The 144,179-nt window shown below is 46.1% G+C and overlaps 3 protein-coding genes across 3 annotated transcripts; 2 read left to right on the forward strand and 1 right to left on the reverse strand.

Annotated features, from left to right (window-relative positions):
* Positions 1-3,600: 3,600 nt before the first annotated feature.
* LOC147972450 (uncharacterized) lies at positions 3,601-76,831 on the forward strand. Its single transcript, XM_087523068.1, has 7 exons — positions 3,601-3,631; positions 3,904-4,034; positions 5,690-5,827; positions 75,331-75,364; positions 75,561-75,867; positions 76,265-76,437; positions 76,529-76,831. The coding sequence occupies exons 1-7, from the start codon at positions 3,601-3,603 to the stop codon at positions 76,678-76,680; spliced, it is 966 nt and encodes a 321-aa protein (XP_087379194.1). The 3' UTR covers positions 76,681-76,831.
* A 182-nt stretch (positions 76,832-77,013) lies between these two features.
* LOC147972451 (basic blue protein-like) lies at positions 77,014-77,859 on the reverse strand. Its single transcript, XM_087523069.1, has 2 exons — positions 77,588-77,859; positions 77,014-77,495 (listed from the first exon to the last, which is right to left on the reverse strand). Exons 1-2 carry the CDS (start codon positions 77,754-77,756, stop codon positions 77,125-77,127), a joined length of 540 nt encoding a protein of 179 aa, XP_087379195.1. The 5' UTR covers positions 77,757-77,859; the 3' UTR covers positions 77,014-77,124.
* Positions 77,860-138,167: 60,308 nt separating this feature from the next.
* Positions 138,168-138,805, forward strand: LOC147972452 (uncharacterized). Its single transcript, XM_087523070.1, has one exon. It carries the CDS (start codon positions 138,319-138,321, stop codon positions 138,676-138,678), a length of 360 nt encoding a protein of 119 aa, XP_087379196.1. The 5' UTR covers positions 138,168-138,318; the 3' UTR covers positions 138,679-138,805.
* The last annotated feature ends 5,374 nt before the right edge of the window (positions 138,806-144,179 follow it).

A 144,179-nucleotide genomic window follows, 5' to 3' on the forward strand; every position in this document is an offset into this window, starting at 1 on the left:
AAATTTGTTCTACTAACAAATAAGCCCAGAGACGGCAACATGTTTTGCTCACAGCGCACCAACAATGGATGTAGGCGGAAGAAGGCTTTGACACCTGAAGAATTTGCATATATTTTTAAAATTTTGTGTGGGTGCATTCGTAAAGGCTTGTGCTACTTAACATATTAGTCTTTGGCCTCTTTTGCAAAATAAATCATGGATTTTCAATGGATTCCACACCTCCAATCCATATGTTGATTTAAATAAGAAAATTCCCTTAAAAACAGAAGTAACAAATTCTCAGGTTACCAGGAATTAGCAAAAATATTGTTTTCTCGAAATCGACTTTCGCCCGCTTTATAAATAAAGCCATCACCACATCCATACAACAAGTTCAAGTGCAACGAAATAAAATAATCTACTAGGACATCAGTACAAACATGACAAAAGAAAGCATAAGAGAAATAGGGAAAAAGACCACCAAGTGGCTACAAACTGAAGAAATTTGCTACTAGGATAGTCAGCGAGCGTTAATGTTCAACACATCCATTATAAGCCCCACACGCTCGCGGTCACGCTACCTAGACAGTGGGTGGTAGTATTGCAAAAATGCATTTTTTTTGAAGAATGAAGCAAAAAGACCCGTCTAAGGAAGACCCTCTCAATCACTATCTTATCACGCGTAGTCCACAACGTCAAGCTAACACCGCAACCACACGTCAGAATAGGTGCCTCGTCATACTTGTCTGGTTGGCTTTGGTTTGAAGGAACCCTGTCAGGTCCAGGGCCTGCTAGTCAGCCCCAAGAGCCCCAAAGGCCACAGACCAAACTCCAGAGAACTCTTGCCATCGTGCAAGAGAAAAAGATGTGGGTCTCTGTCTCCGGTACACCACAAAGAGAGGACACAACCCATTCCCCAGGCCGTGCCTCTTGAGCACCTTCGTCCCAGACGGTAGACGATCCCTCAACAATTGCCACACAAAAAAAATTAGTCTTCAAGGGCAAGGGCGCCTTCTATAGACGAGAGGTCTAGCCAATAGTTAGCCTACGACACAGAGCATGTTATGCCGAGCCGATGGAGAAAACACTCAAAGATGCAAGACACCAGGATAGGTTATCCGGATAATTCGCAAGCACGCCCGGAAGCGCAGCTGCAAATTAGCTCACTATAGTCTCAACCTGTCCAAATGACCGTTGGAACAAGATGTTCCAATAGCCATTATGGGCAACCGTAGAGACCAATATCATCAAATCCACGCAAATGGCAAACAAGTTTGGAAACCGGGTACATAACGAGATTTCACCAACTCATGGATCAAGCCAGAATAGAGTCCTTTCTTCATTGCCGATAGAGGAGGATAACCATAGTCGGATCTTCTACTTGATCCGCTAGATGGACTTTTAGAACTAGAATCCCTCCTCATGCAAACATGCAAGGAGTGGCACGCCCCGCAGATACTTAGTCTGAATAAGCTGTAACCATAAACCCCCGCCCCCCTCGAATGATTCGCCCGACCCAACGTAACATGAGGGCAAGTTCATGTTACCAAAAGTAAGGATGCATGTCCCTCCCTGGTCCTAGTCATACAAATGTTAGCCTATTTTACTGTATTTTTGTCAGCCTTTCGTTGCCCGCGAGCATAAACAAGATCGTTTTTTTAACACAGTACAGACGTAGACGCTCATACATATGTGCATATACTCATCCCTATCAACGCACACACACCTCGTCCCTATGAGCACCTTCGAGAGACTGAGCCGACATATTATCTTGAGATTTACGAAATCACTGTAGGTGCCTCATCGTCGACGGGAACGTTTCCTCTCACTGAAAGTGCATCGCCGAAAATCCTGAAATAAATCCAGAAATAATGCAAATACCAGGACTGGAACCCTAATGAGATGGAATACGACTGTCCCTCTAACCATCCAACCATAGATTGGCTCAGATCATTCTTTACCAAATGAGCTGTGAACCCCTTCCAGTACAAAACTGTTGTTTAAATTAAAAAAAAACAAGTTTATCCACGTAAGCTCAGGATAATTTTGGCCACATCGGCAACGATCCGCGCAGCCTCATAAATTGCCGGGGCAACCACGCTAGGGGCCGCACCAAACCGTCGATGTCATGATTGGCTCACCTTGTAAGGAGTGAAATTTATTTTAAACCTTGAATTGATAGAGCTCGTTGGAATCAAACCTCCACATCTAAATCCCTGAAATCTGTACCCTGACCTCTTTGATCCCGGTCAATATCAATCCTAGGCCGATCCTATACACCTTTGTCATACCGGAAAAAGGCAATCCCGACTGGGATTACTAGGTTCTCTCACCAACTCAGCGGCCCTACATGTCATATGCATCTTCTTCCCCGTTAATGTCACGTCGAGGTCCTCGAGTGATGCTCCCGTCGTTGTGAGACCTCTAGCCCCACATCTTCAACTTGCACACATTGTTTCGCCGCGTCGACGCGCGTGCCATCGTAATCTGTTCCCTCGCATCTCCCATCCATCTCACGCCTCACCGCCTGAGCTGGTGTCGGCGACGTCGTGTTCGAGTGCAACTCCATGGGCGCCCCTGCGCGGCAGCGCCAACATGGGCCCTGCGGATAAAGCTCGCAGCTCGCCAGGGGCCGGCGGACGGCGATGTGCTCGAGCGCGGCGTTGGCGGCATCGAGGCACCGTTAACGACCGCGGTGGGGCAGTTGAGGAGGAAGTGAATGAGACAAGTCTGTGCTGATTTGAGGAGACAGAGGGGACGAGGGTTTGAATAAACGATGGATATGATATGTAGCCCATGGATGTAAGTGAGAGTAGAGTGCAATCCCGGACGGGATGGATCATTTCCTGGTGTGCCAAACAGGCACGGTGTTGATATTGACCGGGATCAGAGAGGTCAAGGTACAAATTTCAGGGACTTAGACGTGGAGGTTTAATTCCGTCGAGCTCTATGAATTGAAGGTTTATAAAATAGGCTTCACTCCACCTTGCATCAACCTGCGCCCCTGTGCATACGCTCGCTAGCCAAGCTCGGAGCCACGGTAGCGCCGAGGGAAAGGGAGCTCCCCATCCCGTCCCCGTCCGACTCCGCCGCCTCTCCCTCGTGAGCCCCCTCCCGGTGGTTCTGAACTTCTGATGCCCTGTAGTGTTATGTTAACCCCAGAGATTTATTCCTGAACCCTACCTTCTCGGGTGATGAGCAATAAGGCTGGCCCCTTTGTGTATCTACCAATGTTTTAAATAGCGGGCTATTGCCAAATAGCGGCGGACCTCAAAATCAGCTATAGCGGGCTATAGCAGGCTATAGCGGGCTATTTGTACATGGGACCGTTTAGCGGCACCTTAGTAAAAAGGCTATATAGCGGGCTATAGCGGAGCTATAGCCGGCTATTTAAAACATTGGTATCTACGACTACGATTACTCCGTCTGTGCCGAATTAACTAGTGCGTCATGTTGGATCTCTCATCTAAGATCGTGCAGCTAAGTTGTTCCATTGTGATCTTCACTGTACCTGAAGATTACTTTTCTGTTCTTGATCACCCTGCACGATGGTACGATGACTCATCAAGTGAAGATTGAATTTCAGTTTCAGAGGAGGAGAGCACAGGAAGGAGCAGAGCCATGGGTAATTCCTGCGGTTCTGATTCAGGCCGTATGAGCATATTTGTTCGTGCAATTTATAGTTATGTTTCAAATCCAGATTGTTACTTTTATAAAGAGAATTCAGATAAAAACTGGAGTAGTTTATAACTTGTCTCATGTCGAATCAAACCTTCAAATAAACCTTCTCTCATCTCGTATCCTGAATTCCTGATTGTTTGGAATTGCAACTTACATTTAACAAGACCTGAACTTGTTCATAGCACACACTGTTTCTTTTCTCTGTTCTGCACTTTTGAGATGATGCTCTTGTGCAAATTTCAGTTCCTCCACTGCTGGGACATACCCACAATCCCACCTTCGTATGGAAGATTCATAACTTTAACCTACTGAGGAGAAGGGGTGTTATGTCGGTTTGCTCTGCCCCTTTTTACTGCTCCAGGTTTACCTGGTACGCATCATTGTCTTCGATGTACTCCCTCCATTTCTTTTTAGTCTGCATATAAAATTTGGTCAAAGTCAAACTTTGTCAACTTTGACTAAGTTTATAGAAAAAAATATCAAAATTCACAATATGAAATTAATATTATTAAATGCATCATGAAATTAATTTTCATACCTTATAGCTTTAGTATTGTAGATGTTGATATTTTTTCAACAAAGTTGATCAAACTTTATAAAGTTTGACTTTGACCAAATCTTATATACAGACTAAAAAGAAACAGAGAGAGTAATATTAAAGAGTGTGGTTTTCCGTAGCACGAGCTACATGGTATGGATGTAAATATCATGCATATGGAATCGACATCACACGTCAACTAGAGTAGTTGTATGTTACCCATCTACGAGTACAATATCATGTAGGCGAGCGTCTTAGTCAAAATAACGTTTGAGTGAATTCTAGAGAGAATTCCTTATTTGACACTACTTTAAAATGTGATTCCCTATTTGACCCTGAAAACCTTTTTCTCCCTTATTTATCACTTGTTTTAAATTTCGTTCCTTATTTGACATTGATGTCCATCCCATTACAAGCCGTCAGATTGTTTTTCAGTGGACCATAATACCCCTCCGTTAGTCTGTATGCAACACTGGAAAAAACCTAACCCAATAATCTCATCAAGTCCAGAGATCACCAGCCTCGGCGTCAAGACCGGCTCCGAGGGCGAGGTCTGACAACTCTGCTCCAGAGTCAACGACTTGTCATGGCCGAGCTGTACATGATCAGCAATATGCCAAGACGGGCATGTGTTACACAGAGAGAGGGATCTTGAACGTGTTAGCGAGTTGATGTTTTGGTTACGCAGGGCCGGCATGCAGTTTATGTGTGGCCGAAATACCAAATCATGCACCTTAAAAAGATACTCCGTTCAACATCTAAAATCTGCACGAGTGTCGTGTCAGTCAACAATTTCGCAGTAGCAGTACTATCGAACTTACCTTCCCAATTCACTTGGCAGTGCAATACAAAGAACATGTTTGAGGTTCTGCTCATATTTTATTTATTTTTAATTAAATTCTGAGGACTATGTTCATAAATTAAATTCGTTCTGTGACCAAATGCATGGGTCTCATTTGGCCATTTAACTTTGAACAAATATGTCACAGTACTATAGATTTAGTCTTGTACATAATTTTAGTCACATAATGCATTAGGGGCATTTGCGTCTTTCCATATCCCTATTTAACATTGCTAGTGTACAAAATGAACTAGAGTGTGAAAGAAGTAAACAAATTTAACCCGAATGTCAAAGAGGGAAGAAAAACTTTCTCAGAGCCAAATAAGGAATCACATTTTGAAGCAATGTCAAATAAGGAATTCTCTCTGAATTCTAGTACTCCCTGCCCGCAAAAATAAAATTAAAAAAATTATAGTAGTCCCTTCATTCCAAATTAGCTGTCGCTGATTTACTAACTTTCTAGTAAATCAGCGACAACTAATTTGAAATGGAGGAAGTAATTAGCAATCAAAATCCCATAAACAAAAAGTCAAATTCTGAAGCCTGATAGGGTGCAATATATATAACTGAAGAAATTATGTTTCGTCCTTACTAGAGCTATGGCTTCTAGACCGACTTGTTTCCGTTTTCCATATCCCATCCATTTACAGGTTCCTGGGGTGGCTCCACGTATTAAGAAAGCTGGTTCTTTTCGCTCGTATGTGTCCCTCTCTCTTGGGACGCGCAGAGATGGCATAAACATGGAGCCAGGTCACAAGCTTGTTGCAGTGTTTGAATTGTCAATATACATTGCAGATTGGATCAAAGTTGGGTTGTTTACCTGTCCTATGTGCACTCAGATGTCAGATGGATGCGATCCAGGTAACTGGTCACGGTTTCCTTGTCTATATGGATGAGATCGAGCGACCAGCTCCGGATTATTGCGTCTGTCTGCGCCTTGTACATGTAAAGTAGAGTCTACTATATTGTCCTTATACACATGTTTGTATACGTATGTAATTATAGTAATTGTGATCATCTATATATTGAGATGTGAGGCTGGATGTCAATCACCCACGCAAAACCCTAACTCTGTGTTTCAACTTGGTATCAGCCAGGTCAGGCCGCCGCCGCAAGTCCCTCGTGCCGCTGCCCGATCCTCTCTTCCGCATTGCCGCCACGTCTTGCTAATTCACGTACGCGCATACGCAGGAATCCATTCAGCTGCTTGCCAGCTAGCTAGCTAGCTTTGCCTGTATGCTGCCGCCGCTTCCGGTCGCTGCTGCTGCGCGTGCCATCTTCCGTGCCGCCGCCGCATCTTGCTCCGCTGCCGCTGCGCGCCGCTCCATCCGCGCCGCCGCTGCGATGTCATCATCCGCTATGTCCGTCGGTCAAACTGCCGGCGCCCTCGTCTCTTCCCTCGTCGCCATGATCCCTGCCGCGCTTGCCGTCCCGACGATCTCCGTCCGTCTCGGTCGCCACAACTTCATGCTCTGGGGGGGCATCACCAGCACCGTTCTTGCCGGTGCCAACCTCCACGGACACCTCGATGGCACCAAGGCGGCACCGGTCGAAACACTCGTTGTCGGCACCGGCGACGCTGCCACTACCGTCACCAACCCGGAGTACCACCAATGGTGGGTTCAAGATCAGCGCGTCAAGAGGCCTCTTCTCACCTCCATGGATGAGGATATTGCATGCCAACTCATTGGTTGCGAGTCGGCGCATGCAGTGACAGCCGTCGCCGCCATGTTCGGCGCCCAGAGCCGCGCTGTCGGTGTCAAAATCGGCGGATCTCGGATAGGGGGTCCCGAACTGTGCGTTTAGGATCGATGGTAATAGGAGGCAGGGGACATGATGTTTACCCAGGTTCGGGCCTTTTGATGGAGGTAATACCCTACGTCCTGCTTGATTGATATTGATGATATGAGTATTACAAGAGTTGATCTACCACGAGATTATAGAGGCTAAACCCTAGAAGTTAGTCTATGGTATGATTGTTGTATGTATTCTATCGACTAGTCTGGCCTCGGTTTATATAATGCACTGGAGGCCTAGGATAACAAGAGTCCTAGCCGAATACGCCGGTGGGGAGGAGTCCTTGTCTTGATCACCAAGTCTTCTGGAATCTTCCATGTATGCGGCAACTGTCCGAACTGGCCCATGAGTATACGACCATGGGGGTCCTCGGCCCAATCTAACAGATCGGGAGATGACGTGGTGAGTACCCCCTAGTCCAGGACACCGTCAGTAGCCCCCTGATCCGGTCTTCAAGTCAGGGACGCTCCTCAATTCTTCCGAACTATTCTTCATCTTCGGTTGTCGGTCTTGAAAACTGGTTCAACAAATCTTTTCATCTTCGATCTTGAGGATTGCCGAAATACATTCGACGGGTTTACACGTCGGGTATCCGAGGAGCCCCTTTAAGTTTCCGGCATTTATCAATGCCTTGTTATTTTTATGCCACACCTCGGGTTTGAAGTTGTTTCCGGGAGGTAGTGTCCTCTTGCGTCCGAGCTCCAAAGCCGGACTGCATTCGAGGTATCTTTTGCAGCCGAGCACCAACGCCGGATCGCTTTCCGAGCTCCAACACCGGAATGTATCCGAGCTCCAACGCCGGACTGTATCCGGGCTCCAACGCCGGAATATATCCGAGGTGTCATATCACCTTGGTTCAAAAAAGTTGAAGGAGTCTAGCCGAGCTTAATGCTGGAAATGCCCTCTATGGAGCCAGCCACTAGCGCCCGAGCTTTATGTCGGACTGCTTCCGAGGTGGTGCACCACCCCGACTGTGGGCCAATTTTTTGTCAATATTTTTGATTGGTGCAATTTATTCTCTGCCGAGATATATAGCCAGTAGCCCTCAAGGTGGTATCGGTTTAAAACCCGAGATGCACTTGAAGGATGACGTAAGACCGCTGATCCCAGTAGCCGCTGAGACTCAGGTTGATTTGCAAAATCGGCCTGAGGATCAAGTCCTAGCTCGGCAGAATACTTCGGGACACAAAAAGCGGCGTGCTCAGTTCTCGAGACTCAGGTTGGGTGCGGCCGACCAACCTGAGGATCAAAATCTCCTCGGCAACTGTATTGCACTTAAAATTTTCTGCATTGAACATGCAATGCAGTAGCCCCCGAGACATTGGTCGGGTGGCAACACCAGATCAGGGGATCGATGTGCCCCTTTAATATGTTTAAATAATAAGCCCGAAGCCCAGTAGCCCCCGAGCCTTAATACGGGCACGGATGGCCGAATTAAGGATCGATATCCATAGTAAAATCACAAATTATGTGTAATGACTCTATGTATCCAAGTACTTTACATCATTAATGCTCAGATCCGCATTGTACAAAACTTTTTTGACTGACCATCGACTTCCACCTCCTCAGCTAGTAGCCAAGGAGTGTTTGTCCTACTTTATAAAGCCTTTATGAGGGCAAAGATTTACGACAAACAAGGCAATCTGGCCATACGGTTTTATAAACAAAGGTACGCAGAGAGATATGTTATATTACTATTTAACATAAGAAATGTCTTCCAAAGAAAATAGTCCCGTTATCGGTTCCTTTCTTTGGGTTGTCATGCTAAGCATGATCATGAAACCTCAGCTCTAATGTAAGAGCAAATATTGAGGATTTTAGTTTGGGAGGCCAGTTACTAGCCCCCGTTAGTGTTCGGCGACAGTCGAAGTCAAGCCGTAAACACTTCGGCCAATGTTATGAATGGCCCGTCATTTAATACAGTCATCGGATCACTGACCAGTTTACGTTTATTGCGACAGTCAGTTTTCGGCTTTCTCCACTGAGGTGCTTAACCAAGTGAGCTGGAAGCACAATCGCAGTGGTTCTCCATTTGCACACCTAGCCAAACAGAGCGGAACGTAGGAGGCAGGAGCCGGGCAACCCAATTATTGACCGAAGACACAATTCGACACCGATGCATATATAGCAATATCCGAGAATGTTTTTGCCGAATCTCTAAAGGTGTCCGGCGTTGCACTGCGAGACTTGTGCTGAAAACACACAAATAGTTTAAAAGTGCCAAAAGCTTGAAAAACCAAAAAACGTGAGTAAAAACATGACGTCCGAACAAGATCAAGTGTTCAGTGCCAATCCGAAAATTGGAAGAGAAAGAAATTTTTTTGCTTCTGTCGTGTTTTGACAACGACCAAGAAGAAAACACATTTACAGCTCATATATAAATTTTAAGAGCCCCCAAGTGACTTGGGTAAGAATTTTATGTATAATGATTATATGTACCGAAGTACTTATATCATATTTGTGTTCACCCGAACTTTAAACGCGTCTTAACCGAGCGTCGTCTTCTCCCTCTTCGGCCAAGGGTCAAAAAGTGTCATGTACTCCGCCCGTCGAGAGTATCGACGGTGTTTCCGATGACCAGGCAATCAGGTCATAAAGCTGTAACAGACAAAGCGCGCTCAGAGAACTTATGCTATATTATTAACAAAGTGTAAGAAGCATCTTCGAAAAAAATAGTACCCCCCACGGATACCTTTCTTCGGTGCTCATTATTACTATGAGACTTGTGCAATAGATTTTTTGTACTCATGAGTTCCGTTGTGTGCCGACCATGATTGAAAACAATAAGAGCGCTAGCTTTCGGCTTCACCCAGTCTGAGGTCAGAGCTCGGAGGACCCGGTCGTGACAATCGCAGAGTTGCTCCCTTTACTCCCTAGCCGAACAATCGGGAACGTAGGGGTAAGCACAGGAGCCAGGCAACCCAGCTTGCAAATTGCTTAAGTCAATATGGTGCATATTGTGGCGTAATACACGAACAAGGAACGAAGCCATACAAGTATAATCATATGCAAAAGGAAAAAAAGCTTTATAAAGGAAGCCCCCAAGTAAACGGGGTATTTGAATATGTGTGTCACAAACAAAGTTTTTACAAGGAGATTCTTTACAAGCAACTTTTTTTTCAAAAAGGTATAATGCTTGGTCGAACCGAACACAAGTTAAGAATTTAAAACTTTGAGCATGAAGGCAACTTAGCTGGTTAATGTGTTCGGTATTGATGGTGCGGCCCGAGCTTGATGCGGGACAAGGTTCCATCCCCCAAGCCGGTCCCAAGGTGGCGGAGCAAAGAGTTCGACATTCCGAAGTGGTGACATAGCACGGTCAATGCAGGCCGGCAGAGTGATGCCGAAGTCCCCGGCATGGGGTAATGAAGTGCTGACAAAGCCCCCCATCCAGCCGAGGTGACGTGTTATGTCAGTACGCCGAGTTGACGATACTGCCCAACCCGGATCATTTTCCTGTGCACAAAAAATAGTGCAAACCGGAGATATTAATAATAATGATAATAAAAAAATGTTGCATAATAAATAATTTATGCAAAGTGAGTAATAAAAGAAATATGGCCTGGCGCCGAAGTCAATGTCGATGCAGGGCGTCGGCTTGACGCGGTAAAGGTGTGGCAAAGCCTGAATTCACAGGTCGGTCCATGTTCCGGGTGCGGCGTTCGCCGGACTTTGTATGGAAACTGACCGAACCACCACGCGACCTCGTTAGCACGAACATCATTCGATAGACCTGTGTATAGATGATGGAACAAACCAGAGAAATAATTTCTTGGGAAAAATAAACCCAACAAGCAAAAATTGTTAGGATTAATAGCACCTGGTTTATTTGTTGTAGCATTCCGAAGAAAAGCGACTCCCAAAATCGGGAATCGATCCGCACACCCATTGCCTGATGGGCGATAAAGCGATGGCCTGGTGATGCTGGCAGAGGTTGGCTTGCCGAGGCGAAGCCCTCAGTCCAGCTAACGTGACGAAGCTGGTCGGCTGGTGACGCCGAAGTCATCGAAGTATGTTGATGAAGAGATGATGAAGCCCCCGGTCTAGCCGATGTGTTGGAGCGGCTCGCCGAAGAGATGTCGGAGTCTACCTGTCAGCCGATGTGTCGAAACAGGTCGGCGTGATGGACAACAGCTTGAAGAAGCAACAGTGTGGCCCTGCCGATGCAGGTCGTGACGTGGTCGATGCCGGCTTGATGAAGTGACCATGCGGCGGTGCCGGTATGCCCGCTCTGTGTAATCCGTGGGGCGGCGATGTTGGTGATGATTTATCCTTCGCGATGCCGGAGGCTTGCCGAGATGATGATCCGAAGAAGTTGAGCTCGGCTCAACAAAGTGACGATGTGTCTAGCACAGGTCGGCAGCCTTGGAGCAATATAGCCGGACTGGTTTGACACCAGCATGATGATGAAGATAATCTCAGGGGAGGCTTAAAAATTTACGGCCACGTGTTTAAAAACAACGCACAATACCCTAGAAGAGAATTCCTCTAAAAAGGTTGTCCAATATCACGTTCATAAAGAAACATGAATTTGAGTTGGATCCGTATTCGCGCAGAAAACGGATCCGAAAATTGGTCCACTCATCGGAAGGTTCCCGGAGTTTGAGCCATCGCATCGAGCGGAAATTTGGAGGGGTGGTAGATATGGGAATTCCGCAGTAGATGGACGGCTGGATCTTCCAAAGGACCTTCGAGCTGGGCTCTGGAGACCACGCCCTAAACTCGTCCAGATTCCCACCCAGATTTGATAGTGCTCCGGTATATCGTAGATTGTCGGAAATTCCTCCATCGGAACTCGGGGAAATTTTGCATAGCTGTTGTAGATGTAATTCCACACTATTCCACCGAAGCAATCGTCAAACCAACGCTCGAGGAGGTGGTGACGACGAATACAAGTTCGCTGTCCATAAAAATAGCATGGCCGCCCGAGGGCAATGTTGACGTTGAGCCCTCGAGCTCCATGGATGATTCCTCCCTGATCTTGATAGAGATCGGAGTTGATGTTTGATGAAGGCCCTCATCCGAGCATGGTGATCCGAACACGGGGCGCAGTTCTTGGTCTAACCAAGGTGACCAGTCGAGCTGGTGACGAAGATGCCGAAGTCGCAGTTGATCTTTTTGTCGATCACACAGCGCAACTCTCAGTGAGAGCACCAATGTCGGTGTCAAAACCGACGGATCTCGGGTAGGGGGTCCCGAACTGTGCGTCTAGGATCAATGGTAACAGGAGGCAGGGGACACGATGTTTACCCAGGTTCGGGCCCTCTTGATGGAGGTAATACCCTACATCCTGCTTGATTGATATTGATGATATGGGTATTACAAGAGTTGATCTACCACGAGATTGTAGAGGCTAAACCCTAGAAGCTAGCCTATGGTATGATTTTTGTATGTATTCTATCGACTAGCCTGGCCTCGGTTTATATAATGCACCAGAGGCCTAGGATAACAAGAGTCCTAGCCGAATATGCCGGTGGGGAGGAGTCCTTGTCTTGATCACCAAGTCTTGTGGAATCTTCCATGTATGCAGCGACTGTCCGAACTGGCCCATGAGTATACGGCCATGGGGGTCCTCGGCCCAATCTAACAGATCGGGATATGACGTGGTGAGTACCCCCTAGTCCAGGACACCGTCACGTGCCAATGTCCGCCACATCCGGCGGCAACTTCAGTCGCTGAGGAAGGACGATCTGTCCGCCGCGGAAGACATGCACAAGATGAAGGCCCTGGCCGACACTATGGCCGCCGCCGGCTCTCCAATCCGCGATGATGAGCTTATCAATCACATCCTCACCAGCCTTGGCTCTGGCTACAACTCCATCGCCGCCTCCTTGGGCGTGAGTAACGCACCCATGCCCTACTCCAGTTTTTACTCATTGGTTCTGTCCTTCGAGGCGCTGCAGGCACAACAGAGTGCGATGGAGGGGTGGTCTCCCTCCGCGAACGCCGTAACCTGTTCGGGTTCGTACGGCGCGGGCGGACGCGCGCCCTACTCCGACCCCTATCCCTCCCAAGGAGGGGGGCGCCCGGCTGATGGACATGGCCAGCTAGGGCAGAGCCGCCAGGGTGGTAATGGCGGCAACACCGGCGGCCGTGACCACAACGCTGGTTATGCCGGCAATGGCCAACAAGGTGGAGGGGTCAACGCCGGCAACAACAGCGGAGGAGGTGGGCGTCGCAACCGCTGGCGTCCCCGGTGCCAAATTTGCAAGAACTGGGGCCATGAAGCGGACGACTGCCACAAGCACTATGATCAAGATCACAACTCACGCTCAGCCAACTCGGCCTCCACCAACACCGTCGACTTTCCTTGGGTGCTGGATACAGGGGCTACGGATCGCTTGACTAATGATCTTGAGCGCCTCCAGGTTCACGAGCGCTATGACGGCAAGGATTAGGTTCAGGTGGCCAATGGTGCAGGTTTGTCTATTTCACACATTGGTCATTCGCATTTACCCGGTTCATCTCTTAAACTGCGTAACATCCTTCATGTTCCACACATCAGCCAGCATCTTCTCTCTGTTTATCGTCTTCTTTGTGATAATGACGTGTTTGTTGAATTTCACCGTCGTTTTTTCCTTGTTAAGGACAAAGAAATGCTACGTCTTGAGCTTGCGTTGGATTTCCCCGAAGAGGAAAGGATGATGCAACAGAGTAGCGTAAGTATTTCCCTCAGTTTTTGAGAACCAAGGTATCAATCCAGTAGGAGGCCACGCTCAAGTCCCTCGTACCTGCACAAAACGATAGCTACTCGCAACCAACGCGATTAGGGGTTTTCAATCCCTTCACGGTCACTTACGAGAGTGAGATCTGATAGATATAATATTTTTGGTCTTTTTGATATAAAGATGCAAAGTGAAAAGTAAAAGCAAAGTAAAAACAAAGCAAGATTAAAGTGATGGAGATTGATATGATGAGAATAGACCCGGGGGCCATAGGTTTCACTAGTGGCTTCTCTCAAGAGCATAAGTATTCTACGGTGGGTGAACAAATTACTGTTGAGCAATTGACAGAAGGCATAGTTATGAGAATATCTAGGCATGATCATGTATATAGGCATCACGTTCGTGACAAGTAGATCGAAACGATTCTGCATCTACTACTATTACTCCACTCATCGACCGCTATCCAGCATGCATCTAGAGTATTAAGTTAAAAACAGAGTAACGCTTTAAGCAAGATGACATGATGTAGAGAGATAAATTCATGCAATATGAAATAAACCCCATCTTGTTATCCTCGATGGCAACGATGCAATACGTGCCTTGCTGCCCCTTCTGTCACTGGAAAGGACACCGCAAGATCGAACCCAAAGCTAAGCACTTCTCCCATGGCAAGAACTACCAATCTAGTTGGCCAAACCAAACGGATAATTCGAAGAGACTTGCAAAGATAACCAATCATACATAAAAGAATTCAGAGAAGATTCAAATATTATTCATAGATAGACTTGATCATAAACCCACAATTCACCGGTCTCAACAAACACACCGCAAAAAGAAGATTACATCGAATAGATCTCCACAAGAGAGGGGGAGAACTTTGTATTGAGATTCAAAGAGAGAGAAGAAGCCATCTAGCTACTAACTATGGACCCGAAGGTCTGAGGTAAACTACTCACACTTCATCGGAGAGGCTATGATGATGTAGAAGCCCTCCGTGATGATGGCCCTCTTCCGGCAGAGCTCCGGAACAGGCCCCAAGATGGGATCTCGTGGATACAGAAAGTTGCGGTGGTGGAATTAGGTTTTTAGCTCCTGTTCTGATCGTTTGGGGGATAGTAGGTATATATAGGAGGAAGGAGTACGTCGGTGGAGCTCCAAGGGGCCCACGAGGCAGGGGGGCACGCCCTAGGGGGGGCACCCCCACCCTCGTGACCGCCTCTTTTGTTCCTTGGAGTAGGGTCCAAGTCTCCTGGATCACGTTCGGTGAGAAAATCACGTTCCCGAAGGTTTTATTCCGTTTGGACTCCGTTTGATATTCCGTTTCTTCGAAACACTGAAATAGGCAAAAAACAGCAATTCTGGGCTGGGCCTCCGGTTAATACGTTAGTCCCAAAAGTAATATAAAAGTGGAAACTAAAGTCCAATATAGTCCAAAACAGTAGATAATATAGCGTGGAGCAATCAAAAATTATAGATACGTTGGAGACGTATCAGGCATCCCCAGGCTTAATTCCTGCTCGTCCTCGAGTAGGTAAATGATAAAAAGAGAATTTTTGATGTGGAGTGCTACTTGGCATAATTTCAATGTAAATCTTCTTAATTGTGATATGAATATTCAGACTTAGAAAGATTCAAGACAAAAGTTTATATTGACATAAAAATAATAATACTTCAAGCATACTAACAAAGCAATTATGTCTTCTCAAAATAACATGGCTAAAGAAAGTTATCCCTACAAAATCATATAGTCTGGCTATGCTCTATCTTCACCACACAAAATATTTAAATCATGCACAACCCCGATGACAAGCCAAGCAATTGTTTCATACTCTAACTTTTTCAAAACTTTTTCAATCTTCACGCAATACATGAGCGTGAGCCATGGACATAGCACTATAGGTGGAATAGAATGGTGGTTGTGGAGAAGACAAAAAGGGAGAAGATAGTCTCACATCAACTGGGCGTATCAACGGGCTATGGAGATGCCCATCAATAGATATCACTGTGAGTGAGTAGGGATTGCCATGCAACGGACGCACTAGAGCTATAAGTATATGAAAGCTCAAAAAGAAACTAAGTGGGTGTGCATCCAACTTGCTTGCTCATGAAGACCTAGGGCAATTTGAGGAAGCCCATCATTGGAATATACAAGCCAAGTTCTATAATGAAAGATTCCCACTAGTATATGAAAGTGATAACATGAGAGACTCTCTACTATGAAGATCATGGTGCTACTTTGAAGCACAAGTGTGGTAAAAGGATAGTAACATTGTCCCTTCTCTCTTTTTCTCTCATTTTTTTATTTTTTTTATTTGGGCATTTTCTCTTTTTTTATGGCCTCTTTTTTTATTTGGGATTCTTTGGCCTCTTTTATTTATTTTTCGTCCGGAGTCTCATCCCGACTTGTGGGGGAATCATAGTCTCCATCATTCTTTCCTCACTGGGACAATGCTCTAATAATGATGATCATCACACTTTTATTTTTCTTACAACTCAACAATTACAACTCGATACTTAGAACAAAATATGACTCTATATGAATGCCTCTGGCAGTGTACCGGGATATGCAATGAATCAATAGTGACATGTATGAAAGAATTATGAACGGTGGCTTTGCCACAAATACGATGTCAACTACATGATCATGCTAGCAATATGACAATGATGGTGTGTCATAATAAATGGAATGGTGGAAAGTTGCATGGAAATATATCTCGGAATGGCTATGGAAATGCCATAATAGGTAGGTATGGTGGCTGTTTTGAGGAAGGTATATGGTGGGTGTATGATACCGGCGAAAGGTGCGCGGTATTAGAGAGGCTAGCAAAGGTAGAAGGGTGAGAGTGCGTATAATCCATGGACTCAACATTAGTCATAAAGAACCCATATACTTATTGCAAAAATCTAGAAGTTATCAAAGCAAAATATTACACGCATGCTCCTAGGGGGATAGATTGGTAGGAAAAGACCATCGCTCTTCCCCGACCGCCACTCATAAAGAAGACAATCAATAAATAAATCATGCTCCGACTTCATCACATAACGGTTCACCATACGTGCATGCTACGGGAATCACAAGCTTCAACACAAGTATTCTTTAAATTCACAACTACTCAACTAGCATGACTTTAATATTATCACCTCCATATCTCAAAACAATTATCATGCTTCAATCTTTTCTTAGTATTCAACACACTCAAAAGAAAGTTTCACAAATCTTGAATACCAAGCATATTATTATTAAGCAAATTACCATGCTATTAAGAAACTCTCAAAATAATTTAAGTGAAGCATGAGAGATCAATAGTTTATTTAAAACAAATCCACCACCGTGCTCTAAAAGATCTAAGTGAAGCATATAGAGCAAAATTACATAGCTCAAAAGATATAAGTGAAGCGCATAGAGCAAAACTACTTAGCTCAAAAGATATAAGTGAAGCACATAGAGTATTCTATCAAATTTTAATTCATGTATGGCTCTCTCAAAAGGTGTGTACAGAAAGTATGATTGTGGAATACTAACAAATAAAGACACAAATAATACAAGACGCTCCAAGCAAAACACATATCATGTTGGTGAATAAAAATATAGCTCCAAGTAAAGTTACCGATTGAAGTAGACGAAAGAGGGGATGCCTTCCGGGGAATCTCCAAGCTTTGGCTTTTAGGTGTCCTTAGATTATCTTGGGGGTGCCATGGGCATCCCCAAGCTTAGGTTCTTTCCACTCCTTGTTCCATAATCCATCAAATCCTTACCCAAAACTTGAAAACTTCACAACACAAAACTTAAGGAAGAAAACTCGTGAGCTCCGTTAGCGAAAGAAAACAAAAGACCACTTCAAGGTACTGTAATGAACTCATTATTTATTTATATTGGTGTTAGACCTACTGTATTACAACTTCTCTATGGATTATAAACTATTTTACTAGCCATAGATTCATCAAAATAAGCAAACAACACACGAAAAACAGAATCTGTCAAAAACAGAACAGTCTGTAGTAATCTGTAGCTAGCGCAAGATATGGAACCCCAAAAATTCTGAAATAAATTGCTGGACGTGAGGAATTTATCTATTAATCATATTCAAAAAGAATTAACTAAATAGCACTCTCCAAATAAAAATGACATCAGTTCTCGTGAGCGCTAAAGTTTCTGTTTTTTACAGCAAGTTCAACAAGACTTTCCCCAAGTCTTTCCAACGGTTCTACTTGGCACAAACACTAATTAAATGCAAAAACACAACCATAACAGAGGCTAAATAATTTATTTATTACTAAACAGGAGCAAAAAGCAAGGAATAAAAGTAAAATTGGGTTGCCTCCCAACAAGCGCTATCGTTTAACGCCCCTAGCTAGGCATAATAGCGAGGATAGATCTAGGTATTTCCATCTTTGGTAGGCAATCCATAAGTGGCTCTCATGATAGTTTCATATGGCAATTTTATTTTCTTTCTTGGGAAGTGTTCCATGCCCTTTTTTAATGGAAATTGAAATCTAATATTCCCTTCTCTCATATCAATAATCGCACCAACCGTTCTAAGGAAAGGTCTACCAAGAATAATAGGGCAAGAAGGATTGCAATATATATCAAGAACAATGAAATCTACGGGCACATAATTCCTATTTGAAACAATAAGAACATCATTAATTCTGCCCATAGGTTTTTTAATAGTAGAATCCGCAAGATGCAAGTTTAGAGAGCAATCATCAAAATTACGGAAATCTAGCAAATCACACAAAGTTTTAGGGATAGTGGAGACACTAGCACCCAAATCACACAAAGCATAAAACTCATGATCTTTAATTTTAATTTTAATAGTTGGTTCCCACTCATCATAGAGTTTTCTAGGGATAGAAACTTTCAACTCAAGTTTTTCTTCATAATATTGCATCAAGGCATCAACAATATGTTCGGTGAAGGCTTTATTTTGACTATAAGCATGTGGAGAATTTAGCACATATTGCAACAAGGAAATACAATCAATTAAAGAGCAACTTTCATAATTAAATTCCTTGAAATCCAATATAGTGGGTTTAGCAACGTCTAGATTTTTATTTCTTTCAATCCCACTTTCATCAATTTCATCACAAAGATCTAAATACTCCGATTTTTTAGAACGCCTTCTAGGTAAAGGAACATCATATTCAGTTTCATCGAGATTCATATTAAAAAACAAAGATTTAATAGGAGACACATCAATTACTTTTAGATCTTCATCTTGATTTTCATAGGAATTGGAAGAACACACTTTAATAAAGGCATCTTTGGAGGCATGCATCCTAGCAGTTCTTTCCTTGCACTCATCAATGGAAATTCTCATGGCTTTGAGAGACTCATTGATATCATGCTTAGGGGAATAGATCTAAGCTTTAAAGAATCAACCTCAAGAGAAATTCTATCAACGTTCCTAGCCAAATCATCAACCTTAAGCAATTTCTCTTCAAGCAAAGCATTAAAATTCTTTTGTGAATTCATAAACTCTTTAACACTATTCTCAAATTCAGAGGGCATCTTATTATAATTTCCATAAGAGTTGTTGTAGGAATTCCCATAATTATTAGAAGGATTACTAGGATTTGGCCTAGGATTAAAATTCCCTCTATAAGCATTGTTACCAAAATTATTCCTACCAACAAAATTCACATCCATAGATTCATTGTTATTCTCAATCAAAGTAGACAAAGGCATATCATTAAGATCAGAAGAAACACTCTTAGTAGCAAATAATTTCATAAGTTCATCCATCTTTCCACTCAACACATTGATTTCTTCTATCGCATGCACCTTTTTATTAGAAGTTCTTTCAGTATGCCACTGAGAATAATTAACCATAATATTATCTAGGAGTTTAGTAGCATCTCCTAAAGTGATTTCCATAAAAGTGCCTCCCGCAGCCGAATCTAAAAGATTTCTAGAAGCAAAGTTCAATTCGGCATAAATTTTTTGTATAATCATCCATAAATGCAAACCATGAGTAGGACAATTACGTATCATTAATTTCATTCTCTCCCAAGCTTGTGCAACATGTTCATGATCAAGTTGTTTAAAGTTCATAATATCGTTTCTAAGAGAGATGATCTTAGCGGGAGGGAAATACTTAGAGATAAAATCATTTTTGCACTTGTTCCAAGAATCAATACTATTTTTAGGCAAAGACGAGAACCAAGCTTTAGCGCGATCTCTAAGCGAAAAGGGAAATAGCTTCAATTTAACAACATCATTATCGACATCTCTTTTCTTTTACATATCACATAAATCAACGAAGCTATTCAGATGAGTAGCGGCATCTTCACTAGGAAGGCCGGAGAATTGATCTTTCATAACAAGATTCAACAAAGCAGCATTGATTTCACAAGATTCAGTATTGGCAAGAGGAGCAATCGGAGTGCTAAGGAAATCATTATTATTGGTATTGGTGAAATCACACAATTTGGTGGTATCTTGAGCCATCGCGACAAACAAGCAAACAAACTAGCACACGAGCAAACAAGAGCAATGAGCAAACAGAGGAAAATTGAGAGGGAGGATGGAGAGAGAGAGGGCGAATAAAATGGCAAGGGTGAATTGGGGGGAGAGGAAAACGAGAGGCAAATGGAAAATAATGTAATGCGAGAGATAGGGATTGTGATGGGTACTTGGTATGTTTACTTTTTGCGTAGACTCCCCGGCAACGGTGCCGGAAATTCTTCTTGCTACGTCTTGAGCTTGTGTTGGATTTCCCCGAAGAGGAAAGGATGATGCAGCAGAGTAGCATAAGTATTTCCCTCAGTTTTTGAGAACCAAGGTATCAATCCAGTAGGAGGCCACGCTCAAGTCCCTTGTACCTGCACAAAACGATAACTACTCCCAACCAACGCGATTAGGGGTTGTCAATCCCTCCACGGTCACTTATGAGAGTGAGATCTGATAGATATAATATTTTTGGTATTTTTGATATAAAGATGCAAAGTGAAAAGTAAAAGCAAAGTAAAAACAAAGCAAGATTAAAGTGATGGAGACTGATATGATGAGAATAGACTCGGGGGCCATAGGTTTCACTAGTGGCTTCTCTCAAGAGCATAAGTATTCTACGGTGGGTGAACAAATTACTGTTGAGCAATTGACAGAATTGAGCATAGTTATGAGAATATCTAGGCATGATCATGTATATAGGCATCACGTCCGTGACAAGTAGATCGAAACGATTCTGCATCTACTACTATTACTCCACTCATCGACCGCTATCCAGCATGCATCTAGAGTATTAAGTTAAAAACATAGTAACACTTTAAGCAAGATGACATGACGTAGAGAGATAAATTCATGCAATATGAAATAAACCCCATCTTGTTATCCTCGATGGCAATGATGCAATACGTGCCTTGCTGCCCCTTCTGTCACTGGAAAGGACACCGCAAGATCGAACCCAAAGCTAAGCACTTCTCCCATGGCAAGAACTACCAATCTAGTTGGCCAAACCAAACGGATAATTCGAAGAGACTTGCAAAGATAACCAATCATACATAAAAGAATTCAGAGAAGATTCAAATATTATTCATAGATAGACTTGATCATAAACCCACAATTAATGGGTCTCAACAAACACACCACAAAAGAAGATTACATCGAATAGATCTCCACAAGAGAGGGGGAGAACTTTGTATTGAGATTCAAAGAGAGAGAAGAAGCCATCTAGCTACTACCTATGGACCCGAAGGTCTGAGGTAAACTACTCACACTTCATCGGAGAGGCTATGATGATGTAGAAGCCCTCCGTGATGATGGCCCTCTTCCGGCGGAGCTCCGGAACAGGCCCCAAGATGGGATCTCGTGGATACAGAAAGTTGCGGCTGTGGAATTAGGTTTTTGGCTGCTGTTCTGATCATTTGGGGATACGTAGGTATATATAGGAGGAAGGAGTACGTCGGTGGAGCTCCGAGGGGCCCACGAGGCGCGCCCCCACCCTCGTGATCGCCTCTTTTGTTCCTTGGAGTAGGGTCCAAGTCTCCTGGATCACGTTCGGTGAGAAAATCATGTTCCCGAAGGTTTTATTCCGTTTGGACTCCGTTTGATATTCCGTTTCTTCGAAACACTGAAATAGGCAAAAAACAACAATTCTGGGCTGGGCCTCCGGTTAATAGGTTAGTCCCAAAAGTAATATAAAAGTGGAAAATAAAGCCCAATATAGTCCAAAACAGTAGATAATATAGCATGGAGCAATGAAAAATTATAGATACGTTGGAGACGTATCAAGCAACCAGGCGCGTCATCCTTCAGGTAGAAGTTACGAGGGGGTGTATCTGGTCCCCTTCGCTCGTGCGTCATCCTCATCGTCTCGCCGTGGCTCCTCCGATGTTCGAGTTTCGTCATCACAATGGCATCAACGTCTTGGTCATCCTACAAATAATGTGGTTACTTCCATTGTTCGGAGTCATGAACTTCGGTGTTCTAGTTCAAATAATTCATCGTTAGTTTGTGATGCATGTCAGCGTGCTAAGAGTCATCAACTACCTTATTCTACTTCGTTTCATATCACTACTGTACCTCTTGAATTAATACATTCAGATGTTTGGGGTCCCGCTCTTGCTTCGTTAGGGAGGGTACAAGTATTATGTTAGTTTTATTGATGACTACACACGCTTCACCTGGATCTATTTGCTTAAACACAAGTCTGATGTTGAGCAAGTTTTCTACAACTTTCAGGCTCATGTCGAACGCCTTCTTGATAATAAAATCAAGGTCGTTCAGTCCGACTGGGGTGGTGAATACCACAAACTCCATCGCTACTTTCAATGCACGGGCATCTCTCACCGAGTGTCATGTCCACATACCTCTCAACAGAACAGTATTGCCGAGCGCAAACAATGACATTTGGTCGAGGCTGGCCTTGCCTTGCTTGCGCACTCCTCTCTTCCACTTCGGTTTTGGGATGAGGCTTTTCTTACGGCATGTTACCTCATCAACCGTATGCCCACTCCGGTTCTCAACAAGGACACATCTCTGTTCCGTCTGTTTCATGTTTAGCCCAACTACTCCTCCCTTCGGATTTTTGGGTGTGCTTGCTGGCCTAGTCTCCGCAAGTACAATGCTCACAAGCTTGAGTTCCGTTCCAAGATGTGTGTCTTCCTTGGCTATAGTCCTTTGCATAAGGGCTATAAGTGTCTTGACTGTACCTCCGGTCGGATATACATCTCTCATGATGTTGTTTTCGACGAGACGGTGTTTCCTTACTCTCAACCCGGCGTCTCGGTTGATCCTGCTTCTCTCGAACATGCCCTCACTTTTCCCTTTGATGAACCGGTTCCGGATGTCCATGTGCATAAATATGACTTGTCCTATTTGTCACCTAACTTGTCCTCGGCAGGTGCTATTGCTTTCAGTTCCCCTCAGGTACATGTTGCTGCTCCGCCGCCTCCTGATGAGCCCGACGTGCATGCTCAGGACGTGCATGTCCCGCCGCCCGAGGCAGGCACGGCTGCCTCGCCAGATGGCGTGACCGCTGATACGTCTCCAACGTATCAATAATTTTTGATTGTTCCATACTATTATATTATCTGTTTTGGATGTTTATGGGCTTTATTAAACACTTTTATATTATTTTTTGGACTAACCTATTAACCCAGAGCCCAGAGCCCAGTGCCAGTTTCTGTTTTTTCCTTGTTTTAGAGTATCGCAGAAAAGGAAAATCAAATGGAGTCGAATTGACCTGAAACTTCACGGAACTTATTTTTGGACCAGAAGAAGCCAACGGAGTATTGGAGTTGGACCAGAAGAGTCCCGGGCTGCCCACGAGGGTGGAGGGCGCGCCCACTGCCCTGGGCGCGCCCCTGCCTCGTGGAAAGCCAGGAGGTCCACCAACATACTTCTTCCTCCCATATATAGCCATATACCCTAAAAACTTCAGGGAGCACAATAGATCGGGAGTTCCACCACCAGAAGCCTCCGTAGCCACCGAAAGCCAATCTAGACCTGTTCTGGCACCCTGCCGGAGGGGGAATCCCTCTCCGGTGGCTATCTTCATCATCCCGGCGCTCTCCATGACGAGGAGGGAGTAGTCCACCCTCGGGGCTGAGGGTATGTACCAGTAGCTATGTGTTTGATCTCTCTCTCTCTCTCTCGTGTTCTTGAGGTGGCACGATCTTGATGTATCGCGATCTTTGCTATTATAGTTGGATCTTATGTTTCTTCTCCCCCTCTACTCTCTTGTAATGGATTGAGTTTCCCCTTTGAAGTTATCTTATCGGATTGAGTCTTTAAAGATTTGAGAACACTTGATGTATGTCTTGCCGTGCGTATCTGTGGTGACAATGGGATATCACGTGATTCACTTGATGTATGTTTTGGTGATCAACTTGCGGGTTCCGCCCATGAACCTATGCATAGGGGTTGGCACACGTTTTCGTCATGATTCTCCGGTAGAAACTTTGGGGCACTCTTTGAGGTTATATGTGTTGGTTGAATAGATGAATCTGAGATTGTGTGACGCATATCGTATAATCATACCCACGTATACTTGAGGTGACATTGGAGTATCTAGGTAACATTAGGGTTTTGGTTGATTTGTGTCTTAAGGTGTTATTCTAGTACGAACTCTAGGGCTGTTTGTGACACTTATAGGAATGGCCCAACAGATTGATTGGAAAGAATAACTTTGAGGTGGTTTCGTACCCTACCATAATCTCTTCGTTTGTTCTCCGCTATTAGTGACTTTGGAGTGACTCTTTGTTGCATGTTGAGGGATAGTTATATGATCCAATTATGTTATTATTGTTGAGAGAACTTGCACTAGTGAAAGTATGAACCCTAGGCCTTGTTTCCTATCATTGCAATACCGTTTACGCTCACTTTTATCATTAGTTACCTTTCTGTTTTTATATATTCAGATTACAAATACCCATATCTACTATCCATATACCACTTGTATCACCATCTCTTCGCCGAACTAGTGCACATATACAATTTACCATTGTATTGGGTGTGTTGGGGACACAAGATACTCTTTGTTATTTGGTTGCAGGGTTGCTTGAGAGAGACCATCTTCATCCTACCCCTCCTACGGATTGATAAACCTTAGGTCACCCACTTGAGGGAAATTTGCTACTGTCCTACAAACATCTGCACTTGGAGGCCCAACAACATCTACAAGAAGAAGGTTGTGTAGTAGAAATCAAGATCTTTTCTGGCGCCATTGCCGGGGAGGTGAGTGCTTGAAGGTATATCTTTAGATCTTGCAATCGAATCTTTTTGTTTCTTGTTTTAGCACTAGTTTAGTTTATAAAAAAATGGAATTGAGTTTGTCTCATACTCTTCATCTTTTTAATATCTTTCGTGAGTATGATGGAAAGGAAAATTGTGCCAAAGTGTTGGAAGAAGAATGCATTAACATGTTTGGCACTAAATCTTTGAATGATGAGCATGATTGCAATGTTGTTAGTATGAACTCCTTGAATATCCATGGTTCTAATGATGATTGCACTAGTCATGATGAAAATGTCTCCTATAAACATGTCAATTTTTGTGGAGTGCATTGGGTTTGCAAGTACACGCCAAATAGGGAAGATAGATATTGCAAGAGGCATAAGTACTTAGAAACTAAATTGTTGCAAGAAAGGCTAGATGATTGTGTTGAAAATTTAAATTTTCTTGGCTGTACTTGTGGACTTTGCAATGAACAGGGTCATTTAGCTATCCAATGCAAATTGTTTCATGATCTAATCGTGTCCAAAAATTGTGATGACTTGATATCCCTTGCACATTATAATAAACTCAGTTTGCTTATGGGTTACGAAGAAATGAAACGTATAACTAAGCATCTTCCAGAATTTGCCCGTTACAAACTTCTTGGTTTTGATCTAGAGGAAATTTATATGTATTGTGCGGTGAATTGCATTGAAAATCCTTATATTGCCAATTACATAAAGAAAAGAAAGCAAATAGAAGATGAAGAGAACACTAATGAAAGGGAAGAGACTTCCCAATATTCCCCTATTATTTCTTATGATGAATCAGGTAACGAGGAGGAGCCTTCTATTCAACCAATCTCATTAATAAGGAGCTCCAAAAAGAGGATTGAACCCACACATAAGGTGAAGAAGAAGAAAAGAAAAAGGAATAGAGGTAAAAAGATACCTCTCCCAAATAATGTTGCTCCTATTATTGTTGTGTCTCATGAAAATGAAGATGATGCACTTGATGATGATCTCGTTATGCCTATTGCTTGTTGTGATGATTATGATTGGGAAGATAATGATACTTCTTATGATATTGAAAATCTTTTTGGCACTTGCTTGGAAGAATATGATAATAATGTTTGCTATACTATTGGTGCTATCCATACTATTAATGATGAGAGTGATTATGCTTATGATATGAAAAGGCCCAAGCTTGGGGATGCTATGTTTGATGAAGATGATGTTTTTGAGAATATATTTGCTGCAATTAATGTTTGTCCCAAGCTTGGGGATGCTACGTTTAATGATGATGATATTTTTAGTTTCCCAAGTTTTGATATGCAAATTTATAATGATGATAGCATGCCTCCTACTTATGATGATTATATTGATGAAAGTGGGTTTGGAAGAGTGTCAACTTTAGGAAGTAATGATCCCACTATTTTGGAGGATGTTGAATCTTATAATATTTATTAAAGTGGATTTGGAGAGGTCATGACTTTATTTAGTGATGTATCCACTATTTCGGAAGAGGTTTCAATCGATTATGATGAGAACAAAGATGCTATTTATGATGATTATTGTGATGAAACTTATGCTATAATAAGTAGTGATGATTATATTTATAAAACTTGTCATGATTATGATTACCCTTTTTCTGAACATTACTGTTGGGGATATAATTATTTACGTAAGCCGCCCAGGAGGGGCCGGGTTACGCAAAGAGAAGCCCATCTGAAGCCCAAGACCAAGATGTGAAGATGGTGGTTCAGTAAAGGGTCTAAAGGCCCACAGACGATTTAGGGCCCATGGTGATAAACCGCCATGAGGGCGCGACTTGTATTGTAAGGTAGAAATAACTAGTCACCGAGCCGGACACTGTTTATGAGCCGGCCGGGACTCTGTAAGCCGTAGGGCGTCGACCCGTGTATATAAGGGGACGACCCGCTGGCGGCTTAGGGGAGAAGAAACAAGAGATCGAGAACCGGGCATAGCGTATCTCGCTCCCTGGTCATCGAAACCTCAAGCAATTCCAACCCAACTAGACGTAGGCCTTCCTTCACCGTAAGGGGCTGAACTAGTATAAACCTCGCGTGTCCTTTGTCCCGATTAACCCCTTTAAGCTTCCTAGTTGCGATGGCTCCACGATCAAGTCCTTGCAAGAGGACATCTGCCGTGACAATTCCACGACAGTTGGCGCCCACCGTGGGGCTAGTGCATGGTGGATTTGAGTTCTTGAAGGGCAGCTTCGAAGGGCTCAAGGGATACGCAGTTGGCCGGATGACCAAGAGTCGTCGCGGCAAGATCTACATCGACGACGAAGGCTGGGGCCCCGACGCTGGCTCAATTGAGTACGGCTACCGGGTCCCCTTTGGCGGAATTCACGTCTTCATCGGCCGGATTGGTGAGCCGGGCCCTAAGCCGGACAGCTGCACCGACCTCGTCGAGACGGTTCAGCGTGCGAAACCCGCCCGAGCTCAACCCGTCGTGAAGCGTGCCTTTGTGGGCTGCATCCATGGAGGTGAACTTCCTGAAGGATCTGAAGGTGATGGTGAGCCGGCCGTCCACTCTGACGGTGATTCATCCGCCGGCTCAACATATTCGTTGTATCAAGTTCAAGATGGTGTGCTTGGGGGCTGTTCCGATGGCAGCACTATTCCGGACCTCTCAGAGTCGCCAAACTGGGCAGGAGTCTTCATGGCTGATACTCAACCCGGCCAAAATTCTACGGCCTCAGCGGCGATAACGTCCGGGTTAGGAGCAGCCGGGGCAGGAGGCCCCGTGCGCTCACCGGCTCAGGTGCTGATGGATCTCATGGATAAGCTTATGGCTTTGTTAACTGTTACAGTCATGTAACACCCCGGATGTAACTTTCCCAATTTGTACTCCAACTCTTGCCGTTTCTGGCGTTAAGTTATTTTATTTTCTCGGGTTCAGGTTGTTGTCTCCGTGTGTTGTTATCGTTGTCATGCATCTCATATCATGTCATCATGTGCATTGCATTTGCATACGTGTTCATCTCATGCATTCGAGCATTTTCCCCGTTGTCCGTTTTGCATTCCGGCGCTTCGTTCTCCTCCGGTGGCCATTTCTAGCTTTCTTTCGTGTGTGGGGATTAAACATTTCCGGATGGACCGAGACTTGCCAAGCGGCCTTGGTTTACTACCGGTAGACCGCCTGTCAAGTTTCGTGCCATTTGCACTTCGTTTGATACTCCAACGGTTAACCAAAGGACCGAAAAGGCCTCGTGTGTGTTGCAGCCCAACACCCCTCAAAGTTGGCCCAAAACCCACCTAAACCTGTTCTATCATCTAGAGCATTCGATCACGATCGCGTGGCCGAAATCCGCACCTCATTTGGACTCTCCTAGCCCCTCCTATGCCTATTTATAGACCACCCTCTCAAAATTCGCGGTACCACTCTTTCCCTAACCCTAGATCCATCTTCTCGCGCCGACCGGACACGTCCGTCCCCGGCTGGACACGTCCGCCGCCCCACCCGGGCCAATCCCGCATCGACACGTGGCAGCGTGCCCACATCGCCGCGCCGCCACCCGCGCGGGCCCGCCAGGCCCAGCGCTGGCCCCCGCGGCCCGTAGCCGCCATCCGCCGCCCGCCGCCCTTCTCTTCCCGAGCCGGTGCCGCGCTCCGCCGCCTCTGCCACGGATCCGTCACTCCGGCCGCCGCGCGCCAAGGCCGAGCTCGCCGCCCCGCCGCCGTTCTTCGTCGCCCCGTGCCGGCGCTCACCGCCCCGGCCACTGTCGCCCCGCGCCTGTCCTCCTCAATGCCGGCGACCCCGCCGCCCTCCACCGTCCTCCTCGTCGCTTCCGGCCGCCCCGCGTCAACTCCGGCCGGCGAACACCGGCGAATCCTCCGGTGAACCTCGGGGCACGTGCAAACCCTAGATCTGGGAGGTGGTTTTTCTTCTAAGTCCCAAAATCCCAGATCCATGTGCTCCTGTTCATCATGTCTTATCTCCGTATCTGTAACTCTGTTTTCAGCATATAGCATATCAAATTGTTCGTCTCAGAGAGTACATCATTTCATTCCATTGCATCATTCTCATTTGAGTTCATCTTGATGCCTGAAATGCTGTTAGAAGAGGGCTACTTGAGATAATTGTCAGATCTGCTACTCCATTTGCATATTTGTCATTTTTGCCATGATTATTGTGTGCATGATATGCCCATGAGCTCTACATATGTTTTGTTGAGGGTTTTTCCATCTTTCCAGAGGTGCAACCCATGTATTTTTGTGATGTGTGTGGTGACTAGCACAAGCTTGTAAAGTGAGACACTTGGTAATGCTGATTTCGGGGACTTAGCTTTTTCACTAAGTCCTTGATTTGTTTATTTCATATGGCCATATGTTCTTGTTTTTTCCTAGTGATCCATGCCTCTTTTGAGGATGATCAGTAAGGATGTTTTGTTAATCTTGCAGTGCTCTATCCATCCATGTCTTTGATTGCAATTATGGAGCACCCTAGCTTGAGCCAATCGAGCTCTACCTTTGCTACTTTGTAAATCTGGGCAGATTGTCAACTTGTTTGCAATTTTGCCGATGATGTTGTAGCTGACCCGTGCATGCTATGCTATTGTTCTTGCCATGCCTAGCTTGCATTTTGTGTATTCTTGATGGTTGTATGCTTAGTTTGTCATGACTTGCTCCGTAGCGAGTGCATCGAGCTCGTAAACATGCCTACTTGAGATCTGTTTTCAGCATGCTCCAGTTTTCACTAAGTATGTGATCTGATTATGTTTTTGCCATGTTCACATGCTTGCAATTGTATTTTGTGATCCCTTTTGGCTCAAGGTCACTAAGGGACTTTTGTTAAGCTCTTTGAGTAGCTCCATGCCATTCTTTACTTTGCCATGTTCAGGTCCTGTATCATGTAGTTTTGTTGCTCCAAAGAGGGATACCTGATCTGAAATTCCAGACAAGTGTGGATTTCACTAAGTCTGATATTTGTTTGCCATATGCATTTTTGCCATGCTTATTCGAACCTGTTAATGGATGAATTGGCAGTAGCTCAGTGCTAGACTTTTGTTACGAATCTTGAGTGCATCCCTGCCATGTATTTTTTGTCATGTTTGGGTGCTGTAGCATGTTCATCTCATTGCATTTAGATGGCTACTTGCTGTAAATCGCAGACCGGTGTCATATTTGAATCGCTTGCCATTTCCAAACTTTAACTCCGATTCCGGCGTTCTTTATATCGTTTTCAAGCGATTTCATCTCATCTTTCCAGTGGAACACTTGGATTCCCAGGTTGAGGCCAGGTTCATGCATCCTTTGTCAAATCTTGCATATGCATCCCGCATCGTATCCCGCATAGCATACCATGTTTGCATCATATTGGTTGATCCTTGCATGTGGTTGATTGTGTCCTTGTTGCTTGTTTGTCTTGTTTGGGTAGAGCCGGGAGATGAGTTCGCTAACGAGGAGCCCGTTGAGTTTTCTTTTGAGGATCCAGTCTACTCTGACAACTTTGCAGGCAAGATGATCATACCCTCGAAATCACTACTATCTTTGCTATGCTAGATTGCTCGTTCTTTTGCTATGTCATTGCTACGATGCCTACCATTTGCTTTCAAGCCTCCCAAATTGCCATGTCAAACCTCTAACCCACCATGTCCTAGCAAACCGTTGATTGGCTATGTTACCGCTTTGCTCAGCCCCTCTTATAGCGTTGCTAGTTGCAGGTGAAGATTGGAGGCCGTTCCTTGTTGGAATATTTATTTACTTGTTGGGATATCATTATATTATCTTATTATCTTAATGCATCTATATACTTGGTAAAGGGTGGAAGGCTCGGCCTCTCGCCTAGTGTTTTGTTGCACTCTTGCCGCCCTAGTTTCCGTCATATCGGTGTTATGTTCCCGGATTTTGCGTTCCTTACGCGGTTGGGTTATAATGGGAACCCCTTGACAGTCCGCCTTGAATAAAACTCCTCCAGCAGTGCCCAACCTTGGTTTTACCATTTGCCACCTAGCCTTTTCCCTTGGGTTTCACGGACTCAAGGGTCATCTTATTTAAACCCCCCCGGGCCAGTGCTCCTCTGAGTGTTGGTCCAACCTAGAGCACCGTGCGGGGCCGTCCCTTGGCAACTTGGGTTACGTTGGCTCCCGTACACTTAGCTTATCTGGTGTACCCTGAGAACGAGATATGCGCAGCTCCTATCGGGATTTGTCGGCACAGCGGGTGGTGTTGCTGGACTTGTTTTACCATTGTCGGAGTTGTCTTGAAGAACCGAGATACCGAGTCTGATCAGAACGTCTTGGGAGGAGGTCTCTTCCTTCGTTGACCGTGAGAGCTTGTCATGGGCTATGTTGGGACTCCCCTACAGGGATTTGAACTTTCGAAAGCCGTGCCCGCAGTTATGGGCAGATGGGAATTTGTTAATGTCTTGTTGTAGATAACTTGAACCTTAACTTAATTAAAATGAATCAACTGAGTGTGTTACCGTGATGGCCTCTTCTCGGCGGAGTCCGGGAAGTGGACACAGTGTTGGAGTAATGCTTGCGCAGGTTGCTCTCTAGTTTCTCGCTCGCGCTTTGCCTCCTCTTCTCGCTCTCTTTTGCGGACAGGTTAGCCACCATATATGCTAGTCGCTTGCTGCAGCTCCACTTATATTTACCTTGCCTTACCTATAAGCTTAAATAGTCTTGATCGCGAGGGTGCGAGATTGCTGAGTCCCTGTGGCTCACAGATTACTATTACACCAGATGCAGGGCCTGATGATTTCGCTCCAGGTGACGCGCTCGAGCTCAAGTGGGAGTTCGACGAGGACTCTCAACGTTACTATGTTTCCTTTCCTGACGATCAGTAGTGGTGCCCAGTTGGGGGTGATCGGGACCATGTCGCATGTTGGGTTATCTTTTATTTTGGCGCCGTAGTCGGGCCATGAGTGTTTTGAATGATGTAATGTTATTTATGTACCTTGATTGACGTGGCGAGTGTAAGCCAACTATGTTTTCTCCCCTTTATCATTATATTACATGGGATGTGTAAAGATTACCTTACTTGCGACATATGCCTTCAATGCGATTATGTCTCTAAGTCGTGCCTCGACACGTGGGAGCTATAGTCGCATCGAGGGTGTTACAAGTTGGTAATCAGAGCCTTCCCCGACCTTAGGAGCCCCATTGCTTGATCATTTTTAGCAGCCGAGTTGTGTCTAGAAAAATGTTTTGAGTCATTTAGGAATTATATATCGGAGAGTTAGGAATTCTTTTTACTTCCCAGTCTCCTCATCGCTCTGGTAAGGCATCCTGACGTAGAGTTTTGACTCTTCTCTTCTCAAATTTCACTAATTTTTTTTTAGGATCACGCGGGTATCTTGGAATCATTCCGATGGTTTTATGACGAGAACATTGTCTTGGTGCCTCCTCTCAGGGGTTTTGTGGAAGTGTCCCGGGGAGTTGAGCTCTGAGGTGTTGTCGTCATAATTTTATCGTTGCAGTTCTGGAATACCTTCCTTTAGTACGCCGACATCGAAAATCTCTTTTATGCAGTTCGTTGGTGAGATAACCTCGACGCTACCCAGTACTGGGGCGGGAGTTTGGGAGTATCGCCATAACTTGTATAACGGATGCTTTCCGAAGGTTGAGGTAGATGGTTTCCGAAGTTTTTCTCGGTTATGTGTTGAAGGATGGATACAGCTGGATGTAGGATTTGGTAGAATTGGGTGAGATATTATGCTTCCCCTGTATCCCCAACACCTGATTGCATAACTGGAAAGGTTCGGGAATTTCATAGGTGGGAATTCTCGTAGCTCTAGTTCTTCTTCCACGGATATTGGTTTGAGATTGGGATTTCTTACCGATTATTCGTTCTTGATCCGTACCTTGTTGATTTATTTCTCTACCTTAATTCTAAGTGGCTTCTCAATTTATGGATATGTGACCATTTCAAGATGAATGCATTCGTTCATTTTGTTCGGATGTGAAGACTATATGTTGCAATTTTCATTCCGTTGGATTCAGCTTCATTTTATCCATCTATGTGCTAGCGGTGGTCAACCTCTTCAGGATGGCTCCCGCTAAGAGCACCAGTCAGAATCAGAATCAAGATCCGCCGCCACCTCCACCTCCTCCGGAGGCATGGCAAGCTGTGATGGCCGCAACCAATGCAAACACACAATTGATCATGCAAATTCTCCAAGAGCGCAATCAAGGCAACCAAGGGAACCAAGGCAACAATCAGAATCACTCTGCTACACTCAACCAGTTCCTTGCTAACGGGCCAAAGGCTTTCAGCAATTGTGTTGAGGCAACCGATGCTGACGATTGGCTTGTGGATCTGTGCAAGCATTTCGAGTGCAGTAACGTTAGGCCTGAGGACTTTGTCAAGTTCGCTTCCTTCCAACTCAAAGATCAAGCTGCAGAATGGTTCCAGCAGTACAAGGATTCCAGAGGTGGACGTGTTATCACTTGGGATGAATTCCGTCAAGATTTTAGAGCTTACCATATCCCTCAGAGCGTGGTTGAAAGCAAGCGTGAGGAATTCCGCAACCTGAAGCAAGGCTCTTTGTCTGTCTATGACTACAACAAGTTGTTCCAGAAGCTCGCCCACTTTGCCAAGCAGGACGTACCTGATGAGAAGAGCATGATATACCAGTTCAGGGGTGGTCTCAGAGAAGAAATTCAGCTCGCTCTTGTCCTCTTTGAGCCCTTGAGGTACGATGAGTTCTACAACATGGCACTGAAGCAAGAGGCTGCTTAGTTGAGGTGTGATGCTTCCAAGAAGCGAGTCAGAGATGTTACTCCTTCTTCCTCTACTCAAGTGGCCAAGCAGCAGAAGTATTGGCTTCCTCCTCCTCCGTTCCGTCAGCCGTATCAGCAGAAGAGCAAATGTGGCAGTGGTTCTTCCCACCACCCAACCCTGGCTTTCAGAACAAGACTTCGTCTCAAGCTCCAAGATCGAGTGCTCCGTATCACCGTCCGCTTTCAGAGGTCACGTGCAACAAGTGCCAACAGAAGGGTCACTATGCCAACAAGTGTTTCAATCAGAGGCGTCTTCCTCCTCCTCCTCCTGTGAGATCGGCAAGTACAGCTGTGGTCAAGCATAACCCCAAGCACGCTAAGGTTAACTTGCTGAATGCAGCTCAGGCAGAGGACTCGTCAGATGTGATCATGGGTAACTTTCCAGTTAACTCTTTTCCCGCAAAAGTTCTTTTTGACACGGGTGCATCGCATTGTTTCATGTCAAGATCATTTGTTTCCAAGCATGACTTCGTTTCACAAATGTTGGGTAAACCTATGGGAGTGCTTTCTCCGGCTAAGTCTATGAGGGCTACTTCAATAGTCCCGGATGTTTGTATCATGATGGGTGATTTCAAGTTTCTGGCTTCTCCAATGGTTCTTGGGAACTCGGATATTGATCTTATTCTCGGGATGGATTGGCTTTCTAAGCACAAGGCTCAGCTTGATTGTGCAGCCAGGCAGATTCAATTGACTCATTCGTCTGAGGATGTAATTGTCTTTGCCGCGAATGACGATACCATCCGTCTGTTTTCTCTCAATGAGAAGGGTGAACTCGATGCCATCTCGCAAATTCCAGTCGTTTGCGAATATCAAGACGTCTTTCCAGAAGAGCTTCCAGGAATGCCTCCGCACCGGCCAGTTGAATTCGTTATTGATCTTGAGCCCGGTACGGAACCTATGTGCAAGCGTCCTTACAAGCTCGAACCTGAAGAGTTGAAGGACCTGAAAAAGCAACTCGATATTCAAGAGAAAATGGGTCTCATCCGGCCTAGTTCTTCTCCGTGGGGTTGTGGTGTTCTTTTTGTGAAGAAGAAGGATGGAACGGACCGACTTTGTGTTGATTACCGTCCATTGAACAAGAAGACCATCAAGAACAAATACCCACTTCCCAACATCAATGAGCTGTTCGAACAACTCAAAGGTGCCCAAGTATTCTCCAAGCTTGATCTCCGTATGGGTTATCATCAGATTCGAATCCGTGAGCAAGATATTCCCAAGACGGCTTTCAGGACAAGCTATGGTTCATATGAATACACTGTCATGTCTTTTGGCCTCGTCAACGCTCCTCCGAATTTCTCTCGCATGATGAACTTCATCTTCAATGCCTACACCAATGACTTCATTTTGGTCTATCTCGACGACATTCTGGTTTTCTCGAAGAATAAGGAAGATCATGCCAAGCACTTGCGTTTGGTTCTTGATAAGCTCAGAGAACATCAGTTCTACGCCAAGTTCTCCAAGTGTGAATTTTGGCTCGATGAGGTTCTTTATCTTGGTCATATCATCTTTGCCAAGGGCATTGCCGTGAATCCTGAGAAGGTGTCTGCAATTGTGAATTGGGAACCTCCTCATAACGTGAAGCAACTCCGTAGCTTCCTCGGTCTCGCAAGCTATTGCCGAAGATTCGTTGAAAACTTTTCTAAGATCGCGAAGCCTCTCTCTAATCTTCTCCAGAAGCACGTCAAGTACGTTTGGTCTCTGGAGTGTGACATTGCTTTCAACACTTTGAAAGAGAAATTGATCACTGCTCCAGTTCTGACTCCGCCTGATGAATCCAAACCGTACGAGGTCTTTTGTGATGCCTCTCTCCAAGGTCTTGGCGCAGTATTGATGCAAGAGAAGAAAGTTGTTGCTTATACCTCCCGCCAGCTGAAGCCTAATGAGAAGAACTACCCCACTCATTATCTCGAGTTGGCGGCAGTCGTGCATGCTCTTTTGACTTGGAGACATCTTCTATTGGGAAGAAAAGTGGACATCTTCACTGACCACAAGAGTCTCAAGTACATCTTCACTCAGCCTAATCTCAACCTCAGGCAAACTCGATGGGTCGAAATGATTCAAGAGTATAATCCGAGTATCGAGTATACTCCAGGCAAGGCCAATGTGATTGCTGACGCATTGAGCAGAAAGGCTTACTACAACAGTCTGATTCTCAAGCCTTATCAACCAGAGCTTTGTGAAGCTTTCCGCAAACTTAATCTGCAAGTTGTTCCTCAAGGTTTCCTCGCCAACCTTCAAGTCTCTCCTACCTTAGAAGACCAGATTCGCCAAGCCCAGCTTCTTGATGCTATGGTGAAAAAGGTGAAGATTGGGATTGCCAAGAGTCAACCCAAGTACAAGTGCTACCGCCTTGATGACAAGGACACTCTCTTCTTCGAGGATCGTATTGTTGTGCCCAAAGGTGACCTTCGTAAAGTGATCATGAACGAGGCTCACAATTCGCTCCTCTCCATCCACCCTGGGAGTACGAAGATGTGTCAGGACCTCAAGCAGGCTTATTGGTGGACTCGAATGAACCGCGAGATTGCTCAATTCTTGAATGAATGTGATGTCTGCAGAAGAGTGAAGGCAGAACACCAAAGGCCAGCGGGTCTTCTCCAACCTCTTGCCATTCCAGAATGGAAGTTTGACCACATTGAGATGGACTTCGTGACTGGGTTTCCAAAGTCCAAGCGTGGCAATGATGCTATATTCGTTGTCATTGATAAACTTACTAAAGTGGCTCACTTTCTACCTATCAAAGAGTCAATCACTACAGCTCAATTGGCGGAACTCTATACCTCTCGGATTGTCTCTTTGCACGGTATTCCTCAAGTGATCTCTTCAGACCGTGGCAGCATCTTTACCTCCAAGTTTTGGGATTCTTTTCAGAAGGCCATGGGCACCAACATACGCTTCAGTACAGCTTTCCATCCTCAAACTAGTGGTCAAGTCGAGCGTGCCAACCAGATTCTTGAAGATATGCTCAGGGCTTGTGTGATCTCCTTCGGCATGAAGTGGGAGGATTGTCTTCCTTATGCTGAATTCTCCTACAACAACAGTTTTCAAGCAAGTTCGGGCAAGGCCCCATTTGAAATTCTGTATGGCAGGAAGTGCCGTACTCCTCTCAACTGGTCTGAAACCGGTGAACGTCAGCTTTTGGGTAATGACTTAATCATAGAGGCAGAGGAAATGTGCAAAGTCATTCGTGATAACCTCAAAGCAGCCCAATCCCGCCAGAAGAGCTACTATGATAGTAAGCACCGTAATTTGGCTTTCGAGATCGGAGATCATCTTTACCTCCGTGTCTCTCCTATGAAAGGTACTCGTCGCTTCGGTATCAAAGGGAAGCTTGCCCCCAGATACGTGGGACCTTTCAAGATTGTCAGCAAGAGAGGCGATCTCGCCTATCAACTCGAACTTCCTTCAAACTTTGCAAATGTTCATGATGTGTTCCATGTCTCTCAGCTCCGAAAGTGCTTCAAGACTCCTGACCGCACCGTCAACTTCGAGGACATTGAGCTCCAAGAAGATCTTTCCTATCGTGAGCACCCAGTGGCTATTCTTGAAGAGACTGAACGCAAGACTCGCAATAAGTCAATCAAATTCCTCAAAGTCAAGTGGTCACACCATTCTGACCGTGAAGCTACCTGGGAACGCGAGGATCACCTCCGTTCTGAGTACCCGACATTCTTTTTGTCCTAGATCTCGGGACGAGATCCTTTCGTAGTGGTGGAGTGTTGTAACACCCTGGATGTAACTTTCCCAATTTGTACTCCAACTCTTGCCGTTTCCGGCGTTAAGTTATTTTATTTTCTCGGGTTCGGGTTGTTGTCTCTGTGTGTTGTTATCGTTGTCATGCATCTCATATCATGTCATCATGTGCATTGCATTTGCATACGTGTTCATCTCATGCATTCGAGCATTTTCCCCGTTGTCCGTTTTGCATTCCGGCGCTTCGTTCTGCTCCGGTGGCCATTTCTAGCTTTCTTTCGTGTGTGGGGATTAAACATTTCCGGATTGGACCAAGACTTGCCAAGCGGCCTTGGTTTACTACCGGTAGACCGCCTGTCAAGTTTCGTGCCATTTAGACTTCGTTTGATACTCCAACGGTTAACCGAGGGACCGAAAAGGCCTCGTGTGTGTTGCAGCCCAACACCCCTAAAAGTTGGCCCAAAACCCACCTAAACCTGTTCTATCATCTAGAGCGTTCGATCACGATCGCGTGGCCGAAATCTGCACCTCATTTGGACTCTCCTAGCCCCTCCTATGCCTATTTATAGACCACCCTCTCAAAATTCGCGGTACCACTCTTTCCCTAACCCTAGATCCATCTTCTCGCGCCGACCAGACACGTCTGTCCCCGGCCGGACACGTCCGCTGCCCCACCCGGGCCAATCCCGCATCGACATGTGGCAGCGTGCCCACAACGCCGCGCCACCACCCGCGCGGGCCCGCCAGGCCCAGCGCCGGCCCCCGTGGCCCGTAGCTGCCATCCACCGGCCGCCACCCTTCTCCTCCCGAGCCGGCGCCGTGCTCCGCCGCCTCCGCAACGGATCCTTCACTCCGGCCGTCGCGCGCCAAGGCCGAGCTCGCCGCCCCGCCACCGTTCTTCGTCGCCCGTGCCGGCGCTCACCGCCCCGGCCACCGTCGTCCCGCGCCTGTCCTCCTCAACGCCGGCGACCCCGCCGCCCTCCGCCGTCCTCCTCGTCGCTTCCGGCCGCCCCGCGTCAACTCCGGCCGGCGAACACCGGCGAATCCTCCGGTGAACCTCGGGGCACGTGCAAACCCTAGATCTGGGAGGTGGTTTTTCTTCTAAGTCCCAAAATCCCAGATCCATGTGCTCCTGTTCATCGTGTCTTATCTCCGTATCCGTAACTCTGTTTTCGGCATATAGCATATCAAATTGTTCGTCTCAGAGAGTACATCATTTCATTCCATTGCATCATTCTCATTTGAGTTCATCTTGATGCCCGAAATGCTGTTAGAAGAGGGATACTTGAGATAATTGTCAGATCTGCTACTCCATTTGCATATTTGTCATTTTTGCCATGATTATTGTGTGCATGGTATGCCCATGAACTCTACATATGTTTTGTTGAGGGTTTTGCCATCTTTCCAGAGGTGCAACCCATGTATTTTTGTGATGTGTGTGGTGACTAGCACAAGCTTGTAAAGTGAGGCACTTGGTAATGCTGATTTCGGGGACTTAGCTTTTTCACCAAGTCCTTGATTTGTTTATTTCATATGGCCATATGTTCTTGTTTTTTCCTAGTGATCCGTGCCTCTATTGAGGATGATCAGTAAGGATGTTTGGTTAATCTTGTAGTGATCTGTCCATCCATGTCTTTGATTGCAATTATGGAGCACCCTAGCTTGAGTCAATCGAGCTCTACCTTTGCTACTTTGTAAATCTGGGCAGATTGTCAACTTGTTTGCAATTTTGCCGATGATGTTGTAGTTGACCCGTGCATGCTATGCTATTGTTCTTGCCATGTCTAGCTTGCATTTTGTATATTCTTGATGGGTGTATGCTTAGTTTGTCAAGATTGTTCCGTAGCGAGTGCATCGAGCTCGTAAACATGCCTACTTGAGATCTGTTTTCAGCATGCTCCAGTTTTCACTAAGTATGTGATCTAATTATGTTTTTGCCATGTTCACATGCTTGCAATTGTATTTTGTGATCCCTTTTGGCTCAAGGTCACTAAGGGACTTTTGTTAAGCTCTTTGAGTAGCTCCATGCCATTCTTTACTTTGCCATGTTCAGGCCTTGTATCATGTAGTTTTGTTGCTCCAAAGAGGGATACCTGATCTGAAATTCCAGACAAGTGTGGATTTCACTAAGTCTGATATCTGTCTGCCATATGCATTTTTGCCATGCTTGTTTGAACCTGTTAATGGATGAATTGGCCGTAGCTCAGTGCTAGACTTTTGTTAAGCATCTTGAGTGCATCCCTGCCATGTATTTTTTTGTCATGTTTGGGTGCTGTAGCATGTTCATCTCATTGCATTTAGATGGCTACTTGCTGTAAATCGCAGACCGGTGTCATATTTGAATCGCTTGCCATTTCCAAACTGTAACTCCGATTCCGGCATTCTTTATATCGTTTTCAAGCGATTTCATCTCATATTTCCAGTGGCACACTTGGATTCCCATGTTGAGGCCAGGTTCATGCATCCCTTGTCAAATCTTGCATATGAATCCCACATAGCATACCATGTTTGCATCATATTGGTTGATCCTTGCACGTGGTTGATTGTGTCCTTGTTGCATGTTTGTCTTGTTTGGGTAGAGCCGGGAGATGAGTTCGCTAATGAGGAGCCCGTTAAGTTTGCTTTTGAGGATCCAGTCAACTCTAACAACTTTGCAGGCAAGATGATCATACCCTCGAAATCACTACTATCTTTGCTATGCTAGATTGCTCGTTCTTTTGCTATGCCATTGCTACGATGCCTACCATTTGCTTTCAAGCCTCCCAAATTGCCATGTCAAACCTCTAACCCACCATGTCCTAGCAAACCGTTGATTGGCTATGTTACCGCTTTGCTCAGCCCCTCTTATAGCGTTGCTAGTTGCAGGTGAAGATTGGAGGCCGTTCCTTGTTGGAATATTTATTTACTTGTTGGGATATCATTATATTATCTTATTATCTTAATGCATCTATATACTTGGTAAAGGGTGGAAGGATCGGCCTCTCGCCTAGTGTTTTGTTCCACTCTTGCCGCCCTAGTTTCCGTCATATCGGTGTTATGTTCCCGGATTTTGCGTTCCTTACGCGGTTGGGTTATAATGGGAACCCCTTGACAGTCCGCCTTGAATAAAACTCCTCCAGCAGTGCCCAATCTTGGTTTTACCATTTGCCACCTAGCCTTTTCCCTTGGGTTTCGCGGACTCAAGGGTCATCTTATTTAAACCCCCCCGGGCCAGTGCTCCTCTGAGTGTTGGTCCAACCTAGAGCACCGTGCGGGGCCGTCCCTTGGCAACTTGGGTTACGTTGGCTCCCGTACACTTAGCTTATCTAGTGTGCCCTGAGAACGAGATATGCGCAGCTCCTATCGGGATTTGTCGGCATAGCGGGTGGTGTTGCTGGACTTGTTTTACCATTGTCGGAGTTGTCTTGAAGAACCGAGATACCGAGTCTGATCAGAACGTCTTGGGAGGAGGTCTCTTCCTTCGTTGACTGTGAGAGCTTGTCATGGGCTAAGTTGGGACTCCCCTATAGGGATTTGAACTTTCGAAAGCCGTGCCCGCAGTTATGGGCAGATGAGAATTTGTTAATGTCTGGTTGTAGATAACTTGAACCTTAACTTAATTAAAATGAATCAACTGAGTGTGTTACCGTGATGGCCTCTTCTCGGCGGAGTCCGGGAAGTGGACACGGTGTTGGAGTAATGCTTGCGCAGGTTGCTCTCTAGTTTCTCGCTCGCGCTTTGCCTCCTCTTCTCGCTCTCTTTTGGGAACAGGTTAGCCACCATATATGCTAGTCGCTTGCTGCAGCTCCACTTATATTTACCTTGCCTTACCTATAAGCTTAAATAGTCTTGATCGCGAGGGTGCGAGATTGCTGAGTCCCTGTGGCTCACGGATTACTATTACACCAGATGCAAGGCCTGATGATTCCGCTCCAGGTGACGCGCTCGAGCTCAAGTGGGAGTTCGACGAGGACTCTCAACGTTACTATGTTTCCTTTCCTGACGATCAGTAGTGGTGCCCAGTTGGGGGTGATCGAGACCATGTCGCATGTTGGGTTATCTTTTATTTTGGCGCCGTAGTCGGGCCATGAGTGTTTTGAATGATGTAACGTTATTTATGTACCTTGATTGATGTGGCGAGTGTAAGCCAACTATGTTTTCTCCCCTTTATCATTATATTACATGGGATGTGTAAAGATTACCTTACTTGCGACATATGCCTTCAATGCGATTATGTCTCTAAGTCGTGCCTCGACACGTGGGAGCTATAGTCGCATCAAGGGTGTTACAAGTCATCCCTGCGAACCAATCTAAGCATGAGGCAGAGGTGGCACAGGTTTGCGACGAGATCGCCTGAGTCAAGGAAACCTTAGCAGCTGAGGACGCTAGGTTAGCTGCAGAGCGGGTGGCTTTGGACGTACGGGCAGCAACTTCAGGCAGAGGCCTTGCAGCTCACGTTGAGCTTAAACGCATCTAATGAGGTAATGAGGAGGAGACATCAGAAAACTCAGTCCCATTTACCTCAGAATTTTGATCCTCGGAATCTCTTTGCTACACCCGGGGCCGGCCCAAGTAACCCGCCAGGTGCGAATCAGCTTATTACATCCGTAGCGGGAGGTCCAGTCCAGCCTCAGGGGATGGCACCTCCTCACGGCAATATGGCACCACCCAATTACATACCAATACCACAGGGTCACTTCTCCAACCCCATGGAGAACTTAATCGCAGCATCAGCATGTTTGGCGGCTCTCCCAGTAGATGGATGATCCGACAGCGGTGGAAACCTGGAAGATCAGAGAACTTGTCGAAACAGCCCTGGCTCAGCAAGAGACCTACTCCTACAGCCGGGATAGGATTCACTCGACTCCTCCGCCCTGGTTAGCCCCGCCTCGTCAAAATCGGAGCCCGAGTTACAGTAGACACATGGAGTCAGAGGCCTTGTCAAGTAACGCTCAGTGCCGGAACCAGCCCAGCGGGTATAACCCAGTTCAGGATCGGATATGTCAGGAGGACGAGCGGGCGGCTCAGCTAGTGGCTCAGCTAGAAGCCCAACAGAACTCACCGGCTTACCCGACGACTTCCGTTGAGGCGGGAGTTGCTACTAGAACCGGAGGAGTTCCTTGTCTGGTACCGGCTCTACGTAATGTACGTCTGCCCAACGATTTCAAGGGACCTCGGAAGGTGCCGAATTATACGGCCGATTTACAGCCTGGGGCGTGGATTGAAAGATACGAGATGGCTATGGAGCTGCTGGAGGTTAGTGATGAAGCGATGGCTAAATATTTCACCATGATGTTGGACGGAACGGCCCGTTCTTGGTTAAAGGGTTTGCCACCCAACTCCATTAGTTCATGGGCGGAGCTAAAGGCCCGTTTCATCCAGAACTTCAAGGATACTTGCAAGCAGTCTATGTCAATTGTGGATCTGACAAATTGTAAGCAGGAAGAAGGTGAATCTACGACTCATTGGGTGCGCCGGGTCAAAGATATAATGCATTCGTCTGATAAGATGGATGCCAGCTCAGCAGTTCTCATGCTGGAGAAGAATTGCCGCTTCGAGCCTCTGAGACAGAAGCTGGGGCACCTTAAGCGTGATTGCAACGATATGGGGACGCTGATGGCGGCTTTAGTCAAGTATGTCAATTCTGATAGTACCAAGGACCCCACGTCTGATGATGAAAAGACGGGGAAGGGAAAGAAGAACGGTAATGGAAAGGGTCAGCAGCATAACCCGGCAAGTCAAGGAGGCAGTAAGCATAAGGCGGACGGTAACCTGGAATTTGTGGCCAATGCACAAGGTAACAATCAGAAGCGCAAAGGGAAGCCACCCCGTTTGGTGGGTCAGGACCGTCTCTTGAGCAACTACTCAATGAGCCCTGCCCGAAACACAGCACCCGGGAACGACCAGCGACTCATTTATGGAAGGATTGCGCAATCATGAAAGCTTTCAAGAATTCTAATACGTTTGATGGCAATCAAGGCCCAAGCGGCGGCTCAGGAGCCGGCGGCTTTCATGGCCCAGGCGGTGGTTCAGGATCTGGTTTTCAGGGAAACCAGGGTGGTTATAATCAACAGCAGTCTGGTCAAGGAGGTCAGCAGCAGCAGCAGTCGGGTTATCAGGGCCATCCAGAACAGTTAAACAGTGGGCAGTATCACGTATTCAGCACAAGTTTGTGTAAACGTGATTAGAAAGTTCATAAGAGGGCTGTGAATTCTGTTGAACCGGCTGTCCCTCGTTACTTGAGGTGGTCGGAACAGCCTATTGTCCGGAGCCAGTGAGTAAGTGTGATGCAGCCACAGTAGTCCAGTTTATGAAAAAGGTGATTTTTCGCTTTGGTTTTCCACACAACATCATAACTGATAATGGTACTAACCTTTCCAAAGGAGCTATGGAAGAGTTCTGTCAACAAGAGCATATTCGGCTTGACCTTTCAGCTGTAGCTCACCCTCAATCAAATGGCCAAGCAGAACGAGCCAATCAAGAAATCTTGAAGGGTATCAAGCCCCAGCTCTTGGTCCCCTTACAGCGGACGCCGGGTTGTTGGGTGGAGGAGTTACCTTCTGTATTCTGGAGCATCAATACTACACCTAATAGATCTACGGGTTACACGCCTTTCTTTATGGTGTATGGAGCAGAGGCGGTCCTGCCAAGTGACATCCGTCACGATTCACCCCGTGTGGCGGCTTATGTTGAGGAAGACAATGAAAAAGCTCGGCAAGATGCACTTGACCTATTGGATGAAGAGCGAGACTTGGCAATAGCCCGTTCGGCGATTTACCAGCAAGACCTGCGCTGCTACCACAGCCGCCGGGTTAAGTCCAGAACCTTTTAGGAAGGCGACTTAGTGCTCCGATTCATCCAGGATCAATCTAACATGCACAAGCTATCCCCTCCTTGGGAAGGACCCTTTGTGGTCAGCAAGAATCTGAACAATGGATCATACTACCTTATCGACGTTCGGGAACACAAAGACTCACGTAAGTCGGAGGAGGAGACCCGTCGGCCGTGGAATATCGCTCATCTTCGGCCTTATTATACTTGAGCCATCGGCTCTAATGTGTATATACTTATACTATGTATATTATATAAAGCAATAAAGCAGGACCTCTGTCCTTTTTTCCACTCCCAAAAAGGTTTACGTGTTTTCCTTGTCAGGTGGTGGAGATGACCAAGGAGAAGCGGATCATATCTGAATCCGGCTTTCCTTTGGTCCGGCCTATGATCATATCTGAATCTATCCATGATCGCTTGGGGGCTTCCTGTTCAAACATAGGTCGTATTCAAACCAAAGAGAACATAGCTGTCGATACCCACTTGATCGGCATACTGCCAAACCCACTTGGGGGCTTCTTGATCATATCTGAATCATAGCTTAACTCCTTTTGGGTCTGACGTGGATCGTATTCGAATCAGCGTCATTAAACAACTCTTATGGTCACTTGGGGGCTTCCTGTTCAAACATAGGTCGTATTCGAACCAAAGAGAACATAACTGTCGATACCCACTTGATCGGCATCGCCACAGCCACTGGGGGCTAACAGATCGTATCCGAATCTTAGCTCAACCCCTTTAGAACGGGTCACTGATCGTATTCGAATCAGAAACCCTTGAATTTTGTTCATCATATTTTACAAGTGCCAACATTAGATATCTTGTGACCCTCTTGAAGGTACAATGGAATACATTACAATCTTCCAGAATTAATATTAGTTACATCAGGTTGTTAAGAACCAGGTGAACTTGTATGTGCCAATTTTCAGGAGTTAAGTTTACCCTCAGGGGTTGGTTTCTATAAGCCGGAAAAACAGCTGTAAGCACTACAGGGCAATGCAAGGTATTTCTGCAAAGGGCATAACAGATTCATATAAAGTATATAGTGACGGCAGCTTATGCAAGTACTAAAGGCCATAAGCATACGCAAAGGCATAGCAAAAATCAAGGTATTTTTTACTCTATTACAAGACTCTCCGAGTCTGAATGATGCGGCATTGTTTTTCTACAACTACATAAGCAGGTGGCGCCTGATAATCTACTCTTGGGGTTGATTTGAAGCCTCCGGGTTATCCTTCTCCGCCTCTCCGCCGGCTGCTTTGTCCTGGAAGGATGATGAGGCCCAGCCAATGCCACTCAAGGCCTCAAACTCAGCTTCATCATCTATTAAACCGGTTGGGTCGACTTCAGAAGCAAAGGTGTGCTTACGGGTTGGAGGGATCAAGCTGACGTCGTCATAATGCGGCGTGGGGATTCTCCGATTCTCCTTGTCATAACCCGGCTGACACTTGGAGAGGTCAGTGTCGTTCCCAATAAGAGTAGCCACCGGACGTATATCTTTCACATAGGCGGTGAAATCTTTATCATTAAACACGGTGCCATCTTCCTTTAAACTTGGATACCCAAGAGCAATATCAGCAGGGTCTAGTTCTGGAAGCCACGCCTTGGCCCGGCTGAATGCGGCTATAGCTCCGGCTCTTGCAGATGCTCGTCTTAACACTTGGATCCGCTGAGGTAGCACAGCAAGCCGCTTCAGCACATCTTGCAGGAGATAGGGAACATCATTTGATAAAGACACAACGGCCAGGGCACGTTGTGACCCGGTGTAGAGCTGTTCCACCAGAGTATAAACCGCCTTCAGCTTAATCACCATGTTCTGCTTGAGATTTGTGCTCCTGGGGCCTGCGTTATTAAGCATAAGGTGAGTCAGAGGAAACAACCGAAATGGTCATTCAAGGAGTTTTGCAGTGTTTAAGATTTGAGTAAGTCACTCACCAAAGATTGCTGAGACCATTCGAGATATCTGGCGCTTTAAGTCGGACAGTTCGGCCGTTGCTTCCGCCAGCGACGCCTCTGCTGTCTCGGCATGGGTCACCAGTGCGGCCTTTTCATCAGCCCAAATTTTCTTCTCCGATTCAAAATTTTGCTTTAGCTTCTCTTGTTCAGAGATGCTGAATTCAAATTTGGAGTTAGCCTTTTGAGTTTCAGTCTCCTGGGCTGCCACGCGGTTCTTCAGGTCAACAATTTCCGATTCAAATTGACTTATCATGACCTGCATTGCACCAGATAACACTCAAGATTACGGTAAATAGTGTTAAGTCCCAAGCACTTTGCAAGCAAGGGTATTTGGCACTTGGGGGCTAATGTATCCTGAAGAATTTTCAATTACTACTCCGGTTCATGGAAATTAAAGTCCCAAACACTTTGCAAGCAAAGATGTTTAGCACTTGGGGGCTAATGTGTATCGCAAGTGTTACCGGGCTAAAAGTCTTTTTCCTAAGCCGGATAAGCAGTGCTAGGCAATTTTCAAAAGTCTACAGCATATTTACTTATAAGCAATAGACTTGGGGGCTGGTACAATAAGTATGGTTAAAGAAAGCTAGCATAAGTCATACCTCAGATTTCTGCTATATCTGCTTCACCATGTCAATTTCTAGGTCACGGCTGCTATGTACTTGATTGATATAGCCGGAGACGATCTCTCCGATACTCAAATGAGTATAGTCAGTGACGTCCAGCTTGGCCTTTCGGCGTTCTACCAACTCCTCTTTAGAACACTTGGCAAGTACAGATGGCTATGCCGGTTCAACAAACTGAGTTTTGAGGATCTCAACTTCCGGATCACTTGCTTTGGCGGGGCTAGGAGCCTCCAGGTTACCAGACTTGTTGAAGATTTGCTCAGTAGGCGGGTCAGAGGAACATATAGGAGCGTCATGAGATGGTTGAGGCGGCGGCTCGTGAGCAGGGGCATCAGGAGCAGCTGTGCCCAGCTCTGGTTCAGTCACAACCGGCTCTTGGGGCGGCTTATTCTTTTTTGCCCTTTTGCTGGGCTTTACTTGCACACTGCGGAAAAAGTAGACAGGTTAAATACGGAAAGTATGAGTAAAATAAAGGCATAAGGTACAACAAGTTTATATTACCTGGGAGCAATTTTGAAGGCTGGCATGTTGGACTGCATAGACTCACCGGAGGAAGGTGAAATATCCTGATAATTGGAGTCAGAAGAATTGAGAGGATAACGAATGAAACCCGCCAAAGGAAAAAGAAGGTGTGAATCGGAGGTAACCTCAGCCTGGCATTTCCTGGTCACATCAGGTAAGCCGGAGGAGAGTTCCGCGTCTTTGCTGGTCCAGGTCTGCCTCCGGCTCTCATAAATCTGTCGCTTCAAAAGAAAGTCAGGATCTTGGTAAGCCAAAGGATGTGAAAATCTTACTTTCCGGGTTACTCTTCGAATTTTTCGACGCGGCTGAAGCTCGGAGTTGGAGGAGATTATAATTACCTCTTCCTCGACGGGTTGGCTGTTGCCCGTGTCTTCCTGAAAGAAGGTTAGTATCAGTAAGGTAGTGATAAGGAGAAAGGGAAATTCAAAGGTTACCTCTTCCTCATTATCATCAATATCATCAAGCTGAAACAGCTCAGAGGCACTTGGTTTCCTCTTCCTTGAGGTGGTGGGTTTGGTGGTTTTCTTTTCGGCTCTCTTGGCCGCCCTGGCTTTCTTGGCTGCCTCATGATCATATTGGGTTTTCCAGAAGTTATCATTTGCCTGTAAAAGGCTATAACGGGTTATGCGTAAGAATACAGCCTAACATGATAAAAAAGAGATAATAATAATCCGACGGCTGGAAACTTACTGCAGGGGCCGGGTTCTTCTGGCAAAAAGGTAGTAAGCCGAAAGCGTTACTATTCACTGTGCCCTCCTTCAACAAGGACTGAGTTGTAGCTTCCACTACGTCATCTGGTAAGTTGTCAGGGCTATGACGCTGAGGGTCATCTTTCTCGCCTGAATAATTACACATTAAGCCGGGCGGCAGCTTAACAGAATTATTCTCCAAGCAATCCAGACTCGGACCAGGTCAATGCCATCTAAACCGTTCCCTAAAAGAGCTTTTATCTTCTTGATTTTGGGGGTGAGTGGCAGACGTTCAGTAGCTGTCAACTTATCCGGCAGCGGGTGAGTAGGTTCAAGGCGCAATGCACGGAAGCCGGGCAGCGGGTTTTCACCAGTCGGAGAAGTGTCCTGGCAGTAGAACCACGTTTGGTTCCAGTCCTTTGGATGACTCGGCAGTTCAACATAAGGGAAAAGGCAGTCTCTTCGTCGCTGAATCGAGATGCCACGAAGTTCTAGATTGGGTCCGTTGGCGCGTTCATTCTGCCGGTTCAAATAGAACAACACCCTGAACAAAAGTAGGCTGGGTTCTTCTCCAAGGTAGACCTCACAGAAAACTTGAAAGTTGCAGATATTTGACACCGAATTGGGCCCGATGTCTTGAGGTCTTAAGTCAAAGAAGTGCAAAACGTCTCTAAAGAATTTTGAACCGGGAGGAGCAAATCCCCGGCTCATGTGATCGGTGAAAATGATCACCTCCCCTTCCTTAGGTTGAGGTTTCTCTTCAGACGGGTCAGGAGCGCGATAAGACATGACATCCTTCTTGGGCAGATGGCCAGACTTTACAAACTCGGGCAGTTTGTTCTCTGTAACAATGGATGGGACCCAGTTGCAGGTAATCGGAGGCTTAACAGCTTTAGGTGCCATTGGATAAATTGAAGCCTACAACAAGATAAAGGAAATTTTCCGGTTCATTATAACCCGGAGAATAAGCATTATTGGGTTATCTGAGATGGCGGCTTAAGAAGGGGCCTAATGACATACAGGTAACTATGTGATAATAATTAGCAGCTGCAGGTACTAAAGATGATTAAGGTTTTCTTAAGTCGCCATAAGCAAGCGGTGCTGACAACCGGTATTATTTTAAACCGGTCACATGAATTATTATGGCTGAAGGAGAGTCAACAGATGTGGTTTTTTGGTTAAGTGTGGAACAAACAGGTTTCACAAGTTGCAATCATTATTTTGGATCAAACGAGGTTCTGAGAAAGAAAATTTTTGTAGACCTAATAACAGTACAGAGAAGTTCATATACTCGCGGAGGGTTTCCAAAACAAGGGAAATGAGATCTGTTCTTATACAGGATAAGCACAAATATTTTCCACATCAGTTTTATGTTGTTTCTATAATCTAAACAAAGGCATTGGAGGTGAAATTAATGGAGGTCTGCGTCGGGCGGTGATGAACACCGACGAACTCAAGACGATTTCAAGACAGATCTGAGGAAGGGGAAAATAGGAACTCACAGATGTGGAAGAGCTACGGAGGGTCGCCGTCGTTTTCTGGTCAGAATCAGGGTGATGCAGCGGCCTGAGTCGGTGAAGACGAGGAGTTCGACGGCGGCGGCGGCGGAGCTTGAGCAGCAAAGGAAGAAGTGTGAGAAGGAAGACGACTGAAGGAAATGGAGAAGGCCTAGGTCGCATCTATTTATAAGGAGGGGCCGACCAAGACAGCGCAAGAAATGAGGAGACCAAAGCATCATTATCCAGCGGCCCCGACGCCTCGATTCTCGGGATGGTCAGTAAAGGCAAAGATTCGTTGGAGGATATGACAGATTAAAATATGAATTTTATTGCAGATGACGTCACAGAGATTTCACCCGGATCCGGATGATGACATCACGGCGGGTTAGAATTTCCGCGCAAAACAGAAGACTAAGGGCTAGTTTATAAGGTTTTTAAAGATTGACATGAACCGGTTCAAATCAATCTGGGGCCTAATGTTGGGGATATAATTATTTATGTAAGCCGCCCAGGAGGGGCCGGGTTACGCAAAGAGAAGCCCATCTGAAGCCCAAGACCAAGATGTGAACATGGCGGTTCAGTAAAGGGTCTAAAGGCCCACAGACGATTTAGGGCCCATGGTGATAAACCGCCATGAGGGCGCGACTTGTATTGTAAGGTAGAAATAACTAGTCACCGAGCCGGACACTGTTTATGAGCCGGCCGGGACTCTGTAAGCCGTAGGGCGTCGACCCGTGTATATAAGGGGACGACCCGCTAGCGGCTTAGGGGAGAAGAAACAAGAGATCGAGAACCGGGCATAGCATATCTCGCTCCCTGGTCATCGAAACCTCAAGCAATTCCAACCCAACTAGACGTAGGCCTTCCTTCACTGTAAGGGGCTGAACTAGTATAAACCTCGCGTGTCCTTTGTCTCGATTAACCCCTTTAAGATTCCTAGTTGCGATGGCTCCACGATCAAGTCCTTGCAAGAGGACATCTGCCGTGACAATTCCACGACAATTACTCTTTTAATGTGGAAACAATTTATAGTATTCAAGTCTCTTATGATACTCCCATTATCCCGAATGAGAAGAATTTGCTTATGTGGAGAGTAATAAAAATTCTATGCTTGTAGATCATGAAAAAAATGCTTTGTGTGATAGTTATATTGTTGAATTCATTCATGATGCTATTGAAAATTATTATTATGAGGGAGTAATATATGCTTGTAGGAATTGCAATAATACCAAGTTTCCTCTCTATGTGCTTAAAATCTTGAAGTTTTGCTTGCTTTACCTTCCTATGCTAATTGATTATTGTTTCCATAAGTTGTTTGCTCACAAAATCCCTATGCATAGGAAGTGGGTTAGACTTAAATGTGCTAGTCATATTCCTCATGATTCTCTCTTTATGTTTCAATTCTTATCTTTTATGTGAGCATCGTTGAAATCATCATGCCTAGCTAGGGGCGTTAAACGATAGCGCTTGTTGGGAGGCAACCCAATTTTATTCTTTTTCCTTGCTTTTTGTTCCTGTTTAGTAATAAATAATTCATCCAGCCTCTGTTTAGATGTGGTTTTGTGTGTTTAATTAGTGTTTGTGCCAAGTAGAACCTTTGGGAAGACTCGGGGAAAGTCTTTGCGATCTTGCTGTAAAAAACAGAAACTTTAGCGCTCATGAGAACTGCTGCCATTTTTACTGGAGAGTGATATTTAGTTAATTATTTTTTCAGGTGATTAATAGACTAATTACTCAGGTCCACCAATTTATTTTAGAATTTTATGAGTTCTAGAAGCACACGTTTGATACAGATTACTACAGATTGTTCTGTTTTTGACAGATTCTGTTCTCTATGTGTTGTTTGCTTATTTTGATGACTCTATGAGTAGTATCGTGGGGTATGAACCATAGAGAAGTTGGAATACATTAGATATTACACCAATATTAATTTATAATGAGTTCATTACAGTACCTTATGATGGTGATTTGCTTTCTTATACTAACGGAGCTTACGAGTTTTCTGTTAAGTTTTGTGTTGTGAAGTTTTCAAGTTTTGGGTAAAGATTTGATGGACTATGGAATAAGGAGTGGGAAGATCATAAGCTTGGGGATGCCCAAGGCACCCCAAGGTAATATTGAAGGAAAACCAAGAGCCTAAGCTTGGGGATGCCCCGGAAGGCATCCCCTCTTTCGTCTTCGTTCATCGGTAACTTTACTTCGAGCTATATTTTTATTCACCAGATGATATGTGTTTTGCTTGGAGCATCAATTTATTTTGTTAGGATTTTCTTGCTGTTATTTAGAACAATGTTTTGCATCTTTTATTTCAATAAAAGTGCCATTGATAGCCTTTACTATGCCTATTTTACAAGTCTTCGTGTTGCTGTTTGAAAACAGAAAGTTTACCGCTGTTGCAATAATTCCCTAGAAAAGTCAGAATGTGATAAAATGTTGAAACCTTTTGCATATTAAGCTCTGATAAATTTACTACTGTGTGAATTTTATTTCATAATTTTTGGAGTTAGGGAAGTATGGATTTTTCTGCACTCTTTACAGACTGTCCTGTTTAGGCAGATTGCTGTTATGTTTGCATTGTTTGCATATATTTGCTTCTTTAATGATTCTATTTGAGGATAGGACTATTAAATATGCAGAGGCATTTAGTATGCAATGTTGAATAATAATTTTAGTGATTTGCTACAGTAGAGTATGATAAGGTTTTTGCAATGGTTTATACTAACTTATCTCACGAGTCTTTGTTGAGTTTTGTGTGGATGCAGCTTTTGAGATTTAGGGAGACCGTGATATGAGAGGAATTGAGGAGACACAAAATCTCAAGCTTGGGGATGCCCAAGGCATCCCAAGATAATATTTCAAGAAGTCTCAAGCGTCTAAGCTTGGGGATGCCACGGTTGGCATCCCACCTTTCTTCTTCAACAACCATCGGTTAGTTTCGGTTGATCCTAATTTTTTGCTTCTTCACATGATGTTTGCCATTCTTAGAATGTCATTTTATTTAGTTTTGCTTGCTGCTTGAATAAAATACCAAGATCTGAAATTATTAAATGTTAGAGAGTCTTCACATAGTTGCATAATTATTCGACTACTCATTGATCTTCACTTATATCTTTCGGAGTAGTTTGTTGTTGCTCTAGTGCTTCACTTATATCTTTTAGAGAACGGTGGTAGTTTTATTTTATAGAAATATATGAACTCTCGTGCTTCACTTATATTATTTTGAGAGTCTTTAGAACATCATGGTAATTTTCTTTGGTTATGAATTTAGTCCTAATATGATGGGCATCCAAGAGGGATATAATAAAAACTTTCATATAAAGTGCATTGAATACTATGAGAAGTTTGATACTTGATGATTGTTTTGAGATATGAAGATGGTGATATTAGAGTCATGCTAGTTGAGTAGTTGTGAATTTGAGAAATACTTGTGTTGAAGTTTGTGATTCCCGTAGCATGCACGTATGGTGAACCATTATGTGATGAAGTCAGAGCATGATTTATTTATTGATTGTCTTCCTTATGAGTGGCGGTCGGGGACGAGCGATGGTATTTTCCTACCAATCTATCCCCCTAGGAGCATGCGCGTAGTACTTTGTTTCGATAAATAATAGATTTTTGCAATAAGTATGTGAGTTCTTTATGACTAATGTTGAGTCCATGGATTATACGCACTCTCACCTTTCCACCATTGCTAGCCTCTCTAGTACCGCGCAACTTTCGCCGGTACAATAAACCCACCATGTATCTTCCTCAAAAAAGCCACCATACCTACCTATTATGGCATTTCCATAGCCATTCCTAGATATATTACCATGCAACTTTCCACCGTTCCGTTTATTATGACACTCTTCATCATTGTCATATTGCTTTGCATGGCCATGTAGTTGACATCGTATTTGAGGCAAAGCCACCATTCATAATCCTTTCATACATGTCACTCATGAGTCATTGCACATCCCGGTACACCGCCGGAGGCATTCATATAGAGTCATATCTTGTTCTATGTATCGAGTTGTAATTCTTGAGTTGTAAGTAAATAAAAGTGTGATGATCATCATTATTAGAGCATTGTCCCAGTGAGGAAATGATGATGGAGACTATGATTCCCCCATAAGTCGGGATGAGACTCCGGACGAAAATAAATAAATAAAAGAGGCCAAAGAAGCCCAAATAAAAAAATAAAAAAGAGGCCATAAAAAAAGAGAAAGGTCCAAATAAATAAATAAATAAATGAGAGAAAAAGAGAGAAGGGGCAATGCTACTATCCTTTTACCACACTTGTGCTTCAAAGTAGCACCATGATCTTCATGATAGAGAGTCTCCTATGTTGTCACTTTCATATACTAGTGGGAATCTTTCATTATAGAACTTGGCTTGTTATTCCAATGATGGGCTTCCTCAAAATTCCCTAGGTCTTCGTGAGCAAGCGAGTTGGATGCACACCCACTAGTTTCTTTTGTTGAGCTTTCATACATTTATAGCTCTAGTGCATCCGGTGCATGGCAATCCCTACTCACTTACATTGATATCTATTGATGGGCATCTCCATAGCCCGTTGATAAGCCTTGTTGATGTGAGACTATCTTCTCCTTTTTGTCTTCTCCACAACCACCATTCTATTCCACCTATAGTGCTATGTCCATGGCTCACACTCATGTATTGCGTGAAGATTGAAAGGGTTTGAGAACATCAAAAGTATGAAACAATTGCTTGGCTTGTCATCGGGATTGTGCATGATTTAAATATTTTGTGTGGTGAAGATAGAGCATAGCCAGACTATATAATTTTGTAGGGATAGCTTTCTTTGGCCATGCTATTTTTGAGAAGACATGATTACTTGGTTAGTATGCTTGAAGTATTATTATTTTTATGTCAATATTAAACTTTTGTCTTGAATCTTATGGATCTCAATATTCTTGCCACAACAAAGAGAAATACATGATGAATATGTTAGGTAGCATTCCACATCAAAAATTCTGTTTTTATCACTTACCTACTCGAGGACGAGAAGGAATTAAGCTTGGGGATGCTGATACGTCTCCAACGTATCTATAATTTTTGATTGTTCCATGCTATTATATTATCTGTTTTGGATGTTTATGGGCTTTATTAAACACTTTTATATTATTTTTGGGACTAACCTATTAACCCATAGCCCACTGCCAGTTTCTGTTTTTTCCTTGTTTTAGAGTATCGCAGAAAAGGAAAATCAAACGTAGTCCAATTGACCTGAAACTTCACGGAACTTATTTTTGGACCAGAAGAAGCCCACGGAGTATCGGAGTTGGACCAGAAGAGTCCCGGGCTGCCCACGAGGGTGGAGGGCGCGCCCACCCCCTGGGCGCGCCCCCCTGCCTCATGGACAGCCCGAAGGTCCACCGACGTACTTCTTCCTCCCATATATACCCATATACCCTAAAAACTTCGGTGAGCACAATAGATCAGGAGTTCCGCCGCCAGAAGCCTCCGTAGGCACCGAAAGCCAATCTAGACCCGTTCCGGCACCCTGCCGGAGGGGGAACCCCTCTTCGGTGGCTATCTTCATCATCCCAACGCTCTCCATGACGAGGAGGGAGTAGTCCACCCTCGGGGCCGAGGGTATGTACCAGTAGCTATGTGTTTGATCTCTCTCTCTCTCTCTCTCTCTCGTGTTCTTGAGGTGGCACGATCTTGATGTATCGCGAGCTTTGCTATTATAGTTGGATCTTATGTTTCTTCTCCCCCTCTACTCTCTTGTAATGGATTGAGTTTCCCCTTTGAAGTTATCTTATCGGATTGAGTCTTTAAAGATTTGAGAACACTTGATGTATGTCTTGCCGTGCATATCTGTGGTGACAATGGGATATCACGTGATTCACTTGATGTATGTTTTGCTGATCAACTTGCGGGTTCCGCCCATGAACCTATGCATAGGGGTTGGCACACGTTTTCGTCATGATTCTCCGGTAGAAACTTTGGGGCACTCTTTGAGGTTCTATGTGTTGGTTGAATAGATGAATCTGAGATTGTGTGACGCATATCGTATAATCATACCCACGGATACTTGAGGTGACATTGGAGTATCTAGGTGACATTAGGGTTTTGGTTGATTTGTGTGTTAAGGTGTTATTCTAGTACGAACTCTAGGGCTGTTTGTGACACTTATAGGAATAGCCCAACGGATTGATTGGAAAGAATAACTTTGAGGTGGTTTCGTACCCTACCATAATCTCTTCGTTTGTTCTCCGCTATTAGTGACTTTGGAGTGACTCTTTGTTGCATGTTGAGGGATAGTTATATGATCCAATTATGTTATTATTGTTGAGAGAACTTGCACTAGTGAAAGTTTGAACCCTAGGCCTTGTTTCCTGTCATTGCAATCCCGTTTAAGCTCACTTTTATCATTAGTTACCTTGCTGTTTTTATATATTCAGATTACAAATACCCATATCTACTATCCATATACCACTTGTATCACCATCCCTTCGCCGAACTAGTGCACCTATACAATTTACCATTGTATTGGGTGTGTTGGGGACACAAGAGACTCTTTGTTATTTGGTTGCAGGGTTGCTTGAGAGAGACCATCTTCATCCTACGCCTCCTACAGATTGATAAACCTTAGGTCATCCACTTGAGGGAAATTTACTACTATCCTACAAACCTCTGCACTTGGAGGCCCAACAACGTCTACAAGAAGAAGGTTGTGTAGTAGAAATCAACCGCGGATGTTGCTGGGTCGCCACCCTCGCTCGGTGCATCGCCCGGGCCGCCACCTTCGCCTGGTGTCGTGGTTCTAAGTCTGACAGTAATGTAGGGGGGTAGGTATGGAGAGGCAATAACTTAGTTATGGAGAGGTTGTAAGCACACGAGGTTTACAAGTTCAGGCCCTTCTTGGAGGAAGTAATAGCCCTACGTCTCGGAGCCCGGAGGCGGTCGACTGGATTATGCGTGTATGAATTACAGGGGTGCGAACCCTTTACACTGAGGAGGGGGGTGGCTTATATAGAGTTCGCCGGGCCCCTTCGGCCCTCAGTTGTGCAGGGTTTTAAATACATTAAGGTGAGGTGTTACTGGTAACGCCTCTAATAAAGTGCTATGATGACCATAAAAGCTATTTAATAACCGACCGTTAGCGTGCGGAGTGCCTATAGGTCTCCTGGCCGTCGAGTGATTGGACCTTGGTCGAGTGATTGCTTCTTGGTCGAGTGTCTTCGAGTCCGTCGAGTGGAACACCTCCAAGTCGACTAAAAGGTGATTTCTTCTTGAGATGTCCTTGGGTAGGGCAGCTGGGACAGGTCCATGACCCTACCCTAGGTACATAGCTTCATCATTAGCCCCCGAATGGATCGAGGTTTGAGTGGGGAAGGAGTTGAGCACTTCTCCGACTCATTTTTCATGCCATGAGCATATCTTGTTTCGGATCAACGAACCTGAGTGATGACATCAACTTCCTTTTCAATCGCCTTGATCCATTCTTAGTTTTTTGTCGAGTGAGTTTCTTTACTTGAGAGGCTCAGAGTGACGGCGTGGAGGAGATCTTCGGTCTGACAAGTTGTTCTGCTGCCCGCAGATTTCGCGGGATCTGAATTTTGGGAAGCGCGCGGGACGGGGGAGGCCGCAGTAATCGGATGGGATAGGGCGGAGCCGCCTCGATCCCCGCACCGCCTTTTTCGCCACGTATCGCGCGCGCGATTGTTACGGGATTTGACAGGACCGCCCGGGCCTACCAGTCAGCCACTCGGAAGCGGCCTCATATAAGGCGTTGGACCGGGGTCTCTTGCACAGTGCGTTCCCATTCTCTCTTCTCCTCTTCAGGCTCCTTCGTCGCGCTCGCTCTCGCCCCAGCGCCACCGCTCCATACGCGTCTCACCGGCGACGATGGGGAAGGAGAAGACGGCGGCTCTGGAGCGAGCGAAGAAGGCGACGACAAAGGCGAAGGGGAAGGCGACTAGTCGGGGTGGATCTTCCTCGCGAACCGGCCTGTCGAAGGGCTGGATCCAGGGCGACTGGATCCGCTCGACGATCACCCAAGAAGACCTCGATGATCTAGCCGAAGGAGGGCTGATCCCCCATGAATCAGCGCGGCTTCCGGGGAAGGAATCCAAGCCGCAACCTCGGGGGGGGGGGGGTGAGCGCGTTCTCCTTGCCACCCACGTCGACCGTGGATTTTCCTTGCCTCCTCACCCTTTCTTTCGGGGATTTCTGAATTTCTTTGGGGCACAACTCCACCACTTCACTCCCAACACAATCGTTTATCTCGCTGCTTTCATGTCTTTGTGTGAGAACTTCCTGGGTTGTCGGCCTCACTGGGGTCTTTTCAAGCACATTTTCACTTGTCGCTCTCAGACAGTGAAAAAGGCCAATCTGAGTGATGAGAGAACTCAAGTGATTCAGATCTGTGGGGGTCTTGGTGTTCAGATGAGAGGGAAAAGTTCCTTTCTGGCCATGATTCTTCCCGACTCGGTTCGCGGATGGCAGTCGATCTGGTTTTACTGCAAAGACCAGTCGACGCCAGGGCAGTCGACTGGCCTCCCTCCTTTTACCATGGACCGAGTGAGGAAACCCACCTCTCTGAAGGTGCTCCCGGAGGAGAAGGCGCAGGTGAGGGTGCTGGTCGAGCGAGTGGTCCAGCTTATCCGTGATGGGGTCACCGGTATGGATCTCTTGGAGGTTTTCCTTCAGCGGCGCATCCAGCCTCTTCAAGCCCGAGACTACCCGATGTGGATGTATTCGGGTCTTGACGACTCCACTCGGATTCACCCAGAGGAGGTCGATGACGACACACTGGAGAAGTGGCTGTCGGGCATGACCGGAAACAAGGACAACCCCAGGGGAGCCAAGAGAATTCCTCCATTCGACCAGTCCCATGTACCAGAGAAGGTCCGATTCTGAGTTTTGATCGTAATCTGAATTCACTCGCGCAGCTGTCTATACGGCGTCGACTGACTTTATTCTACCTTCTTTCTTTCAGGCCCTCATTGAAATGTACTCAATGCCCAACGGAGAGTAAGAGCAAGATCTGGAAGGAGAGGCGAGCGGCGGCGACAGTGGCGAATGGACTTCTGACGGTGAAGGGGACGAAGAGAGCGACGACTCAAGTGACGAAGAAGAAGTCGAGTCGCCTCCTCGCAGGGAGAGGCGATCCAAGCTTGACCAAGAACGACCGAGTGCCCATGAAAAGGCGACTGCTCGGGCTGGTCAGTCTTCAAAGCATCCTCGGACCTCTTCACCAATCCCGACCTAAAAAGCGTCAAAGCATCCCAAAGTTGCAGAGCCAAAGCCTCGGAAGGCGTAGCCAAAGATTAAGATTGACATCCTCATCGCTTCTACGTGAGTGTCTCCCTTTGTATTCACCCGACGCCCCATGCTGTTTGTTTTTTCTTGATTTAACCAGACGAACTTTGGAACTGGCAGCGCTGCTACTTCCGGGACCTCAGCTTACAGGGACGAGGATGAGGTAATGGAGGATGTGGTCACTTCCAATCTGGGTATGATTTCTGCCATTCTATCTTTATTTGGTCGACTCAACTGCAATGTGCACCATTGGGTGATGTGATTTTTGCGATTGAACTTTGAACAGCTCCCAACATTATCGACCTCCCCGATGATGATGAAGAGCCCGAGAGGCCTTTGACGAGGAAGAATAGGCAAGCTCCTGCAAGCAAGGTGCCACAGTCGACGCCGAGGGCAGAACCAGTCATTCAGGACGCTGGCGATGCCAATTGGGGTTCTGTTACCTTCGTTGTGCCATTGTCGAGTGCCTTGCCTTCTTCATTGACTGCTCAGGCCCCTGTCGACCCACCTTCAGTTTTTGCGACCCATCATGAACCAAAGGACCAAGTGAATGCTGCCAAGGAAGCCATACGCCAGGAGGGTATTATGATGGAGAAGATGAAGACGGTGCGGGACGCCAGTCAGGCCGCCTATGACGCCAGCTCGGCTCTCCAAAGCAACGTTCAGGTTAGTTGGTCACCGCTTGTTCTGTTAGGATATGCTATCTGAAGACTCTTTCCGAAAATCTTTGCATCTGTACACCCACTGGGTGCATCGATTGAATTTTTGAACTAGTGGGGGCACGCTGAGTGCACCCACTGGGTGTAGTCCCCGAGACTATGGTGGACTGCTGGTAGTCGACTGTAGTCTTTGTATTTAGATTCTTTCACTCGATGTGGTCTGGCCGCGTCGAGTGTAAACCGAACTGGTAGTTTGTCTCTTCCACTCGGTCTGGTCGAGTGGGATCAGAACCGGTGGGTGCACGGGTGTAGTCCCCGAGACCGCGGTCGCTTGCTGGCAGTCAACTGTGGTCTGAGTCCTTCTTTTTTACTCCGTGCACTCGACTCTGGCGGGCCGGTCGAGTGGGATCAGAACCGGTGGGGGCACGCAAAGTGCACCCACTGGGTGTAGTCGCCGAGACTATGGTGGACTACGGGCAGTCGACCGTAGTCTTAGTACTTATTGCCTTTGTCGTTTTTTGCTGTAAAACAACTTCTCCTCCTTGATTGCAGAAATCTTGTGATGTTGGAGCTCGCTTTGCTGACTTGGAGAAACAACAGATCCAACTGAACCTTGACTTGGAATTGGCCAAGACAGAGCTGCAAAAGGCCAAGGACGACGCCAATGGTAAGACGCGCTTGTCGACTGGTTTGTCTTAGGCTTGAGTACCCTTCTGCTCTTTTTGAATCAAGCACCATTTCTTTGCAGAAAAACTGAGAGAAGCTCTGGCGAAGAAGGATCAGGATTTGGCTGCTGCTCGAAAGGAAGCTGACGACAAAACCGCTCTGGCTGAACAGAAATTGGCTTCGGTCGGCCAGTTGGAAGAAGAGAATACCAAGAGTGCACGCACTTGAAGAAGGACAATCTCAACCTGTACGAGAAGATGGAAAACATCGCTCGCAGGAGGGACGATCTGGAGAGCTATCTGAGGAGCCTTGCCAAGAAGTTGTTCATCAAGCTTGAAGGTACACATTTTGTTCCGACTGATGTTTTTTGTCGACTCAGCGTACGAAAATTGACTTATCCTTGGATCGTGAATGCAGAGTTTTGCCAGAACTTCAAGGAGGAGACTGGGCGGATTGAGCCAGGTTTGGACCCAATCAATTCTCCCGTGAAAGATGAAACTGCCATGAATCTGCTCCGACTGGAATCCCGCATCGACGGAGTTGTGGACTACTTGCCTCGGCTGAAGGTCGCCACGTCACGGATCGACCCGGCACTTTGGCCAGAGGCCACGCTCCAGAATGATCTTGAGTCCCTGATGACTCAACTTAACAAGATCCCTAATCGAGTGCAGGAGTGGAAGAAATCTTCTGCCCGGTGTGGTGCTGATGTGGCTCTGTCTTTGGTTCGTGTCCATTGCAAGGAGGTGCAACAAGATAAGCTGGCAGCGATCATGGTCGCCAACACCCAGAAGCATGACTTCCGATCTTTTATGGACACTTTCATCGCTGCAGCTACTCGGATCGCCGACGGCGTCGACCTAGACGAGTTCGTCGAGCCTGCCAGTCCTCCTCCCGCGGAGTGAACAAACTTTTATGCCCCACCTTAAATTTGCCTCGGAATGCCGAGTGGTTTTTGTAACCGTTAAACTCTTTCGGGCTGAATGCCCGAGCACTTCGACCTATGGTCCAGAACCTTTGGGATTTATCTGAACTTGGTTTATCATTGAATATCTTCATGAATCCTCCGTCGAGTGGAACTCGTTCTTCACTCGAGACAACCTTTGTATTTGTGGCGTAGCTCCGAAGGGGAAGGTAGCAGTCGACCTGCACCTCGTCGTCCTTGCGGAGTGGGATGGAGCACACGTTGTATTTGTGGCGAAGCTCCCAAGGAGAAGGTGGCAGTCGACCTGCACCTCGTCGTCCTTGCGGGTCGGCGATGGAGCGCACGTTGTATTTATGGCGAAGCTCCCAAGGAGAAGGTGGCAGTCGACCTGCACCTTGTCGTCCTTGCGGAGTGAGATGGAGCGCATGTTGTATTTGTGGCGAAGCTCCCAAGGAGAAGGTGGCAGTCGACCTGCACCTCGTCGTCCTTGCGGAGTGGGATGGAGCGCCCGTTGTATTTGTGGCGAAGCTCCCAAGGAGAAGGTGGCAGTCGACCTGCACCTTGTCGTCCTTGTGGATTGGGATGGAGCGCACGTACTTAGGCGAGTACTGGACTGCAGCTAGGCCCCCGAGTGGGAGGCTGGCTCACCACTCGATAGGATTTTCAAATACTTAGGTGAGTACTGGACTACAGCTAAGCCCCCGAGTGGGAGGGTCGCTCACCACTCGGTAGGATTTTCAAATACTTAGGCGAGTACTGGACTGCAGCTAAGCCCCCGAGTGGGAGGATTGCTCACCACTCGATAGGATTTTCAAATACTTAGGCGAGTACTGGACTGCAGCTAAGCCCCCGAGTGGGAGGCTCGCTCACCACTCGGTAGGATTTTCAAATACTTCGGCGAGTACTGGACTGCAGCTAAGCCCCCGAGTGGGAGGATCACTCACCACTCGGTAGGATTTTCAAATACTTAGGCGAGTACTGGACTGCAACTAAGCCCCCGAGTGGGAGGCTGGCTCACCACTCGGTAGGATTTTCAAATACTTAGGCGAGTACTCGACTGTAGCTAAGCCCCCAAGTGGGAGGGTTGCTCACCACTCGGTAGGATTTTCAAATACTTAGGCGAGTACTCGACTGCGGCTAAGCCCCCGAGTGGGAGGGTCGCTCACCACTCAGTAGGATTTCAAATGCTTAGGCGAGTACTGGACTGCAGCTAAGCCCCCGAGTGGGAGGCTGGCTCACCACTCGGTAGGATTTTCAAATACTTAGGCGAGTACTCGACTTCAGCTAAGCCCCCGAGTGGGAGGGTCGCTCACCGCTCGGTAGGATTTTCAATACTTAGGCAAGTACTGGACTGCAGCTAAGCCCCCGAGTGGGAGGGTCGCTCACCACTCGGTAGGATTTTCAAATACTTAGGCGAGTACGAGACTGCAGCTAAGCCCCCGAGTGGGAGGCTGGCTCACCACTCGGTAGGATTTTCAAATACTTAGGCAAAACGGGTTCGCAGCTAAGCCCCCGAGTGGAAGGCTGGCTCACCACTCGGTAGGAAATTATTTTTACACACTTAGGCAAAACAGATTCGCAGCTAAGCCACCCGCTGGGGGATTTCTCACGCAAACAAAAACAATAACAATCACTGGGAAAATTATAACGCTCTTGTCTTTGATAAATAAACTACAGAAGTTTTTCTTACTACATCTCATCCGAGTGAGAATTCAAGTATAAAAGGGGCGGAGCAGCTCCGCATTCCAGGCTCGTGGCTCATCAATCTGGCGATCGACATTATAAAGGTGGTACGCTCCATTGTGGAGGACTCTGGTGACTATGAAGGGACCTTCCCAAGTAGGAGCGAGTTTGTGTGGTTTCTGTTGATCCACTTGGAGGACCAAGTCTCCTTCTTGGAAGGCTCGACTCTTCACATTTCTGGCATGGAATCGACGCAAGTCTTGCTGATAGATGGTCGATCGGACCATGGCCATTTCTCTTTCTTCTTCCAGGAGGTCGACTGCATCCTGCCGGGCTTGTTCTGCTTCATCTTCAGAGTAGATCTCGACTCAGGGTGCGTTGTGAAGCAGGTCACTTGGCAAAACTGCTTCGGCCCCGTAGACCAGAAAGAATGGGGTTCTTCCGGTCGATCGGTTCGGGGTTGTCCTCAATCCCCAAAGGACTGATGGAAGCTCGTCGACCCATGCAACTGCTGCGTGCTTGAGATCACGCATCAATCGAGGTTTCGGTCCTTTGAGAATTAAGCCGTTTGCTCTTTCCGCTTGTCCATTCGATTGGGGGTGAGCGACCGAAGCATAGTCGACTCGTGTGCCCTGAGAGGCGCAAAAGGCCCTGAATTTGTCGGAATCGAAGTTTAACCCATTGTCAGTGATGATGCTGTGCGGAACTCCATATCTGAATATCAACTCTCTGATGAAACTGATAGCAGTGCAAGCATCAAGATTCTTGATAGGCTTAGCTTCAATTCATTTGGTGAACTTGTCGACTGCTACTAGCACATGAGTGAAGCCGCTCCTGCCCGTTCTCAGTGGTCCAACCATGTCCAGCCCCCAAACAGCGAAGGGCCAGACGAGTGGAATGGTTTTCAGGGCTGACGCGGGCTTGTGCGACATATTGGAATAATACTGACATCCTTCACATTTGTCGACTATCTCTTTTGCCATTTCATTGGCCCTTGGCCAGTAGAATCCCGCTCGGTATGCTTTAGCCACAATGGTCCGAGAGGACGCATGATGACCACAGGTCCCCGAGTGGATATCATCAAGGATCATCTGACCTTCTTCTGGTGTTATACACTTCTGACTGACTCCAGTCGCGCTTTCTCTATACAACTGTCCCTTTATGACTGTAAAGGCCTTGGATCGACGGACGATCTGTCGAGCCTCTTCCTCGTCCTCTGGGAGTTCTTTCCTTAGGATGTATGCGATGTACGGTATTGTCCAGTTGGGAGTGATGACCAAGATTTCCATGATCAGGTCGACCACATCTGGAACTTCAACTTCAGTCAGATCCTCGGCACTTTTTGGCTGCGGGGCCTCTTCAGTGAAGGGATCCTCCTGAACTGATGGTGTGTGGATGTGTTCCAAAAACACATTGCTGAGAATGGCTTCTCTTTTGGAACCTATTTTTGCCAAATCATCAGCTGCTTGATTTTTCAGTCGAGGTATGTGATGAAGTTCTAACCCCTCGAGTTTCTTCTCCAGCTTTCTCACTGCATTGCAATAACCAGCCATGGCTGGACTTCTGACGTCCCACTCCTTCATCACCTGATTAACCACCAAATCTGAGTCGCGATAGACCATGAGGCGACAGACGCCGAGTGAAATAGCCATGCGCAACCCATATAAAAGTGCTTCATATTCTGCCTCGTTATTGGAGGAATCAAAGTGGATTTGAAGAATGTATCTGAGATTATCTCCTCGAGGGGAGACCAATACCACCCCGGCACCGGAACCATTGAGCATTTTGGAACCATCGAAGAACATGGTCCAATGTTCCGAGTGAACCTGAGTCGGCAGTTGCTGTTCAATCCACTCAACGACGAAATCTGCTATTGCTTGGGACTTGATAGCTTTCTTTGCCTCAAACTTGATATCTAGAGGAAGGAGTTCAATCGCCCATTTTGCCACTCGACCGGTTGCATCTCTGTTATGCAGGATCTCTGACAATGGAGCGTCGCTGACGACTGTAATGGAATGATCAGAGAAGTAGCGAGCAACCTTCTTTGTGGTCATATAAATCCCATATACAAGCTTCTGATAGTGAGGATATCTTTGCTTTGACGGGGTCAAAACTTCAGAAATATAATACACTGGGCGCTGAATTTTGAAGGCTTTTCCTTCTTCTTCCCGCTCGACCATAAGTACCGTACTGACGACTTGTCCCGTGGCTATGGTGTAAAGCAGCAAACGCTCTTTGCTGATTGGGGCAGCAAGCACCGGCTGGGTGGAGAGCAGAGCTTTGAGTTCTGCAAACGCTGCATCAGCTTCCGGAGTCCACTCGAACTTGTCTGACTTCTTCATCAATTGGTAAAGAGGCAATGCCTTTTCACCGAGACGAGAGATGAATCGACTTAAATCAGCCAAGCAACCAGTAAGCTCTTGGACGTCGTGCACTCGCACAGGACTTTTCATTCGGAGTATAGTACCGACTTTTTCCGGATTTGCGTTGATTCCCTGTTCGGAAACGAGGAAACCGAGTAACTTTCCGCCGGGAACTCCAAATGTGCACTTTGATGGATTAAGCTTGATGTCATACCTCCTGAGGTTGGCAAAGATTTCAGCAAGGTCAGTCAGCAGGTCGGAACCCTTCCGTGACTTGACCACAATATCATCCATGTATGCTTCCACATTCCGACTAATTTGAGTGAGCAAACACTTCTGAATCATCCTCATGAATATGGCTCCGGCATTCTTGAGGCCGAATGGCATGATAACATAACAGAAGCACCCGAATGGAGTGATGAAAGCTGTTTTCATCTTGTCAGGCCCATACAGACGGATCTGATGGTACCCGGAGTAGGCGTCTAAAAAAGACAGTCGCTCACATCCCGCAGTCGAGTCGACTATCTGGTCGATGCGGGGGAGAGGAAAATGATCTTTCGGGCAGGCCCAATTGATATGTTTAAAGTCAATGCACATGCGAAGTGACTTGTCCTTCTTGGGGACCATGACAACGTTGGCGAGCCACTCGGAGTGGTAGATCTCTTGGATGAACTCTGCTGCTAAGAGCCAAGCCACCTCCTCGCCAATAGCCTTTCTCTTCTGGACGGCGGACCGTCTGAGATGTTCTTTGACAGGTTTTATTTTTGAGTCGACTCGTAGGCGATGCGCAGCCAGCTCCCTGGGAACACCCGGCATGTCAGAAGGCTTCCATGCGAAAATTTCCCAGTTCTCACGGAGGAACTGGATGAGCGCTTCTTCCTATTTGGAGTCGAGTGTTGTTGGGATATGAGTTGGAGCAGCACTGGGATCGGTCGGGTGGATGTGAGCCGTCTTCGTTTCGCCAGACGACTGAAAAGCTGATTCTGTAGCGGGCTTCTTGGCTCGCAACAAATCACTCGGGTCTGCAGTCTTCTGGCATTCCTGCAACTCCACCACTGCCATCTGAGCATCAGCGATCTTTGAACCTTTCTGAAAACATTCTTCTGCTTTCTTCCGATTGCCCGTAACAGTGATCACACCTTTGGGACCAAGCATCTTCAATTTGAGATACATATAACATGGTCAGGCCATGAAGCGTGCATAAGCCGGCCTGCCCAAAATAGCGTGATAGGCAGTCTAGAAATCTACAACTTCGAACGTCAACTTTTCTTTGCGGTAATTCTTGGAATCACCGAAAACCACATCAAGAGCAATCTGGCCGAGTGATTCAGCCTTCTTCCCAGGAATGACCCCATGGAAACTAATGTTGCTGGTACTGAGTCTGGACATCGGAATGCCCATCCCTTTCAACTTCTCAGCATATAGTATGTTCAAACCATTGCCACCATCCATCAAGACTTTGGTCAGTCGAGTGCCTTCAACAACTGGGTCGACCACCAAAGCTTGCCTCCCAGGGGTGGCAATGTGCGTTGGGTGATCGGACCAGTCGAATGTGATGGCAGTCTGAGACCACTTCAGATAACTGGGTGTCGCCGGAGCAACCATATTCACCTCTCGGTTGATAACTTTCAGTCGACTTTTGCTTTCAACATCAGCAAAAATCATCAGGGTGGAATTGACCTGGGGGTATCCATCGTCACTGTCTTCCTTGTCCTCAACTTTGTCCGACTCCTTTTCCTTATCTTTGGGCTGCTTGCCCTGGAACTGCTGGATCAAGAGTCGACACTGTCGAGTGGTATGTTTCGGGTAAATGAAATTACCCTCTTCATCTTTCTTGGTGTGGATGTGACATGGCAAATCCAACACATCATTTCTGTCCTGGTCTTTAACTTTCTTGGGGTTCCAAGGTCCTTTGGGTTTCCCCTTAAACTTTCCTTGAGTTACAGCCAAGGCTTCCCCAGGAGCAGCTGGCTCGGCTTTCCGCTTCTGTTTCCGATTGGAATTCCCTCCTCCGGTTTCTTGAGCGACTGACTTGAGCTTGCCGCTCCTGAGTCGACCCTCATCTTCACCATTAGCGTACTTGGTGGCAATCTCCATCATCCGATTCAAAGACATATCTCCGGTTCGACCGAATTTCAGGTTCAGTTCTCTGTACTTGACGCCTTCTTTGAAGGCACAGACCGCTTGGTGGTCAGGCACATTCTCTACTGTGTGATGTAACGTGATCCATCTCTGGATGTAATCCCTCAAAGTTTCATTCGGCTTCTGCACGCAAGACCGCAGTTCCGTCAGCCCTGCTGGTCGCTTGCATGTTCCTTCAAATGTGGTGACAAACACTTGGGCGAGATCTTCCCAAGTGTAAATGCTGCTGGGTGCTAACTGATTCAGCCACGCTCTGGCCGAGCCCTCCAACATGAGAGGCAGGTGCTTCATGGCCACTTCATCATTGCCACCGCCAATCTGGACGGCCACTCGGTAGTCTTCAAGCCAAGTATCGGGCTTGGACTCACCAGTGAACTTACTGACCCCAGTCGCCAACCTGAAGTTGGGAGGAATCACAGCGGCCCTGATGGCTCTACTAAAGCACTCTGGCCCTGAAACATGTACTCTCCTGCTGGTAGGTGCATCTCTGTCGTGACCTTCTCGGTGAGCTCTGTTCCTGTCGACCAAACCTTGAACGAGAATGGATCTCGCATCAAAGCCTGGTTCCCTGGGGTCGACTGGAATCCTTCGCCCAACATTATGAGGGCGCCTGTCATCCTGCTTTCGAGGCACATACGACCCGCTCCTCGGGGGAGGGGTGGGTACTCGACGTCGATCGTCACGATCGAATTGGTGATCATACTACTCACGGTTCCCGTACTGATTCCGCCGGTCCCCACGTCCCTCACGCCTCGGGGGCGATCTTGGGCTATGAGCCGACTGGACTGTGTCTGCAGCAATGGATCTGCTATGAATCCTATTCCGTGACTGAGAAATAGTGGAATTCCGGTCTCCTGCTGCCCGGAGTAACGTTTTGATCTACAGCAAGCCACTGCCAGCCTCCGACTGGGAAGGCTGAATCGACTCTGCTATACGGGCTGCAGCTGCTAAGTTTTGAATCGGAGTTCGATATACCTGCGGGGGCGGAAAGAGCTGACATCGACTGGATTCTGGAACCCGTTGTCGTGCACGCTTGTCGAGTGCTCGCTGGGGGTTCTCCAGTCGAGTGTGCTCGGCCAAGTTTGCCAGGCGCGCGTCCTCCAGGGCACGAGCCTCGGGGGTTTCTCCAACGATAGGAGTGTGCAGTGCATCCATGTTCCGGCGACGAAGTTCTCCTCTCTGCAGCGACGTGAGAGGCTCGGGGAGATATTCCTCATGGGGACGCGACAGGTCGCCTCCACCTGCGCCTCCGTCGGTGCGGGGAAAACCAGGAGGACTGGGCGGTCCATCGACCATCAAAACCTCCGCAGCCGGATCACTGCTGTCGCACTCGGATGCGGTCTCTGCGGAGCCAGTCGAACAGGCCGTAGAGGGATTCGTCGGGCTCGATCGCCGCGACTTGAGGGGTGGCCGACTGGCGTGCCACCGCGTGCCTCATCCACCGCTGAAGTCTCGACCGACTGGAGCGCTTGCGCCGGTGAGAAACAGGGAGGGAGGACACCACAGGAGCCGACCGATAGTGGGTCGACGGTTGCCGCAAGAGGATGGCGTGGACGCACGCGCGAAAGTGCATTGCCCCGCGGACAGGGAGTGCGTCCACGTCGAGCGGAGCCTCCTGAAGCCAAGCGGAGTTGTCGGCGATGAATGTGAGCGTGCCGAGACGGATCTCGCGGCCCTCCACCAAAACTCCGCCAGAAACCATGATGATTTGGATCGGAAAAGATCGCAACTCCTCCAACAAATCACTAAAACACCTGCCCCACGGTGGGCGCCAACTATCGTGGTTCTAAGTCTGACAGTAATGTAGGGGGGTAGGTATGGAGAGGCAAGATCTTAGCTATGGAGAGGTTGTAAGCACACGAGGTTTATGAGTTCAGGCCCTTCTCGGAGGAAGTAATAGCCCTACGTCTCGGAGCCCGGAGGCGGTCGACTGGATTATGCGTGTATGAATTACAGGGATGCGAAACCTTTACACTGAGGAGGGGGGTGGCTTATATAGAGTTCGCCGGGCCCCTCCGGCCCTCAGTTGTGTAGGGTTTTAAATACATTAAGGTGAGGCGTTACTGGTAACGCCTCTAATAAAGTGCTATGATGACCATAAAAGCTACTTAATAACCGACCATTAGCGTGCGGAGTGCCTTTAGGTCTCCTGGCCGTCGAGTGATTGGACCTTGGTCGAGTGATTGCTTCTTGGTCGAGTGTCTTCGAGTCTGTCGAGTGGAACACCTCCAAGTCGATTGAAAGGTGATTTCTTCTTGAGATGTCCTTGGGTAGGGCAGCTGGGACAGGTCCATGACCCTACCCTAGGTACATAGCTTCATCACCTGGGCCGGTCCAGCCCACCGTCGTCTCTCGGCCCGTGTCGCCTCCTGCTGAGGTCTCCTCAGCCGCGACACCCTCGGCCGAGCCCTCGTCGCCGCCGTCTTCTCCTACCGGTGATGCAGCTCCAGTGCATGCAATGATTACACGCCATCGTGATCATACGCGCAAGGAGAAGTCTTGCAATGATGGCACGGTTCGGTATGACTCTCACCGCCGTGCCTTCTTCGCCACGCCAATTTCCCATCGTGATGCTCTGCGTGAACCTGCCTGGCGTGCCGCCATGTCCGAGGAGTTTGCTGCTCTCCGTCACACTAACACCTTGGTCTTGGTGCCTCGACCACCTGGTGTTAATATTGTGAGCTGCAAGTGGATTTTCAAAACCAAGCATCGTCCGTATGGATCTGTTGATAAGCACAAAGCTCGTCTTGTTGCTTGTGATTTCACTCAACAACATGGGATTGACTATGGAGATACATTTAGCCCGGTCGTGAAGCCTGCCACAGTTCGCTTGGTTCTGTCTCTTGCTATGTCTCGTGGTTGGAGCCTTCGATAGATTGATGTGAGCAATGCCTTTTTTACATGGGTTCTTGGCCGAAGATGTGTATATGCAGCAGCCACCTGGGTTCGAGGATGCCACATATCCCTCTCATGTCTGCAAACTTCAGCGGTCTATTTATGGTCTCAAGCAGTCGCCCCGTGCTTGGTATGCTCGTTTGAGTCAGCGCCTTTCGCAGCTCGGTTTTGTTGCCTCCCGATCAGATGCATCTCTGTTCATCTTCTCATAGGGTGCTATACAAATATACATGCTAGTGTACGTTGATGATATTATGATTGCTGGCTCTACCCCCGCCGTGGTGGATCGTCTTGTGCAGTCGTTGTCTGCCAGCTTTCCCATCAAAGATTTAGGTTGCCTCAAGTACTTTCTTGGTTTGGAAGCGTCCTTTCATTCAGGGGGCATGACCTTGACGCAGAAAAAGTATGCTTTGGATCTTCTTCATCGCGTCAACATTGAGAACTGCAAGGCCACTTCCACTCCGCTTGCTACATCCGAGAGTCTCTCACGCCATAGTGGTGCACTACTGGGTAGAGATGACTCCTTTCGGTATTGCAGTGTCGTTGGAGCACTTCAGTATTTGACCCTCACTCGTCCTGATATCTCCTTCGCAGTGAACAAAGTGTGTCAGTTCCTGTCTCAGCCAACAGAGGATCACTGGGAAGTAGTCAAGCGTATCCTGATATATGTCAAAGGTATGCTAGACATGGGACTACGGATTCGTAAGTCCAGATTTACTGGAGTGAGTATATTCACCGATGCAGACTGGGCAGGCTGTGTTGATGATAGGCGCTCTAATGGTGGTTTTGCTATATTTGTTGGACCCAATCTTGTATCTTGGAGCTCGAAGAAGCAACCCACAGTCTCGAGGTCAAGCATCGAGGCAGAGTATAAGGCATTGGCCAATGGCGCGGCTGAAGCCATTTGGATAGACTCAGTTCTCACAGAACTTGGAGTCCCACGGCAGCGCACTCCTATATTGTGGTGTGATAACTTAGGGGCAACTTACCTGACGGCGAATCCAGTGTTTCATGCTCGGACTAAACACATTGAGATTGATTTCCATTTTGTGAGAGAATGAGTAGCTGCTTGTGAACTGTAAGTCAGGTTTATTTCTATAGATGATCAGTTAGCGGATGTATTTACTAAACCCGCTACTAGACAGATGCTAGACCGTTTTAGAACCAATCTGAATCTTGTATGTAGTTCAGATTGAGGGGGCATGTAAAGTAGGGTCAAGTATATTGTCCTTGTACACGTATTTGTATACGCATGTAATTGTAATTGTGATCATCTATATATTGAGACGTGAGGCTGGATGTCAACCACCCACACAAGATCCTAACCCTGTGTTTCAACTGTACAAAGACGCACAGACGGAGCCAGGCACCAGGACGCATTGGCTACTCGCCTGGATCCAGCCAGGCCGACGGATGCATTGGCTATTCGCCTGAAATCCGGCCTGACGGTGTCGGCATTGTCCGATCTCTCGAGTTGCGGATTGCGCTGATCATCATAGGGTCTTCGTGTGCCAGCGATGGTGATATGCCTTCCATGCTCCAGGCTTTGTTGGCCCTGAGCCGATTGGATTGGGCAGATCTCTCTTCGACGAGGTGGTGCTCCGAGGTGGTGTGCTCCGTGGTTGGTGTTGGTCCTTTTGGTGACCACCCAAAACTCTGGTGGCATACTCATTGTGGAGTGCAGTTACCACCGAAAGATCTTCTTGAGGGTTCCTCATTGCAGATCTGGTGGTTGACTTCAGAAGGGAGATACAAACTATGGACGAAGGCTTGACACAGAGGAATGGTTGTGCAGCGGCGACAGTCGTACATCGCGTGAAGTTGCTGGGATCGTGAAAAGTGGTGGCGGCAACACATAAATGACATTGATGGTGGTGCTTATCGAGCACACAGTCTTGAGCTTCGGGGTGAAAACCTAGGTCTAACCCTAGTTGGTTATGAAGGAAATATGCCCTAGAGGCAATAATAAAGTTATTATTTATTTCCTTATATCATGATAAATGTTTATTATTCATGCTAGAGTTGTATTAACCGGAAACATAATACATGTGTGAATACATAGACAAACAGAGTGTCACCAGTATGCCTCTACTTGACTAGCTCGTTGATCAAAGATGGTTATGTTTCCTAACCATAGACATGAGTTGTCATTTGATTAATGGGATCACATCATTAGGAGAATGATGTGATTGACTTGACCCATTCCGTTAGCATAGCACTTGATCGTTTAGTTTGTTGCTATTGCTTTCTTCATGACTTATACATGTTCCTATGACTATGAGATTATGCAACTCCCGTTTACCGGAGGAACACTTTGTGTGCTACCAAATGTCACAACGTAACTGTGTGATTATAAAGGTTCTCTACAGGTGTCTCCGAAGGTACTTGTTGGGTTGGCGTATTTCGAGATTAGGTTTTTTCACTCCGATTGTCGGAGAGGTATCTCTGGGCCCTCTCGATAATGCACATCACTTAAGCCTTGCAAGCATTGCAACTAATGAGTTAGTTGCAGGATGATGTATTACGGAATGAGTAAAGAGACTTGCCGGTAACGAGATTGAACTAGGTATTGAGATACCGACGATCGAATCTCGGGCAAGTAACATACCGATGACAAAGGGAACAACGTATGTTGTTATGCGGTCTGATGGATAAAGATCTTCGTAGAATATGTGGGAGCCAATATGAGCATCCAGGTTCCGCTATTGGTTATTGACCGGAGACGTGTCTCGGTCATGTCTACATTGTTCTCGAACCCGTAGGGTCCGCACGCTTAAGGTTTCGATGACAGTTATATTATGAGTTTATGAGTTTTGATGTACCGAAGGAGTTCGGAGTCCCGGATGAGATCGGGGACATGACGAGGAGTCTCGAAATGGTCGAGACGTAAAGATCGATATATTGGACGACTATATTCGTACATCGGAAAGATTCCGAGTGATTCAGGTATTTTTCGGAGTACCGGAGAGTTACGGGAATTCGCCGGGGAGTATATGGGCCTTATTGGGCCATACGGGAATAGAGGAGGGAGGCCAAAAGAAAGGAGGCGCCCCCCCTCTGGTCCGAATTGGAGAAGGGGTGCAGCCCACTTTTCCTTGTTCCTCTCCCCCTCTTTCCTTCTCTCCTACTCCAACAAAGGAAGGAGGAGTCCTACTCCTGGTGGGAGTAGGACTCCCCCCTTGGCGCGCCCTCCTCCTAGGCCGGCCGCCTCCCTCCCTTGCTCCTTTATATACGGGGGCAGGGGGTCACCCCATAGACACAATAATTGATCATTGATCTCTTAGCCATGTGCGGTGCCCCCCTCCACCATAATCCACCTCGGTCATATCGTAGCTGTGCTTAGGCGAAGCCCTGCGTCAGTAGAACATCATCATCGTCACCACGCCGTCGTGCTGACGAAACTCTCCCTCAACACTCGGCTGGATCGGAGTTCGAGGGACGTCATCGAGTTGAACGTGTGCAGAACTCGGAGGTGTCGTGCGTTCGGTACTTGATCAGTCGGATCATGAAGACGTACGACTACATCAACCGCGTTGTGCTAACGCTTCCGCTTTCGGTCTACGAGGGTACGTGGACAACACTCTCCCCTCTCGTTGCTATGCATCACCATGATCTTGCGTGTGCGTAGGAATTTTTTTGAAATTACTATGTTCCCCAACAGGTTATACCTGGCAATGGCGATATTTTGACGTGCTACCTTCTTGAAGGCATTGTTCGGATATGCTCAGTCTGATTCTTCAGGGTGAAAACCTAGATTCTAGCCTTTGGTGCTTCGATCCGGTGACGACGGCACTTGAACGTCGTTACCTTCTTGAAGGTGTTGCTGTTGAAGAATCTCATCGTCTATGTGGTGTCATGAGATAGTTGATGTGGATATGGTCATTGATATAGTTTGTGAAACATAGATCTGATCACTTTGGGTATTTTCTTTTCTCGCCTACGCATAGCTTTGGTCTTATTTGACTTTGCTATTTGCCGACATGTTTTTTGCGTGCGTGTGTTGATGTTGGCTGTGTGCATCCTATCTATGCAGAGGCCGGATGTTGCTCATTATGTTTGTATTCTCTTGATGCTCCATTTTGAGCTAATAAAATACATCCTTTGTCGAAAAAGAATTGTTTTTTTTGAAGCTGCTATGGCGGGCAAAAGCCGGCCTGAACCATTTTCATTTTCATAAACCAGAACAAGATACAACGCAACGACTACAAGATGTAGCACACGACACCCACAAGAAGGTACAAGGGAACAGAGAGAGAGAGAACCGAGACGAACTATGCCTAGCAGTACAAGCCTTGAACCTGGCCTCCAACAGAACTGGAACAAACCGAGAAGAGAAGGGAGGAGTCTTGTTGGATCAATCGAACGGATACTCGACGTCAAGACGATGGAGAGGAAAAAGTCCCTGGCCTGCCGAGCGATCACTCTTGAACTTGAAGACCTAGGAGAGTCATAACGCCGTCAAAGGGCATCCCATCACCGAGGTGACATCGCGAGAACGAAAGTCGCTGATGCCACCGAAGGGCAATGTTCCATCGAGACGAGCACTGCACCTCCTCTTGGTGTCACATCGACCACCTTCACAAAATGAGCAAACCTGGGCACCAAACAAAGCAACAAGAGCCTGCAACATTTTCGAAGGACGACGAACACCGAGACCTCACCGCCGCCATGAACATCCCTGAGAGGAGGCCAACCAGAGCTAGAGAGGGAACCAGAACTTAGCATGCCCGGAATCAACACAGCACTTCCATCACCACCACCTACAAAACACATGCCCCCGCCGGCCACCCACGAACCCAAACCTCCCCCTACAGCCAGCCCCATAGTGACAACCCTCCACAAGAACTCCACAAATGACGTCTCCAAGGAGAAAGTGATGGAAAACCAACACCGTCATCCGATCTGACAACACCCGATCTAAGGTTTTCACCCGGAGTCTGGATCAAAGTGTTGTGGGGTTGCAACAGGCTCCTCGACGGCACCCCAAGGAGGGAAGCGACGTCCACAGACGCCGTTGCCGCCGGCATCGACAAGGTCTTTGCAAGATTTTCATCCGGATCTGTGCAACCCACCATCAGCTCCCAATGCAGCCGACGCCACCAAGGGAAAGCCGGAGCAGACCGGTTCGCACAGCCGCGCAAATCTGGGCGGACAGCACGAACCCATGCCGCACTCGCTACAAGGGAACGCAAGCAACTCGCAGAACTCGCTGAAGGGAAGATCACCACCCGCCGCCGCCTGCCTCCACCACCAGAGCCGGACGTGAGCAGTACATCCCCGCCGCCGCCGCCACAGGCCCGCCGGGCCCAGATCCAGCCCGCTCGGACCCCAGGATGATGCCCTGCCACCGCCCGCTCTCCACTCCACGACCTCACGCCCACCACTGCTGGGGATCCGCGCTGACTGCGGCCGCCGCCAACCTATGCCAGATCCACCGCCCCGCCTGCGCCACGTTCGCGCAGCAACCCCCACATCTTCCACCGCCCGGCGACAAGTGCTGGAAGGGACCAATATACAATCATTCAAATGGGATGTATCATGGATACACATGTATTGTCAATATACTCTGCTTGAGCTACAACTCCATAAAATTTTGTTTCACGTAGAATCCTAATTCTATCCTTCAAATTCAACATCTATAATTTTTTTAATATGATCAAATACAATTTACATTAACCAGTTGTTTCGCACCGACTTTAAATACAATTTTTTTCCTTCTAATCTTCTAACCTTTATGTACACGCAGCTAGCTCCAGCTTCGATGTCATGCACCCAAATTCGGAGTTCGAATGCTTGATTCGTCTTAGCAAACTACTGAGATCATCTGATTTTATGGATGATGATTGCTGCGTCTTTGGTGTGGAGATACTACAAATTGATGTCTTCTCCCCCGAAAGGAAAGCTATTGCGAAGGATACCACAGTTCAGAACCTCTTCATCCAGAAGAATAGATTCATCGAACAGACCTACACCGTGACCATAAAGGACTTTCTTCAATTGAATTCAAAGGATCGCATCTGCTCACCTACATTTGAATTGGGGGGACATAAGTGGTAGTGACCTGTTTCAGTATCCTTTGACTTAACATATATCAAATGACAGTACTAATTTCATACTGCTCAGAAGCATTTAGGATACATTTTATTTTGCCAAGGGGGTTTATCTTTATGGACTAGTAAATGTTTGTGCAACACAAAATCTTTTGTCAAGTAGTGATTTTAGTTATCCCAACTGAATTTTTTTTAGGTGACCTCTAAGCATGCAAAGGGTTGGATAACTCTACTCCCCTTTTACCCATGAGTGTTAACTTATCAAATCATCAAAATATAATTTCACTGTCACTTGACATGTTTGCCAGCAGCATATTTACCTGTAGCTTTATATGTTCTTCCGATTTCTTTCAGTTGAGATTTCTTAAAGGATTGAACTCGTATTGCATGTTATCCCCAGGTACGTCGGCATATATCCACGTGGTGAACAGGGCAGCACTGGCTGGCTCTCTGTGTACCTGTACCTGGACGCCGTGGACGACGATTTCCCCTGCAAATCCGGGCTGGCTGTTGAACTGGCTCTGTCCGTCGTAGACCAGAAGTACGGGTTGAACCACATCCGCAGACGCATAGGTTGATTCAACTGGCTCGCCTTGCTATCCCTTTGTTTGTTCTGCGTTGATCTTGACTGATTATATATCTATGAATCTTGCCATGGTTGCAGGATTGGTGGTGTTTCCGCGTGACTGTCAACATCGATGGGGTTTCTCCAAATTCTGCCCGCTCAGCATGATCATGGACAGGTCCAGAGGCTACCTCGTGGAATCGAGCTGCGCTATCGAAGTGGGGATGGCCGTCGTTGGATTGTCGAATTAGTGATGGCTAGCTTAGATCTTTGATTTGTTAGTTAGTAGCTCATGCCCTGATGATGAACATACAATGCCCTTTCCTTGATCCTAATGGCTAGTATCTAAGAACTCGTGACGATCATACGGTAGTAACGATGGTCGACAAAGTGAACACCGTGGGTTGAGATAATGATAGATATTGTGGGGGTAATTTTTGGAAATAGTTGTTCAGTATGCCTGGATGCTAGCTGCAACAGTCGGCTTGCCCTTGCTAGATTCTTAGTTTCTGTTTTAACTCTGCTTCTGGTGTGCCACTAACAACTGCCAAAATTATGAGATTATAATGAACTCTACATACACATCAGATGCAAAATTCATGTGCAATAATCCCAATTCCAGCTTAGAGGCGACCCAGTAAACTCAGAAAAGAATAGACGATCACAAGTAAAGTCAACGTTCTGATTCATCACCGTCATGACAGCAAGCTGATCCACATCCCGATCGCAGCGAGGCAGGAAATCCTCGCCAAGTCCGGCAACGCCAGGCGGCATCCGCACGCGCTGGAGCTTGGAGGTGGCGGCATGGCAGTCGGGAAGGCCGGCGGGGGAGGCGGTGACGGCGGAGGAGGAGGCGGCGCGCCCACGGCGACGGAGAACTTCATGCCGCCGAGGCAGTGGCCGGTGATGTTGCAAATGAAGTAGTAGTCCCCCGTCGCGGCGAGGTCGACGACGTCTCGGCCCGACGCCCACTTGCGCACCGTCTGCCCCGCCGTCGGCTCGCACGTCTGGAACGCGTCCCGCGTCACCCGGTACACGTCGTGCTGCCGCGGCACGTAGTTGAACGCTGCACCGGCCAGCGAGCCATCGAGCGGCAGCGAGCGTCAAGACCACTGAAAGATATATCTTGTGCTGGGGACTAACGGAAATGGTTCATACCGAGCGTGTCGCCGGTGGTGAAGTTGTACTTCTGCGACCAGGCCAGGTAGTTGGGGCCGATAGTCCACCCGTCGGAGTCGCCGACGGTGTACTCCGTCGCGCCGGCGTGGCGTGGGCCTGCTATGGCCGCCGTCGCAAGGAGAAGCAGTAGGATGCCGGTGGAGGCCATGATTGGTGGGAGAGACTAGCTAAGAGGGTGTGTGTGCGTATGAGGGGACGACGACTTTGGACTTTTTCAGTAGAAGATGTTTTTGCACAAGTTAGGTGGTGTTCTTTCATTTCATCACGCGCCTCTGTCTATGTTTCCCGGGGTTGTTGCAAGTTGCCATGGTCGTTGTCGCTCACTGGCTAACGTGTCTGTCACAATTAAGCTTAATTTTGACATCAAAGCCGATGTCAAATTTATCATTTTTTGTCTCTCGTGCATTTTTTTTCAAATTTTGATATCAAAATTTGTGACAACATCAAATGATGTTGTGTCAATGCATTATTTTTTCAAAACTTTTCGAACATTTTTTAATGCGCAACCATGGTTCGATGCATCGGTAGCACCAATTACCCAGGTGGCCAGGTGCACCAGATGCGCTCTTGAGAGATGCCAATCGAAAACACATAACTTAATGGGAAACCATTTGCCAAACTAGCAAGCCTGGCACCATTGTTGAAGAGAATAAGAGGGGCAGACTCGGGACTCGCTGATACGTCTCCAACGTATCTATAATTTTTGATTGTTCCATGCTATATTATCTACTGTTTTGGACATTATCGGGCTTTATTATCCACTTTTATATTATTTTGGGGACTAACCTATTAACCGGAGGCCCAGCCCAGAATTGCTGTTTTTTGCCTGTTTTAGGGTTTCGAAGAAAAGGAATATTAAATGGAATCCAAACGGAATGAAACCTTCGGGAACGTGATTTTCTCAACGAACAAGACCCAGGAGACTTGGACCCTACGTCAAGACACAAAAGAGGAGGCCACGAGGTAGGGGGGGTGCGCCTACCCACCCCCCAGGCGCGCCCTCCACCCTCGTGGGCCCCCTGTTCCTCCACCGACGTACTCCTTTCTCCTATATATACCTACGTACTCCTTTCTCCTATATATACCTACGTACCCCCAAACGATCAGATACGAAGCCAAAACCCTAATTCCACCGCCGTAACTTTCTGTATCCACGAGATCCCTTCTTGGGGCCTGTTCCGGAGCTCCACCAGAGGGGGCATCGATCACGGAGGGCTTCTATATCAACACCATAGCCCATCCGATGAAGTGTGAGTAGTTCATCTCAGACCTACGGGTCCATAGTTATTAGCTAGATGGTTTCTTCTCTCTTTTTGGATCTCAATACAATGTTCTCCCCCTCTCTTGTGGAGAACTATTCGATGTAATCTTCTTTTTGCGGTGTGTTTGTTGAGACCGATGAATTGTGGGTTTATGATCAAGTCTATCTATGAACAATATTTGAATCTTCTCTGAATTCTTTTATATATAATTGGTTATCTTTGCAAGTATCTTCAAATTATCAGTTTGGTTTGGCCTACTAGATTGATCTTTCTTGCAATGGGAGAAGTGCTTAGCTTTGGGTTCAATCTTGCGGTGTCCTTTCCCAGTGACAGTAGGGGCAGCAAGGCACATATTATATTGTTGCCATCGAGGATAACTAGATGGGGTTTTCATCATATTGCATGATTTTATCCCTCTACATCATGTCATCTTGCTTAAGGCGTTACTCTGTTTTCAGTAACTTAATACTCTAGATGCATGCTGGATAGCTGTCGATGAGTGGAGTAATAGAAGTAGATGCAGGCAGGAGTCGGTCTACTTGTCTCGGACGTGATGCCTATATACATGATCATGCCTAGATATTCTCATAACTATGCTCAATTCTGGCAATTGCTCAATAGTAATTTGTTCACCCACCGTACAATACTTATGCTCTCGAGAGAAGCCACTAGTGAAACCTATGACCCCCGGGTCTATCTTCATCATATTAATCTCCTACTACTTAGTTATTTCCTTTGCTTTTTACTTTTCTTTTACTTTACTTTGCATCTTTATCACAAAAATACCAAAAATATTATCTTATCATATCTATCAGATCTCACTCTCGTAAGTGGCCCTGTAGGGATTGACAACCCCTTATCGTGTTGGTTGCGAGGATTTATTTGTTTTGTGCAGGTGCGAGGGACTGGCACGTAGCCTCCTACTGGATTGATACCTTGGTTCTCAATACTGAGGGAAATACTTACGCTACTTTGCTGCATCATCCCTTCCTCTTCAGGGAAAACCAACGCAGTGCTCAAGAGGTAGCAAGAAGGATTTCTGGCGCCGTTGCCGGGGAGGTCTACACAAAAGTCAACATACCAAGTACCCATCACATACCCTTATCTCCCGTATTACATTATTTGCCATTTGCCTCTCGTTTTCCTCTCCCCCACTTCACCCTTGCCGTTTTATTCGCCCTCTCTCTCTATCCTCCCTCTCTTTCTCTATTTGCCTCTTTTTACCCGCTTACTTTATGTTTGCTTGTGTATTAGTTTGCTTGTTTGTCACGATGGCTCAAGACAACACTAAATTGTGTGATTTCACCAATACCAACAACAATGATTTTATTAGCACTCTGATTGCTCCTCTTACCAATGCTGAATCTTGTGAAATTAATACTGCTTTGCTGAATCTTGTCATGAAAGATCCGTTTTCCGGCCTTCCTAGTGAAGATGCTGCTACCCATCTAAATAGCTTCGTTGATTTGTGTGATATGCAAAAGAAGAAAGATGTGGATAATGATATTGCTAAATTGAAGCTATTTCCTTTTTCACTTGGAGATCGTGCTAAAGCTTGGTTTTCGTCTTTGCCTAAAAATAGTATTGATTCATGGAACAAATGCAAAGATGCTTTTACCTCTAAGTATTTTCCTCCTGCTAAGATCATCTCTCTTAGAAACGATATTATGAATTTTAAGCAACTTGACCATGAATATGTTGCACAAGCTTGGGAGAGAATGAAACTAATGATACGTAATTGCCCTACTCATGGTTTAAATTTGTGGATGATTATACAAATTTTTTATGTCGGATTGAATTTTGCTTCTAGAAATTGAAAGTGCGTTATATCGACTAGACGGGGGGTGAATAGGCGATTTTTATGAAATTCTTCACTGAGGAATTTGCTGATGAGGAAATTCCTTGACGAAGAACTACTAGCAGCGGAATAAGTACTCAGAAGTAAACATAACAGAACACAAGCATAGTCATCATGATGAAATGAAGACAGGCACAGAGTACAGGAAGCGTAAGCACATGATAACACAGAATGAAGACAAACATACTGAAGATATTGAACTGAGGAAATTGAGAAAATCTTCAGTCAAACTCTTCAAGCACAAATATGAACAAGCACACAACACAGTTATGAGGAAATGAAAGAGTTGAGGAAATAGAACCAGTAAGCTTGGTGAAGACAATGATTTGGTAGACCAGTTCCAACTGCTGTCTCAGTTGTACGTCTGGTTGGAGCGGCCGAGTATTTAAACTCGAGGACACACAGTCTCGGACACACAGTCCTGAACACGCAGCTCAGGACACCAAGTCCTCACCGTATTCTCCTTGAGCTAAGGTCACACAAACCTCGCCCAATCACTCATGGTAAGTCTTCAGGCGACTTCCAAACCTTCACAAACTTGGTCACTCGGCTATCCACAATTCCTCTTGGATGCTCTAGACCATGACGCCTAACCGTCTGGAAGAAGCACAGTCTTCAAAGGTAACAAGCGTTGGATCCACACAGGATCAATCTCTTCAGTGATGCTCAATCACTTGGGGTTTGTAGGTGTTTGGGTTTGGGTTTTTCCTCACTTGATGATTTTCGCTCAAAGTCCTCGGAGGATGGGTTGCTCTCAAATGACAAGTGTCAGTTTCTCTCGGAGCAGCTAGCCAACTAGTGGTTGTAGGGGGCGGCTATTTATAGCCTAGGGAGCAGCCCGACATGATAAGACATAAATGCCCTTCAATGATATGACCGTTAGGTGGATAGATATTTTGGGACAGCTGGCGCATAGCACAACAACGGTCGGAATTTTGAGTAGCAAAATCCTCAGGGCTATCATGTTCCTCACTGTGTAGGCAATCCGCACTGGTGAATTCCTAACTCCTCAGTCAGAACAAATTCCTCAGAGACCAGAAGAACTTCGTCTCTGTCACTGAAGAATATGACTGGACTGTATGAGATTTCCAATGGCTTCATTCGAAGGGATTGGTAGGTGTAGGATTTTGAGTTGAGCATCACATGGAAAATTTTCCTTATTATTTCCTCGACCCCCTTTAACAGTACGGTGTTTCTTATGACTCAAGAAAGAGAAAATGAAACTACAAAAACAAAAGTATTCACGCTTCATGTTCCTCGAATGAATACCAAGTCTTCAAGGTCACACTAATTTCTTTACTTTCAAAGTCTTCAGAAAGTCTTCATAAATCCAAAGTCTTCAGTCGAAGAAATTCATTTTTAGGGGTCGACTTTCTCTGTAAAAATCAAACTCCTCATAGACTTATAGACTTCTGTACACTCACAAATGCATTAGTCCCTTAACCTATAAGTCTTCAATACACCAAAATCACTAAGGGGCACTAGATGCACTTACAATCTCCCCCTTTTTGGTGATTGCTGAAAATATAGGTTACACTACAGGAAACAGCTAATTTGCCGTCAGGGAGCGTCTTTGCTGTAAGCTTTTCGTCAAGCAAACGGCAAAGAAAGGCTTTCCCGTCATCAACAGACGACAAAGAAATACAGACGTCAAAAAAATCTTTGCCGTCTAGGAAAAAAAATACAGACGGCAAAGAGGTCACTTTGCCGTCTGCGCAAAAAATACAGACGGCAAAGATTCCTTTGCCGTCTGTATTTTTCGCGCAGACGGCAAAGTGACCTCTTTGCCGTTTGTATTTTTTTAGCAGACGGCAAAATGCTCTTTGCCGTCTGTAAAAAATAATGCAGACGGCAAAGAGAAAGCACATCTCGCGGATCGATCCCACGGATCAATGAGGTGGCACGATCGTAGCCGACCGCTAGCACTGCCTCTCCTTGATCTCTCACTGACGCTGTCCCCACCACATTCTCTCTCTCCCTTATCCTCACTCACGCACTCACGTCCACACCCACCCACGCCTTATCCTCTCACGCACGCACCACGCAACACACGCACATGCCACCACCGGCTACCCATGCGGATGGCGACCGGTGCGGGCAAGGCCGGCGGCTGGGCGGCCAGTACGGCCGAGGACGGGCGAGCGGCGAGTGGAGCGGCAGGCGAGCGCGGCTGGTAGCCGGTGCGGGTGAGGGTGCAGGCGGCTGGTCGGCCAGTGCAGGCGGGGACGGGCGAGCGGCGCGGGCCAGCGCTAGGCGGCATCGAGTGCAGCAGCAGGCGAGCACGGCAGGCAGCCGGCGCGGGTGAGGGTGCGGGCGGCCGACGCGGGCCAGCGTGGGCGAGGGCTGCGGCGGGCGGGCGCGGGCGAGCGCGACTTGCATCCGGCATGGGAGAGGGCAGCGGCGTGCGCGGCTGGGCGGCGGCGGGCGAGCAGTGCCGGTCGGCCGCGGGATCTACCTCCTTCCTGCCGCGGGCCCTGCCCTCCTCTGCGCTCGCCCTCGACCTCCTCGTCTATGGCCGAGCTGCAACCATGGCAGGGGAACGGAGCCCTCCACTTCTCCGGCCGGCGCAGATCTCAACCTCCCTGGCGACGTGTGCGCTATAAGGGCCAGTTGCCTAGTTTGTCATTGTAAATTAGAGTGTTTTTTTCAGAAGTTGAAACGGAGTAGTTTTTTGATTGATAAGTGAGTGATGATCAATATACTGTGTAAATAGACTAGTTCGATCTTGTAAAATCCATTGTTTAGTCATTGATTCTTATACTGTTGGTTGTGGGTTTTGCCTACGCCTTTGACCAAGAAACATTGACCACACCCACCGCACCTGAACTGTTGTTCTTTTTTTTATAAATAATAAAACATCATTTGCCATCTTGGGTGAACGAGGCTGACGGCAACGGCACAGCCTAGCTGACGGCAAAGATGCATTTTTTGCCGTCTGCTATTATTGGGCTTGACGGCAAAGATAGAGTTCGGCTGACGGCAAAGTCTTTGCCATCTGCCCGATAAAAAGCTGACGGCAAAGAATTCTTTGCCGACATTCTCTTTGCCGTCTGACTTTGCCGTCAGCAAGCTGACGGCAAACTCTTTGCCGTCTGTATTCAGGTCTTTGCCGTCTGTGATCCACAGACGGCAAATTTCCTGATTCCTGTAGTGTTAAGTTTTCAACGGGGATAACCATATAAAGTGTAAATACTGATATTGAGGAATTTGATTGCAAGATATAGAAGAACTCTCCTTGAATATGTGCATGGCGAGGTATTTGCTTTTGAAGCATTGCACACTTGAAGAGTAGAATCATGGAGATCTCCCCCTATATCTTGTAATTCATACACGTATTTGACATATCACAGTGAAGAATTTGAAATGCATGATGAAATATGGTGACTGATGTAATTCAGCATGCGTGCATTAGCATATATGAGGAATAAGCATGCAGAAAAACATATCAAAAGTATCAGAGCACCATCGGGTTTAAGTTTACAACTCGATACAATAAAGTCTCAGAAGAATGAGAGTTGTAACTTAAAAAACACCCATATAGAAAGACCCGCTTGAAGACTAACTCAAAATTCTCCCCCTTTGTCATCAAATGACCAAAAGGATCGAATATGAGGACAAACGCCCCTGAAGAATATCAAGTTGATGAAGGAGCGACAGCGTTGTTGGGGTCGTTTGTCGTAGTAGGGCCTGCCGCAGTGTCGTCGAAGTCTTCATTCTCATCAATGTCGCGCGATGAAGAATATGAGTTGGCCACCAGAGAAGGAACCTTGACCTTCTTGAATTTCTTCGGTGGAGGTGCAGACCTGTCAAAATCTTCCTTGAGACCCATTTTCTTGAGATCTTCTTCACCATACAGATGTGACAGAATGGCCCAGGTGCGACCGAAGACTTTATGGAGGTAATAATGGTTTTTCATCACTTCATTGTGTGTAGCAGTCATGTTGTGAAGAAATGAACCAAACTGACGCTTAACCCATTTATGATTTCGATCCACCTTCTGGTGAAGACTAAGCAGAAGCTCACGATCAGTCATCACACGAGGAGTAGTGGCTTGGGGAGTAGACTTGGGTGCATTGGCAGAGTCATGTGTGGCAGAGTCATCATTGGTGGAATAAGAGGCAGCTTTGCGAAACTGACCATCCAATGGACGAATGCCTTCATCTATAACATCTGGTGCCTTGCCCTTTTCATCAACTGACGAATAGATCTGCTTGAGGACTTCAATCAGGGGCAAGTAGCTGAGGTGATTCTGAAAATCAGCTTTGTAGTTGAGTGAAGACCTTGTCCTGAGGAATCTCATGATCCAAGGTGCATAAGGCTTCATCTCAAACGGAGACAGTGCAACATTTGCTAGAGTCCTCATGAAGAAATCGTGATAATTGACAGGAATGCCATGAACGATGTTGAATACCAGATTCTTCATGATGCCAACAATTTCCTCATCAGATGAGTCGTGGCCTTTGATAGGACTCATTTTCCTTGTAAGAATACGATAGACAGTTCTAGGCACATAAAGTAATTCCTTCACGAGGAATTTGGTTCGTGGGTCCTGACCTGGCTTCAAAGGTTTCATCAGAACCTGCATGTAGTGATTTGTAAGCTCAGGTTCACTGTAGATGCAACGAGCTTCTTCAAGGGGAGGACTAAGTGGTAAGGCACAAAGCAATTCAGTAGTTGGTGCTGTGTAGTGAGTGTTCTCAGACATCCAGTCCAGCACCGACGAATTCACATCTTCAGAATCTCCTGTGATGTGCAGCGTCGCATAAAATTGAAGAATCAGTTCTTCATTCCAACCGCAGATGTCAGAGCAAAAATTTAACAGTCTAGCGTCGTGAAGAACACTGAGGACTGGCACAAAGCACGACAGAGATTCCATATCCACGTGAGGAATGTGCTCATGGTAGAAGATTTTCTCTTTGTTGAACAACACTGAGGAATAGAAATTTGCTTGATTAGCAGTCCAGAAACGCCTCTTCCTTATGCGAGCAGAATCATATGGGTTGTAGTCTTCGAAGAATACGTGTTCGCCAAAGAAATCATCAGCCTTGAACTTTTGCTTGCGTGAGAATGGATCCTTTGGCTTGGGCAGAGGAGTGTCAGTGAGTTGCGTCACGACCTCAGGAATCGCAATCTCAGGTTCTTCAGGCTGAGGAATTTCTGGTTCCTCTTCAGTGGAAGTCTGCGTCTTCAGATGTTCAGCAGTAGCAGTTCCTTTAGCACTAGTGGCTGGAATTTCCTCACGTACAGATGAAGTGGGGTGAGTTTCTTCAGAGCCCATTTGAACAGTTTGTGCAGGGGACTGAGGTATCTGCTGCAACGGTGTGAACATTGGAGAGTTTGGATGCTGACTTTCCCATAATTCATCACTCATCACTGGTGTGGAGGAGCCAACCTCCACATCTTAATCTTCCATTTCTTCAATGTCAGCATCTTCAGCTGTGAACTGAGGCATATGCGAGGAGATAACAGGTGTTGAAGGGAATCATATCCACTTCAATTTCTTCATCAATCTTCTCCGACGAAGCAGCAGAATGATTTTCTTCATCAGATCTGGTAGGGATCTCATATTCTTCATCAAAAGGAACAAGATCCTTTGATGGCATGGTAGAGAGAGGAACAGCATCAATGGGATTTTCAAACGAGATGGTCAAAGGCTTCATCTTCTTCGGAGCTGAAGAATCTGAAGTAGCTGATGCTTTCCTTTTCTTCACTGCCGCACGCTCTGCAGCCTTGGTCTTCTTCACATCTGATGCAGATGGAAGGATCGGAGTTGGTGTTGGAGCAGGAGGAGCAGAGGAATCTGGTTGATTTTCTTCAGGCACAACTGATGCAGTTGCCCTGATTTCTTCAGTTTCTTCAGGCGCAGCACTAGTGGATGCCCTGGCAATTTCTTCAGCGGCTGGAATGCAGTCATCAGCCCTGGAACTCACATTTTCTTCAGCAGCCCGATTTTCATCAGCGGTGCTGGCATGTTCTTCAGTCGGCTGAGCAGATGCTTCCGCCTGAGGAATTTCCTGTTGCATTGGGGCAGCAACATTGGAAGTGAAGTTATCAGCAAGTCTTACAAAATGAACCTTGGCTCCAAGCCAATCAGCCCGGTATGCGTCAAATTCATCACTGAGTTTCTTGATCTCAGTTTGAATAGTGACAAGTTCTTCAGTTGTCATAGAGACAACGTTTTTCTTCAGATAGCGCTCCTTCTTGTATTGTGCTTTCTTGATCTGCCTGGCCTTCTCAAATTTCCATTTTTCTTCTTGAATGAAGTGGGTCAGCATGTGACTTTGGCCAGGAGTCATCTTGAAATCAGGCATGGGAGTGTTGGGGTCCTTGTGCCAAAAATCAATGTATTCGAGGATCAACTTGGGATCCAAAAGCAGTGACACATTTGTTCCCTTGGCTCTAGCGGCCCTGACTTGCCTATCTCTGATGATTTCAGCAAGTTCATCATCATCAGCTTCGTCTTCTTCAGACGGCACTTGGAAGGCGACTTGCTTCTTCTGGGGAATAGGGCGAGGACCTCGTCTAGCAGTGGCCTTTGTCTTCAGTAGAGAGGGTCCCGTTGAGGAATTTGGTGTAGCTGAGGAACTAGCTGAAGCTCCTGAGGCAATTGAGACGCCTGTGGTCCTTTGCCACGTGATGAGATGCACAGGTGCAGAGGACTTTGTCGGAGCGGCCGGAGACTTTGGCGGAGGAGCTGAGGACTTTTGAGGAGCAGGAGCAGCATGAGGAATTGGCCGTGAGGGCTTTGAGGATTCTGGCCGTGAGGGCATTGCTGAGGAACCTGGCCTTGAGGGAACTGTTGGTGAAGCACTTGGCTTGCGCGCAGGCTTCTTTGACATAGCCTTCTTCGGCTTGACAGCAGAGGCCTCAGCAAAGGCAGCAGCAGCAGCAGCAAAGTATGAATTTCCTCACTGCTTCTCTGGCTTGCTTAGCCAACTTGGCTTGGCGCTTGGCCCATTCATCAGGATAGTCCTCACTGCGCTTGAGGCTGGTGGGATCTGCTTCTTGGCCAGGTGCCAATGGAGGTCTTGGGCATGGAGGATTGAGTGCGAATTTCTTCATGTACTTGGGAGTAGCATACCTGTACTCCCTCTACTCTCTTGCCCATCTCCTTTCTATCCTCTGTATGCGCACCTTGCGCTGATTTTTATCCTCTTTTCCAAACTTGGCCTCATCAGGAGTGCAGTAATCCTTGTATATGTCATCAGTGATTTCAAACGTTGTGTTGACCTCAGCCCTCTTTCCTCCTTTCTGTGGCTTCTTACTGTCAGCCATTTTCTTCAGTTGAGGAATTTGAACAATTGAATTCTCTGAAGAACTATGCAACTTTTCTTCGAGGAACGCTGCAAATGAGTTAAGTTGATGAGAACCTAGTGATTCAGCAGCTGACATGAGTACCAGTGAACAGAGTATAGTTGCGAGGAATTTGGAGAGGTCATATGCGTTCTCAGAAGGTTTTGTAAAAAGAACAAGTTTGAGGAATTTGACCAGATGAGTCTTGAAGAATTTCACTAAGCGTTCTTTGTCTTAGGTTCCAGAGATGTGTAGATCAAAAATCCATACATTTAAGGAATCTTGAAGAAAAAACATAGCTTAGAGAAACGAATCAAGAACAGATGATATGAGAGGTGTTTTAGTGTGTGAAGATATGAAGAAAAACACCTTTGAAGATTTTGTAGATAATCATTCGAATCAACGAGGGCAGTAAAAGTAACTTTTAGTTAGCCTAGATGAAGAACACGACGAACAGTGAGGTGGAGAGGTGAAGTTCGTCTGTGTAGATCTTCCACGCCCTAACTCGGCGGAGGAAGACGGCTACGGCGGCGGCGGAGTGAAGATTTTCGCGGCCAGCGCGAGTATGGTGACGACGAGGTCGAGACAGTGAAGCTCTTCCTCACCGGCGACGATGAACTAGCGGCGGCGCTAGGGTTTGAGAAGCTCGAGCTGGAGAGAGGTCGAGCGGAGTAAAATAAGTGAGGAAGGGGAAGAGGGGTATTTATAGCCATGGTGAAAAACTGTTCGCCCGAAGAAATTGGACGAACGTGCCCCTGACCCTTCTCATTCGCTTGACATGTGTCACCCACGTACTGAGAGGTGGAGATCGTGTGCGATCGTGGGTGAAAGGATAAGTGTATCGTGGGATGCGGAACGGTTTGAGCGGCAAGCCGAAAATTTAGATAAGATAGGTTTTAAAGTTCCGTTCGCAATTTCTTCAGCTGACAAGGACACAGTGAAGATTTTGAACGAGTTTCAAATAGAACGCACATGAAGAATTTGTGAACAGATTGGGTTGAGTATAGCATAGAGGGGGAAAGGGTCCGATCACATTCACTTAGCAGAAAAACTAACTTGAAGAATTAGCAATAAGTGAATGCTGTAGAGGACGTAAACTCATATATATATATATATAGCCAATGAATAAAAACGACAGAAACAGTGAAGACAATGCAAAGTTGAAGAATATGAACAACTGAGGAAATTCAACTTTTGGTGGTGGCGTGACCCACCGTATAAGAATGATGTTTTTGAGACACCGCATACAATTATCGTAGGGTTCTGAGAATTAATTGTTCGTGAATTTCTTCACACTTAGAGTGTTATTCTTCGTTGATTGAAGAAAAACATTTGTTTATGTGTTGCACATCTAAGTCATCAATTTTGCATAAGTGTTAGGATGAGTGTCCTTTTCAAAGAACATTCGAAGATTCTAGGATATTTAGCTCACACCGCAACTTGCTAAATCTCTTCTCATCCAAGGGCTTTGTGAAGATATCGGCTAGCTGTTCTTCAGTCTTCACATGCTCAATAGAAATGTCGCCCTTCAACACATGATCACGAAGAAAATGATGACGAATCTAAATGTGCTTAGTCTTCGAGTGCTGAACTGGGTTGTGAGCAATCTTGATGGCACTCTCATTGTCACAGAAGAGAGGCACATTCTTCATGTTGACGCCGTAGTCCTTGAGAGTTTGCTTCATCCATAGTGATTGAGCATAACAAGAACCAGCAGCAATGTACTCAGCTTCAGCAGTAGATAGTGATACGCAGTTCTGTTTCTTCGAGGACCAACAAACCAAAGATCGTCCGAGGAAATAACATGTACCAGATGTTGACTTGCGGTCCACACGATCACCAGCATAGTCAGAGTCAGAATATCCAATGAGATCGAAAGCCGAGCCCTTGGGGTACCATAATCCAAGTGCTGGTGTGTGAGCTAGATATCGAAGAATATGCTTCACAGCCTTATGGTGTGATTCCTTCGGTGTAGCTTGAAATCAGGCACACATGCAAACACTAAGCATTATATCTGGCCTAGATGCACATAAGTACAATAAAGAGCCAATCATGGAGCGGTATACCTTATGATCGAAGTCGATACCATTTTCGTCTTGCTTGTTGCGGTAGATCCACTTTGTGCCAATGATATTGTGCTTGCGAGGATCTGGACGTTTGACTAGTTCCCAGACATTGTTGAGCTCGAACTGATGTAATTATTCTTGCATGACCTGAATCCACTCAGTCTCCAGAAATGATTCATCTACCTTAGTGGGCTCTGTGATAGATACAAAAGCATAGTGCCCACAAAAGTTAGATAAATGTGAAGCTTTTGAGCGTATGAGAGGACCTGGCGCTTTGATGTCATTGATGATCTTTTCAAATTGCACTTGTTTTGCAATGCGAGGATGAGATGGTTGTCGTTGAGGAATTTGATCAGCATTCTCTTCGGCACCATTTTCTTCAATATTTTCTTCAGGTGCATTAGCTCGACGTTCTTCATGTTCTGAAATGAATTTTTCAGCAGATTCTTCAGTAGGAATAACATCCTCAGTAGTCTTGAACTTGATAGTTTCCTCAGGTGCTGGTTCATCTATCACAGTAGGTAGGTGCTCTCTTTGCGAGCCATTAGTTTCATCGAACCGCACATCCACAGTTTCAACAACCTAGTGAAGAACGTTGTTGAAGACTCTGTAGGTGTGCGAGTCTTTTCCGTAACCAAGCATAAAACCTTCATGTGCTTTCGGTGCAAATTTTGAGTTGTGATGAGGATCTCTAATCCAACATTTAGCACCGAAGACTTTGAAATAACTTACATTGGGTTTCTTATCAGTGAGGAGTTCATAGGCAGTCTTCTTGAAGAATTTGTGAAGATATACTCTGTTGATGATGTGGCACGCAGTATCAATTGCCTCAATCCAGAACCGACGAGGCGTTTTGTATTCATCAAGCATACTACGAGCCATCTGAGCAAGAGTCCTGTTCTTGCGCTCCACGACGCCGTTCTGCTGAGGAGTATAAGGAGTAGATAACTCATGAGTAATACCAAGTTCATCAAGATAGTCATCTCGACCAGAATTCTTGAACTCAGTTCCATTGTCACTTCTGATGTGCTTGATCTTCACACCAAAGTTGGTTGAAGCCCTCAAGGAAAATCGTTTGAAGACTTCCTGCACTTCATGTTTGTAAGGGCATCTCCAGCCGCGCCCCCAGGAAGGCCTCCCCAGGCGATTTTTTCGCGCCGGCGCCAAAAAAACGGCCCAGTCGCGCCCCCAGGAGCCCGATTTTCGCCGGTCTGGGCCGAAAACAGCGCCGGCGGACCTAGGCCGAACCCGGCGCGCTGGGGGCGCCCGGGGGCGCCGGGGCGAACTGTTTTGGCGCGAAACAGCCGCAGGCCCGCCGCGTCAGCAACACGGCGCCTCGTCTTCCCCCAACGTCCTCGGTTCCCGCGGGGAATCAATGCCAAGGCTGCCGCCGGTCAGCCTTGCCATTGATTCCTCACGGGTGGCGCGTCACGAGACGGCGCGTCGACGCCTCCCCTCCCTCGCACGCGTACACACGGGTGCGGCGCGGCTATATTGCCGGTGGCCTGCACTCGCCTGTGCCCACACCAGCCCCGCCCCTCGCCGCCGCCCAGCTCCCCCCTCTCCCTACCTCTCCCGAGTGCCGCCGCCCAGCCCCTCCCTCTATCTCTCTACCTCTCCCGAGCCCGTCGCCATGGCGGAACGCTACCCCGGAGACGAGGCGGCGGCCAACGGCTTCGGCCGCCGTTCGCTCCGCGAACAGGAGTCCTGGCTCCTGTTCCAGGCGAACATCCCGGCGCCGCCGGACATGCACGCCGGGCCGACGGGGTGGAGGCTCAGCGCCGGGGGAGTGCCCATTCCCCCGTTTCCCGACGCCGTGGCGAAGCCGAAGTACTTCGCCGAGGAAGTCGAGGTCGTGCGCGCCTCCCTCACCGACGCCCAACTCTCCCTCCCCCAGTACGCCGCCGACAACCACATGGCTTGGGCGGCGTATTTCGAGCGCCGCCAGCAGCAGCGCTTGGCATCCATCAACGGCGCGCCGGTGGTTGGCGGCCGGCAGAACAGCGAGGGGCGCCACCTGTGGTGGGGCGTCCCCGGCCGCACACTCGAGGGCGTGCTGACATACCTCAAGGGCGGCAACGACCTGCCGTTGGCGTACCCGGCGAGGGCGGCCACCCCGGCACAGCATCGATGCGCCGGGCCATGGGCGCCAAGGAGGTTCGGGTCCTCCTCCTCTTCTTCCTCCTCCCGATCTTCCTCGCACTCCTCCGGCTCTCCGGCCCTGCTCGGCGTCAAGGCCGAGCCCGCGGCGGAGACGCCGCTCGGCGGGCGCACTCGCAGCGCCGGCATCTTCATCAATGAGGGCGGCCGGCGCGCCTACTCGTGGGCTCCTCCTTCGCGCTTCGTCAAGCCAAAGACGGAGCCGGGGCTCGCGCCGGTGAAGATGGAGCCGGGGCTCGCACCGGTGAAGAAGGAGCCGGCCGTGCCGGTGACGACGGAGCTCGACGACGACGCGGCCCTGGAATGGGCGCGCAGGGACTCCATAGCAATGGAGAAGGAGCGCCTGGAGAAGGCGAAGGAGCGCCAGCGCGCCGCCCTGCTTCACTTCGTGTAGCGTCGACGCGGCCGCGACGAAGGCGGAGTTGTCGTCATCTGCGACAGCGACGACGACGACGATGCGCCGCCACCAGTCTGCCATGGCGACGCCGGGCAGGGGTCCAGCAGGGGCACCCGCGTCAAGGAGGAGAAGGCCGACGACGACGATGGCGGCAATGGCGGCGACTTCAGCCAGTTTTTCCTTTAGATTAGTTTATGTATATGTGCTATGCAATGAAAATCCGCAAACTTCGCCGAAATGTGCCGAAATTTATCGTGTTTGGCCGAAATTTATCGTGTTTGGCCGAATATTATCGTGTTTAAGCCGAACTTCTTTTATTTTAAAACGTGCCTGGGGGCGGCCCTGGGGCCTGCGGCTGGGGACCAACTCGCCCCGAGGCCCAATTTTTGCGCCGGCTCACCCCCAGGCGGCGATTTTAGGCGCCCCCTGGGGGGCCAATGGCTGGAGATGCCCTAAGTAACAATGTATACCCATGTGTATCGAGAGCAATCTGTTGGGTTTCGTAGTAATTTCAAAAAATTTCCTACGCACACGCAAGATCATGGTGATGCGTAGCAACGAGAGGGGAGAGTGTTGTCTACGTACCCACGCAGACCGACTGTGGAAGCGTTGACACGACGTAGAGGAAGTAGTCGTACGTCTTCATGATCCAACCGATCAAGCACCGAAACTATGGCACCTCCGAGTTCGAGCACACGTGCAGCCCGATGACGATCCCCGGACTCCGATCCAGCAAAGTGTCAGGGAAGAGTTCTGTCAGCACGACGGCGTGGTGATGATCTTGATGCACTACAGCAGCAGGGCTTCGCCTAAACTCCGCTACAGTATTATCGAGGATTATGGTGGCAGGGGGCACCGCACACGGCTAAGGAATAGATCACGTGGATCAACTTCTGTGTCTCTGGGGTGCCTCTGCCTCAGTATATAAAGGACTAGAGGGGGGAGGCTGGCCGGCCATAGGAGGCGCGCCAGGAGAGTCCTACTCCCTCTGGGAGTAGGATTCCCCCCCCCCCAATCCTAGTTGGAATAGGATTCCTTGAGGGGGGAAAGAGAGAGAGGGGGGCCGGCCACCTCTCCTAGTCCTAATAGGACAAGGGGAAGGGGGGAGGCACGCGGCCACCTTGGGCTGCCCCTTTCTCCTTTCCACTAAGGCCCATCAAGGCCCATATGGTTCCCGGGGGGTTCCGGTAACCTCCCGGTACTCCGGTAAAATCCCGATTTCACCCGGAACACTTCCGATATCCAAACATAGGCTTCCAATATATCAATCTTTACCTCTCGACCATTTCGAGACTCCTCGTCATGTCCGTGATCACATCCGGGACTCCGAACAACCTTCGGTACATCAAAATGCATAAACTCATAATATAACTGTCATCGTAACCTTAAGCGTGCGGACCCTACGGGTTCGAGAACAATGTAGACATGACCGAGACACGTCTCTGGTCAATAACTAATAGCGGGACCTGGATGCCCATATTGGCTCCTACATATTCTACGAAGATCTTTATCGGTCAGACCGCATAACAACATACGTTGTTCCCTTTGTCATTGGTATGTTACTTGCCCGAGATTCGATCGTCGGTATCTAATACCTAGTTCAATCTCGTTACTGGCAAGTCTCTTTACTCGTTCTGTAATACATCATCTCACAACTAACATATTAGTTGTAATGCTTGCAAGGCTTATGTGATGTGCATTACCGAGAGGGCCCAGAGATACCTCTCCGACAATCTGAGTGACAAATCCTAATCTCGAAATACGCCAACCCAACATGTACCTTTGGAGACACCTGTAGTACTCCTTTATAATCACCCAATTACGTTGTGACGTTTGGTAGTACCCAAAGTGTTCCTCCGGTAAATGGGAGTTGCATAATCTCATAGTTATAGGAACATGTATAAGTCATGAAGAAAGCAATAGCAACATACTAAACGATCGGGTGCTAAGCTAATGGAATGGGTCATGTCAATCAGATCATTCAACTAATGATGTGACCTCGTTAATCAAATAACAACACTTTGTTCATGGTCAGGAAACATAACCATCTTTGATTAACGAGCTAGTCAAGTAGAGGCATACTAGTGACACTAAGTTTGTCTATGTATTCACACATGTATTATGTTTCCGGTTAATACAATTCTAGCATGAATAATAAACATTTATCATGATATAAGGAAATAAATAATAACTTTATTATTGCCTGTAGGGCATATTTCCTTCACAATCATCAACAATAACAAAGCCATATTGAGATGCATCATTTGAAACAGCAGAATAATGATTAGGACCGAATAGATCCATGTGAAGCAATTCAAATGGACGAGTAGTGGTCATGATAGTCTTCGCTAGATGCTTAGCCTTTGTCATTTTCCCAGCTTCCATAACCACAACACAACGGTACTTGCCAAAGACAACAACCGTATCGAGATTGCAAAGCATTGATACAGACATGAGGTTCTATCCTAGGGACTCGACAAACATGACTTTGTCCATGTGTCGATCCTTTGAGATCGCAACCTTACCTAGACCCAATACCTGACTTTTGCCTTTGTCGGCAAAGATGATATGCTTCAGATGCGACGGAGATAATGGAGCATCCATCAATAGATTCTTGTCACCAGTCATGTGATTTGTACATCCACTATCGAGGACGCACTCAGTGGCTTTGGGTTGATCATCCTGCAGATGAATTAGTGCAACTTACGAACTCATATACTTCATCTGTGAAGAATATGACATCAATTCATCAGATCAATTGCATCAAGCAAAAGAATAGATAAAGCAATATGAGGACGTGAGAAATAAAAGTTCATTTCTTCATGATTAGCCTGCGTCCTTTCAGGCATGCTCAGGTCTCCAGCAAATTCTTCAGACGATTATGTACTCTGGAGACCTGACCCTGCAGAAGAGATTAGTTCTTTTTCTTCACCACCCACATCTGAAGGGGTGGCAAAGAGTTCATCATTATGCGAGCTCCATACGAGAACGATGGCATAGAAGCCAGTCCATTTCATTTCACATAAGAGGGGTTAGAGTAAGCATAAGAGTAAGCAGAGAAATTCTTCGAGGACTTATGAGCATAATGATTTGAAGAATAATGCACATATCCATAATCCTTAGATCTTCCCTGCGAAACAGACGGGTTAGCACGATGATGTTCATATGAGGACTTTGAACCTTTTGAGGAGTATGATCCATGTGAGGAGTTTGGTCCGTATGAGGACTTGGATCCATATGAAGAATTTGATCTGGGGTTCCTATTCTTCACAGGTGGCGTCATGATGACATTCACCTGAAGATTTTCAAGGCATCTTTTGGGAACCCAGATTTTCTTCATAGGGGGACCGTTCCTGCAGTTAGTGCCAACATATCTAGCAAATACTTCACCATTCTGATTTTTGAACATTTTATAGTTGGAGTCAAATGACTCATCATCAGAACAAGGAGATTCACATGCAAATCCAGATAAATTAGATGGATCAACTGGAGGTCCCTTTGCAGCAACCCATGTAGTTTTGGGGTACTGCTCAGGCTTCCAATATGTACCATCAGCATTGAGTTTCCTCTCAAAGGCAATACCCTCTTTCCTAGGGTTCCTATTGAGGATCTGCTTTTTAAGCACATCACAAAGAGTCTGATGCCCTTTGAGGCTTTTGTACATGCCTGTCATGTACAATTCTTTCAGCCCTGCATCGTCAGTGATACTAGCAATGTCCTCAGATGAGGATTTAGTGATAGCAGAGGTATGTGAAGAATTTGAAACATTAGCAGCATTTGAACATTTAGGTGAAGAATTAGCAGATTCACGTTCAATGCATTTCAAACAAGGAGAAACAAATTCTTCCTGAGAAGCGCTGATTTGTTGCGCAAGTAACGAATCGCGCTCCTTCTGAAGATCTTCATAGCTCACTCTTAGCTTTTCAAGGTCTTGCTTTCTTTGAAGAAATTAATAAGAAAGCTTCTGATAATCAGATAAGAGAGTGTTATGATGATCTTGAAGGGTGTCATACTTAGTATGAAGTCTCTGAAGACTTTCAGCCAAAGCTTTTGACTGATCCATTTCTTCACCCAACATATCATCGCTCTTATTTAGCATGTATTGAACTTTTTCCAAAGCTCTTTGTTGTTTAGTGGCAAGGGAAGCAAGTTTGACATAGCTGGGGTCCAAATTCATCACCAGATTCATCATCAGTAGACTCGGATAGGTAGCATTCAGTTATCTTAGCATCTTTTGCCATAAGGCATGATGCAGAAGATGATGATTCTGGTTCGAATTTCATCGCTTTGAGAGATTCCTTGAAGTCCTCAAACCAAGGATCATGACAGGTACGATGACCTTCATAGACCTCAGAGAGATGGTCCCAGATAAGCTTCGCATGATCGAGATGCATGATATTCCTGAACTGATTTTATGACAGACAGGAGCAGATGAAGTCCTTCGCCGTGAGGTTGAGAAGAGTGTACTTGCGAATGTCATCTGCTTCCGCCATCTTGCACAGATCAGTCAGACCAATCTCAGTGACGGTCCATAGCTCGATGTTCATCGCCATGAGGCGTTTCTTCATCAGGGCCATCCACTTGGGATACTCGTGACCATCAAAGATGAGGCATGTCACTTTCTTCATACCTGCGGTCGACATAACTAAAACTCCAGGTGGTTAAACCAAAATCACACAGAACAAGGGAGAACCTGGCTCTGATACCAATTGAAAGTGCGTTATATCGACTAGAGGGGGGGTGAATAGGCGATTTTTATGAAATTCTTCACTGAGGAATTTGCCGGTGAGGAAATTCCTTAGCGAAGAACTACTAGCAGCGGAATAAGTACTCAAAAGTAAACATAACAGAACACAAGCATAGTCATCATGATGAAATGAAGACAGGCACCGAGTACAGGAAGCATAAGCACAGGATAACACAGGATGAAGACAAACAGACTGAAGAGATTGAACTGAGGAAATTGAGAAAATCTTCAGTCAAAGTCTTCAAGCACAGATATGAACAAACACACAACACAATTATGAGGAAATGAAAGAGTTGAGGAAATAGAACCAGTAAGCTTGGTGAAGACAATGATTTGATAGACCAGTTCCAACTGTTGTCTCAGTTGTACGTCTGGTTGGAGCGGCTGAGTATTTAAACTTGAGGACACACAGTCCCGGACACCCAGTCCTGAACACGCAGCTCAGGACACCAAGTCCTCACCGTATTCTCCTTGAGCTAAGGTCACACAGACCTCGCCCAATCACTCGTGGTAAGTCTTCAGGCGACTTCCAAACCTTCACAAACTTGGTCATTCGGAGATCCACAATTCCTCTTGGATGCTCTAGACCATGACGCCTAACTGTCTGGAAGAAGCACAGTCTTCAAAGGTAACAAGCGTCGGATCAACGCAGGATCAATCTCTTCAGTGATGGTCAATCACTTGGGGTTTGTAGGTGTTTGGATTTGGGGTTTTCCTCACTTGATGATTTTCGCTCAAAGTCCTCGGAGGATGGGTTGCTCTCAAATGACAAGTGTCAGTTTCTCTCGGAGCAGCCAACCAGCTAGTGGTTGTAGGGGGCGTCTATTTATAGCCTAGGGAGCAGCCTGACATGATAAGACATAAATGCCCTTCAATGATATGACCGTTAGGTGGATAGATATTTTGGGACAGCTGGCGCATAGCACCGCAAAGATCGGAATTTTGAGTAGCAAAATCCTCAGGGCTATCATGTTCCTCACCGTGTAGGAAATCCGCACTAGCGAATTCCTAACTCCTCAGTCAGAACAAATTCCTCAAAGACCAGAAGAACTTCGTCTCTGTCACTGAAGAATATGACTGGACTGTATGAGATTTCCAATGGCTTCATTCGAAGGGATTGGTAGGTGTAGGATTTTGAGTTGAGCATCACATGGAAATTTTTCCTTAGTATTTCCTCGACCCCCTTTAACAGTACGGTGTTTCCTATGACTCAAGAAAGAGAAAATGAAACTATGAAAACAAAAGTCTTCACGCTTCATGTTCCTCGAATGAATACCAAGTCTTCAAGGTCACACTAATTTCTTCACTTTCAAAGTCTTCGGAAAGTCTTCAGAAATCCAAAGTCTTCAGTCAAAGAACTTCATTTTTAGGGGTCGACTTTCTCTGTAAAAATCAAACTCCTCATAGACTTATAGACCTATGTACACTCACAAACGCATTAGTCCCTTACCCTATAAGTCTTCAATACACCAAAATCACTAAGGGGCACTAGATGCACTTACAGAAATCTTTTAGATTCGGCCATGGGAGGCACTTTTATGGAAATAACTTTAGGAGAAGCTACTAAACTTCTAGATAATATTATGCTTAATTATTCTCAATGGCATACTGAAAGATCTACTAATAAAAAGGTGCATGCGATAGAAGAAATTAATGTTTTGAGTGGAAAGATGGATGAACTTATGAAATTATTTGCTAGTAAGAGTGTTTCTTCTGATCCTAATGATATGCCCTTGTCTACTTTGATTGAGAGTAATAATGAATCTATGGATGTGAATTTTGTTGGTAGGAACAATTTTGGTAACAACGCATATAGAGGAAATTTCAATCCTAGGCCTTATCCTAGTAATCCCTCCAATAATTATGATAATTCCTACAACAATTCTTATGGAAATTATAATAAGATGCCCTCTAATTTTGAATCTAATATTAAAGAATTTATTACTTTGCAAAAGAATTTTAATGCTTTGATTGAAGAAAAATTTCTTAAGATTGATGAGTTGGCTAGGAACGTTGATAGAATTTCTCTTAATGTTCATTCTTTGAAATTTAGATCTATTCTTCCTAAGCATGATATCAATGAGTCTCTCAAAGCCATGAGAATTTCCATTGATGAGTGCACAGAAAGAACCGCTAGGATGCGTGCTAAGAAAGATGCATTTATAAGAGCGTGCTCTTCTAGTTCCTCTGAAAATAAAGATGAAGATCTAAAAGTTATTGATGTGTCCCCTATTAAATCTTTGTTTTGAAATATGAATCCTGATAATGATGTGATTGAATATGATCCACCTTTACCTAGAAGGTGTTCCAAGAATTCGGAATTTTTTGATCTTGATGCTAAAATTGATAAAAGTGGTATGGAAGAAATTAAAACCATAGATGTTGCTAAACCCACTATTATGGATTTCAAGGAATTTAAATATGAAAATTTCTCTTTGATTGATTTTATTTCCTTGTTACAATCTGTGCTAAATTCTCCTCACGCTTATAGTCAAAATAAAGGGTTTACTAAACATATCGTTGATGCCTTGATGCAATCTTATGAAGAAAAACTTGAATTGGAAGTTTCTATACCTAGAAAACTTTATGATGAGTGGGAACCAACTATTAAAATTAAAATTAAAGATCATGAATGCTATGCTTTATGTGATTTGGGTGCTAGTGTTTCCACGATTCCAAAGACTTTGTGTGATTTGTTAGGTTTCCGTGATTTTGATGATTGCTCTCTAAACTTGCACCTTGCGGATTCCACTATTAAGAAACCTATGAGAAGAATTAATGATGTTCTTATTGTTGCAAATATGAATTATGTGCCCGTAGATTTTATTGTTCTTGACATAGATTGCAATTCTTCATGTCCTATTATTCTTGGTAGACCTTTCCTTAGAACGATTGGTGTAATTATTCATATGAAGGAAGGAAATATTAGATTCCAATTTCCATTAAGGAAAGGCATGGAACACTTTCCTAGAAAGAAAATTAAATTACCTTATGAATCTATTATGAGAGCCACTTATGGATTGCCTACCAAAGATGGCAATACCTAGATCTATCCTTCCTTATTATGCCTAGCTAGAGGCGTTAAACGATAGCGCTTGTTGGGAGGCAACCCAATTTTATTTTTATTCCTTGCTTTTTGCTCCTGTTTAGTAATAAATAATTTATCTAGCCTCTGTTTTTATTGTGTTTTTTGTGTTTAATTAGTGTTTGTGCCAAGTAGAACCGTTGGGTGACTTGGGGAAAGTCTTGTTACACTTGCTGTAAAAAACAGAAACTTTAGCGCTCACAAGAACTTCTTCCATTTTTATTTGGAAAGTGATATTTAGTTAATTATTTTTGCAGATGATTAATAGATAAATTCCTCATGTCCAGAAATTTATTTTAGAATTTTTGGGGTTCCAGATCTTGCGCTAGCTACAGATTACTACAGACTGTTCTGTTTTTGACAGATTCTGTTTTTTGTGTGTTGTTTGCTTATTTTGATGAATCTATAGCTAGTAAAATAGTTTATATACCATAGAGAAGTTGGAATACAGTAGGTTTAACACCAATATAAATAAAGAATGAGTTCATTACAGTACCTTGAAGTGGTCTTTTATTTTCTTTCGCTAATGGAGCTCACGAGATTTTCTACTTTGAGTTTTGTGTTGTGAAGTTTTCAAGTTTTGGGTAAAGATTTGATGGATTATGGAACAAGGAGTGGCAAGAGCCTAAGCTTGGGGATGCCCATCGCACCCCCAAGATAATCTAAGGACACCTAAAAGCCAAAGCTTGGGGATGCCCCGGAAGGCATCCCCTCTTTCGTCTACTTCTATCGATAACTTTACTTGGAGCTATATTTTTATTCGCCACATGATATGTGTTTTTCTTGGAGCGTCTTGTATGATTTGAGTCTTTACTTTTTAGTTTACCACAATCATGCTTTCTGTACACACCTTTTGAGAGACCCATACATGATTTGGAATTTGTTAGAATAATCTATGCGCTTCGCTTATATCTTTTGAGTTATATAGTTTTGCTCTAGTACTTCACTTATATGTTTTAGAGCATGGTGGTGGATTTGTTTTATAGAAACTATTGATCTCTCATGCTTCACTTAGATTATGTTGAGAGTCTTAAATAGCATGTTAATTTGCTTAAAATCCTAATATGCTTGGTATACAAGATTAATAATAAAACTTTCTTATGAGTGTGTTGAATACTATGAGAAGTTTGATGCTTGATAATTGTTTTGAGATATGAAGATGGTGATATTAAAGTCGTGCTAGTTGAGTAGTTGTGAATTTGAGAAATACTTGTGTTAAAGTTTGTGATTCCCGTAGCGTGCACGTATGGTGAACCGTTATGTGATGAAGTCGGAGCATGATTTATTTATTGATTGTCTTCCTTATGAGTGGCGGTCGGGGACGAGCGATGATCTTTTCCTACCAATCTATATATCCCCTTAGGAGCATGCGCGTAATACTTTGCTTTGATAACTTGTAAATTTTTGCAATAAGTATATGAGTTCTTTCTGACTAATGTTGATTCCATGGAATTATATGCACTCTCACCCTTCCACCATTGCTAGGCTCTCTAATGTCGCGCACCTTGTCGGTATCATACACCCACCATATACCTTCCTCAAAACAGCCACCATACATACCTATTATGGCATTTCCATAGTCATTCCGAGATATATTGCCATGCAACTTTCCACCATTCCGTTTATTATGACACACTCCATCATTGTCATATTGCTTAGCATGATCATGTAGTTGACATAGTATTTGTGGCAAAGCCACCGTTCATAATTCTTTCATACATGTCACTCATGAGTCATTGCATATCCCGGTACACCGCCGGAGGCATTCATATAGAGTCATATTTTGTTCTAAGTATCGAGTTGTAAATGTTGAGTTGTAAGAAAATAAAAGTGTGATGATCATCATTATTAGAGCATTGTCCCAGTGAGGAAGGGATGATGGAGACTATGATTCCCCCACAAGTCGGGATGAGACTCCGGACGAAAAATAAAAAAAAGGAAGAAAAGAGGCCATAATAATAAAAAAGAGAAAAGGCTCAAATAAAAAATGAGAGAAAAAGAGAGAAGGGCAATGCTACTATCTTTTTACCACACTTGTGCTTCAAAGTAGCACCATGATATTCATAGTAGAGAGTCTCTCATTTCGTCACTTTCATATACTAGTGGGAATTTTTCATTATAGAACTTGGCTTGTATATTCCAATGATGGGCTTCCTCAAAATGCCCTAGGTCTTCATGAGCAAGCAAGTTGGATGCACACCCACTTAGTTTCTTTTTGAGCTTTCATATACTTATAGCTCTAGTGCATCCGTTGCATGGCAATCCCTACTCACTCACATTGATATCTATTGATGGGCATCTCCATAGCTCGTTGATATGCCTAGTTGATGTGAGACTATCTTCACCTTTTTTGTCTTCTCCACAACCACCATTCTATTCCACCTATAGTGCTATATCCATGGCCCACGCTCGTGTATTGCGTGAAGATTGAAAAAGTTTTTAGATTGTCAAAAGTATGAAACAATTGCTTGGCTTGTCATCGGGGTTGTGCATGATTTAAATACTTTGTGTGGTGAAGATAGAGCATAGCCAGACTATATGATTTTGTAGAGATAACTTTCTTTGGCCATGTTATTTTGAGAAGACATAATTGCTTTGTTAGTATGCTTGAAGTATTATTATTTTTATGTCAATATGAACTTTTGTCTTGAATCTTTTGGATCTGAATATTCATACCACAATTAAGAAGAATCACATTAAAATTATGCCAAGTAGCACTCTGCATCAAAAATTCTGTTTTTATCATTTACCTACTCGAGGACGAGCAGGAATTAAGCTTGGGGATGCTTGATACGTCTCCAACGTATCTATAATTTTTGATTGTTCCATGCTATATTATCTACTGTTTTGGACATTATTGGGATTTATTATCCACTTTTATATTATTTTTGGGACTAACCTATTAACCGGAATCCCAGCCCAGAATTGCTGTTTTTTTGCCTGTTTTAGGGTTCCAAAGAAAAGGAATATCAAACGGAGTCCAAACGGAATGAAACCTTCGGGAACGTGATTTTCTCAACGAATAAGACCCGGGAGACTTGGACCCTACGTGAAGACACAAAAGAGGAGGCCACGAGGTAGGGGCGCGCCTACCCCCCCCCCCCCCCCCCGAGGCGCGCCCTCCACCCTCGTGGCCCCCGTGTTGCTCCATCGACGTACTCCTTTCTCCTATATATACCTACGTACCCTCAAACGATCAGATACGGAGCCTAAACCCTAATTCCACCGCCGTAACTTTTTGTATCCATGAGATCCCATCTTGGGGCCTGTTCCGGAGCTCCGCCGGAGGGGGCATCGATCACGGAGGGCTTCTACATCAACACCATAACCCCTCCGATGAAGTGTGAGTAGTTCACCTCAGACCTAAGGGTCCATAGTTATTAGCTAGATGGCTTCTTCTCTCTTTTTGGATCTCAATACAATGTTCTCCCCCTCTCTTGTGGAGAAGTATTCCATGTAATCTTCTTTTTATGGTGTGTTTGTTGAGACCGATGAATTGTGGGTTTATGATCAAGTCTATCTATGAACAATATTTGAATCTTCTCTGAATTCTTTTATGTATGATTGGTTATCTTTGCAAGTCTCTTCGAATTATCGGTTTGGTTTGGCCTACTAGATTGATCTTTCTTGCAATGGAAGAAGTGCTTAGCTTTGGGTTCAATTTTGTGGTGTCCTTTCCCTGTGACAGTAGGGGCAGCAAGGCACGTATTTTATTATTGCCATCGAGGATAACAAGATGGGGTTTTCATCATATTGCATGAGTTTATCCCTCTACATCATGTCATCTTGCTTAAGGCGTTACTCTGTTCTCAGTAACTTAATACTCTAGATACATGTTGGATAGCGGTCGATGAGTGGAGTAATAGTAGTAGATGCAAGCGGGAGTCGGTCTACTTGTCTCGGACGTGATGCCTATATACATGATCATGCCTAGATATTCTCATAATCATGCTCAATTCTGTCAATTGCTCGACATTAATTTGTTCACCCACTGTAAAATACTTATGCTCTCGAGAGAAGCCACTAGTGAAACTATGGCCCCCGGGTCTATCTTCATCGTATTAATCTCCTATTACTTAGTTATTTCCTTTACTTTTTACTTTGCTTTTACTTTACTTTGCATCTTTATCACAAAAATACCAAAAATATTATCTTATCATATCTATCAGATCTCACTCTCGTAAGTGGTCGTGTAGGGATTGACAACCCCTTATCGCGTTGGTTGCGAGGATTTATTTGTTTTGTGCAGGTGCGAGGGACTGGCGCCTAGCCTCCTACTGGATTGATACCTTTGTTCTCAAAACTGAGGGAAATACTTACGCTACTTTGCTGCATCATCCCTTCCTCTTCGGGGAAAACCAATGCAGTGCTCAAGAGGTAGCACTCGCAAAACCGCAAGATCATACGCTCACTGCATCAGCCAAAATGCTAACGACCACCTATCGACTGTGCAACACGAAGTTATCGCCATCAAAGTTGTTGCAGTTTCAGGGCCGATGCCCCAACTTCCAACCTTCTGCCACGCCCTGTGCAGTCCACCAATACCGCCTTCTGGGCCGCTACCTGACATATCACCGCTCATCCTCAAGATGCAACGCCGCACAACCCAACTGCCCACAACCTAAGCTACATAAATGGTCACCCACAGACCACAACCGCTGCACCAACTCATTCGGGCCATCGCCTGACATAAAGTCAAGTTGACCCCTCTAGGGCGCATCGATCAATCGAACAACACAGCCGCACTAGCAACACACAATTGCCATCCAAGCCACATGGAGCCATTGCCCTTCCTCTTAGAGCCGCTACCCGCCATTGTTCCATGGTCGCCGCCTCGACGCACAAACATCAACAATCTAGGCCGCCACCCTTAATTCCACCATCCTCTTGAGGAGCCACAAATAACTGAATCCTGGCTCTCCAAGGTGATGACTGCAAAGGAGGATGTGATCTAACCATCACCATCGTTAGTTCCAAGAACCTGGAGCTAAGTATTTCTACTGGAAATCTCACCCACCACTTGATGGTAGGAGGCTCCACGACTATGCCTCCAAGGAGAGACATGAAACTAGGGTGCGCGTGGAGCTCCTTCGTACAACCAAGAATGAAGGGGATACATGAACATATATGGGGTTATCAAGGGTTTAAGAGAGTTTTGGTGGGGTGGTAGATTCGTAGGGTGACTGTACGCACTAGGATTTAAATACTGGTGTGTGTGTGTCTTGTTATAAAAAAACACTAGTTTCTATGGAAAAAATACATAAAGAGAAAAAAAAAGAAAGGTACTTTTACTTCTTTTTGAAGTAAATGTCAAATTTTATGTATTGTTTTAGTGAAAAAAGAGCTTCTAAATAAGCTCTCACCTTTTTGATGTGGTCATCAAATAAATTGACTCGTTAATTCATCCTCCTTCAGAACTCATTTTTTTGTCCTCCTTCAAAAAAAAAGACTCGTTAAGCCTTGTGTTTTTACACGGAAAAATTAGGGAGCAACTAGTTAATGAGCGCTCCGAAACGGGAGCCTCGCAACGATCAGCGCCGCTTGGCGCGCTCTCAGCTATTCGCCACGTGTCGCACTCTGGACGCTCCCTCCAGATTTTATTTTTTATTTTTCCGCACACGTTTTTGGCATTTTAAATGGTTTTTTTGGGTTTTTTTGACGTTCTGGTTTTCCACCTGTCTTCCTTAGCTTTTCGACAAAAAACTTTTTTTGAAAAAAAAAATTGTGCGAATAAACGCGTATTTTCCTTTCTCGAGAGTCAATGTTTTGCTTCCATGAGAAGCACGGTTTTGCTTTCGCGAGAGTCACGGCCGTGCCTCTTGGAAACGGAAAAAAACACACATTTTTTGTTTTTTTCCTTTCACGAGAGGTACGGGTGTGCTTTCGCGAGAGTCACGGCCGTGCCTCTCGGAAACGGAAAAAATGTGTTTTCTATTTTTTTTCCTTTCGCGAGAGTCACGGTTTTGCTTCCGCAAGAGGCACGGTTGTGCTTTAGCGAGAGTCACGATCGTATTTCTCGGAAACGAAAAAACGCGTTTTCTGTTTTTTTTTCTTTCATGAGAGTCACGGTTTTGCTCCCACGAGAGGTACAGTTGTGCTTTCGCGAAAGTCAAGGCCGTGCCTCTCGGAAACGAAAAAAACCGTATTTTCTGTTTTTTTCCTTTCGCGAGAGTCATGGTTTTGCTTCCGCGAGAGGCACGGCTGTGCTTTCGCGAGAGTCACGGCCGTGCCTTCTCCGAAACAAAAAAAACGCGTTTTCCTTTTTTTTTTACACAAGAGTCATGGTTTTGCTTCCATGAGAGGCACGGTTGTGATTTCGTGAGAGGCACGAGCGTGCCTCTTTTGAAAAGGGAAAAAGCCAGTGCTCCCGGTTCGATTTTTTTGTGAAAAAAGTTCATTAAAACCTATCAACATGGGATCTAGTTTTAAAGATCTCGACACGAGGAATCCAACAGTGAAAGCGATTTGAGATTTGGACGCACGGTTTAAGAGATAAAACGTTTTGAATAAACGGATCTACGAAAAAAAACAGTGCACCACTTGTCGCAACCAGGAAAGTTAGAGTGATCTTTGCAACAAGTACTTCCCAACTAGTGATTTCATGAAAATTAGTAGCCGGGCCGTACGAAGCAAGCTAGTTGGGCTGGCAGTATTTTTCTTTTTTTGAACAATGGCATTGTCTGTTTTTATTACCAAAGCATAACGCCCTTGGGCCACGGCCTAGCTGGATGCACCGTGTTGCCGCAGTTTCCATTTTGATGTTTATTTTTTTTGGCTGTTCCATTTTGTTTACCTTTGTGACGGGGTGGATGTGCAGGCATTTCCTATTCGGTGCTTTCAGCGCCCGCTAACATACATTTTGTTAACCGGCGCTTAAGGCGCACTTACTTGGGCGGGCCCATATTATTGTTTGTAAACTCCAAAAAAAAGTGCTGGTGACTGCCTTCAAACGGGAGCAACTAGTTAACGAGCGCTCCTTCGAGAGCCTCGCAACAATCAGCGTCACTTGGCGCGCTCTCAGCCATTCGCCACGTGTCGCGCTCTGGATGCTCGTTCTGGATTTTGTTTTTTTATTATTTTTCCTCACGCGTTTTCGGCTTTTAAAATGGTTTTTCCCCTTTTTTCGACGTTTTGGTTTTTCTCCAGTCTTACTTATCTTTTCGACAAAAAAAAATTTGCACGAAAAAAACGTGTTTTCTTTCTTTTTCTTTCGCGAAAGTTATGGTTTTTTTCCGCGAGAGGTACGCTTGTGCTTTAGCGAGAGTCACGGTCGTGCCTTTTGGAAATGGAAAAAGACGCATTTTCTGTTTTTTTTTCTTTCGCGAGAGTCACGGTTTTGCTTCGTGAGAGGCACGGTTGTGCTTTCGCGAGAGTCACGGCCGTGCCTCTCGGAAAGGGAAAAACAAAACATGTTTTCTGTTTTTTTTTCTTTCGCGAGAGTCACGGTCGTGCCTCTCAGAAAGGGAAAAAATACGCGTTTTCTTTTTTTTTTTCTTTCATGAGAGTCACGGTTTTGCTTCCGCGAGAAGAACGGTTGTGCTTTCACGAGAGTCACGGCCGTTTCTCTCGGAAACAAAAAAAACGTGTTTTTTGTTTTTTTTTTCTTCCACGAGAGTCACGGTTTTGCATCCACGAGAGGCACGGGTGTGATTTCATGAGAGGCACGGGTGTGCCTCTTTCGGAAAGGGAAAAAACCATGCTCCCGGTTTGGTTTTTTTGCCCGGTTTTTATCGTCGGTTTTTTTTTGCGAAAAAAAGTTCGTCAAAACCTATTAACATGGGATCTTGCTTTTGAAGATCTCGATGCGAGGAATCTAATGGTGAAAACGGTTCAAGATTTGGACGCGCGGTTTAAAAGATAAAATGTTTTGAATAAAAAAATCTACGAAAAAGGAAAAACTATCAGGTTGCGACAAGTGGCGCACTGCATGTGCGCCACTTGTCAAAAAGTGGAGTGTTCTTTGCAACGAGTACTGTTTAATTGGTGATTTCGCCTTCAAACTCCCAAAGTCTACGTTCGAAGGGAAGGGCACCAACCTCTCGGCAATCCCACCCCGTTGTAGAACACTTCGATTTTCCCCCTTTTATTTATTTCCTTAGTTGTGGGTTTTTTCTGGACATTTTCATTCATTTTTTCTTTTTCTTTCTTAAATGCGTGGATTCTTAAGAAATTCATGAACTTTTTTTTTCAAAATTGATGAAACTTTTTCCCAAAATCCATGAACTTTCATTCAAATTTTTGAACATTTTTTTCAAAATCGATGATTTTTTCAAATCTGATGAAGTTTTTTCAAAATCAAGGAAATGTTTTAAAAGTTTATGAACTTTTCTTAAAAATGATGTTTTTTTTCAAAATCGGTGAATTTGTTTACAAAATCGACGGACTTTTGAAGTAGTTTTGAAATTTAAAATAATGTTTTATTGAAAACAAGATTAACTAGCGCTATTTTTTACTAATTGACAACAAATTGTGTTTGGTGCATTAGTCCGCAAGACGTGATGTACTGAGACTGAATCCCAGCTCTCCCACTGTTTTTTCGCATGTTTTCCTTTTGAACATGTAATGGGCCGGCCCGCTATGCAACGCTTGCGAGCGCAAGTAGAGTCAACCGGCGCTCGAAGCGCCAATTAGGAGCTCTTGGATGTGCATGCACACAATACACTTGTCAACGGCGGCAAGAGAGATACTTGTCAAGTCGGTGTTACAGGCAACACCAACTTATTCGATGAGTGTCTTCCGGCACTCCAAAAAAATGTGCCGGAACCTGAAATCAATCTCTTCGAAATTCTGATGAAGAGCAGCCAACGGCAAGCAGAAAGTCCATTGGGTGGCATGGGGAAAAATGTGCACAAGGAAACACGAAGGTGGCATGGGTTTTAGAGATTCTGAGATGTTCGATCAAGCCCTCCTGGCCAAAGAAGTGTGGCGGATCTTGACAGTCTCGAACTCTCTACGTGCTTGAGTATTGAAGGCTCACTATTTTTCGGACACGGATATTATGGTTGCGGCGTGTCCTCGGGGTTGCTCTTATACGTGGAGAAGTTTGATATTCTCTCCATTCCCAAATATAAGTCTTTTTAGAGATTTCACCAACTGACTATATACATAGGTAAATGAGTGAATATACACTCTAAAATATGTCTACACACATCTGTATGTCGTATTCCATTTGAAGTGTCTAAAAACACTTACATTTAGGAACGGAGGGAGTACATGGTAGAAATCTGCTAATGCACGGACTAATTTGAGGAATAGGGGATGGCTCTAAAGTTAATACCTATCATGACTAGTAGAAGGCCCGTGCGTTGCTACGGTCAAAAGCTGAACTCCCATGCGTTGCCACGGAATAATAAAAATATGAGCATGTTGATCAAACTATTCTTCCAATTTAGAAATACGGGTTAAGCATGGTTACATTCAGATTTCATCATGCAACGACGAATATAAATTCTCTTCACTTTTTTCCTTCTGGAAATCTTCGTATGTCTTTAACTAACCAAATCGATCGCCACCACCACCCAAGAACTCATAACTGAATATATATCATCCATTTTTAAGTAGTATTAGTACTCTCTCTCTAAAGAAGAAATATAAGAGTGTTTCGATCACTAAAATAGTGAATCTAAACGCTCTCATATTTCTTTACGGAGGGAGTACCAGTCAACTTCACACATCCATGTGTCACTATTATAAGGTACACAAAGATTGACAGTCAATATTACAAGGTACATAAAGATTGACAATCACTATTACAAGGTATACAAAGATTGACAAATTCACATAAGCCTCTTATTTCAGCAATAATAGCACAATCAATGCAACCTTCAAATAATAAGCTCATTGTATATAGGAAAGGTTCCATTTATCTTGAATCAAGATTTTTCAATAATAAGTTGGATATTTATCTAATGTTTTTGGAGCTGGGGGATATGTATACAATTAGTATCTTTTTACAAACACAATGGCCTGGTCATGGTCACAGCAGCAGTCGTCGAGGTCTTCATGGTGCCACCGCTCTCCTTTCGCCTCTCCACCAAGTTGAGAGACGGTGCATTGACGGCAAACCTGTCACCGGCCTTTAAGTCCATCCGCTTTCACGCCGGCCACGGTGGTCAACCTCGCCCCGAGCATCGACTTCTTCAGATGCGCGATGGTAGATGCCTCGCTCTCCCTCGGAAACACCATGATGGACACAATCGACCTTTCCCTGTCCGCCGGCATGGTCGCCATCGCAAGCATCACCTTCCCGTCTAGCCCGCGCTCGCCGACCGCCTCTCCCACAACCCGCTCAACAAATACCCGGCTCCTGCTTCCATGAAAATGCAATATATTTCATAGTCACCAAAAGGCAACAAAAGTAAGATCACCAATTAAATCCTAGTATGATGAAACATTTATGCCGAAATAGATACGAAGCAACTCATAGATTAAAGTTAAATCTAGCAATATAGTACACGTGGCACCAGAGTAAACCCCATATTAAACAATGTGGTAGATAGTGTTTACCTTTATGCTGACAGAGGTATACCAAGTAACAAAGCTAGTTACAGCCAAAGCTCGATGCCTCCAAACCAAAGTTTAACTCCTAACAGGAAATGTCTCCAAATCAAGTTAGCAGCGGCCAAACTTTGAAACCTGAAAAAAATGGAGGGGAAAACGAAATCAGGAAAGGCAAGAGAAAGAAAGTCATATAGGATAAAATTATCTCACTGCTCCAAACATATACAGTACTGCTAAGAAATCTCCTTATTAGTTCTTTTATAGAATTAGCCCACTAATGAGATAAGATAGTAAATATAGTTATTTCTTACAACAATCTTTGGAAGATTAGTATTAAACATATACATCGGGAATTCACAAAAAAAAACATATGCATCGGGAAAAGAAGTGTTTTTTTCTAGAGAACTAACTGAACAAAGAAACTATAATTAATAAAGTAGCATATAGTCCATGATGTAATTCGTAGCAGTACAGATCCGCTGATGTTACCACACAAACACAAATTACCTGAAGCCTGCCAATCAAATCGAGTACGGTACATATTAAAAGAACTACTATGTGAGTTAAGGAAGCAGCATCGAGGATGCAAGGAAATACGATTGTCACTTGTCAATACATTCCCCTAATCTCCCGTATTATACACTACATGCTCATATACTTCTATTTTTGCATCCTATATTATGTTTGATAGCTCAGTTGTTCCTGAATTACACCAAATAGAATATCAATTCTTTTGGAAAAGGTAGACAGCCATATAAAAGACATGGTGTTTAAATACTTTTAAAAGCCATAACTTAAGTTCACAGAGGCAATAGAACAAATTATCTATAGTTTCCATGTGCTCTAGATTGTAGGTTCATCACACGTGCATGATAAGAAATTAAATTGCTTTGAAGAATATAAAGATAGCAAATGAAGAAATCAGCCGCTGCCTACCAGACTCAGGTTTGCAGCATACAAACATATATACAGACCATGAATGTACTATGACTTCAGAAGAATATACATTAATCCGCCATATTGTAGGGAAAAAATCTGGAGCACAAAGTAGAGAGAAACACCTGTAACACACGTGCATGATATAACATTACCTGAATGTAACAAAATATAATTGTATTTCTAATGGAACAAAATAGAGCTGTGGGCATTAACACTGTATCTGGGCATGGTACTCAAGATGCTTCTTTATTTTTTGTTCTTATTACATCATGTACACTTCAAAGAGAGGCACCGACTCTACAACTTTTCAAGCATCAAATTATATAAGAGTAATTACCCGTGCATTTTGCCACTGTTTGTTAGAAATACATCACATCAGAGATGCAGAACCCATTTTCTCTTAGGTCAATAACAAACATTAAACCTTGGAAACGGTATTAGCAATTCCGTGGAACATTAACTTCTCCCACTGGTTCAATACACTCTTCAATTTTGATGCTTATTTTAGCAGCATGGTAAATGCCATTTGCTGCTTCAATACACTATATATGCATGGTTATGCAAATCAAAATTGAAAGATGGACTTCTGGAGAAGTGTAGAAAACATGCATGGTGGTGTTGTAAGAGTGAATACTTATTTATGATATAAATCGGCATATGAGCTGATACTGTATAAATTAGGAAGACAAAATTGAACTATGCACCATTGAAAGACAAATTATGAAGTCCACATTTTTACTGAGACATACTGCAGATTTATATTAGCATTCAACATCTATTCACAGAAGACAGAAAAGGTCAGTCGATTTGCAAAGCACACATCTGCATGAATATGTCACAAGTTATATGTTTGTCTTAAGGTTACAGAATGATGATCAATTCTCAGGGTAAAACTAACTGAAACATGCCTCTCACTATTATTTTTGTTAGAGAAGAAGTTACATTTGCTACGTACTAAAATTGTTGGGGTTCCAGACCTTGGGTTATCTGAAGTGTGGGTAAGTTGTAGAGGTTAACAGCATGGACATCATTCCAATTTGAGGCATGGGCAAAAACATGTCAGAATGCAAGTATGCAGGTCATGTATCCCGTTGTTTCTGCTTCTGCAATGAATATGTTGAAAGGTGAGTTACCTGTTAGGGAGAGACTCAGCTCAATGCCCGCAGCTGAAATCAGTGTATCCTCCTTCTGTCAACCTTCTGTATCTTTGAAATCTTAAAGCTCATGTCATGGTATTTGCTTCAAGGACAACAAACAAATCAGGCATGTGATCCAACAAGAGAAAGGCAATTTAACAAATCCATTCAGAAATTGAGAGGTTGATAGCATTTTACTTATGTGATGACTGCCTCGACCAAAATCCATATATCTTGGAAGATGCAGGGCACTAATCAGAACCATATTAAAGCAGTAGACAGAGAGGTCCGCGAAGAAGAAATAAATGCAAGAACAGAAAAAGGGAAAAGGAAAAGGAAAGTGAAGTGTATTGATGCCACGACGAACATACGACCTCGACCCCTTATCACCTAACAGTGCAACACGGAGGAATGAAGAAACAATTTGTAGTCCCAAGACTGATGCTGGATTCTACATTGTTGAATCTTTAGATGCATTGGTAAGTGGATATATAATGAAACTGCAACAATACAAAGCTAAATAGATTCTTATAAAAGGATTAAATAATCAACTAAAGGCATGTCTAAAGATGAAAATTATTTGCATGAGACCCATCGGAATTAGCTTTTGCCATGTAGTTTATGAGCTAAAACTGAGCATTTACTAATCGATAAAAGCATCAAGCATCATCAGCTATAAAACAAACTACATTTTCTAATAAGATGGCACATGCATGAAATGCCGAAGAAGCAGTCATGAGAAATCTGGACCTTCCTCAAGTTGCCTTTGTGTAAATAGGAGGCATTTTTGTCTATGTAACCCTGAGAGGACAGAACCAAGCATGAGAAATCTGAACCTTCCTCAAGTTTCCTTTGTGTAAACAGGAAAATTGAAATCCTTTGCCACACATCTGAACCTTCCAAGAAGCTGCTATCAGGGTTACACAGAGGCAACAAAAACTACTCTGAAAATTTCATTGATAGCTAGAGATCTTGGTCCTGACAAGCAAAATAGGCAGTCATGTTTTTATTTGACAAAAGAATGTAGCATATTTACTTCAGTTTAATTAAACCTCCAACGGAGACTAACAAATGATGGAGGATGCAGCCATCATTGCAAAAGCTTCGCCAGCATCAAAAGTTGGAGCACCCCGCTGAACGGATAAGGTACTCTTATACTACATGCTCACACTGCCAAACACTCCATAATAATAATAAACAATAACATTCAAATTTATTTCAAATGGTAGAATATTCATCAAATCAAACAAATCAATATTGATTGACGTGATCTCACTCCTGCGCAGTGCTTGCTATGTGTTCATCATCTACTTATGCCTCATTGGTATTTCGCTTCGTGGCTGAGGACTTCGACGATCAAGAGGCGTTTCTTTTGTACTCCCTCCGTTCCTAAATAGAAGTCTTTATATAGATTTCAATATGGACTACTTACGAAGCAAAATGAGTGAATCTACTTACGCCTCATTTTTCACCACGAATGTTATTTCGTGGTGAAAAATTTGCAAGATGCTAAAACTTTTGATCTAATTTCATGTCTCAAAATTTCATATTTGTTTATTCTGTTTTTCATTTTCTTTTGAATTTACTGTTCATGGACGGTGTAGGTGCATCTGGGAGTAGAAATTCCACTCTGTTATATTTTTATATTGCATGGTTTGCTTCATGTCTTATAAGCTGGTCCTACACAACCATGTACCTTGTATCGTGTTTCTTTTGCCTTTTCTATTTTTCAGGGTGTCATTAATTTAATGTCGGGTATATGCCTTCTTTCTAAAAAATCAAGATGTTCATTTAAGCAATGTAGGAGCGATAACCCACCTCTCTTTGCTTCTCTTCTTTTCTCTTGTCCTGCTGCGCATTGAAAATATTCTCTGACTTCTTCGGAGTGACATCCGTCCATTCCCAAATTCATGCGCAGACTCATGGCGAAGCTCCACACGGCTTGTTCAGATTTGACTATGCCATGACTTCTCAATTTTCTGACAAGGATTGGTGCAGATCTAAATAGGAAAGGTAACAAAAAATAATCATCAGAGTCATGTTGCACCAAAATCAAACAATTTCTCTATATCTCCGCCACTCAGTCAAAATGTGTATGCACTAAATTAGAGAGCACATGAGAAACTGTTTAAGCAGCATAAATGGATGATTACTGCGGTTGTGAGCTCTAATTAAGCTAGGTGCTCAGGCATACAGTAATCGAAACGAATGGCACAACCGAACTAACGATGAGCAATATGATGCACATAGATTACAGGTGCCTGAATCTAACCTAGAGATAGAAGCTTGGTGATGCCTTCGGCAAGTTCAACGACCTCGCCGGCCCGCAGCACAGGGTCAACGGTGCCATGACAACAAAGGACCCTGAGGCAATCGTCCACGACGTGATCTTCCTCGTCTGCATTGTCGAAGTCTTCTCACCCCAGCCCCCGGTCGAGTTGCCGTCGATCGGGAGTTCTGAGGATTGAGTGTCTGTGTAGATTAAATCGGCGAGTGTCGGTGTCAAAACCGACGGATCTCGGGTAGGGGGTCCCGAACTGTGCGTCTAGACTGGATGGTAACAGGAGGTAAGGGACATGAAGTTTTACCCAGGTTCGGGTCCTCTCGATGGAGGTAAAACCCTACGTCCTGCTTGATTAATATTGATGATATGGGTAGTACAAAAGTAGATCTACCACGAGATCGAGGAGGCTAAACCCTAAAAGCTAGCCTACGGTATGATTGTTGATGTGTATGTTGTCCTACGGACTAAAATCCTTCGGTTTATATAGACACCGGGTAGGGTTAGGGTTACATAGAGTCGATTACAATGGTAGGAGATCTGCATATCCGTATCGCCAAGCTTGCCTTCCACGCCAAAAAAAGTCCCTCCCGGACACGGGACGAAGTCTTCAATCTTGTATCTTCATAGTCCTAGAGTCCGGCTGAAGGTATAGTCCGGCCATCCGGACACCCCCTAATCCAGGACTCCCTCAGTAGCCCCTGAACCAGGCTTCAATGACGACGAGTCCGGCGCGCATATTGTCTTTCGGCATTGCAAGGCGGGTTCATCCTCCAAGTACTTCATAGAAGATTTTGAACACAAAGATAGTGTCCGGCTCTGAAAAATAAGTTTCCACATATTGCCATAGAGAGAATAATATTTACACAAATCTAATCTGCTGACGTATTCCGTAGTGTGACATCACACCACGGTCAAGCTTTTATTCGAACCGTTTTACTGTTCTATCTCAGCGCGTTATGCGAGGCGGTTTCCTTGGCACGTCTTGTTAAAGCAGAGATCGTGTCCCCTTATTCCGGGATTCTCATCAATACGGGCGTGGGTAACCCAACCGCGCCTTTGATTACGATGCTTGGGAGATAAGCGAGTTTTACCAGGCTGGTGGGGACATGTAGTTGCGTCCACCCATATAAGGGGATAAGGATCCACCTTTTCACCTACGCCTTCTTCCCCCTTCGCCTATTCATTCTTGCGCACTCGAGCTCCAGCGCCCAAGTCCACACTCCTCGCCTCGACCTTCTCCAGCCATGTCCGGAGCAGGAGGCAAGTGGATGGTCTTCTCCGTCACGGAGGGACACATCAAAAAGCTAAGGAAGGCCGGATATCTGGCTAGCAACATCGCGCACCGGCTTCCCGAAACGGGGCAGCTCATCCCCACTCCCAGGCCCCATGAGAGGGTGGTATTCCTCCCTCATTTCCTCCGCGGATTGGGCTTCCCTCTGCATCCATTTGTTTGGGGGCTCATGTTCTACTACGGCCTGGATTTTCATGATCTGGCCCCGAACTTTGTCCTCAACATCTCGGCGTTTATCGTCTTGTGCGAGGCTTTCCTCCGCATCCGCCCCCATTTCGGCCTATGGCTCAAGACCTTCAATGTCAAGCCGAAGGTGGTGCGCGGCAACCAGGCGGAGTGCGGAGGCGCCATGGTGGGCAAGATGGCCAACGTCCTATGGCTCGAGGGCTCCTTTGTGGAGACCCTGAAGGGATGGCAATCGGGGTGGTTTTACATCACCGAGCCGTGCGACCCTAAGTGGGTCGCAGCCCTCGAGTTCTGATCTGGACCCCAACGCGGCTCACGTCCTGGAAAGAGACGGGCCTGTCGTGGGGCAGCCAAAAGGAGGTGATCAGACTACAAACATGCATCCAATCCTTGGTGAACAAGCAGCTCAGGCTTGTCAACGTAGTCCAGGTTATACTCATCCGCTTGATCCTCCCGTGTCAACAATGGGCTTTCAACCTGTGGGAGTTTGATTCGGCGCGGCACCAAACTCTGAGTAGGCTCTTCGACAAGACGTACGAAGATGCCTGGAAGGTGCTTTTTAAAGGCGTCGAGGCTCCCGCATCCGCTACCGAGGATCGCGGATTCAGCGCGCAGCGTCACGCTAGCGTGGTAAGCTTTTTGTATTTTTTACAGAGCACTAGTTTTTCATAGATTAACTCCGTGCGGGATCTAAGCTCCCTTACCTTTGACAGGATTGGCAGGCGAAGTCCGGACGGATCGACTGTCCGGCACCTTTGCCCGAAGACCCAGTCGATGCCCACTTGGCAAAGTTGCTGGTTCCGGCACCCTATGTGGTGCCGGAGAAGAAGGCCGCAAAAAAGGCCGCGGGGACTCGAAAGAGTGCCCGGCGCCTGGAGGTGTCGGATTCACCATTCGACGAATCCAAGACGCACTCCTCCCATGAAGATGAGGAGGAGGAAGAAGAGACCCCCCCTCCAGCGGGGGAAGGGAAGAAAAGGAAGGCCGCCCCAACTAGGGAGGTCGAAGGGTCCAAGAAGGGGAGAACCCATCCTCCGGACTACTCCACCAACGCCGACGACGGCGAAGAGGAGTGGCCGCCCAGGGCCAAGCCCCTGGCGAAATCGTAAGTATCCGTATACCGGAGTGATTTCATAGTATTTGATTATTGCACAGCTTTCCCTTATGTCGGATATGTTTATGCAGCCCATCCAAAGACTGGCTCGACGCGTCGTCAAGCGGCTCACTGGACTCGTCGGACGTGAACTCGCTTCCGACGGCTTCCTCCCCCCGCCCTATGGACGACACTGAAGTGTTTTCCCAGCAAGTTCCAATCCGGGAGGAGGTGGTCCTGGAGGCGCCGCAAGGCGACCTCCCGGACTCCAGGAGTAAAGGGGACGAAACCCCCCAGGGCTCCAAGTCCGGCCCTGGGCCGGTCACCGCTCTGGAACCTTCAAAGGTTCCAGAGTCCGGCGGGGGACCTCCTTCCAAGAGGAGCAAGCCCGCCGCGCCGGCGACCTCCGTCCAACCGGAGGCGCCGGACAATCTGTTGGAGACGCTCCAAGGCGCCTCCATCGACGAGGGGCACCACACTATTATGAGTGCGGTGGTCCAGAAGGTTCAGTCCGCCAAGAACGGACTGACTGAAGCTTGTACAAGCCTTTTAACAGGCTTTGAGGTAAGTAAAGAATGTGTAAATAACATTACCGCATAGACAGTAGCCCCTGATGCTCTGTTTGGCGTTCGAGAAGAAAAGCAAAATAGAGGATCAAATAAAATTCGCAGGAGTCTAAAAAAAAGAAGTCAATATGCGTGTGCAGGCTTCCCTGCTGGCGTCCGCCGCACTGACTGCGGAACTGGACGTGCTAAAGCAGGACCTCGAGCGGTCTGAGCAAGAGCTCGGACGTGCCAAGAAGCAGCTCGAGGACAGTGAAGGTAAGAAAATACCTTGTATAAATGTGTATAAAAAGGTGCAATTGCGAAAAATGACAGGAGTATCGTGGCTATTGTAGGGGCCACGTCTGAGGTGGCGACCCTGAAGCAAGTGCTGCTCGAGGCCGAGAAGAGGTTGGCCGCGGAGCACACTCAGCGAGAAAAGTATGAGGCCAAGGTTGGCAAGGTGCGGCAAGAGCTCCAGGCTCTCATGGAAAAACATGAGAGTTTGGAGCGTGACTCAAGGACGCGAGCGTCCGAGCTTGCGGCGGCTACTGAAAGTGCCAAGTCTGCTAAGGCTGAATCCCAGAAGACCCTCCAGGAGTTGGATGAGGTGAAGAAGATAGCGGCGGGTAAGGCATTCTTTATGCAAAGTAAACACATAAGCGTGAGTTACTTGTTACTTACCCGAATCCGGAGTTCTCCAGGCGCGTTCGCAGATCTTCCCCGGAGTATATCTGATGCCGCCGCATTCTATTGAGCCGAGGAGGGCAGCTCGACGAAGAAGGTGTTCTGGTCTTAGTATGCTGAGGCCGGACACGCCGTGCCCCTGAGCGACCAGTTGAAGCAACTGGTCGAGCTCCACAAGGCGGCCGAACAGGCCATGAAGGGCCTCATAGTTCGGCTGTGGCCTGGAGAGGCTCAGTCTGGGAGCTATTTTGGGCTGGTGCGGCGGCTGGTGGAGGCCTGTTCAAGGCTCGAAGTCATCAAGCGCTCCGTCTGCATTAAAGGTGCCCGTAGGGCTCTTGCCCGTGCGAAGGTGCACTGGGGCAAGCTGGATGCTGAGAAGCTTGTGAAGGACGGGCCACCGCCGGGGAAAGAGCATAGCAAGCCCGAGAATTATTATAAGGATGTTCTGAAGGGTGCCCGCCTTGTGGCGGATGAATGTTCTATGGATGTAATTTTCGAATAAAACTCGCTCGTTTTGTCCTGTGCGCTGAAAACTTGTTCATATGCGCTTAAGCAATGCTGTTTGAATTTAAAATATTACCTTATGTGCGGCTGTTTATCAATTCTAAGAGATGGCGAGTCGTCGGCTTCTGCCCCCGTGCCGCTAGTGCTGGGGAGTTCGGGGATAAACCCGAGGGCTCTTTTTCCCATGTTTGGGTCCTTCGAGCGAGGCGCTCAGCCCAACGAACAAGGCAATCGGACTATAATGCGTGAACACTCTCACTTAGCCATAGAATTCTATAATTTTAAATTTCGGCGAAGCCCCTGGTATTCGGAAGACTGAGTTCGGGGCGCTATCCATGCCTTGGCCGGACAGAGCCGGCTCCTCGCCCTAAGCGGCATAAGTCTTTAAGGACTCGAAAAGACCTCTCGAACAGCGACCAGCTCTCGCCTCATCATGACGGTCAGTTTTAGCTTTCTCCACTGAGGTGCTCGACCCAGCTCAACCGGGGCACAATCGCAGTGGTTCTCCTAGTGCTACCTTAGCGATATAGCGGAACGTAAGGCACCAAAACATAGGAGCCGGGCAAACCCAAGTATTGACCCAAGACATGATTTGGAGCCGATGCATATAATGCTATAAGTTCGGGGTGCCGCACTTGTTAAAGTGTTCGGACTTCTCACACCATGTTGAGGGGTATTGAAGCCCCTGGCGTATTTTGGCCGTACCAAAGTGTACGGGTGCAATATGTCGTTAAGGAACATGTATAAGTATAAAAAAAAGAGTAATGCAAAAATAGACAAAAGCTATGCATTGTTTATTGAAAAGAGCTGCGATCAAAGCAGAATGATACAAATAATGCGATAAGCAAAAGGTTGGACTATATAACATGTCCGCTCCAGGGGCAAGCTACGGAATAATATGCGAAACAGGTATACTGCTCGTGATAGAGACCACCTGGGAGTTCCATAATGCGGCATGGCTTGTCTGCCTCCCTGGTTCTTGCATCATTTGTGCGGCAATTGAACTGCCGAACAGGCCTTCCGAAGAGTGGAGTCCTGAAAGTAAGAGAAAATTAAAAAATCGGCAGCCCCTGGTACGGTTGAAGCCGTGTTTTGGGCGTGCCGTGATGGTGCCCCTCCCCCTGTGCCCATGGTATCTCTAGAGCGTAGTTATGTAAGCGAAGTACTGACGTTGCCTTTTTGCGAGGGTTGGGGTTGGGGCCGCATTGCTACGCCGGCTCGGATCGTGCCAGGCGGTCTTGTTGTAGGTTACTCCGGGCGCGCTTGACGGTGTCCGGTCGTTTAGTGGCCGGACTAGAGAAATGTCTGGAGAGGCTGCTTTGTACTTCCGCTGCAAGGGCCGCCGTGTGCTCCTCCGTTCGGAGGGAGCGTTCGGTGTTTCCGTTGACCGTAATTACTCCTTGAGGGCCTGGCATCTTGAGATTAAGGTATGCGTAATGCGGTACCGCATTGAACTTAGCGAATGCGGTTCGCCCGAGCAGTGCGTGATAACCACTGCGAAACGGGACTATGTCGAAGATTAACTCCTCGCTTCGGAAATTATCCGGAGATCCGAAGACCACTTCAAGTGTGACTGAGCCTGTACAGTTGGCCTCTACACCTGGTATTACGCCTTTAAAGGTCGTTTTGGTGGGCTTAATCCTCGAGGGATCTATGCCCATTTTCCACACTGTATCCTGGTAAAGCAGGTTCAGGCTGTTGCTGCCGTCCATAAGGACTCTAGTGAGATGAAATCCGTCAATAATTGGGTCTAGAACCAATGCGGCGAAGCCACCGTGACGGGTGCTAGTGGGGTGGTCCCTTCGATCAAAGGTGATCGGGCAGGAGGACCATGGGTTGAACTTTGGGGCGACTGGCTCTATCGCGTATACGTCCCTTAACGCGCGCTTCCGCTCCCTCTTGGGGATGTGGGTTGCATATATCATGTTCACCGTCCGCACTTGTGGGGGAAAACCCTTCTGTCCCCTGTTGTTCGGCGGCTGGGGCTCCTCGTCGTCATCGCTATGCAGCCCCTTGTCTTTGTTTCCGGCGTTTAACTTGCCTGCCTGCTTGAACACCCAACAATCCCTGTTAGTGTGATTGGCCGGCTTTTCGGGGGTGCCATGTATCTGGCATAAGCGGTCGAGTATTCGGTCCAAACTGGACGAGCCCCTAGGATTCCTTTTGAATGGCTTTTTCCGCTGACCAGATTTAGAGCCTCTAAATCCGGCATTAACTGCCGTATCATCTGCATTATCGCCGTTAATGCGGCGCTTCTTCTTGTTACGACGCGACCTGCCATTGCTGTCCCTGGTGTCCGAATTACCAGGGTTCTTGGTTATATTGTTTCTACGAGCAAGCCAGCTGTCTTCTCCCGCGCAAAAGCGGGTCATGAGTGTCGTGAGTGCTGCCATAGATTTCGGCTTTTCCTGTCCAAGGTGCCTGGCCAGCCACTCGTCACGGATATTGTGCTTGAAGGCTGCTAGGGCCTCAGCGTCCGGACAGTCGACTATTTGATTTTTCTTTGTTAGGAACCGTGTCCAGAATTGCCTGGCCGATTCATCTAGCTGCTGAATTACGTGACTTAGGTCATCAGCATCTGGTGGTCGCACATAAGTGCCCTGGAAATTGTCGAGGAATGCGGCTTCCAGGTCCTCCCAGCAGCTGATTGATCCTGTTGGCAAGCTGTTAAGGCAATGCCGAGCTGGTCCTCTAAGCTTGAGTGGGAGGTATTTGATGGCGTGGAAATCATCGCCGCAGGCCATGTGGATATGAAGGAGATAATCCTCGATCCATACCGCAGGATCTGTTGTGCCATCATATGATTCGATGTTTACGGGTTTGAAACCCTCGGGGATTTGATGATCCATTATTTCGTCTGTAAAGGAGAGTGGGTGTGCGGCGCCTCTGTACTGGGCTATATCATGACGTAGCTCCAGTGAGCCTTGTCTACTGTGTTCGGCCCTGCCGAATTTGTGGCCAGCGTGACGGATGTCGTCTCGAGCCGTGGGGCGCCCACGCGATCCGTAGATCGATCTTTTTTGTCTAGCCTTGTCCTCCAACATGTCTCGTAAGTCCGGCGCATATTCCTGTTCCTTGGTACGGGGTGCGGCTTGAGTGGAGGGCCGAGGGGCCTCTCTGTCGCGGCCACGAGGTGGCCGGTCGGCCGCGTCAAGTGCTTCCTCCTCTAATTGGGGTAGCAACCTGCGCTTTGGGTAGCTCTTGGAGGGGCGTTCGAGTTTATGCTCTTCGGCTGCAAGGACTTCGGTCCATCTGTCGACTAGCAAATCTTGATCAGCTCTAAGCTGTTGCTGTTTTTTCTTGAGGCTTCTTGCCGTGGCCATAAGCCTGTGTTGAAAACGCTCTTACTCGACGGGATCCTCTGGCACGACGAATTCGTCGTCGTCGAGGCTTGCCTCGTCTTCGGAGGGAGGCATATAATTATCGTCCTCGACCTCTCTGTCTGCCTCTCTCTCATGCGGGCTGGTTTCTCCATCCTCCTGTGCTAGATCTTGAAGGAAATATGCCCTAGAGGCAATAATAAAGTTATTATTTATTTCCTTATAATCATGATAAATGTTTATTATTCATGCTAGAATTGTATTAACCGGAAACATAATACATGTGTGAATACATAGACAAACAAAGTGTCACTAATATGCCTCTACTTGACTAGCTCGTTAATCAAAGATGGTTATGTTTCCTAACCATGAACAATGAGTTGTTATTTGATTAACGAGGTCACATCATTAGTTGAATGATCTGATTGACATGACCCATTCCATTAGCTTAGCACCCGATCGTTTAGTATGTTGCTATTGCTTTCTTTATGACTTATACATGTTCCTATAACTATGAGATTATGCAACTCCCGTTTGCCGGAGGAACACTTTGGGTGCTACCAAACGTCACAACGTAACTGGGTGATTATAAAGGAGCATTATAGGTGTATCCAAAGGTACATGTTGGGTTGGCGTATTTCGAGATTACGATTTGTCACTCCGATTGTCGGAGAGGTATCTCTGGGCCCTCTCAGTAATGCACATCACATAAGCCTTGCAAGCATTACAACTAATATGTTAGTTGTGAGATGATGTATTACGGAACAAGTAAAGAGACTTGCCGGTAACGATATTGAACTAGGTATTGGATACTGACGATCGAATCTCGGGCAAGTAACATACCGATGACAAAGGGAACAACGTATGTTGTTGTGCGGTCTGACCGATAAAGATCTTCGTAGAATATGTAGGAGCCAATATGGGCATCCAGGTCCCGCTATTGGTTATTGACCGGAGACATGTCTCGGTCATGTCTACATTGTTCTCGAACCCGTAGGGTCCGCACACTTAAGGTTACGATGACAGTTATATTATGAGTTTATGCATTTTGATGTACCGAAGGTTGTTCGGAGTCCCGGATGTGATCACGGACATGACGAGGAGTCTCGAAATGGTCGAGACGTAAAGATTGATATATTGGAAGCCTATGTTTGGATATCGGAAGTGTTCCGGGTAAAATCGGGATTTTACCGGAGTACCGGGAGGTTACCGGAACCCCCCGGGAGCCATATGGGCCTTCATGGGCTTTAGTGGAAAGGAGAAAGGGGAAGCCCAAGGTGGCTGCGCGCCTCCCCCCTCCCCTAGTCCTATTAGGACTAGGAGAGGTGGCCGTCCCCCCTCTCCCTCTTTCCCCCTCGGGGAATCCTAGTCCAACTGGATTGGGGGGGAGTCCTACTCCCGGAAGGAGTAGGACTCCTCCTGCGCCCTCCTCCTGGCCGGCGCCCCCCTCCCCCTTGGCTCCTTTATATACTGAGGCAGAGGCACCCCAGAAACAGTTTTAGTGACACCTACACCAGTTAGTGAGGAAGCTAATGATAATGATCATGAAACTTCAGATCAAGATACTACTGAACCTCGTAGATCAACCAGAGTAAGATCCGCACCAGAGTGGTACGGTAATCCTGTTCTGGAAGTCATGCTACTAGATCATGATGAACCTACAAACTATGAAGAAGCGATGGTGAGCCCAGATTCCGCAAAGTGGCTTGAAGCCATGAAATCTGAGATGGGATCCATGTATGAGAACAAAGTATGGACTTTGGTTGACTTGCCCGATGATCGGCAAGCAATTGAGAATAAATGGATCTTCAAGAAGAAGACTGACGCTGATGGTAATGTTACTGTCTACAAAGCTCGACTTGTTGCAAAAGGTTTTCGACAAGTTCAAGGGGTTGACTACGATGAGACTTTCTCACCTGTAGCGATGCTTAAGTCTGTCCGAATCATGTTAGCGATTGCCACATTTTATGATTATGAAATTTGGCAGATGGATGTCAAAACTGCATTCCTGAATGGATTTCTGGAAGAAGAGTTCTATATGATGCAACCGCTCCCATTCGCCCATTGCTCTGGCTATATAAGCCAACACTTGTGAAATTTTGGCCAACCGCTCCCATTCGCCCCCAGCCCGTTCGTCGTCGTCGTCGCCGCCCCGAGCCCGTCGTCGCCCCGCGCCGTCGCCCCGCGCCCGCCGCGCGCCGCCCCGAGCCCGTCGTCGCCCCGCGCCGCCCCTTTCCTGACCCCGTCGCCGTCGCCGTCGCCCCGCCCCGTCCCCGAGCCCGTCGTCGAGCCCGTCGTTGCCCCGCCCCGTCCCCGAGCCCGCCCCGCCCCATCCCCGAGCCCGCCCCGTCCCCGCGCCGTCGCCCCGCCCCGTCCCCGCGCCGTCGCCCCGCCCTGTCCCCGAGCCCGTCGTCGCCCCGCCCCGTCCCCGAGCCCGCCCCGCCCCTTCCCTGACCCCGTCACCGTCGCCGCGCGCGCCGCCCCTTCCCCAACCCCGTCGTCGTCGCCCCGACCACGCGCCGCCACTTTCGGTCCGGCCGCCGGCGCCCTTTTTATCACTGATTTTAGGTTGATGATATGATGATGTTGATGATATGATGATGTTTTTTTTTCTGTTGATGATATGATGATGTTTTTTTTCTGTTGATGATATGATGATGTTTTTTTTCATATATGCATTTTTTCATATATGTACTAATTTTTTTAAGTTGTTAGTAGATATCGATTTTAGGTTAGTGCATTTTATCACTGATTTTAGGTTAGTTGATCGATTTAGTGTATTTTATGTTTGTTGCATTTTAGGTTAGTGCATTTTATGTTATTGGAGAGGAAGAAGGAGAAGACGAGGAGAGGAAGAAAAGAAAGAGGAGAAGAAGAAATGAATAGAGGAGAAGAAGAAAAAATAGATTTTTTTTTCTATTTTTTCTTCTTCTCCTCTTTTTTTCTTCGATCTTCTCCCCCTCCCGATAGGAAAGTTTTATATAGAAAGTTACAATTTTAGAAGAGTTTTATATATGCAAAAGTTACAATTTTAGAAAAAGAAGGATAGGAAAGAAGAAAATAAGAAGTGGAAAGAAAGAAGAAGAGGAGAGGAAAAGAAGAGGAGAAATAAATAAGAAGAAGAAAAAAGAAGAAAAAGAAGAGGAGAAGAAGAAAGGAATAGTGGAGAAGAAGAGAAAATAGAATTTCTCTTCTTCTCCACTATTCCTTTCTTCTTCTCCTCTTTTTTTTCTTCTTTTTTTCTTCGATCTTCTCCTCTAGCTATTCCTTTCTTCTTCTCCTCTATTTTCTTCTTCTTCTTCTTCTTCTTCTTCGGGTCGAGGGTTCTATAGGGTCGAGGGTCGAGGGTTCCAGCAGGGTCGTCTAGGGGTCGAGGGTTCCAGGGTCGTCGAGGGTTCGAGGGGTCGAGGATCACCGAGGGGTCGAGAGAGGTTTCCTAGTGTCAAAGTATTGAAGAAGTCCATGCCTTCATCATTAGCCGGAAGTAATCAGGGCATGTTGGTACGAAGTTCTGCAAAGTTGTTCTGGAATGGAGTCCCGGATAGAATAATCCGCCTTTCGGTACGAATTCAGCAAAGGCCTTCCAAATAGCGATATTCGGAAGGCTCTTTCTGAACTTTGTACCAAAAAGCGAATTATCCTATCTGGGACCCCGTTCCAGAACAACTTTGAAGAGCTTCGTACCATCATGCACATGTTACTTTCGCCTAATGATGAAGACATGGTTTTGTTGAATCCTTTGACACTAGGCAACCTCCCGACCCCTCGGCGATCCTCTCGAACATGAGAGGAAGAAGAGGGTCGTCTAGGGGTCGAGGGTTCCAGGGTCGTCGAGGGTTCGAGGGGTCGAGGGGTCGAGGATCACCGAGGGGTCGAGAGAGGTTTCCTAGTGTCAAAGTATTGAAGAAATCCATGCCTTCATCATTAGCCGGAAGTAACCAGGGCATGTTGGTATGAAGTTCTGCAAAGTTGTTTTGGAATGGAGTCCCGGATAGCATAATCCGCCTTTTGGTACGAATTCAGCAAAGGCCTTCCAAATAGCGATATTCAGAAGGCTCTTTCTGAACTTTGTACCAAAAAGCGAGTTATCCTATCTGGGACTCCTTTCCAGAACAACTTTGAAGAGCTTCGTACCATCATGCACATGTTACTTTCGCCTAATGATGAAGACATGGTTTTGTTGAATCCTTTGACACTAGGCAACCTCCCGACCCCTCGGCGATCCTCTCGAACATGAGAGGAAGAAGAGGATAAAAAAAGAAGAGGAAGAAGAAAAAAAAGAGGAGAAGAAAGAATAGAGGAGATTCTTCTCCTCTATTCTTTCTTCTCCTCTTTTTTTTCTTCTTCCTCTTTTTTTTATCGGGAACGAGGGTCGTCGAGGGACATAGATGTAGTGTCGTCGTTGTCGATATATACCCCCTCCCGATAGCTTACTATGATTAGGTAGCTAGTTCTACGTTTGGCACTAATATATCCATCTGTCATGTTTGAATAATAATTGCCATGTTGTAAATATTTGTAGAAACTATGGACACCGCCCTAGATGAAGCAACAAAAGAAGCGTTGTTGAGGGACATAATCGCAGAAGGAAGTGATGCCATCTCGTTGTTTCTCAATGAAACCGATGGTCTGGAAGGAGAGGGTGAACAAGCTGGCTACGGTGACCTAATGCCGGTGCAAGAAGAAGAACATGAGGATGGATCCGGTGACCCAATGCCGGTGCAAGAAGGAGACCGTGATGACGGCCCCGGTGACCGAACCGAGTCCGGCCAGGTATATATATTAGTTAAGCCTATGCTGACTAGCTGATTGATGCATTCATTGTTTTGGTATGTACACATATTAATTAAGTCTTTGTTCTTTTTTCTAGCCCTCCGAATCGAGCACAACTTCGGTAAAGAGACGAGGCCCGAAGAAAAAGTTGAGCTCGGATGAAAAGTTTGAGATCATAGCAATCGCGCCCGACGGCCAACCTATTGAACCCCTCCGGACAAAGAGCGCATTTGTTGCTCAGTGCGGGGTTCTGGTTAGGGACAAGATCCCGATAAGCATCCAGCAATGGTTTAAGCCGGCTACAGAAGACCCTGAGGTGTCTTATGTCAATGATATGCAGAAAAATGATCTTTGGACTGAGCTGAAGTCAAATTTCACCCTACCGCCTGAGGATAATCCAGAGAACCCAGTTAAAGAGAAATTAATCAAGTATTTTGCTCTGAGGAGGATGGCAGAACTATTCAGGAGGTGGAAGAAAGAGCTGAATAAGTTTGTCGAAAATAATGAGACACCAGAATTCAAGGGCAGATATGAGAAGATCAGAGATCACTGGCCCGCATTTGTGTCCCACAAGACATCAGAAAAGAGTAAGAAGATGTCGGCGACAAACAAGCAAAATGCTGCGAAGAAGAAGCTTCACCATCGCACGGGGTCAGGTGGCTACCTCGTAGCCCGGCCTAAGTGGTCCAAGACTGAGAATGATCTGGTTCATAAAGGGATCGAACCAGAGACAATTAACTGGCCAGACCGTTGCCGGACTTGGTTCTTCGGGGCTGGCGGAACCCTGGACCCTGTAACAGGGAAGTGCATTTGGACGAACGATCAAATGGACATACCAGTCAGTAAGCTTAAGCAGTATATCGAAGCAGCGCATGAAGGGACGTTCTTTCTAGACAGAGAGAACGACGAGCTCACAATGGCCCTCGGGAATCTGGAGCACCCTGGACGGACACGAGGCACGCCAGGCTCCATTCCGTGGAAGGTTGGGTTTCCGGACGCAGGCGGTTACAAATCCCATGAGAGGGGGAAAAAAGTGCAGCAGACCCAAATACAGGCGCTGCAAGCAAGGGTAGACGCGATAGAGGAACGAGAAGAAAATCGCAGCAAACGTACTGCCGAAGCCTCCCCTAAAGCTACCCCGCCATCTCAGTGCAGAAGCAGCGTGGCTTTCACTAAGCTGCTTCAGCTGGAGCATGCCTTGACGGCTCCTGCCAGCTATCCCGTGGATGCTATAACGGAGTCTCAAAATTGCCACCTTATGACGCAATGGATGAATTTGAAGGTCAAGGCGGTTGTTGGCTCTGTTTATCCTACTGAACCCGGCGCAACTTTTCACTGCCGGCCGATTCCAGAAGGATATGCTAGGGTGATGGTGGATGAGATAACGGAGGGATTTGAGGATCTCCAGCTTGACCACCCTACCGGTGAAGGGGAGACTCGGCTGGGGTCTGCTCTGAAGACTCCATGCCTATGGCGGAAGGAGCTCATCAACCTTCCGAACTGGACGCCACCGCCTCCTCCTCCTCCTCCGGCGAGTCAGGGCACTCCGCCTCCACCGCCTCCTCCTCCGGCGAGTGACGATCAGGGCCCTCGGCCGGCTCCTTCTCCGGCGCGTGGCGGCACTCCGCCTCCTTCTCCGCCTGCGCCGACGCGCCCGAGCAGCCAGCCTCCTCCTTCTCCGCCTCGTCAGCAAGGGCGGAAGAGACCTGCCGCAGCTCCAGCTGCTCCGGCGCGTCGTAGTCCTTCTCCTCCGCCTCTTAAGCAAGTAAAGAAGACAACCGCTCCGTCTGCTCGGTCGGTGTCTAGCAGTACAACCAGAGGCGGGAGGACATACAGATTCGGTCCTTCTCTGAAGACTCCAGAGAAGTTACCATATGAGAGGACCCTAGAGGAGAACGCCGAGATCGCGCGAGAAGAAGTGAGGAACTTCTTTGAAGGGGTGAAAGCAAAGAAACATCCACCTCCGGAGAAGAAGGTAGATCGGGTGAAAGTGAAGCGCACTCTGGCTGCCCTGACAAAACCACCGAAGTCTGATCCGCCGAAAGGAAACTATGACCGCATTATTGGAAAAGAATTTGCCGAAGCGGAGCGGTCGGGAAGTACTGTCAGTGATCAAAGGCTGAAAGAACGACGAGCTGGGAAACAAATTGCCCAGCTCGGCGAACAAGCGAAGCAATCGTGCCCCCCCGCTCAAGGTGCCTAGCCACAACGTCGCTAATGATCCGAGGATGATGCCCGGTTATAGCAATCTTGCAGATTACCTGCCCGACGAAGTACATTATGAACCCATGGACATGCAGATACAAAGATACGAGTACAGGAAGCCTCTCGTCAAAGATGAAAGATCTCTATCAACGATGATGCGAAGATTGCATGATTGGTACTTGAAAATCTGCAGAGACTCTGGGGGGAGGAGTACTTTGTATGTGAAAGTTAAAAAGGAGCATGACCTCGTTGGAATTGATCTGTTGCCTGTTCCATTTGAGGAGTTCTATCAGTTTTTCAATCAATTGGCCCTCGATAAAACAACGGTCGCCTGCTACTGTCTGTAAGTAGTACTACTTCTGTCATTAAGTTTCTCTATATAGCTTAGCTCTTTCATTGCATGTATTTATAATCATCCTCACTATATTATGCAGATTGAAGATCGCCGAATTGAAGAAAAGACAAGTCGGTGATATTGGGTTCATTAACACATATCTCATAGATGCAACTCAGGTTAAACTTCATGCCGCAGCTACCGAGGCCAACTTGCTACGATCGTTCGTAATAAATCAAAACAAAGATATAATACTCTTTCCTTACAACTTCAGGTGAGTGTTACTGTCTTGTGCGTATTCGGTTTCCCTTATATATTAGTCAAGGTTATAGTAATGTAATTCATGAGTTATGCATGTGTGTGCAGTTTCCACTATATTCTCCTAGAGATTAAGCTTGAGCAGGGAGTAGTAACCGTCTTGGACTCTAAACGAAAAGATCCCCAGGAGTATGCGGACATGACTAAAATCCTCAAGAAGTAAGTTAAATCGATCATTATCCACCATATCAACAACTTTGTTCATTTCCTGATATCAAGTAATTGTTTTCTTTGTCCGGCAGGGTTTGGAGAAAATTCACCAAAACAGTTCCGGGACTGCCGAAGGAGCTGGAATTTAGACACCCGAAAGTAAGTACTATAGTAGCATGTTCCGCGCATCTCCTAGTGATTCAAGCGCTAGTTTCATCAATACCATTTAGCATTCTTGCTTATCAGTTTGATTGACCTCTATTTCTTGTAAAGTGGTTGTGGCAGGAACAAGGGAATGATTTCTGTGGATACTACATCTGCGAGTCCATCCGCCACACGACCTGTGAGCGGGGCGGGTACTCTAACGAACAATATGAAGTACGTAAATAACAACATTCACATTTTTATTTTATTACCATCATTTGTGTTGAGTTTCATTCATTTATATATATATATATGTATTGACCCCCTTCTTCAAATTAGATGTTTCGGAAGCGGGATGAACTCCTAGCACCAGCTCGCATGCGAGCAATTCAAGAGGAATTGGCGGCATTCTTTCTTGACCACGTGATCCCTGAAGACGGAGAATTCTATGTGGACCCTGAGTCCGTATGATTATATTTGTAATAGATAATTATTGTATATATGTAGCCGGTAGTGTCAGATAGATATACGAGAACTTGTTGTTCGACCAATCTCTCCGAGAAGGAGAGGTGGTCGATATCACTTCTCTCTGTATGCATATATATTCATGACGATCTTCTGTTTCCTTCGTTTGCTTACTAGCTAGCTAGCGTGTCTAGTCCTCTCTATACGTATGTATAGTACGTAGCGTCGACCAAGCACGGACATAAGAGAGGACACTTCTCTCTATTAATTATAGCTTGCTAACACAATATATGAAACACCTAAATTAACCCCCCAAAACCCCCAACCCCCCCCCCCCCCTTTAAAAAAAACAAAAACCCCAGCCACAGAAGTGCTGACGCGTGGATGCCTATTGGTCCCGGTTGGTGCCACCAACCGGGACCAAAGGGTCTCCTGACTGGGCTCTGCGCACTGCCCACGTGGAGGGCCTTTAGTCCCGGTTCTGGATTGAACCGGGACTAAAGGGGGGAGGTATTAGTACCGACACTTTAGTCCCGGTTCCGGAACCGGGACTAAAGGCCCTTACGAACCGGGACTATAGGCCCTTTTTCTACCAGTGCTACTTTCTTCAGTCGAGAGCGCTGATTGTTTGAAAGAACCTTATGTGCCTAATGATTTTGCTGATGATGGTTCTAATGCTATGTCTTTGGTAGTTATTATTTGTCTTCTTATCTACTTTTCATTTTCATTTTCTTTTCTATTTTTCTAAATTATTTATTAATTTTTGTTATTGTTTTCTAATTTTCCCCCCCTTTTGCAGGGTTGTTCTGGTGATGATGAAGAGTTTGATAAGGCACTTTACAATTTCTATGTGAATAATGTAAGCCATTTTTTCATCTTTCTAGTGATGATGAAGAGTTTGATGTTTTTATTCCATATTTTTTCATATGTTGGTTTGATGATTTATGTTTTTTTCTTTCTTTATCAGAAAGTCAAGTAGCTGAAGAGAAAATTATCATCTGCTGGCAGAAGGAATATTGTAAGTCTTTTTTTCTCTTCCGTTAATCATTGGGTCATTTGTATGGTACCTACACTGTAAATTTACCCTATATGAACTGTAATCTGAATGCTCTTATTAGTGAGTGATACTTAGTGTGAAATTTGTATGGTAATTACACTGTAAACCTATGATCATTGTGTAATTTTATATGGTAGTTACACTGTAATCCTACTCCTTTCTTGCAGTGTAAATTTACCCATATCTACAGTGTAATTTGAATGCCCTTTTTACGGTGTAAATTTACCCATAGTTACACAATAATTTGACTGATAATTATTGTGTAATTTTGTATGATATAGTTACACTGTAATCCTACACCTTTTTTACAGTGTAAATTTACCCATATCTGCATTGTAATCCGATGCCTTTTTTACCCAGTAATTTGACTGATAATTACTGTGTAGTTTGTATGGTATTTACATTGTAACCCTACACCTTTTTTTTACAGTGTAATTTTACCCATATCTATAATGTAATCCAATGCCCGTTTCTACATAGTAAGTTAGCTGATAATTACTGTGTATTTTGTATGGTGGTTATAATGTAATTACACAGTAGTTACAATGTAATTCCCCCGGTGTAATTTTACCCATGTCTGCATTGTATAATTTGACTGATAATTTTATGTGTAATTTGTATGGTAGTTTCACTGTAATCCTATTTTTCCATTTTCTGCAGTGTAATTTCCCCATAATGTATACTGTAATCTGTTGCTATTTAAACTGTAATTTTACTCTTAATTACTGTGTAATTTGATATGCTAGTCCCAATGTAATCCAATGTGATTTTACTCTGTAATTTTACCCCCTTATGCATTTTGCTCAGTGTAATCTTATGCATTTGTACAGTGTAATCATGCCAGGTGCTTTTGACGGGTCAAGGAAAGGACAATAGGGGCGACTGGTTCAACCTTTCTATCGCTGCTAGTGCTTGACAGGTCACAAATACAGCCCGACCCGTTTTCTTCAAGAAAAACAGACATACAGCTGTCAACAGATTATTGGTTGGAAAATTTGAATGATAGCCAATTACAAATCAGTCAATTGTTGAATAGACAGTCCCAAAAAAAATCGGTCGGAGATAGAGAGGCGAGACGGAAAATAACTCGACGAAAAATAACCAACAAAATTAAACCGGACGAAAAAAACTATCTCTGGTGGGACGGAAATTAATCGGCGAAAACTATCAACTGCTCCATTATGAATAGAGATAACACTTATGCTTCGATAGACCACCTAAACACATCGAGGGCTGAAATTGTCCCATATCCCTTCATAATAGAGGGCACAAGATGGTCTTTATAAAAGTAAGCCGTGAGTCCTCGTATACGGATTACACAGACACGAACGGGCCGGCCCACTAAGTCATGCCCCTCCTAACAATAAAAGCGAGGTAAAAATAAAATGAAAAGTTGAACTCATGTGGTCTTGAACTCAAGACCTCACACTTAAGCACACATGTTGCTAACCAATTCACCCACCACTCCTTGTTAAAATTTGTGGCGCCAAATAAATAAGAAAACACAAAAGCAGTCATACATATGAAATATTTTCTAAAAAAAGGTTCAAACTTTTACTGAACAAAGCAGGAGCAATTTTGAAATGCCGTATTTTTATTTTTATTTTCATTTGTCCTGATTGTAATTTTTTATTTATTTTCTATTTTTTCAAAATTCACAAACTATTTTTAAATATTGACATTTTCTTAAATATGTGAACTTTTCAAATTCGTGAATATTTTCTTAAATTCGTGAACTTTTTTCCAAACTATTTTGTCAATTTTGTGGTCTTTTTTCAATTTAGTAATTTACCGAACTCTTTTGTCAAATTTATGAACTTTTTTCAATTTAGTAATTTACCGAACTCTTTGCTCGTGTCCGGATCGCTCCCAAGCCCATATCTGACCACCTTGGCCCACACAAACCCCTCGTCCCATGCCCGTGTTCTTAGCCCGCGCCAGCTACCTGCATTCATGCCGATGTAGAGCATGCCGCTCCACATTGAACACGACTCAGGACGGACGCGACCTCTCGCTGCCTCCGCCATTGAAGCGGCACGCCGGTCGATGGCGCCGCCCGAGAGCGTCTCTGGTGTCCGCGCATGTTCAATGTAGGAGACGCGTTACTAGATGGGACAGACGGATATCTACCACGGCGGTTCTATTTCCTGTTCGTCTGTATGCCGTCATTAAGCAGGCTCGCCGTCTGAGAGATGACGGGATGGGCGAATAACCGCGAGCGGGAACGATCTATGGGACAGTCTGTCACTGGAGATGAAGCATGCGGTGGCCGCCCTTGCCGGCCAGTTCGCCCAAGGTCTCCGACGAGAGGACAACTCCACGATGGAGACGGGCTCCGATGACATCGTCCCGGCTCCCGCGCCTCATGTGCACTTCGGCTTCACCATGGAGCAGGCGTAGGCGCAGTACAACGCCGCCATGGCGGAGGTGCAGCCTGGGCCAGCGCCTTTGTCGGTGTTCCAACAGGCGTGGGAGGGACATCGATACAACATGTTCCTCCTAGAGCAGCACCGGCTGGCGCAGGGCTAGATCTACGACGAGTGCGCGGGCGAGAAGGCCGTGTCGGCCATAGCCGCGATGAACCCTAATTTCGTCGCAGAGCAGTGTGCCATCTATGATGTTGTCTGCGTTCAAGCCACTGCTCGCCAGGAAATAAGGATGGCAGGATACGGGCATAATTTTGTGCCCACGGGTAGTACCTATACCCTACCCGTTAAGTCATGGGTAGGGCACGGGTATAGCATTTCACCCATGGATATACCCATACTTTAACCGTTTATACTAAACATGTGAACCTTACCTATGATAAACAAGTGTGCCTATTTTTAAAGTTGTGTTGTGAGATTGTGAACCTATGTTAAAGTTGTGACCAATTATCATTTTGAATTAAGATAATTGTCATGTAGCCATCTATCTATTATTGAGTTGAGATCAATGTTTTTTTTCTCAAATGTGCTATAGATGAATGTAAAATTGCGAATAACTTGTATACTGTTTGATCTACCCATTGGGTATCCAATGCGTATGAGTACCCATCGGATATGGGTATGGGTAAAATTTCGTACCCATGGGTATGGGTATGGGTATGGGTAAAATTTCGTACCCATGGGTACGGGTATGGGTATGGTATTGCTCTACCTGTCCCATGCCCTACCCATTGCCATCCTTATCAGGAAACGACCGCCGTTGAGGCGCGGCTCTGGGCGATCGCAAAGGAGAACAAGGTCAGTTGCGTCTCCTACGTGTCGCCAATGAACCATCCGGCGCCCGGTGGGACAACAATAGCCCGGTTAACAGAACAGTCCGAGTCAGCGTATATAATTGCCCAACAGGAGGCGCGGGTATTGCGCACAACCAACTTCTCCCGGGTATAGTCCCACCTCGTCTGTGAGAGATGACGAAAAGATTTCCAACTATATAAAAGGTGTTGCTGCTGCATTTGAATCACAACAACTGAAAACTATACCATACTGAATTTTCAGTTATCTATTTTAAATTACAATTTTTGGTTTTTGTTTGTCTAACCGAATTAAAAAATTAAGCAGATGGTAAAAACCAAATTTTTGGTTTATACCGAACACTCACTCCTCGTTGCCGGTTTTTAAAATTTTAAAAAATCATAGTTTAAAGAAAAGTCCACAAGTTTAAATAAGTTTATCGATATGATAGAAGTACACGAATGGAACAAAAAGTCCATGAAATTGAAAAAAATATCGATTTGAGAAAAGTACATAAATGTGCCAAAAAGTTCGGGAAATTGAAAAAAAAAGCACTTTTGTAGGATTTTTTTCAAATCGATGAACTTTTTCAGTTTTCCAATTTTTTCCCCAAATTCATATTTTTTTTTCAAATCGATGAACTTTTTCAGTTTCACGAACTTTTTTGTCCTTGGAGCTAGGGGTGGGCATAACAACCGACAAACCAAATACCGAACATAAAGAACTATTTTTTTTGTTTTTTGTGTTGGTGTTGGAAAATTTCTGCCACATGTTCGTGTTATAATATTTATTACTGTACATAAAAATTATTTGCATTTTCAAAAAATTGTTCACTATTTCAAATTTTTTTCTTGTTTTCAAATTTGTTCCTTTTTTCATAAATATTTGAGATTCCCAAAAAAATGTTCTCATTTCACAAATGTTTGACATTACAATATTTTGTTCAGAAACTTGAAATGCTTGCGTTAAAAAAATATTGAAATGCTCATGATAATTGGATCCCCCGTAGTGGTAGTTTAGTGCCACTGGGTGCTGAATATGTACCACATGTGCTAAAGGTGGCTGATCCTATGAATCAACAGGGGCGTGCTTGGGATGAAACAAAACTGCAGCAAGCGTTCTCAGATGATGACGTGATGGAGATTAAACAGATCACTGTGGGTGGGCCAGGAACTGAGGATTACAGAGCTTGGAATCATACTAAGTCCAACGTCTTTTCCGTGCGCTCTGTGTATCACTATCACCTCGGTATCTCCATCAAGCGAGCAAGCAAGGCACTGGCCTCTAGCTCCAGTCCGGCTGCAGATCACAAAAGTTTCAAGGAACATTGGTCTGCAGATGTGCCAAACAAAATAAAGATCCATACATGGCGTATAATTTCAAATGGACTTGTTGTAGGACTTGAGTTGCACAGGCGGAGAATTAAACCGGGCGTTTTTTGCATTGCATGTGGCCGAGAGGAATCACTCGTACATAGGTTCTGGAGATGTCCGCATTCCCTGTTCTTCTGAAATCTGTTGCGTGACTCGATTGGTGCGCCGCTGCTGAGAGTACTGAAGGAGATCGAAGCGTTCAGAGGGATGCGGGCGTGGATGGTGGAATGGTTGGGACGCACATGTTCAGATGAACGTGAGACTATGGATGTCAAGGAATAATGCAAGGGATGCTGGAAGGATAGATGATCCGGCCACTATCAAAGATAGACTACTGCGAGAGGAGAGACGGACTCGCAGGTGGCGGCAAGGAAAAATAGTTTTTGATCACAAAGATCTTTCAGCTAATGAACAACTAGATGAGGAGATCAAAGTGTTGCTTGGGTCTTTTGTAGACTTTCAGGTTGCTTGGTTGCGACGGTCGGGGAATAAGGTCGCACATATTTTAGCTAGGAATTATTGCTGTAACTCTTTATGTAAAACTTGGCTTCATGTTCCTTCGAAGTGTATTCATTACTCCTTTCGTTCCAAGATAGATGGCTCAACTTTGTACTAATTTTAATAGGAGGTAACAATTGACGTTTCTAAAATAAAAGAACCCCACACGCTTGTGGGCAGCGAAGACCTTGACGTTTTTTGTTTTTTGCGGGGAAGAAGACCTTGACGATTGATTGTGCTAAGCAAACTACGTAGAAAACATCAAAACAAAGCTTGTTAGCGAAGGCATAACGTTGGCGGCAGCTCGATCGCAAGCAATTTGTTGCGGGCCGGAAAGGGAAAGTACGTTAGAGCCCGTGTTGTTTTTTGCGACCTTTTTTTTTTGGCGAGTGGTTTCATTTCGTCAGACGGCGACGGGATGACGCCCTGAAATTTCCTCTGAAATGAGATTTCCTCTGTTGCCGTACCCGTCGGTCGGTGTGAACGAGGGCGGCTTCGCTTGTGGCGAAAGGTGTGTACACTGCACGAAACGTAAACTTGGTCGATCGCTAGCTTCACGTGAGACGGGACCAAAGTCCGTCGTCCACCGCTACCCCTACCCGGACCCCACGCGGCCGCGTCACCGGCACCTCCGAGCCCCACATGCCAGTACCACGACTACAAAGCGGGGCTTGCGGTGCAGGCGCAGCCTACGGCTCCGCCCCGTCTCTGTTCTCTTCCGCGTCCACCCAGCCTCAAGGAGCCTAAAGCCGTTCGGTCCCCTCCTGCCTCCTAGTCTCCTACTCCTACCTCCTCCGAAGGCCGCTCCGCTACTCGCATCCAGCCATGTCGTCCCTCGCGGTTGGCTGCGGGCTGGGCTTGGAGCTCTGGCTCGGCGGCCTCTTCTCGGCCGCGGAGCTGGCGGCAGCGGAACTGCTCCTGCAGCTCGGCGGGGACGACGAGGTGGCGTCCACGACGTCCTCCTCGCGGCGGTCGGTGAGCTCGTGGAGCAAGGCTGGCCTCACCGCGGAGGAGCGGGTCGTCGAGGAGACGGCGTCGCTTGAGCTGGACAGGAGGGCGAGGAAGAGGTACCGCCGGGTGTCCGACCTCTACACCACGATACCGGCCATGGACGCCTCTGCCGCGAAGAAGAGGAGGACGTGCGACGGCGGCGGAGGCGACGATCCGACGAGGTACGGAGACTAGCATAGACAGAGAGAGCAGTATTGCCATAGAAGGGCTTGTCTGGCTCGCTCGCCTCGAGCCCTCGACCATGCTTTCTTCTGATACAAGAAACATAATGGTGACTAGCGTCTCCACATTTGCCTTCGAATTTGAACAAAAGGTCTCGGAAATACCGGAGCGCCCACCCAACCACTACTCATCATTACAGGTGGTTTTTTTAAGTGTGGTGCCGCCTCCAAGCTTTGAATTTACATAAAAATCTTCTCTCCACACCACACGCACCGATACGAGGTCTTCCGTTTGACAACAAATGTATACTACTCCCGTGAGTACATATATAGGTGTTAAACTTTTGATCGATGTTGATGTGACCTGGGATTAATTGAATTGGGTTGGATGGACTGTTGGAACTCGTCCACAGGATCGATCACATCAGAATACCATAAACGCACGTGCACGCAAAACTGATAGTCAAAAAGCCCTTGTTGTGCCTTTGTTTCTTCTTTTTATTGATTTTCTGGTTTTCCGTGGTGTTACAAAACGCACCATCGGAACTGTGTATATATATACACACGAGACTATGACCGACCAGACAATCTGACCCTATGCGTACGTGCATAACCCCTTGTCTTACACGGACACAACTCAACTTAACTGGTTCGCGTCCATCTTCACGTTGATCTTAATCTTCTCTTCGGTTGCTTGTATATGGGGAGACACATCTTTTCACCCGCCACATCTTCAATCTTTCACATTGTCGCCGATGCCACATCTTATCGAACGACACCTCATGTCCAGCGGCAACACAACTCGCCATATACGTGCAACTCATCTTCACCATATATGAATTCGCCGGAACTCCACGACCACGAACGGACACGCAAGGCATGAATTCCTTTTTCCGCCTGCTCTCACTCGCAATTCTCTTACGCCAGTGACGCATCTCAACTGCAGCAGAAGACTCACACACCTGAGTTCTTGGACGCACCTTACAAGAACTCATGTGCACACCTTGACGATAGCTCACAACTTTGTCGCCCCTTCCTCGCTCCCCCCGAACGACGATCTTGACAAGATCTTCTAGCACCGTACCTCGGCACTATCGCTCCCGTCAACCTCCTCTAGGTCGTTTTGTAGAACGACAATCACCCGTCGCCTCTCTTGCGACAGTGTCCTCGCCGTCTTCTTGTCGCCGCTCCGCCGAACGACAACTGCCCGATCCTCCTTGTCACTTCATCCCAGCGACTATATCGCCCGCTCCTCGTTGTCGCTACACCAACGACGCCATCACCCGCTCCTCGTCGCTGCATCAGCGACTGTATTGCCCGCCCCGAGGCGCTAGTAGGTCGCCACCCCGGGGCAAGCGCAACTTCACCTCGACCTTGCTCTAGATACCAATTGTTGGAACTCGCCCACAGGATCGATCAAATCAGAATAACACGAACGCACGTGCACACAAAACTGATAGCCAAAGGGCCCTTGTCGTGCCCTTGTTTCTCCTCTTTATTAAGTTTCTAGTTTTTTCCAACAATTGGTATCAGAGTAAGGTTCGAGTGAAGCTGCGCTTGCCCCGGGGTGGCGACCCTGCTAGCGCCTCCGGGCGGGCAATACAGTCGCTGGATGGTCAGGCGACGAGGAAAAGCGGGCTATACGTACTGTCGCTGGTGTAGCGACAAGGAGGAGCGGGTGACAAACTCGCTGGGTGGTGCAGCGACGTGGAGGGTCAGGCAACTGTTGTCCGGCGGAGCGATGGCGAGAAGGTGGCGAGGACATTGTCGCAAGCAAGGCGACAGGTGATCATCATTCGACGGAATAACCTGGAGAAGGGCGACAGGCTATTGTCGGCAAGGCGTTGGTGATCCTTGATGGTTATGGAGGTGTCGACGTTGCGACACCGAGGAAATCATCGAGATCATTGTTGGATGGTGCAAGGTGGAGATGGTGAAGTTGCGAGCCATCATCAAGGTGTGCGCTTGAGTTCTTGCAAGGTGCGTCCAAGAGCTCAGACGTGTGAGTCTTCTGCTGCAGTGGAGATGCGTCACTGGTGGAGGAGAATTGCGAGCGAGAGCGGGCGGAAAAAGGAATTCGTGCCTTGCGTTTCCGTTTATGGTGGTAGATTTCCGGCGAGTTCATATACGGTGAAGATGAGTTGCACGTATATGGCGAGTTGTGTTGCCGCTAGACAGGAGATGTCGTTCGGTAAGATGTGGAATCGGCGACAATGACAAGATGTGAAGGTGTGACGGGTGAAGAGATGTGCCTCCCCTTGTGCAAAAAGCCGATGAGAGCATAAAGATCAACATGAAGAGGATGCACACCAATTAAGTTGAGTTTCTGCATGAGGCTATGTGTTTAGTCTACATGTAGCACGCTAAAATGTGGTAGCGTGGCTGATAGTCTGAGTACAGCGTTGGATCCACTCTACAATTCGGCATGAAAAGAAAAAATGGTGATGAAGTGGTGGCTAGTGTTGCAAAAAGAGAGAAGTTGCAGTCCGGTAAGTCGCGTCACTGGAAGCAGCCAGCGTGATAAGATGAGTAGATGGTTGACTACGTGTCTCGTCGAGTAAAGGGTCGTATGTTTGAATTAGGGGGTGATTGTTAGATAATCCAAACAAAACCTAGTTTTATTTTCCTAGTTTTACTAGGAAGTGGTCACGTATGTGGTGATAGTTGTGTTTGAGTCAGTTTACTATTAGTAAAGGGTGATCAACGTTGCCGGTAATTAGATTAGGAAAATCACAAGTAATAATCCGGCTGGGATGTATATATGGTAGTACTACTAGGAGTCCTATTCGTGTTAGTACTAAGCTAGCCGTACTAGCTTAAGGCATGCACAATGATTGATAAGATAGTCTTATTTTAAGTTTTGTCTGTAATTTAGAGATGACAAAAAAAGACGTCTACAATGGGTCATGTCTTAGCCTTATCATCAATAACTAGCTATTTCTAAAAATATGGTGAGACATATTGTGCTAAGAGATCATCTCTTGTCTTCTCTTAAATAAGAAAAGACAAACCTTTTCTTATGAGCTCTTTCTCCTCCACCTTATCGTTTATCCTACGTGACACTCCTAAGATAGCACCATTGTATATGCCCTTAAGCTTCGGGTGTGTGCGTGTCCCTCTAGGTCTAGGTCTAGGTTTACTTTGATTCGGTTTGTAGAGCCGGTTGAGTCAGGTCCTGTGCATGCATATATATACATGCATAGGGCTGCAGATTTGTAACACCGTGAGTTGAGAAAACAGAAAATAAAGAGAAAAGAGGGCATAACAAGGGCCCTTGGTTATCAGTTTTTATGCACGTGTGTTCGTGTGATTTTATGTAATCGATTCTGTGGGAAAATTTTCCAACATGGACAACCTAAGAGTACATGAGTACGTAATTCGCCTTGAATTCCTTGAACTCCATCCCTATTCGTGTTTTCGAGTTCCTTTATCGGTGGACATTTTGCGCCCAAATAGTACGGCAAATAATTTTTCATACTACTCCTAGCTAGTTCCAGCTCCAGAGCTGACTAGTTTACTTCATTGGTTTGACAGAAACCGGATAATTTTTGGCTCATCACCGTATGTTAGTTTCTTAGAGCATCTCCAATACAAGCCTGATTATTGGGCTGCTGTTGATCTCGGGGCTGATGAACTCCGCATGGGCCTGAGTCTTGATCTCCGGGAAGTTCAAGTACTTCTATGACCGGTCGAGACACCAACACACCTTCTCGAAGGCGTGGTCAGTGACCTTTGGCTCGTCATACATGCCTCGCTAGTACTACACGCCTGTGTGATCTTCGCCGAGTAATGGCTGAAGTAACACCGACGAACGTCATGGAAGCTGGTTGAGCTCCTCGTTCGGCAATGCGGTGGCATCGCGGTTGCGGCTGGGGCGGCGGTACCGACAGGCGGAGAGAGTGACGGTGGGATGCAGGGGAGGAGGATGGAGGATGGAGGGGCAGCAAAGAAAGATTTAGAGGCGGCGCGGGGGGGGGGGGGGGGGAGGTGGATTATGTGGCGGCGGCGTTACGACGGCGTAGAGAGAGGCATGGGAGACTGGATCGACAGCAGCGGCGGATTCGATGGCGAGGAGGCGTGGCGGCGGCGTGTGGGTGGGGGCGTCTGGAGGTTTTACGCACACGGGAGGGGACCATCTAGAAGTTTCACTGCGCGTGGCACATGGGTCTGTGGCTGTTTTTGTGTTTGGCGAAGGCCGCACATGATGCAAATTTGGATCACCTTGGGCTGATTTTTCGGGCAGCCCTAAAACGGGACCACACAAATATATGGTTTCTGCATCACGTGCCCTTATTTTGCATCCGCTGTTGGAGATTCTCTCGCAGAAATCTTCACCTCGAATGTTGGCTTCTCATTTCTCAATAATAATAATAATACTGTTGGCGCCTCCCTCCTATTTCGCATAGGCCAAACAGAGGGCCATTCCTGAGAATTCGGCGGTCGGGTCGCAATTAGGACACAGACCCCTTAACAAAATTACGAAAAATATTAATCGATACATGTATGCACACAATATTATTCATAAACATTTAAAGTGCTTCACAAGAAATTTTCATTCAAAAAATACATACATATTAATTCAAATTTCTTTTAAAATATTGACATGCCAAGTCACTAATTATGGCATCGATATAAATCTCATCCAACAATTTCTTCTCAATGTATAATGTTACCAAACCATTTAACATTTCTTGAGATATTATAGATATCTGCGACCTCGTGAATTAACATACTTGTTACCTCCCTTGATAATATAATTGAAATCTAGCCCAAATCTATGAAGATACTATATCAACTTAATAAAAGAATATTACCGATTGCCGCATCCAACTCAGTAATGACAAGGACCAATATACATCTCTAACTAGTGTCCAATCAATTGGTTATCAATACCTTATTGCAAGAATGAAGTCAATAGGACTCAACATTGATCATTGTCTCTACATCTTATCAATCATCATGGCAAAACCGCTAGGGCTTAGTTGCGTAGAATACCATTTGTGGATTGGCCTCTTGCCTCTTAGCATGGAGACTAATGATGTAGGGTGACCTTGAACGTGAGGGCGAGGCAACACGTTGATAGCGAGGGCGTGGCAAGTGGTAGGCCACAATGGGTGGCGTGTGGAGGAAAAATGTTGGGCACATGTTATGTGCATGATGGATTGCTCTAAATTCCCGAAGCGTGGATTTGTGGGCCGTCGTGTGTGGGTGAGTCTATACCTGGCTCATCAGATTATCTAATTGCTATATGACACCCTCCCTCTATTTGTGGGGTATTATTGGGTGGCCACCAGGTGATCAATGCTCAAGGTGCTTGCCTTGCTATGTTAGATGACGATGGGATCTGAAGACATTGTGTGTATTGGTTGAGACTTTGTGATCCCTTATGCCGAGATATTGTACTCCTCTGTGCGCACGCGCGCGCGCGCGGGGGGGGGGGGGGGTCCTCTCCTCTTCCATCCATGAGTGGTTTGAGTTGGTTTGTTGTGTGCCTAGTCTGAGCTTTGTAATCTG

The sequence above is a fragment of the Triticum urartu genome, chromosome 5A, assembly GCF_056163025.1.
Source record: "Triticum urartu cultivar PI428250 chromosome 5A, HENAU_Tu73, whole genome shotgun sequence".
Lineage (NCBI taxonomy): Eukaryota > Viridiplantae > Streptophyta > Magnoliopsida > Poales > Poaceae > Triticum > Triticum urartu.

Bases quoted from the DNA above. Each gene is read 5' to 3' on its own strand.
- LOC147972450 (XM_087523068.1), top strand. From the start codon at position 3,601: ATGGGTAATTCCTGCGGTTCTGATTCAGGCC. The intron at 3,632-3,903 runs GTATGAGCATAT...TGCAAATTTCAG, and splicing joins CTGCGGTTCTGATTCAGGCC to TTCCTCCACTGCTGGGACAT. The intron at 5,828-75,330 runs ATTGCAGATTGG...GGACCAATATAC, and splicing joins TGTTTGAATTGTCAATATAC to AATCATTCAAATGGGATGTA.
- LOC147972451 (XM_087523069.1), bottom strand. From the start codon at position 77,756: ATGGCCTCCACCGGCATCCTACTGCTTCTCCTTGCGACGGCGGCCATA. The intron at 77,496-77,587 runs GTATGAACCATT...TGGCCGGTGCAG, and splicing joins CACCACCGGCGACACGCTCG to CGTTCAACTACGTGCCGCGG.
- LOC147972452 (XM_087523070.1), top strand. From the start codon at position 138,319: ATGTCGTCCCTCGCGGTTGGCTGCGGGCTGGGCTTGGAGCTCTGGCTC.